We start from the raw sequence: 144179 nt of genomic DNA, 5'->3' as shown, positions 1-144179 counted from the left end.
TATACAAATTCTACTTCAGTAGGGATGCCTGGATGGCTCAGCAGTTGAGCGACTGCCTCCGGCCCAGGGCATGATCGTGGAGTCCTGGGATCGAGTCCCACATCGGGCTCCTTGCATGGAGCCTGCTTCTCCCTCTGCCTGTGTCTCTGCCTCTCTCTGTCTCTCATGAATAAAATATTTTTTAAAAATTGTACTTCAGTAAATCTGAGTTAAAATGTTATATGAACCATTTTTCAGGTTGCTGGGGTGGACCATACATTATTTGAATTAAAATAAGTGAGTCAAAAAAAAAATAAGTGAGTCAACGAACATAAGGCAGTGCTTGTGGTAGGGAAAAGCAATTACCTTTTGTGAATGAAGTTTCTGCTCCTAGGTTTGTCATAAAGTACCTTTATTTTCATTGGATGTACTAGTACCTGAAACTGGTGACCACTTTCAGTACTGTCAAATGCATAATGTGTGATCATCAGAGACGCTGATTATTTTAGCGAGGAAACAGCACGTGGAATAAAGTCATACAAAGCGTGGCCATATAGATGGGATGAATGTTTTTTCGGTCTTTTCCTTCTTGCTGTGGGGTTTGTAGCTGTGTTCCACGAGTATCAAGGGGCAGCTTTGAACTGTGCCCCAGTGGGAAATGGAAAATGGAAATTCCTGGAAGGATTCTTAAAATTTTTGCCTATTGTACAAATTTAGCCAAAGAGTTCTTGATTTTTCTAAATAGTTTGGTCCAGTTTGCATCTGTAGGTTTTTGTTTAGAGACCAGCTGTAAAGAATTACAGCTCCCAGCCTCAGACTTCCAGATTCTATCTTTGTACATTCTGAAATCAGTCAATGCTATTTTAGAGGCTTGCAGTTTGTGGACTCCCTCAGAGCTGTTAGGAGGTCCATCAAAAAAGAAACAGCCTGCCCTGGCTTCCACTTTCCTGCTCTGTCTTGATTTTGCTAAGTTCCAAGCAAACACAAGAACTCTGGTAACTTGTCAGACACAGAGGAAGGCTTTACATCTGTCCTGGGTCTTTGGAGCTCCCAGTTCTCATTATTAGCTTTGATACAAGCTTCCAGTGGGGCCTAGCCAGACAATAGTCCACAAGCCATTGTCATTATATGGATTACAGTTCCAAAAAGACTTGGACTGTGAGCTGCCTGTAGCTTAACTTAATGCCACAAGAGCATTGAAATGAGTGTCTCTAATTAGGCAGCCATATGGTTTTGCTGCATACATGAGCCCTACCAAGCAGTTAGAGTGTATGGGCTTGTTTCCGTTCCGTCCCCGATTTCATCTGCCCTTTCCCACCTCTGTGCCATTGTTGTTGCTTTTCTTCCTACCTGGAATACTCTCTTGCTCCTAGCCCCTCAGGGATACCGATTGAAATTCTCCTATTCTTCAAGGCCAAGTTCCCATCCCCTCCCTCTTGGAGGCACTCCTGAAACTTCCCTGGAACACTTCTTCCCTCCATTGACCCTCCTGAATTATGTATATGTCCCTGTCTTAATACTCTTTCTAGACCACTGATGGGAGGATAGCGACAAGGTTCAGTCATCCATCTCTATACCTGGCCACTCCTTCCCACCTCTCTCTCTCCTACTCCACATCTCATCTCTGCATCTACAACAGTTCCCTGCTCAAAAATGGGCAATCAGAACATGTTTTGCTGATGTGGAAACCAGAAGTCAGAATGAGCAAATGATTGAAATTCTGCTTTCTGTATTAGCCCATGGGAAATCAGACAAGCTTTGAGTATATGCCACATGGCATTCAAATATCTAATATTGTCTTTAAGTGTTTCAAATTTCAATATGTAAAGTTTGGTTATAATTAGGACTTCAAAACTCTAGATTTCAAAAAAAAAAAAAACTCTAGATTTCTTCTACCTCCACATAGAAATAATAAAAAAAAAAACAATTCAGCCAACAATAATGAATGTCTGCTTGAATTTAAGAAACTTGTGGATTCTGATTGTCTAAAACAAACTTCAAAGCAGGGGAGAACTGAGCAGTATTTTATTTTATTTTTTTTGAATTGAGCAGTATTTTAATTCAAAGAGTTCATCTGATTACAGGTGAGACGCAGTATCTCCTGTGTGAATGACAGCAAAGAGCCGCATTGTCAATTAGAGAAAGGAACACAAATCTGGAAGTTGAATTCATACTTTATCTGATTTGAAACCTGTATTATTTACTGTTGAGATTTATATGAGATTAGATTTCTCTGCTTAAACACTAAATCAAGCTTAACAGGAGGAGATACTGCAAATAAACAATGTTCTCTCAAATGGTGCTTTTAATACTTTCATTAAAAAGGAAATCTAGCAAAAAACAAAAGTAAAAGAAAGGAAATCTGGCTGAGCTTTTTATTGCAGACATTGATGGCTCTATAAATTTTGATGAGCCATGCTCCAGAATCCATGCACCCTTAATAAGAGAAGGTGCTTCTCGCCAACTTATAGATGCAGCATGATTTACAAGTGTTGGCTTAGTGCCCAGGAAGGTCTGGGTTCCAGGCTCATCTCTGCTACAGACCTAGGCAAGTTCTTTCTTCTCTCCGGGCCTTGGTTTCCACATTTAGAAAGAATTGAATTATGGGATTTCTTTTCTTTCAATGAACCATGGGTAATAAAGTAAAGATAGTTATGTTGCAGTTCATGCACTGTATTATGTTATTGCTCATTATTTAGTTTGTTTGCAACCACACCCTTTGTTTTTTAAGAATGCTAACAACTTAAGACACTGACATGGTGTCAATGTTTTTTAAAATGTCTCCAGCATTTCATCTCTCTGGATGCATTAACCTTATCATCATTGCGATGAGTCCGTGTTAAAGTCAAACAAGAAAATGTCAAACTTCTGTCAGTTTCCTCACTTGCATCTGTAAGTATGGAGAAACATCATTGGAAGAATTGTATTAAAGCAACATCCCTTAGCTTAACTTCCTCATTCTATATTTATACCTAGAATTTGCTGTTTAATGCATGCCTCTGCCACATTGTGGCAGTTATGGGTCAAGAAGGTGCAGACATCAAAGTATGCTGGGAAATTGGGTTGCCAGCACTCAGAATCTGGCCGTTACACCTCTAACATCCATGGCTGGGGTAATACGCAGATGCATACAGAGACCTATTTGTGGGCCTTGACATAACATTTGACTCTTTAGTGTAAGTCTCTCACGATTCAGGACCTGCCAGGAGTGGCCTGGTCACTGGGATGAGGAACAAGAACCTGGTATGGGCCTGTAAATAAGTCAGTCAGCTGTCAGAGGAAATCACCTTTTTTGTATCCAGATGTTTGGGTTCATATACCAGTAGAATTTGGGGATGCCTGGGTGGCTCAGCAGTTGAGTGTCTGCCTTTGGCTCAGGGTGTGATCCCAGTTCGGGGATTGAGTCCCACATCATGCTCCCTGTGAGGAGCCTGCTTCTCCCTCTGCCTATGTCTCTGCCTCTCTCTCTGTGTTTCTCATGAATAAATAAATAAATCTTTTTTTTTTTAAAGTAGAATTTGTTCAACTGGAAGGGCCAATTTTGTTGCTGTGTTGATGGACTATCCTTTTGAGCGATTGAGGGTGTCGAGCTAGGTCGCTGATGTCCAAGGTCCCAGCCAGCTGGGAATCTCGCAATATGTGGCCTATGGAAACAGAAGTCTCATGTCTGATGAGGTAGCCTTGCTGTTCAAAGACATACTTCTACATCTCTCTTCCTAAGCATTTACATTATTACATTTACAGGCTTTTAGTGCCATTCCCACCTGCTTCAAGAAGAGAGGTGGAGGTGATATGATTTTTTTTTTTTTTGGTAACATGGTTACTGCTCTGCAAAGTAGTCACCTTCAGACCAACAGTATTAGAAATTTTGAGTGCTAATATAAGCAATGAAATTTTCATCTCTCCCAGACTTATGTTGACTTTGGCTATGATGAATGTTTTCTTTGGGGTTACATTCAGGCAGTCTGTACTATTAGCTGAGCTTCTTCCTAATATCTCTTTTTTTTTTAATCAATGCTATTCTTTGCAGAAGTGTTAATAGAATAATAGAGAAAATAAAGGAATATTTTCCACTCTCTCCATTTTAAAAGAGATTTTTATGATAAGTAAAGTTGGTGTCTGATACAGAACCACACTCAGAAAGCTGACAGTTCTTTTGTACTCGACACTTCAGAAATCAGTGATAGCTATTTTTTTCAGTACATTTGAAACTGTGTAATGAAATATTGGTCCAATTATTCTTTTTATGAAATAAAAAAACCAAAATGTTACCTACTCACTCCAGTTTCACTCCGTATTGAACTTTATAAACTACTTTAAAAAATTAAATACCTTTCATTGTGTGATGACAGATGGCAGCTGCACTTGTGGTGAGCAGAGCGTAATGTATAGACTTGTCAAATCACTACATGGGACACCTGAAGCTAATATAACATTGTGTGTTAACTATGCTTCAGTAAAAAACATTAAATTAGTTTTCTTCTGTAAGTCTTGGTATGGTCTGAAGCCCAAACCATCCTACCCTGTTTGACCTGAAAAATGTGAGTACAAAGTAATATTACTATTTGTGCTATTACTTTTTTTTTTCATTGAATTCAACAAATACTCGTACCATGAGCAAGGTTCCAAGTACCTTATGTGTTTTCAGTAACCTACCACTATGTCAGCCTTAGAAAGGTGGCAGGCTCTATGAACCCCAGGTGTAACAAGCAAAGGGTAAAACCTTGGAAAATGGGACACACTTACAAAATGACAAGTCCCAAAGAAACACCCCAAGAGCACTTGTACAGTACACTCTGAAGGGCTGACCTTATAGGGAGATGAATGCGCATTTACTCTTTAAGGAATGCCAGCTCTGTTTGTGTCTCCCCCATTCACTGCTGTGTTCTTTGGTGCCTAGAGCTGTACCTGGCACTTAGTAGATGCACAATAAGTATTTCTTGAGACCAGACTTGGAACGAAGACATCACTGTTCTTTTCGAGAGTTGCTGTAACTCCTGGACATTCATCACTTCACTCTCTGGCTCTCTTGATCCTTAGCATTTGAGTATCTCCATCAGCTGACCTTCCCAGCCTTTTTAAAAGACTCAGAAACTCCCTGGTTTGGATCACCCTGGAGGTTATCTACAGCACCCTTCTATGTGATGGCTGAATTTTCTCTCCAACATATGCTGTTGAGCATTCAGGCAGCCTCTAATGAGGTGGAAGGTTCCTCAGTGCTGTGACCCCATCTGCTACTCAGGAAGACTATAGCAGCCTAGCGTCATGGTCTTGATTTGTTCAGCTGCTAGTTGGTCTGGCTGCTGGTCTTGCCCTCACCTTTCAGGACCTGCCTTTATCAGCATAACTTGCCTGGCATTTCAGCACCTTTCTTTCTGGAGCTCCCTTGCTCTGGCCCCATCCCTACCCTTTTCTGGAGCTCAGTAGCTCCCTCCCACCCTAATGCCCTCACACTAATTTCCTACTGGCCTGTGTCTGCTTCTCCTGCAGGCCAAAATGCTTCATCGGTTCCCTAGATACTCACAGATTCATTCACTCAATGTAGCAACTCTCTGCTGCCACCCACCTCTCATGCTAAAGCAGTCATCCCTTGCTTGAGTAGGTTTGGTCAGAGTGAATTTCCTCCTTTCCTTCCCTTGTTCCTATGTTTTTGTCTCCCTTCTGCACTGTTGTTGCAACATTTCTCAGGGGAATTAAGTTTAGGGCAGCCCGGGTGGCTCAGTGGCTTAGCGCTGCCTTCAGCCCAGGGCATGATCCTGGAGACCCAGGATCGAGTCCCATGTCAGGCTCCCTGCATGGAGCCTGCTTCTCCCTCTGCCTGTGTCTCTGCCTCTCTCTCTCTCTGTGCCTCTCATGAATGAATGAATGAATGAATAAATAAATAAATAAATAAATAAATAAATAAATAAATAAATCTTTTTAAAAAAAGAATTAAGTTTAGACGATGTTTTCATGTCTTCAAAGGATAAAAGGGCAACCTCCCGAGGTGAAATTGACCCTTTATAAAGTGATGAGAATTTTTTCCTTCCAAACTGAGACAGAGCTGATTTCTCTTTTATTTGATCTAAACTTCAATATGCAGTGCAGTCACATGTATGATAAAGAGGTGCTGTGTCAGCCGCAGCGAAGGATACAAAGTCAAGCAAGGCATGGGCCTCGTTTGGGGAGTTCGGGAAGGAGATTCAAGGAGTAAGGGATAACTTCTACCCCAAGTGGGGTTCAGGAAAGCCATCACCCCTTCACCAGTGAAATGTGGCCCTGCCACATTTTAGAATCTGCTTGACAGCTCTGGAAACACTGCAGTCCACCTGCATCAGACTCTCCCTAGGGCCACTATTAAACAGGTGCAGAACCAGGCACTCCTTTAAAGGGGGCAACACGTTTTCTCTCCAAGGAAACAATGTTTTGAAAGTTATCATTTCTGCAGTGCATCCTATACAAGCAAAACTTTGTTTTCTCCCCTTCTTTTCAAGATAGGACTTGGAATGCCAAAATGAATCGGGCTGATTTTTTAGAACAATCAGAACATCTAATTATCTGATGCTTCCACATGCCACTGAAATCTGGGAGATGGAAGCAGTTTTTAGGGAAGGGGTGCATATGCTCTGCATACGCGTGAGAGATGGAAAGGCACTGGAATCAGTGGGTAGGATCGATATATGTGTGGAGGGAAGTGGAGACGTGAGGAGATACTGCAATGATAATGGCAATGAGCCCAGGCTCAGACCTAGACTCAAATCTAGGGTCTTCTTATTATTGTGTAACCTTGGACCAGTCTCTTAAGTTCTCTGAGCCTTAGTTTTGTTTCTTCAAAGAGAGGGAAGAAATATAATAGCCCTTTCTTGTGGGCGAAGGTATGGAGACATATATGTTGAGTGCCCAATACAGTGCTGCACACACAGCCAGTGCTCGGTAAGTGGTGGTTCGAATAAGCAAGGACCAAGAAGGACAAGGTAGGCTAAAGAAGGTAGGCTAGGGCAGCCCGGGTGGCTCAGCGGTTTAGTTCTGCCTTCAACCCAGGCGTGATCCTGGGGTCCCGGGATCGAGTCCCACATCGGACTTCCTGCATGGAGCCTGCTTCTCCCTCAGCCTGTGTCTCTGCCTCTCTGTCTCTCTGTTTCTCATGAATAAATAAACAAAATCTTTTTAAAAAGTAGGCTAAAGGACCATGGTGGAAAGGAGAATTTAACCCAAGTTCTCTCTGAACACTTGGAGCTTCAGAATAGGTCACAGAGCTGAAGGCAGAAATGTACCCTTTTAAAGTGTACAGTTCAGTACTGATAATATATTCATAGTTTTGAGACCATCATCACAATCAATTTTAGGGTGTTTCCATCAATGCAAAATGAAACCCATGCCCATCCATGGGCATTTGAGTTGTTTCTATTTTTTTTTACTATTATGAATAACGCTGCTATGAACAATCACGTACAAGTTTTGTGCAGTCATGTTTTCGGCTCTCTTGATTATATGCCTACAGGTGGATTTACTGGATCATGTGGTAACTCAATGTTTAACTTTTTGAGGAACTTCCAAACTTTTTCAAAGAGACGCAACTTTCTACATTCCCACCCTCAATGTGTGAAAGTTGCTATTCTCCACATCCTCATCAACATTTGTTAATTGCCAGTCTTTTTTGATTATGCCCATCCTGGTGGGTATGAAGAGGATAAATGGGATTCAAATTCCTGTCCTTTTGTGAGAATTAGATATCAATCATTATAAGGAAGAGCTTTGGGAAACTGTAAAGTGCACAAGTATGAAGTATGAGTAAGAAATAATTCTGGTTTCATTGCCTGGGTTTATCATGAATATTAGGTTCTGTGAGTAATACGGAACTAAGACAGGAGTTAGAGGAAGGAAGTATTTTTAGAAAGATGCTTCTAGCATTAGTGAAGAACTACTATAGCTATTTCAAAAGTCAAATTGCCCTGTTTCAGATGTTTGTGTATGTCAGGGTAATTGGCGAGATTCTCAGAATTATGACACACTAAAACAAAAGTGGCTTCATTTTTTCTAGTGTTATTATGAAGTGAATGCTAGTTAAAATGATGCCCGGAACCTGACTCTTCATTGAATTTTCTGCACTAGGCCCTGCCAAGTGAGTCATTGGCATATGAGAAGTCTTTGGCTGGTTTTTAAATGCTGCTACACCGTTGGCATCGACTAGGGTACCACTGGCTTTGGACGTAGACTGATGCTCTTCACTCTTTTGATGTGTTTGATCTTAGGCAAGTCAATCACCCTCTTAGATTTCCTCGTAAGTTTGCTATATAAGGCCAAAATGAAATAATACCTATGAAAGCATTAATGCTGTGCCAGGAACAAAAGGGTTTTTTCTTACCACCACCATTAGCCTGGCCAGTAAGACAAATTCCACGGTAGACACACAGCCCTAAGGTTAGGGCCCAGCTCAGAAGGAGTGATCTATTTTCTCTAAAGTTTATCATTTATTATTATTATATTCATTATATTATTAATAGTTTTGTTGAGTTATAATTGACAGATAACAAACAGCACATATTTAAAGTGTCTAATTTGATAAGTTTTGACACGTGTATATCCAGGAGACCATGATCAAAATAAAGATAGTGAATCTACCCCTCACCCTAAAACCTTCCTTGCACCCTCATTCCTACCTCTGTTCACCCCCAGGGCCCAGGTAACCACTACCTGCTTTCTGTCACTAAAGGTTACTTTGCATTTTCTAGAATATTGCATAAATACAGTCATTCAACATGTACAATTTTTGGTCTGGCTTTTTTCACCCAGCATAATTATTTTGAGATTCAGTAGTTTATTCTTTTGATTGCTCAGTCATAGTGTGCGCTAATTGTAGGACTATGCCATACTTCATTTATTCATACACGTGTTGATGGACATCTGCACAATTCACAGTTTGAGGCTATTACACATAAAGCTGCTATGAACATTTGTGTACAACCCCTTGTGTAACCATGTGCTTTTATGTCTCTTCGATAGATACCTAGGAGTGAAATGGTGAAGTCATATTTTAGTCTTTCTGATTTTAGCCCTTTTAATAACTACATAGATATATGTCATTTTGGTTTTCATTTGCATTTCCCCAGTGACCAGTGATTCTCAGCATCTTTTCATGCACTTATTAACTATTCATATATCGTCTTTGGTGAAGTATCTGTTCAAATCTTTTGCCCAATTATTATTGTTTTTAAAGATTTATTTATTTATTCATGAGAGACACACACAGAGAGAGAGAGAGAGAGAGAGAGAGAGGCAGAGACACAGGCAGAGGGAGAAGCAGGCTCCATGCAGGGAGCCCGACGCGGGACTCGACCCCAGGTCTCCAGGATCATGCCCCAGGCCGAAGGCAGCGCTAAACCGCTGGGCCAGCGGGGCTGCCCTCTTTTACCCAATTAAAAAAAATTGTGTTATTTTCTTTGAGGATTCATCATATATTTGGGTACAAATTCTCTGTCTTATATATGGTTTGCAAACATTCTTTCCCCATCTGCTGCTTGTCTTTTAATTCCCTTAACAGTGCTTTCCAAAGAGTAGAATTTTTTTATTTATTTTTGGTAAAGTACAATTGATCAGTTAGTTCCTGTATGGATTATACTTTGGTGTCATATCTAAAAATCTCTGCCTAACCTAAGGTCATAACTGTTGTCTCCTATAGTTTTCATAACAGTTTTATAGTTTTAGGTTTTATATTTGGGTCCATAGTCCTCTTTGGGATGATGTTTGCATGTGATGGGAGGTATGGATGATAAGTTTTCTATGTTTTTTTTTAGTATATTGATATTAATTTTTCCAGCCACCTTTGTTGCTAGAACTATACTTGCTCCAATCAATTACACTTTTGTCAAAAATCACTTGTCTATATATGTGTGGATTTATTTCTGGATTCTCTATTATGTTCCATTGATCCATTTATTTATCTTTATGCCAGAATCCCATTGCTGTGATTATTGTACTTTATAATACGTCAAAACCAGACACTCTTTATCCTGCAACTTTGTTCTTTCCTAAAGTTATTTTGTTTTTTTTTGTATTTTCATTTAAAATTTTAAATCATATTGCCAATTTCTATTAAAAAAAAGTAATGAGATTTTGATTGGGCTTGTACTAAAACTGTTGACCAATTTGGGAAGATTGGCATCTTAAGGATATTGAATTTTATACTTTTCAATACATAGGTCATTCACCTATTTTGTTACATTTTTCTCTCAGTTTATCTTATTTTTAGAGGCTATTGTTAATTTTTTATTTCAATGTCCAATTGATTGTTGATATTGTATGGGAATAAAATTGATTGAATTTTGTATATTGACTTTGTAATCTGCAACGTTGATGAACTCATTTATTAGTTTTAATAGCATGTCCTCTGTGAATAAAGGCAATTTTACTTTCTCCTTTCTAATCTGGGTGCCTTCAATTTTTTTTCTTGCCTAATTGCCTTGTTGAATAGAAGTGGTAACAGTGGGTATTCTTACCTTGTTCCTGATCTTAAGCAAAAACTAGTCAGTCTTTACTCATTAAATATGATGTTAACTGTGGTGTTTTTGTACATTGCTCTTATTGAGTTGAGGAACTTTCTTTCTATTCCTAGTTTGTTGAGTTCTACTACTACTACTACTACTACTACTATTATTATTATTATTATTATTATCCAGTAAAGGATGTTGAACTTTGTCAAATGCTCTTTTTGTTTCTATTGAGATGACCATGTGTTTTCCCTTTAATCAATTAATATGAGTTACTACATTGATTGATTTTTGGATGTTAAGCCAGTGTTGCCTTTTTGGGATAAACTGCACTTGTTCATGTGTTATAATCCTTTTATAGGTTCCTGGACTTGTTTTGCTAGTATTTTGTTGAAGATTTCTGTGCCTATATTCATAAGGGCTATTGGTCTATAGTTTTATTTTCATGTAATATCTTTGGCTTTGATTTCAGGGTAATACTGGCCTGAGAGATTGAGTTGGGAAGTGCTCCCTCTTCTATTTCTTGGAAGAGTTTGTGAAGCATTGGTGTTAATTCTTCTTTAAACATTTGGTTAAATTCACCAGTGAAGCCACATGGACCTCAAATTTTCTTTCTGGGATATCTTTTAACTACAAGTTCAGTTTTATTAACATATAAAGGGCTATTTGGCTTATGATTTTCTTCTCTTTCTAACTCTCCTTATATCCTCCTCCTTCTTTTACATACCATTACTAGCTTATTATAAAGCAATCAGCTCAGAAAGAACCAGAAGGAAGAGATGCAGTAGGGCAAAGTATGGAGGAAAGGACCCAGAGCCTCCATGCCCTTTCGAAATGTGTCACCACCCTCCCAGAATCTTGAGGTTTTGGTCAACCTGGAAGCTCTTCACAGCTTGGTTTAAGGGTTTTTGTGGGAGCTGTATTACTTAGACATGATTGTTAGATCATTGGTCATTGGTGATTTATTCAATCTTCAGCCAGTCACTCCTTTCCAAAAGTCAAGAGCCAGGTTGAAAGTTTCAATCCTCTAATCACATAGTTGGTTCCTCAGGCAACCAGCCTCTTTCCTGAAGCCTGAGATAGCTTCATATCTCAGAGCCCACCAAGAGTCACTTCATTAGCATAAAACTAGGTGTAGTTGAAATGTATTTTTTCTTGAGTGAGCTTTGGTAGCTTGTGTCTTTCAGAGAATTTATCCATTTAATCCAAGTTATCACATTTATTGGCATACATGTTGATACTATTTTCTTATCATCTTATCTGTAGAATCTGTTGTGATGCTACCTATCTCATTCCTGATATTGGTTATTTGTATCTTTTCTTTTGTTCTCGTTTGTCTGGTTAAAGATTTATCAATTTTATCATCCTTCTCAAAGAATCCTCTTTTGGTTTCATTGATTTTCTCTATTGTCTTTCTCTTCTCTATTGCACTGAAATTGTTTTAGTCTTTATTATTTTCTTTCATCTGCTTTCTTTGGGTTTAAGGTGCACTAGTTTTGTAGATTCTTAAGCTAGAAACTGAGGTCATTGATTTGAGGCATTTCTTCTTTTCAAATATAGGCATGTAGTAATATAAATTTCCCTCTAAGTACCACTTTGGGCACATCATGTAAATTCTGTTAACGGTGTGTTTTTATTTTAATTCTGTCTAAAATATATTCTAATTTCCCTTTGATTTCTTTGTCTCATGAGTTACTTATAGATGTATTATTTACTTTCCAAATATTTAAAGATAATCCAGACATATTTCCCTTATTGATTTCAAATTTAATTCTATTGTGCCCAGAGAATAAACTTTGCATGATATGAATTCTTCTGAATTTATTGAGACTTGCTTTCTGACCAGAATAGTTTATCTTTGTTGGTAAATGTCCCATGTGCACTTGAATGTGAATTCTGATGTTATTTATTCTGTAAATGTCATTAGGTTAATCTAATTGACAATGTGGGTCAAATTTTCTATCTCTTTACTGATTTTCTATGTACTCATTTTCTCACTTACTGAGTCAGGGGTATTGAAATTTCTGACTATGATTGTGAACTTACCTATTTCTCCTTGCAGTTCTATTGGTTTTTGTTTCACGTAATTTGAAGATCTTCTATTAGTAGCAAAATGTTTAGGATTTTTTATTCTCTTGTTTGACAGCTTTATTATTATTAAATGACTTTTTAGCTTTGATAATATTTTTCCTCTGAAATCTCTTTTGTCTGATACTAATAGAGGCACTCTGACCTATGGTTAACTCTATTGCCTCTTTCCTACAGGGACAAAACCCAAATGAGAGACTGTCTACCTAAGAATATAAATGAACTGAAAGTGATCACTAAGTTTCTCCACCTAGAAGCTGAAATCTTGTTACTGCTGTTCATTAAAAAAAAAAAAAAAAGAATTCCACAAGTACTCCTCCAAGAAGGTAAGGTCTATTTCTCCAGAAGGCTGCAGAAGGAAAGGAGTTAGGATGCTAAGAGTGCCAGCAGTAAAATAAAGTTATAAAAGTGTTTTGTGGGTGAAGATACATATTGAGAAGAGCTTTTTACATAACAAACACATTCCTCTGGTGAAGTCAAGCTCCATCCTGGGTGTATTCATCAGTTTTAGATTGTAGTTTTTTGCATGCAAACACCCATTACAACTTGCAGCATCTATGCATCTGCCTCATCCCCCCCTACACTATTAAAACCTAAACCTGAGTAGCACACCTACTGAGATAAACAAGATCCCCAGATTTGAAACAAGAATAGGATACACATGGGGCACCTGGGTGTCTCAGTCAGTTAAGCATCCAACTCTTGGATTTCGGCTGAGGTCATGATCTCAGAGTTGTGAGATCAAGCCCCATGTTGGGCTCTACGCTAGGCCTGGAGCCTGCTTGAGATTTTCTCTCCTCTCTCTCCCTCTGCCTTCCCCCTCCCACATTGTTTCTCTCTCTCAAAAAAATTTTTTTTTTATAAAGAAACAAGGGACGCCTGGGTGGCTCCGTGGTTGAGGGTCTGCCTTTGGCTCAGGGCGTGATCCTGGGGGTCTGGGATATAGTCCCATATCAGGCTTCCTGCAGGGAGTCTGCTTCTCCCTCTGCCTATGTCTCTGCCTCTCTCTGTATCTCTCATGAATAAAATAATAAATAATCTTTAAAAAAATAAAGAAACAAGACTAAGATACCCAGCAGAGCAAGTTTATTCAGTGAAGTCTTGATAACCTGAAGGTAGTGATTTCAGATTAGAAAACAGAAAACTGAGGAGAGCTATGCGGTCACTGGCAAAAGGAGGTGGGGATAAAAAAGATCCCTGGTAGTATCCAAGAACTCAATGATCTTCAAAGTGTGTAGAGGAATTTGTAGGAGGGAAATGAGATGATTCACATCTCTGCATAGACTTAAATATGGCCATGTTATCATGGATGGATTGAAGGTAAGATTAAAAAACAACAACTTGGCATCGGTGAAGGGTGGAAAAGAACAGAATGTATCACTTAATAGAGTGGCTGTGGGGAAGTTTGGAGGAGACACCCTCCCTGACATGTGACCCACCAAAAATTGACATACAGAGATGAGAAGGGTGACAGGTCAGTGTGGAAGACTCTTAAGGGCTGCTAAGAAAATTTCCCCTTTCACCCACTACAGCATCTTGGCTTTTCCAGCATCTCCCCTCCCCCGCAGTTTGGTCAACATGGTCTTTTGTGATGTCTAAGTATCCCTAGGCTACCACTGGCTACCAAACAAAGCTGAAGGGTGTGTGCCTCATTATCCTGCAGGGTATATAAAGGCGGGTGAGGAGGCCTCGGGCAGATCACTGGGAAATTTTGGCATGGGCAAGGTGACCTATAAGCCACAAACTTCTAGCAGAGTTACAGAACAACCGACTCCAAGCACCTCAGGGAGAAAAGAGAAGACCCCCTTTCAACTCGGGTCCAGAGACAGTGACATGGTGAGATGACTCCACCCAAGCTCCTCCTCATCCCTTGATTCCTTGCCCCCTAGACTCCTTCCCTGTCCCTATCTGGCACACATATCCTCCCAAGCCTGTCCCTTCTCCTGAAGCCCCTGCTCCCTTCCACCCTCCTTTTTCCTCCTAAATCAATGCCCCTCTGTGGCCCACCCTATTGTCTTCACAGGTAGCCAAGACAATTATGAAAGCTAAAAGATATCCTCAAGGGAGTTTAAGAGAAGACACCTCTTCCAGAGTTCCCATCCCTTTAATTAATTCTAAGAAAACCAAAGGATCAATCCTATTCAGCCATTATCACAAGCTGAATGAAAAGCTGAATCAAAATGAACCCAAGCAGTCCCAAGAGAGTGTAGAAAAACCCACCACTTCAGATGAAGAGCCGGGCAGCCAGAACTTCAGAGTGGAGCCAGAGGCCTCAAATATCTGTGAAATCTCCAAAGTCTAGCCACTTCGAAATGGCAACTACTTAGAGACCAAACTACACGAACAGGGTACATGCATGGTAATGAATAAAATAAAAATTCACCCTGTTGTGAAAATTTGCATGTGTGTCTCTGTGAGTTCTCTGATTGTAGGGAAGGATAAAGGAAAGGGGGGGGGGCAGGAGTGTGAGAAAAGGGAAAGAGGTGGGATTGTACAGGGTTGGGGGTTAGACTTGGAAAGTCCACTATTAGCCAGACATTGGGAATAAGGACTAGATAAGGTCCAAGTACTAAAGACAAATTTCATCACACTATCTCCCAGGCAAGGAGGAAAAAGGTCTGGTGTTCCTGCACATATACGTAGGGAGTTGGGGGGCAGCAACATCAGGGTGTAGATCGCAGGAACCTATATTGGGTGAAGTGCATGGGTGACACTGCCACCCCCACCAAAAGGCAGACAGATACATAAAATACATTACCTCTAGGCCGCTTACCTCATAGTGGTGTTTGTTACATCACATCCTATGCTATGAGACGCTAAGGACCCCCAAAGGGACCAAATCTCACCCTACTAAAAGTCAATGACAACACCCTCAAAGACTGAACAGGCTATTTTCTTGTTAAGAAAACTTGGGGGACACCTGGGTGGGCGTCTGCCTTTGGCTCAAGGCGTGATCCCACAGTCCCTGGATCTAGTCCCACATCGGGCTCCCTGCAGGGAGCCTGCTTCTCCCTCTGCCTGTGTCTCTGCCTCTCTCTCTGTGTCTCTCATGAATAAATAAATGAAATCTTTAAAAAAAAAAGAAAGAAGAAAGAAAGAAAGAAAGAAAGAAAGAAAGAAAGAAAGAAAGAAAAAAAGAAAGAAAGAAGAAAGAAAGAAAGAAGAAAGAAAGAAGAAAAAGAAAGGAAAGAAAGAAAGAAAGAAAGAGAAAGAAAGAAAGAAAGAAAGAAAGAAAGAAAGAAAGAAAGAAAGAAAGAAAGAAAGAAAGAAAGAAAGAAAGAAAGAAAGAAAGAAAGAAAAGTTAGTTTGGAATGAGGGACGCCTGGGTGGCTCAGTGGTTTAGTCTCTGCTCTCAGCACAGGGTGTGATCCGGGGTCTGGAGATTGAGTCCCACATCGGGCTCCCTGAAGGGAGCCTGTGTCTCCCTCTGTTTATGTCTCTGTCTCTCTCTGTGTCTCATGAATAAATCAATAAAATCTTTAAAAAAAGAGGAACCTCCACACAGTTTTCCAGAGTTAAAAAATAGACCTGCCCTAGACCCAGCAATTGCACTGCTGGGGATTTACCCGAAAGATACAGATACAGTGAAGCGCCGGGACACCTGCACCCCGATGTTTCTAGCAGCAATGTCCACAGTAGCCAAACTGTGGAAGGAGCCTCGGTGTCCATCGAAAGGTGAATGGATAAAGAAGATGTGGTCTATGTATACAATGGAATATTCCTCAGCCATTAAAAATGACAAATACCCACCATTTGCTTTGACATGGATGGAACTGGAGGGTATTATGCTGAGTGAAGTAAGTCAATCAGAAATGGACAAACATTATATGGTCTCGTTCATTTGGGGAATATAATATTAGTGAAAGGGAATAAAGGGGAAAGGAGAAAAAATGAGTGGGAAATATCAGAAAGGGAGACAGAACATGAGAGACTCCTAACTCTGGGAAACTAACAAGGGGAGGTGGGCGGGGGGTTGGGGTGACTGAGTGACAGGCACTGAAAGGGGCACTTGATGGGATGAGCACTGGGTGTTATGCTATATGTTGGCAAATTGAACTCCAATAAAAAAAATTTTAAAAAAAAGAAAGAAAACTTGGAATGAAAGAATTAGCTACCAAAGGTGAGGAAGGGCAGTGGGAGGGGTTCACACCCCTACTGAGGACAATAAAGGGGAAGATTGTTTGCAGACAATTTTTCATTAAACTTTTTATTTTGAGATAACTGTAGATCAACATGTAGTCATAAGAAATAACACAAATAGGGGTGCCTGGATTGTGCAGTCGGCTGAGCGACCTACTCTTGGTTTTGGCTCAGATCCTGATCTCCTGGTTGTGGGATGGAGCCCTGCATTGACTCTGAGCTCACTGCGGAGTTGGCTTTGGATTCTTTCTCCCTCTCCCCTCCTCCTCTGCCCCTCCCTGCTCATGTGTGTGCTCTCTTTCTCTTCTCTCTCTAAAATGAATAAATGTCAAAAAAAAGGAAAGAATACAAATAGATCTCATGTACACTTTACCCAGTTTCCCACAATGGTAACATCTTCCTTGCAAAACTGTAATACCACATCACAACCAGGATATTGACATTGAGACAGTTCAGATACACATTTCCATCACCAAATGAAACCTCATTTCACCCTTTTATAGACGTACCCACTTTCCTCTTGTTATAGACTGAATCTCCCCTTAAAATTCATATATTGAAGCCTTAATTCCCAATGTGATGGTATTTGGAGGCTGGGGGCTTTGGGAGGTGATTAGGTTTGAATGAGGTCATAGAGTGGAGCCCCCATGATGAGACTGGTGCCTTTAATAAGGGGATGAAGAAACCTGAGCTTGTTTTCTCTGCCATGTAAGAATAGAACAAAAGGCATCTGACTACAAACCAGAAGAGGGTTCTCACCATGAACCAAATTGACTGGCACCTTAATCTCGGACTTCCCAACCTCCAGAATCATGAGAAAGAAATTTCTGTTAAGTCATCCAGTCTCTAGTACTTTGTTATAGCACACTGAACTAACGCATCTCCCATACGCATATCCTCCCCTGGCAACTACTAATCTGTTCCCATTTTTGTAATTTCTTCTTTTCAAGAATGTTATATAGATTGAATAATTGAATAATACAGTATGTAAGATTTTGGGAGTTTTTTCTCCTAGCATAATTATCTGAACATTCATCCAGTTTGTTTTGTGTATCAACAGTTCTTTTTTTTTTTTCCATTGGGTAGTTGCCGTGGTATGGGTGTACTATACTATGGCGAGTGCCAGGGCAAGAAAACCTGAACTGTAGTTGATAAATTGCTGGAAGTTCAATGAGGACAGCTCTGATAAAAACTCCAGGGAGGGGCAGCTGATTGGTTCAGTCAGGTAAGTCTCTGACACTTGGTTTCAGCTCGGGTCATGATCTCAGGGTCCTGGGATCAAGCCCTGGGTCTGGCTCCACACTCAGCAAGGAATCTTGTCTCTCTCCCTCTGCACCTCCCTCACTCATGCTCTTGCTCTCTCTCATAAATAAATAAATAAATAAATTAATTATTAATTAATTAAATCTTAAAAAAAAAACCTCCAGGGAGACCCAGTCATGGGGCAAGGGTACAATACTATGAGATCTACCTCTAGGACCTCAACCAGGTTCCACAGTAAATATAGGAGAAAAAAATCCCTTGGGGTCTGGCAGAGAGAGGGGAAAAAGGAATCATTTTGAAATACATGAGGGCATGCTGTTCTTTGTAACGAGGCCTGCTCTCAGGAGAGCCCAGTTAACCAGAGCCTAACTTGCTGGGTATCATCAGAGCCTAACTGACCAGGAAGGAAGGGAAATACGCAACTTCAGTCCTCTCTAGCTTTCCATGTGGAGAAGGGAAGTATTCAACTCCAGCCCACTCTAGTCATCCTATTCCATGTAAGGTTGGGGGAAATGAGAAACATTTGTGAAGTTCACAGTCCAGAGATATAGTCTCACTAAAAGAGTGAGACACACTCAGATGCTTGGGTGGCTCAGTGGTTGAGCATCTGCCTTTGGCTCAGGGTGTGATCCCGGAGTCCCACAATAGGCTGCCCATAGGGAGCCTGCTTCTCCCTCTGCCTGTGTCTCTGTCTCTCTCTCTGGTCTCTCATGAATAAATAAATAAAATCTAAAAAGAAAAAAAGAGTGAGACATGCTCATGGGACACTAGAACACTTCTCCTGACCCTACACCACATTACTAAAGGCTTACTTACACAGTGCCTTTTACCCAATACATCATGTTTGGCTAGCAAGAAAAAATTACGAGGCATACTAAAAGGCAAAAAACACAATTGGAAGAGCCAGAACAAGCATCACGGCCAGCATGGTAAAGGAACTATCAGACCAGGAATTTAAAACAACTGTAATTAACATGCTAAGGGCTTGGGTGGATAAAGTAGACAGCATCCTCGTGAAGGTGTGGAGCAAGAGGGATCCTCATTCATTGCAGGTGGGAATGCAAAATGGTACAGCCACTTGGGAAGATGGCTTGGCAGCTTCTTACAAAACTAAATATACTCTTACTGTATGATCCAGGAATCATACTTAATTGGTATTTCCCCAAATGAGTTGAAATCTTATCTCCACACAAAAACCTACACACAGGTGTTTATACTAGCTTTATTCGTAATTGTTAAAACTTGGAAGCAATCAAACATTCAGTAGGTGAATGGATAAACCTTGGTACATCCAGACAATGGAATATTATTCAACACTAAAAAAAGAGCTATCGGTCCATGAAAAGCCATGGACTTGAGTACAAGCCAAAACATGAGTACATATTACTAAGTGAAAGAAGATTTTCAATCTGAAAGGGCTACAAACTGTATGTTTCAAACTTCTGCTAACCCTTAAACAGCAGAAGTTTGAACTGCATGATCTGCTTATGTGTGTTTTTTTTTTAAATAAATAGAAAGGAAGGGAGAAGAAATGGGTAGGAAATATCAGAAAGGGAGACAGAACATGAAGACTCCTAACTCTGGGAAATGAACTAGGGGTGGTGGAAGGGGAGGAGGACAGGGGGTGGGGGTGAATGGGTGATGGGCACTGAGGGGGGCACTTGACGGGATGAGCACTGGGTGTTATTCTGTATGTTGGCAAATTGAACACCAATAAAAAATAAATTTATTATTAATAAATAAATAAATAAATAAAGTCCCATACTATAAATGTATTTTCTCTTCCTTATCATTTTCTAAATAATACTTTCTTTTCACTAGCTTACTTTATTGTAAGACTAGAATAGGTAATACATTTGACATACAAAATACATGTTAATCAACTGTTTATCAGTAAGGCTTCTGGTCAACAGTAGGCTATTTGGAGTTGAGTTTTGAGAGAATCAAATGTTATCTATGGATTTTTGACTGCATGAGGTGTCCCTGCCCTTAACTCTGATATTGTTCAAGGGTCAACTGTATATGACATTTTGGAAAAGGCAAAACAATGGAAATAATAAATTTTAGTGGTTGCCAGGAATTGTGGAGGGAGAGATGAATAGTTAGAACATAGAGGATTTTTAGGACAGTGGAAATACTTCGTATGATACTATAATAGTGATTATACATTTGTCCAAACCTATAGAATATAAAACACCAAGAGTGAATCCTAACATAAACTGTGGACTTTAGATGATTATTGTTAATGTTAATCAACTGTACAAACATGCATGTATGGGGGCACAGGGCATATGGGAAATCTCTGAACCCTCCTTTTTCACTGTGGACTTTCAACTGCTCTAAAAAAAGTATTTAAAAATACATATAAAGTGATACAGCCAAAAATAAAAAAGTGTAAATTAAAATGGAATATTTTAAATATTAAAATTGTCAAAAAAAGTTAAGAAAGGAAGAACAAGGAATAAGAGCACAAAGCAACAAACAAAACTAATACAATAGAAGACCTAAATCCAATCATATCAGTAAGAACATAAAATATAAAAGGTATATACACATATCAATTAAAAGAGGAAAATTGTCATGACGCCTGAATGACTCAGTTGGTTAAGCATCTGATTCTTTTTTTTTAAGATTTAATTTATTTATTCATAAGAGACACACAGAGAGAGGCAGAGACATAGGCAGAAGGAGAAGCAGGCTCCATGCAGGGAGTCTGATGTGGGACTTGATCCCAGGACCCCAGGATTACGCCCTGAGCCAAAGGCAGATGCTCAACCACTGAGCCACCCAGGTGCCCCAAGCATCTGATTCTTGATTTCAGTTCAAGTCATGATCTTGGGGTCCTGGGATCGAGTCTGGCATTGGGCCCCCACTCAGTGGTAAGTCTGCTTGTCTCCCTCTCCCTCTGTCCCTCTCCTGCTTGTTCTCTCTCAAAATAAGCAAATCTTTAAAAAGAAGAGCAAAAGTGTCAAATTGGGTAACAAAAATAAGACCCAACTATATGCATTCTGCAACAAGCCCATTTACATTTTTTCCTGTTCTGTGTGTTATGTCATTAAACTTTAACTGAATTTTTTTAATTGAAGCATAGTTGATATACAAAGTTACATTAGTTTTAGGTGTACAATACAGTGATCCTACAACCCATTTTAAATGTAATGATATAGAATTTATCAGTGAAAGAATTGATAAAGGTATAACAAGTAAACATCAATGTAATTAAGCAAGCATGTATATATTATTAGCATGAAAGAGACTTCAGAACAAGGCAATTGCCTGGGTTAAAAGGGACATTACATAGTGATTGAATAGTGTATTCACTCAAAATATATAACAATCTTAAATGTGTATGTACCTCATAATAGAGTTCCAAAATACATTAAGCAAAAACAGAAATTAGGGCAGCCCGGGTGGCTCAGCGGTTTAGTGCTGCCTTCAGCCCAGGACGTGATCCTGGAAACCGGGGATTGAGTCCCACATCAGGCTCCCTGCATGGAGCCTGCTTCTCCCTCTGCCTGTGTCTCTGCCTCTCTCTCTTTCTCTCTCTCTCTCTGTCTCTCATGAATAAATAAATAAAATCTTTAAAAATAAACAGAAATTAAAAGAAACAGAAAAATCCAGAAATATTCTTGGAGAATCCAACAGTCCTTTCCCAGTAATGCCTAGGACAAGTAGAGAATCAGAAAGTAGATGTCAGAGCTGAATAACCTGTCAGCCAACTTGACTGAATTTGACATTTCTAGAGCAATCTACCCCCAAAGAGTAGATTACAAATTCTTCTCATGTGCATGTGGACCATTCTCTAGAATCTGTAACATCCTAGGCCATACAATAAACTTTAACAGGTTTTTTAAAAATTGAAATCATACAAAGTATGCTCTGACTATATCAGATTTAAACTAGAAATCATTAAGAGAAGGATACTTGGGAAATTCTTTAACATTTGGAAATTAATGACATTTCTACATAATCTGTGGGTCAAAGATTGTAATTCAAGGGAAAGTAGAAAATATCATTAAATGAGTGAAAATGAAAACAGCATAACCAAAATATGTGGTATGTATGTAGCTAATGCAGTGTTTTGGGGAAGTGTATAATATTTAATCCTTACATTAGAAAAGAAGAAAAAAATCTCAAATCAGTGATATAAACTCCATGTTATGAAGCTCAAAGCACAATAGAAAAATAAATTCAAAGCAAGAAGAATGCAAAAGGAAATACTAAAGATAAAAGCAGAAATCAATGAAATTGAAAATAGAAAATAGGCTAAATCAAATGAAACCAAAAGCTTGTTTTTTTTAAAGTCTTTATTTAAATCCCAGTTAGTTAACATACAGTGTAATATTAGTTTCAGGTGTACAGTCTAGTGATTCAGCACTTCCATACAACACTGGGTGCTCCTCACAAATGCACTACTTAATTCCCATCACCTATTTAACCAAGACAGATATCATACAATTTAATGGAATTTAATGGAATTTAAGAAAGCTTGTTCTCTATAAAAAAAAATCAATCAAACTGATAATTTTCTAGCCAGATGGACCAAGCAAAGGAGAAAGAAGACACAAATTACCAAAATCTTGAATGAAAATGATATCCGTATGGGTACTACGGGCATTAAAAGGATGATTAGGTAATAACATGGACAACTCTATGCCTGTAAATTTGACATCTTAGATAAAATGGACAAATTACCTAACAAAAAGTCACTTAAGAAACAGATAACCTGAAAAGTTGTATTTCTATTAAAGAAATCGAATTCATAAAAAAAAAAAAAGAAATCGAATTCATAGTTAAAAACTTCCCACAAAAGAAGTTGGTTCCACTGGTGAATTGTCTTAAATATCTAAAGGAGAAATAATACTTACTCCATTACAAAAAGTCTCCAGAGAATAGAAGAGGTGGAAATACTTCCAAATTCATTTTCTGGAGGCCAGCATTAACATGATTACCAAAACCAAAGGCATTACAATAAAGGAAAACTACAGAGCCGTATCCCTCATTAACATAAATGTAAAAGTTCTCACCACAACATTAGCAAATTGAATCCAACAATATATAAACAGGATAATGCATTGTGACTGACTGGGATTTATCCAGGAAATGCAAGGCTTGTCCAACATGCAAAAATCAATCAATATAACATACTAAAAATGAAAACCACACAATCACATCAACTGATGTATTTGACAAAACTCAATATCCACTTATGATGAAAACACTCTGAAAACCAGAAATAAAAGATAAGCTTGATAAACCTGATAACCTAATAAATGTCACCTATGAAAATTCTTAAGCTAACGTAATACTTAGTGGTGGAAAATTGAATGCTTTCTCTCTAGGTCAAGAACAAGACAAAGGTGTCTGCTTTAGCCAGTCCTATTCAACACCATCCTTGAAATTCTAGCAAGTACAATAGGGGAGGAGCAAAGAACTAAAACATATCCATTGGAAAGGAAGATAGAGAGCTATCTCTATTAGCAGACATCACTGTCTAAGTAGGAAAAGCTAAAGAAATCTCAAATAGCTCTTAAAGCTGTTTAATGAGTTCAGCAAAGTCACACTGTAGAAGAAAATTAATTGTATTTCTATATACTAGCAATGAGTATTTGGAAACGGAAATTTTGGGTTTTTTTTTAAAGGTTTTATTTATCCATGAGAGACACACAGAGAGAGGCAGAGACACAGGCAGAGGGAGAAGCAGGCTCCCCGAGGGGAACCGGATACGAGACTCCATCCCAGGATCCCAGGATCACGACCTGAGCCAAAGGCAGATGCTCCACCACTGAGCCACCCAGGCGCCCCAGAAATGGAAATTGTTAACAGCTTTACTGAGGCATGATGGATGTACAAAAATCCTGCACATGTTTAATGCATACAATTTGATGCATGTGGACATGTGCATTCTCCCATGATACCATCACTGCAATCAAAGTAATAGATATCTCTCATATTTCCCAAAGTTCCCTTGCATCCCTTTGTTTTGGTTTCTGTTTTTTTATTTTGTGATGAGAACATTTAACATGGCATCTACCTTCTTAATACATTTTTAAGTGTACAATACAGGATTATTAACTATAGGCACTATATTGTACAACAAATCCCTGGAACTTATTCATCTTACATAATTGAAACTTTACACCCATTGAACAACTCCCTGGTTCTCTTTCCCCCAGCTCCTGGTAACCAACATTCTACTCCCTGCTCCTATGAGTTTGAATATTTCAACACTTCATATAAGTGGAATCATGTAGTGTTTGTCCTACTGTGAGTAGTTTATTGTACCTAGCATAATGTAGAAAAGAAGTATTTACAGTAGCCCCCAAAATGGGATATTTGTATGTAAATCTAACAAATTACGTGCAGGCCCTGGGTACTGAAAACTACAAAATACTGGTGAAAAAAATTAAGTAAGATCTAAATAGACAGAAAGATATACTGTGTTCATGAATTGAAAGACCCAGCATTGTTAAGATGTCAATTCTCTACAAATAGATCTATGGACATAGTCCCCATCAAAATTGCAGCAGGTCTTTTGTAGATATCAACAAACTTATTCTAAAATTTATATGGAAAACCACATGAAATAGAATAGAATATGAAAAAAAAAGAAATAGAATAGAAAAAAAGTTTGGAAAAGAACACAATTGGATGACTCACTCACCCTGATTTTAAGACAATATAAAGCTAAAGTAAACAAATCAGTGTGGTATTGATGGAGGAATAGACACATGGATCAATGGGAAAAAGGGAGAACCTAGAAATATACTCACACAAATATGGCCAAATGAGTTTTGACAAAACTGCAACGGCAATTCAATGGAAAAAGAAGCAGCTTTTCAACTATGCTACAAGAACAATTTCACACCCATATGCAAAAAAAAATTAGCCTTGATTTTACACATACCTAAAGTCATATACATAAATTAGCTCACAGTGGATTATAGACCTAAATGGAAAATTTTAAAATATAAAACTTTTAGATGAAAACAGGAAAAATTGGTGTGACCTTAGTTAGAGAAATAGATTTTAGAAAACAAAAGCATGATCTGTAAAAAGAAAAAAAAATAAATTGGGTTTTATATAAATTAAAAACATTTCATCTGTAAAAGACATCATTAAAAGAAAAGAAATATGAGCCATAGACTGGGAGAAAATATTTGCTAATCACATATCTGACAAAGGACTTGTGTCTAGAATATACCAAGAAATCTCAAAACCCAAAAATAAGATCAAACAATCTCATTAGAAAAATGGAGAGAAGATTTGAATAGCTACTTTGCCAAAAAAGATATGTGGATGCATCAAAGAAGATACATATTTATATAAACAAATATGCACATGAAAATCTGCTCAGCATCATTAGTCGGTTTGCAAATACAATTTAAAACCACAATGAGAACCACTTGTCTCTACATGTCTGTTAGAATGACTAACATTCAAAAATATATTCTTTATATATAAATATATATATATTCAAAAATATATAAAAAAGAAAAAACTGACAAAACAAGTGCTTTGAGATTGTAAAGCTACTAGAAGCCTCATACAATGCTGGGGGAAATGCAAAACGGTACTGCCACTTCGGAAGACAGTTTGGAAGTTTTGGGTTTTTTTTTTTTAAGTTAAACATACACTTCTCATGTGACCTAGCAATCTTACCCCTAGGCATTTACCCAAGTGAAATGAAAGCACATGTTCACACAAAACCTTGTACGTGTATGTTTCTGGCAGCTTTATTCATAATGTCAAACAAAAACTGGAAACCCAAACATCCCTCAACTGAGGAATGGATAAATAAACTGTGACACTTCCAACCAGTGGAATACTACTCAGTAATAAAAAGAAGAAACTACTGATACTCCCAGGATGGGTGAATCTCAAATGCATTCTGCTAAGTGAAAGAAGCATATCTGGAAAGGTTACATACTGTATGATTTCATTTTGAGGACATCCTGGAAATGTTATGTGCGGGGCGGGGGCAGGATGCTTAACAACAAAGGGGTAGCATGTGTGCACTTTTTGGGGGTTAGTTATGGAATTGTTCTGTGTCTTGGTTATGGTAGTGGTTGTATGCCTTTGTGGTAGTGGTTGTCAAAACTCATCAAACTGTACAGCAAAAGAGTGATTTTTTCCCTGAATGTAGATTAACAATAAGCTTAAATTTTAAAGATTATATACATGTTGGGGGGGGGGAGCGTAGCCCTCCGGCTGGCTTTTGGATAAAAGTTTGTGAGAGAGCAAGGGCAGATGTGAGCAGACCAGTTAAGTGGTTCCCTCAGTTTTGCACATGAGAGATGATGGTGGCCTGGGTCAGGGCAGGAAAATGATTTGGATCAGGGTGGATAGATATGAGAACTATGAGAGAGAGACTGAACAGTGAATGGTGTGCCCGAGGGAGTGGGATGAGCCTAGAACCACTACTAGGTTTCTAGTTTGTTAATGAGATTCAGTAATGCCATTTATAAAATAGAGAACAGAAGAAGAGGGCCAAGAGTTAGAAGAAAGATAATATGTTCATTTGGGGACACGGGACATTGAGGAACAAGTCTCACCTCTGTACGGGATGTCAACGTAGAAATGATTAGCATATATTCAGGTCTGGTGCTCAGGGGGAAAGTTCTGGGCTAGAGATCACAATTTGGGAGCCCATGAGCTTAGATTTGTTTCACCAACATTAAAAACATGTTCCTGATCTTATTTGGGCCCTCTGTTTTATTCAGCAGCATCCAGCAGTTGACCTTTCTCTCCCTTTGAGCTGCATTTAGCAGTTGACCTCTCCTTTTGGTGTCTCCTGTGACAATGCACCATCATGATTCTCCTCGTGTTTCTGTGTCTTTCCCCCCAGTCTTCTTTGTGGACTCCTCTTGCTGCGTCTGATGAATATTTCTCGAGAATCCTACTGTGTGCAGGTTGTCATACCAGGTGTTGAAGTCTCTGCCCCGAAGGAGTGTATAGTCTAGTGAACTCTTCCTTGGTTTGCCCTTTAAATAATAGCATCTCCGGGCTTCTGCCTACTGCTCTTCCCGGGCACTGTGCTTTGGCCTCTAGGTGGCCCCAGAGCATCTAAGATGAATGGGAAGGGGCCTGAATAAAGAATCGATAAGCACTCCCAGGGTCCTCAAGTAGTCTAGGCCTTAGTCAAGTATATTCAAAGTAGGCTCAAAAGGACGTTGTTCTTGGACTTTATGATCTGGCCTGTGTTCACTCTCCAGGCTCATCCTTCTCTTATTTCCTCTTCATTCATTCCCCTCTGGCCACATGAACCTTTTCTGTCTTCTTCTAATGTACCAAGCGCAGGCCTGTCTTGGGACCTTCACTCATGCTGTCAGGTTTGTTTATTACCCCCTCACCTGTGCTCCTGAACCATCCTCAACCAACTCTTTGGGTGACTTCTATTCTATCCTTTAGGTTTCAATTTGTTAAATATGCTTTTGTCAGAGAAGCCTTCTCTGACCTTCCCAAACTGAATGAGGTCCCTTTTTTATTCTGTTTCATAGCATCTTATACTCTTCTTTCTTAGCACCTATTACAATTTGTGATTTTCCTCCCAATAGATCTCCACTAAACTATAAACTCTAGGAAGTCAGAGACTGTGTTTGGCATGAGAGACTCCTAACTCTGGGAAATGAACAAGGGGTAGTGGAAGGGGAGGTGGGCAGGGGGTTGGGGTGACTGGGTGATGGGCACTGAGGGGGGCAGTTGGTGGGATGAGCACTGGGTGTTATGCTATATGTTGGCCAATTGAACTCCAATAAAAAGATTTAAATCTATTAGAAAATGAAAAAAAACTGACTGGTTTTGTTTTCTGCTGCCCTGTGACATAGTAGAGGCTCAATGTTTATTTATTGAATGAAAAATAAATGAATGGCTACCTGGAAGTTCGAGTAAAAATGCCATTCCTGGAGGTAGATACCCCAAGAGCAAGCATTTGGATTTACTCCTACATTACCCAGATGCCCTTGGTACTCAGGGCCCTTGCAGTTCCATTTCAGCCCGAAGACAAGGTCACGGAAGTCAGAAATCCTATTCTTCTTCCAGCTTTTCCACTTACCAGTTTTGTGGTCCTAAACAAGCCTTCTGCTCCCCTGGACCTCAGTTTCCTCCTCTGATAAATGGGAATAGTAATTCTCATCCTGCCTGCCTCACAGTACTTGTGGTGATACTCAAGTGAGACAAGATATCCTATAGCACTTTATAAACAATAATGCACTGTGCATACATAAAAAATGACTATCACAGTGTCCTGTCTCAACTGCACTGTTACTGCCATCAAAGATTTCCTTAGGACTCCCCAGCATCAATGCTCTGGGACTTTGGAGTGATTTGGTTGCTTCCCCTTCAGCTAAAGGAGATGCTCATTAGAGAAAACACATGTGACAGCCCAACCCAGTTTTCTGGAGTAGATTACAACTGTTTTTATTTCCTGAAAAGCTAGATCATAGCATTTTGACAGAGGATAGAACAATATGAAGCCATGGCTCATTCTTTCAATGGCAGTATGATTATAATGGACTAACAGCTCCCTCTTGATATGCAGAAACTTTGCGATGGTCAAATTCCAAGGATGGGTCATGTCAAAAGGACAGTGGATGTTCACTTGTTACACAGAACAGAGACTCCGGGGACCATCCAATCCAGGAAAGGCTACCTTCAACCATCCCACACAGTAAAGAGGAATGGGCAATTCACATTTAAGGAGACAAAGGTAAGAGAACACCTAGCGCTTTTACAGGAATCAAAGCTCTTTCTCATAGACACAATCCATCCCCCGCGGGGCCCACGGAATTTTTAGATGGAATAACAAACACACTATTTGTAAAGCAGCACCTGTTTGGCTTGTGGTGGTCATTTAAATATTTGTTGAACAAGAAACAAATTTCTTTGCAGAATCATGAAGAATGAGACTTGAAAGAGGCAAAAGTTACTCTGATTTTTCCATAAACAGAAAGAGGCAAATTCCAGAAAGTGAAGACTGGGTGATTTTAAAGGCTGGTGGGACATCTGTTCCCAAAGTGAGCTGATTAAAAAAATTGCTGTCAGACTGGAGAAACATTTTTAATGACATGTGCCATAGGACTACCCCTGGTCTTGTTCTAGTCACTATTTCTAGCACTACCATAGAAGACGGCGGAGGCAGCTGGTCACATTTGAAGGTTTTATGACTGCCCTCATGGAAATAGATCTGCTCTGCTCTGTGGAGATGTCTACCTCTGCAAAAGGGGCTGGGGAGTCTCAAGGGTTGCCTTGATTAAGGGAGAAGGAGCATTCAAATAAGCAGGGCTGTGGGCGAGAGCACTTCCACAGTGAGCAGGTGAGGTGATGCAGGACACTTGATGGTAAGAGAGCAGCAGACTGGCTGGACTGGAATGGAGAGTCCCTGTTGGGAAGAAGAAAGAACTGAAGTGATAAGATTGGTAGGACAGTGTAGATCAGGAAAGCCCTGAAAGTGGGGCTAAGAAGTTTGAGTTTTATGATTTCTGCCAATGTGCATCAATTCATTCACTTCTTCACTCACGCATTCAGCATACTTTCATAGACTACTTTCTGCTAGCACCTGCACCTACTTCTCGATAGGCATGCAGAGATGAGGAAGATGGGATCCCTGCTTTCAAGATGCTCACTGTCTTACGAGGCAGTCCAACTCATCGATAAACATCCGATTACAAGAATGGGCCAGAGAGCCGGGAGGAGGGGGTGTTAGGAGAGTTGCAGTGCAGTTACTGGAGTAGGGGTGAGAGTGGGGGTTGAGAGTGCAGTCATATGTGTTTTTAGGTGAGTGGTTCCAAATTGCCCTCCCATGGACTAGTACTTGCGGTGTGATTGTGTGCCACTGGACAATGTGAAGAGTTTTTCATAAGTAAAATGTATCCAAAATGTTTTACTGTAAGATTTTTAATTTTTCCCATTTTCTTGATAAAGGAATACTCATCCTTTTTTGAAACAGTGGTGATTAAGTAGATGGTAACTGGACTTCCTTAATTGTCAAGTAGTTGCACCTCACACCGCTTCCTCCCCAGCTGGCTTGGTATGCCCATTGGGCACCTTCTGGAGTGCAGCAGATGCCACCTTAGGAAGTACATGGGCAGCGGCAACAAGAAGAATGGAAGTGAAGGGCAGACAGCTTAGATAAAGATGGAAGGGAAGGAAGTCAAATTAGAACAGGAATCAGGTTGACAGGAATAAGCTTGGGGCCCTCCTGGCACTTGCCTCCATGATGCAATAACCAAGGAGAGTACACAGAGCCAAACAAGCCAGAGAGGACCCAGCACAAGAAAGGGGGCTCATTCAAAATGGAAGGGATTCATCTGGAAATCAAAAGGAATGTCAGACTGGAGAAGCAATTTGCAGAATGGTAACATGAATACTTTTGTGTTCCCTCTTCCCAGAGAAACAACCATAAATTGTGAATGTTACTGGAGAACACAACTATTTAAAGTCTCTGAATATTCAGAAAGTATTCAGCAAATGGGGAAATATTTATTTTTTAAAAATCTATTAAATTGCAATAGGAACAGTGACCCACTCCCTTATCCACCCCCAAGCTCAGCATGTTGGAAGCTCAACTCCTTCCAGCTGCAGCTTAGGACCACTCAAGACTAAGTAAGGGATCCCTATATTCCCAGCTACAGGCTAGGGCTGATTTCTCCCCAGGAGAAGCAGGCTGCCAGCATTTCTCTTCTGCTCCAGTTCCATGTTGCAGAGATTTGGAGCTCAGAGAAGAGAGGGGAGGTCAGGGAAGGGGAAAAACTATTAAAAGAAGCTGGCTTTTTGAAAAGATCAATAAAATGGACAAACTTTTGGATAGGTAGACCAAGAAAAATGTGAGAAGACTCAAATTACTAAAATCAAGAATGAAAGAGGGAACATCTGACAGTAATAAAAAGGATTATAAAGGAATACTATGAACAATTGTATACCAACAAATTAGATAACCAGGGTGAGATGGAAAAATTTCTGGAAGGACACAAAATGCTGAAACTGATTTAAGTAGAAATAGGAAACCTAAATAGATGTTTGAAAAGTAAAGAGATTGAATTTAGTAACTCAAATAACTTCTCCCAGTGAATAGACCAGATTCGCATGGCTTCATGGCTGAATTCTACCAAATGTCTGAAGAATTAACACCAATCTTTCTCAAACTTTCAAAAATAGTAGAGGAGAGGACACTTCCCAATGTATTCTGTGAGGCCAGTGTTATACCCTGATACCAAAAGCAAAGATGTTACAAGAAAACTACCAATTAATATTCCTTATGAATATTGATGCAAAAAAAAAAAAACCTCAACAAAGTGATAGTACAGTGAATCCAACAACATATAAAAAGGATTATGTGCCATGACCAAGTAGGATTTCGCCTAGGAATGCAATGTTATATGTATGTGTGCGTAAGGGGGCGGGCGGTATTTTCTATACTATCCTAGTTTTCTCTGTAGAGTACTTCACAAACTTTATTATATTTAATTAAATATCATGAAACACTGTGATTTAAAGGCAGCAAACCACAGCCCACATGGGACTAAATTCTGCCTCTAGTTGCCTGTTTTGCAAATAAAGTTTTAGTGAGACAAATGGAACATAGCGTAGGGGAGGAAACCTTTTCCATCTTCCCTTTGGGTTCTTTGGCTGATGTAATCATTGAATTGACATAAGAAAGAATGACAGGAGAAAAACAGATTTAATTTTGTATATATAAGACCTCCTAAAAATAGGAGACTCAAAGAAGTGACCCAAGCAGGCAGATTTTATGCCTTTTAGGCAGAGAAACAAGGCATTTGTGAAGAACTGATAAGACAAAGAAGTTTGGGCTGGAGGTGGTAAATTAGCGAGGAAGTAACAAGGTTTATTTATACAGGTTTTGCAGCCTTAAATTCCCTATCTCTGGTGATAAGAACGCCTCTCTTCCTCCTGGTACAGGGAGCATACCTTTTACATGGGAGATTTATTTCCTGTTTTCAGGGAGACAAAGGAGGGTCAGAGTGTTCTTTTTGTACTGGCTGTTTCTTAAGTAACTTTAATTCGAAATAATCAATATGCCAAAGTGGTGCATTTTGAAGCAGCATGTTTTGCCCCCACCCAGTGGCCACACTCATTATTTATCTAAGGTTGAGAGAGAGACCATCAGTGGCCCACAGAAGCCTAAAATATTTACTCTCTTAACACAGAATGTTTGCTATCTGGATATTTTCCAGTTTTGAAAATTAAATTTCTGAGAAGTTCAATAACCTGCCCAACATCATACCACTATGAATGTGATAGAGTTGGATTTTGGGTGCAAGCCATCTGATTTGGGGGCCCACGGTCAGAACATCTATCACACTGCCTCATTATCTGAGATTTAATGTTTCCTTTCCAAAATATTAGCAATTTTATTTTCTTTTCATTTTTAAAAAATACTAAAAGGCATCTATTTACCTCTGAATACTTCTTCAGATATATTTCATAGATTTGATATAAACTCTATTGGTTTTCATTGTTTCATAGTCTATAATTATCCATTTGTCTCTTTGATCTAATTTTTGTTGATGAGATCTTATGCCTTCATTTTTCAGGTGGATGCAATCATTTTTAATTAAAAGAGAAAACATATAACATTTTATTTTCCAGTGAGTATACAGACGGTTTTCCATGTATGCAGAGGAGAGTATACTTTTTGTGTCATACCTGATTTATTGAGTTAGAGATTTCTTGCTTCTATGTAATGTATGATTTTTAAAAAAAAACTATAAGGGAAGGGAGAAGAAATGTGTGGGAAATATCAGAAAGGGAGACAGAACGTAAAGACTGCTAACTCTGGGAAACGAACTAGGGGTGGTAGAAGGGGAGGAGGGCGGGGGGTGGGAGTGAATGGGTGACGGGCACTGGGGGTTATTCTGTATGTTAGTAAATTGAACACCAATAAAAAAAAAAAACTTCTTAATAGTCTTAAAATTTTGAGTATAACTGACAGATAATGTTACATTAGTTTCAGGTATAAAGCACAGTGATTCAACTTCTCTATATACTATAGCCCAGGATTTTTAAATGTGTTTAAGTATAACATGATGAGAGAGAAGTGCACAAACTGTAAGGTACACTTCGAAAAAGGATCAGAAAGTGAACAATCATATATATCCATTCCAGATAACTTGCTGTATGAAATCCTTGGCTAATAGTAAAAAAAGTACCTGACCTTCTGTGTTGAAACACAGTGGTGCTAATGGGCTGACTTGGTCAAGATTTAAAAGGAAATTGTGGGGATCTTTAATATTTTTTAAAAACCCTGCAATGAGAAGAACGCTGGGCTGCGACTCAGGAGATTTTTTTTTTAATTTTTTTTAATGTTTATTTATTTATGATAGTCACAGAGAGAGAGAGAGAGAGGCAGAGACACAGGCAGAGGGAGAAGCAGGCTCCATGCACCCGGAGCCCGATGTGGGATTCGATCCCGGGTCTCCAGGATCGCGCCCTGGGCCAAAGGCAGGCGCCAAACCGCTGCGCCACCCAGGGATCCCTGACTCAGGAGATTTAAAGCTGAGTCTCAGCTTTGTTGGTTCCCTGTCCCATGTCTCTTTGCTCCAGAAGTCCCTTCCTATAAAATAAGATGTCTCCAAGCTCGGACTGTTCAGAATTCTAGGAGTGCTATGCTTTCATACATGTTAAGTTATTGGTTAGTTGATATCAGCAAGTCCAGAAGTAACAGATAAAACAAAGCTGGATTATAAGTAAACAGCTCCTTTCAAAATTATTCAAATTCTATTCTATTGGAGAACTTAGTCATTTGAAAAAATCAGTTTTTAGCCATCTTGCGTTAAACAATTTGGCGATGTGTATCAAGGTGCCATCAGACCTTTCTTGATGTTAAGAATTAATTCCATTTCTTTGTACTCTAAGGAAATACCTTTATGCACATCATTTCTTTGACATGATTCTAAAGCAATCGTCTTATGCACAACTATCACATTGTAATAGGGAAAATTAGAAACAACCTAAATAGTATTTTTTTTTATTGGGGGTATTTTCTTATTGACCTATAATTGACACACAGTGTTACATTCATTTCAGGTGCACAACATACAATTGGGTAAGTCTGTACAACATGAAGGGTATGTTTAAATAAATTATGGTGTCTCCATAAAATATATTATCATGCAGACGTTAAAATCAGGTTGTATAGTTTAATTTAATTACATGAAGAAACCTATGATAATGGTAATTTCTACAGAGTATAAAATTGAGTGCACAATGTGGTCTCAATTATGTAAAAGAAATATAAATGAAAGGAAGTGTACCGAGTCAGTATCATGATTGTTTCTGCCTGATGAGATTATGTGTTTTTAAGCTTGTCCTGCCAGTTTTTAATTTTTTCACAAAGACACATTGCTTTTATAATCATAAAAAGAGACAAAGATGATGTATGTTCAATTGTTCCAAAATGATTAAAGTAAAGTACTTGACAAATAATAATGAAAAGGACTCTGTTTTCTTCCTGATGCATTATTTATAGGGAAAACAATTCCTATTAGTCTCTGTTTTTTCAAAAGCACAATGTATACTCTTCACAGTTGCCAATACAATGCTGGGATAATGTTGGTAAAAAACACAAATGATAACCCCAGAGATCTGTCTGTTGATTAAGTGACCCTTTGAAATTATTACATGAAAAGGTCACTTACTCTCCAACAAAAATAACATTTTGTCCATGGCCTCTATTTTCACCCAATGAGAGTGTGATTTAAATATATATATTTTTGAAATTTTCAATTTAGCTTGAAGAGGTATTATGTAAATATTTTGAATATTCAATTTAAAGTTCAACATAATGGACTGGCACCTATTGAACAACCATGCTGTTCCACGAAGGACAAAGACAACTTTCACAAGTTTTAATTGGCAGGGACCTTTTTGCACAGAAAGGTTACCTTCATTTGAATACCGTTTGTATTTATGTGGGCCTAGCTGCCCTAATAACTCATGAATCAGCTGATGGATCATCTGTCCCTGTTTGATAGATACATCTCTCAGACGCAGATCAATCTATTTTGAAATGAACAAAGGGGCAAGGGTCTTCTTTGAGATGTTCCACAGGAGATGAGCATGGAAATGAATGCTCAGAGGACCCTTCACGCACCAAGGCACTGCTGACTCATACAGCTGTGTGGATGGATAAGGGTCCCTTCAGCCTTGCCTGTTCTCCTCTCAACCTGTTTTTGTGATCAAGGAGGTATATTTCCAAAACGGTAAGTCTGGGTAGCAATAATTAGCAGGGAAATAGCACACATTCTCCTTCCTATACCTCATTCTCTAGAAGGTAACGACTAAGCATCAAGTTTGGTCTGGTCCTGTTCTCAGCCCATCCATACACTTAGATGCTGGTTTAGCTTCTCTCTGCTCTCGGCTACTCGGGCCTTAACTCCCTGCATCATTGCCTCCCTCTGTGTTCTATACCAAACTTATCACTCACTGTGTGCCATCTTTCTTTCCCAATTCCCAGGACCAGACAGACCCTGGCCTGTCTCTGGTTTGATTCTGCTTTCACTCTCTGGAAGCTGATGCTGATTTACCTCTGACCCTGACCTCCATGCCCTACCCCCGTCATCCTACACAGGGGTCCTGGGTAGAGGCTCCCTGCAGAGCTGGCTTCAAACATCTGCTGAAATTAGCCCTTCACATTTCACCACTGACCACAGCTAAGACTAGTTCAAATAAACAAATAATTAGAGTTGAAAAGAGATATGTGATGTCCAACAACAAACCAACATGCAACATTATCCAGAAGGGCCATCTAAATTGGAGCTTATTTTACCACATCAGCAAGGAAGTATACAATCTGAAAACATTCAAAGGGAATCATTTTCCACTTTTTGGCCTGACACCAAACACTATCCAGTCCCCCAGGCCAATGTTGCACGTTAGCCCATTTTCAAGTATTAGGTGTGAGTAAATAGTGAATTCATGTAGGAGCGGGACAAAACTCAGGTTCCTGTAAGGTGGAACTGATTGCATTCCACGAAATGTAAGGCCATGAGGTTTTAAGAAATCAGTGGGGAAGAAGACCCGAACACTTTTGTTAAGGCACTTTTTTTAGGGCCCTGTTGTTTGTATGCACTGGGCAGCTTATGGCTTTTGAGATGCTTGTTAATATTGATTCTCTCTCTCTCTCTCTCTCTCTCTCTCTCTCTCTCTCTCTTTCTCTCTTAGACTATTAGTGATTTTTATTTCCATTGGTGGGATCCAGAAGTGCTGAAACAACCTGCCCAAGAGCTTCCAGCCCTCATCATATACATGTGGGGCTGCGGAATCAGCTAATTCCTCAACAGGCAGTGAATATTAGCAAGTTCATTAAGTATTTTCAATGAGCCGCACAAATCCAAGAAGCTAATTGCTCATTTGCCAGGCAGGGTGGGCCTTCTCCAGTTCTTAGTGATCGAGATAAATGAAACTTGTTTGTATTTTCCAGCCAGAAGCTATTTCACTTAATGCTTTCAATATGGAAGCACTCTGGTTAAGGCACTGAGCAGAATTTAACAGAATTGTTGAGTCTTCAAAATTAAACTATAAACAGAGGGCAATTTTAAGAATTTGTAAATCCTTCTTCCTGATCCTGAAGTCTTTCCCTGGGGCTGACGTTAGGCAGGGCTTGGTCATTTTCCTTCAAGGGAGAAACCCTAAATTAAGTTCCCCAAGAGATTTTTTTTTTTACTTGATCAGCCATGAGTTTCCTCTACAATCAAACATTACAAATTCTTAACTTAGACATTCTGAATTCACCATAAATCAAGCCAAGAAACATTGAAGTTTCATATTTGGTAGATTTCAAGATGATGTTTACTAATGTGGATGTATGCGTGCATTTGAGGGTGTGGGTAGGGAAGGGACATACAACTAAGGAGGATCCCAGTCTTAAAAGTAAATTTGAAGTCATTCATTTCTAAGTCAGTGGCATCGTGTTTGCATGTCATTCCTACCTCTATCTTGGTACAGGTCCTGGTAACTGTTTTTGCACCTTCGTGTGTGTTGCTGGCAAATGTAGAAATAAGGAAAATGCCTTTTAAAATGTTCCTTAAGCTCAATTTTTAAATATTTTAGGACAACTCCCAGTGTCTGATAGGATTTTTGAAATTTGGTTGCATTTTTAAAAGACTGATTATAGCTTTTCCAGAATTTTAAGGAGTTAATATGTGCATCAGTTGTTTACAGTTTATTTGCAGATTATACTGCACGGTTATCAAGCAATCAATCCACATTTACTTTTTGTGTTCTTATGGCAGGTTGTGTTCTCAACAGTAAAAAAACACATTGAAATAGTAGGCTTGGTCCCCATTTCTTGCATAATTATCATCTAGCTAGAGAAGTAAGTCTTAGAGGATGTTTATCATCATAAATAGATAATCCAACAGAGAATGTTGATATTAAAGGTTAGAGAAGAGCAAAAATCAATGCTAGACAAAATGGATGGTGTGGTTAATTAAGGAGATGAAACAGGTGATTTTAAGGATACAAAAAAAACACACAGTTGTGTCAAGCATCTGGAAAAATGATTCTCCTTTCCATTTCAAAATAGTTTCTCTTGACTAGAAGCTGGAAAGCAGGAGGAGGGGATGGTGGTGAAGACTGATGCATTTGGTTTGATTAATATGTAAATATAAACATCCCCAATCTAAATGCCATTGTATGTAAAGTAGCAATTCTAATGTTAACAAGCTATGTATTTCTCTGAGGAAATAGCTCTGAAATGTTGCTGCTGAAATATTTCTGATGAAATGTTCCTGAAAAAATGTGTTGCTTTGTGTATAGTAGATAGTCAGTATGTGCTTACAGAATCAAACTGAGTTGAGAATTAAAGCCACTAGCTGAATTTGTATGATTATGAATAAATCAGTAGAAAAGAAAGGGACTCGGCTTCACAAATACTCAGTAAATGATACGAGAGCATGGATTTATGAAAAGGGTTTAGTTTTTCTTCTGAGTCGATAATAGATATAGATAACATATACATATATATTGTTTTTAAACTTGGACTCTTATTTGGCAAGTGAGCTGTGCCCCAAATATACTATTCGTCTAAAACATAGCAAGATTTAAAAGAATCACCTGCATGCTAGTCTTAAAAATCAAACATCGACAGATATATTTGGTTCAGTTCCATTCAAAATACTTGAAACTGCATAGTTGAATTAATGCTGATTGTGGAAGTTTATTGACCGGAAACAATAGTCACCATAACAAACAAAATAGCCAAAAATATGTCTTGTCTCAAACCAAGATATTAACTCTTGTTCCTCTTATGTCAAAGTGGAAGATTCATTATGAGAAAGGACATATACTTTTATTTCTTTTTTTTATAAAATTTTTATTGGTGTTCAATTTGCCAACATATGGAATAACACCCAGTGCTCATCCCATCAAGTGCCCCCCTCAGTGCCCGTCACCCAGTCACCCCCACCTCCAGCCCACCTCCCCTTCCACCACCCCTAGTTCGTTTCCCAGAGTTAGGAGTCTCTCATGTTCTGTCTCCCTTTCTGATATTTCCCACTTATTTTTTCTCCTTTCCCCTTCATTCCCTTTCACTATTTTTATTTATTTTTATTTTTATTTTTATTTATTATTTATGATAGTCACAGAGAGAGAGAGCGGCAGAGACACAGGCAGAGGGAGAAGCAGGCTCCATGCACCGGGAGCCCGACGTGGGATTCGATCCTGGGTCTCCAGGATCGCGCCCTGGGCCAAAGGCAGGCGCCAAACCGCTGCGCCACCCAGGGATCCCCCTTTCACTATTTTTAAAGGACATATACTTTTAAATTGGTTTTAATGGCTTTCTGAAAACACCCTGAGCATAATATTGAATGAGGCAGTCTTTTCACTTTGCTTATTTATTAAAATCTTAGAACTTAATCTATTTATTTTGCAATATTCACGTTGCTATGCTCCATTCCTGGAATCATTCATATACTGTGCAAACCTATAATGTGTAGCTTTATGCCAGATTTGTTTTCCCTTTGGGGATTATAATTAGGAAGGAGATGACTGTGTCAAAGGCTGTGCTCACACACGTCAGCCACCATATTGTTTTCCAAGGATTCCGACTTGCTAGAAAAATGAGTCATCCAATGGTTAGCTACAACACACAGAAGCAAGATGTTTCATTTCCCCCAACATTGCTTACTTCGAGATTCAAAATTCTTACTGGAGTTGCAGGGGTTTTTTTTGTTTGTTTGTTTGGTTGGTTTTCTTTTGTCTTTAGCTCCTTTCCTAACCTAATTTTTGTTTACATCTTTCCTCATTTGTGCCCCCAGGATATATAAAACCATTGGACATACATTCATTTACTTCACAGTGGTTTTTTTCTTCCGTCTTTTACTTTTTGTGAATGTTTTCACATCTCCTCCCGTTGGATTTTGTCAGTCTTAGAGAATCTGTTACCTTCGACAATAAACACAGTCCTAAACTCCATCTCATCTACTCTCGATGGAACATTAATTTGTGTTGTAATTAGATTTTATTCCACATAGTATTCTTCTGAATGTTTTACAAAATCGTATTATAACCTTTCACTTAGATGTACTCTTCTTTTAAATTTAGAACAATTTTTTAAATTAAAGAAGATGGAAACTATTTTGAATATAAAACAAGTCCGAAAGTTGCTAAACCTACAATTAGGTAATTGTGAGCACAATTAGCTACCAGCTGTTCGTTCTAAAGTAACAAGAATTTGCCTGTGTCACTAATTATTTATACATAAAATTTTGCACTTTTGCATTTTGGTAGTTAATTAAATCATGCAGTTAAATTACGCATGATAATTGGGCATGAAAGAACAAACTGCAAATAGAGAAAACTTAGAAAAAGTAGACCTCACGAAGAATATATTTTCTAACCACATAGGAAGAGGGATCTATTGAGTAGTCAACTGAAAGGACTTTTTATGGAACTAATTTTGCAGTTTAGATGAGAGATTTTCTGAGAACTCTTTCCCCCTATGGTATATACCCTAGCTTCCCCCTGGAATTCCTGGAGGTCCCAGGGCAGATCTGGGGCTCTCTGAATACTCACCTGTTTCTCTCTGGCTGCCCCAAACTCTCCCTTTCTGCTTCAAATTAGAGCCATCTCTGGGAAGTGACTTGTCATCTCAGAGGCAGATACCACTGGAGCAGAAGACTGAATTAATCACCCGCTTCTGGGCACATTCTCATCATAAGTCCATGCAAAACCCTGCTTATATTTTTATTTATTTCATGTATTCATGCATCCATTCATTCCTTCCTTTTTATTTTTTATTTTTTTAATTTATTTTTTATTGGTGTTCAATTTGCCAACATACAGAATAACCCCCAGTGCCCGTCACCCATTCACTCCCACCCCCCGCCCTCCTCCCCTTCTACCACCCCTAGTTAATTTCCCAGAGTTAGCAGTCTTTACGTTCTGTCTCCCTTTCTGATATTTCCCACCCATTTCTTCTCCCTTCCCTTATATTCCCTTTCACTATTATTTATATTCCCCAAATGAATGAGAACATATAATGCTTGTCCTTCTCCGACTGACTTACTTCACTCAGCCATTCCTTCCTTTTTAAATAACAGATTTATTGTAATATAATTCACATACCACAAACCCATCTGTTTAAAGCACATAATTCAATGGTTTTAATATACTCACAGGTTGCATAGCAGTCACTACAATCTAAGTTTAGAACATTATCATCACCCAAAAAAGAAATGCCATATCCTTTATCAGCCAAGTACCATCTCCCTGTATCCCTAGTACTTAACAATCATTAATTAACTTTCTCTGTGGCTTCATCTAGATATGGGTTCTAGATATTCATATAAATGGAATCATACAGTAATTGTCCTTTTGTGTTTGGCTTACTTCACTTGGCATGCATAATGCTTTCAAAGTTCATCCATATTGTAGCATGAATCAGTACTTCATTTTTATGGCTAAATAACATCACATCACACGGATATACCATATTTTGTTTATCTATTCATCAGTCAATGGACATTTATATTGCTTTCGCCTTTATAGCTATCATGAATAATGCTGCTATGAACATGTGTACAAGTTAAAATTTTACACATATACGTACACAAATACATACATGCAAACAGATATACAAAAGCAAAATTGCCAGGCTATTGTGTATACTTAATTTAACTGAGTAGTGCTGGACTGTTCTGCAAAAAGCTGGCCCTGTCTGTGCTCCCACAGCAAAGCATGAGGATTCCTGTAATACCTCAGTTTTGTCAACAATTAGTAATCTATAACTTTCAGATATTCTCCAGGCCAACAGATGTAGGGTGATACCACATAAATATTTTATTTTGCACTAATTAATGAGTTGTAATATTTTATGTACTTGCTTTTCGGGTTTCCTCTTTTATAAATGTTTTGTTCCTTTATTCTTTTTCCATTTTTCTATTAGGCTTCCTATCCTTTTGGTGATGCTTTTAAAATATTAGTTGTTGTTGGCTTTCGATATTGCAAATTTTTCTCCCATCTTACCATCTGTCTTCAATTTTATCCATGATGTCCTTCATTAAACAAAAATCTTTAATTGGAATGAAATCAAATGCATTCATTTTCATCTCACATCTTTGGGTTCAGAAAAAAACCAAAAATTTTCTTATTTAAGGAATTCTTCCCTACTCCAAGATGAAAAAATATTTTTGCAATTTCCTTTCCGATGTTATTTTTTCCTTTGATAATTATTTTTGAAACCATCAGGAATCCGCCTTCATATAGATTGTTAGATGGAAACCTACTTTGATTTTTTTTTTTTGCCTAAACTGAGACAATTTTTGCAGCACCATTCACCAAGTAATCTATCCTTTCCTATAACCTGTGGCACCACTTTTATCACATCCTCTGATCCCATATATACCTGGGTCGCCCTCTGAACTCTATTTTGTTCCATGGTCTGCTTAAGCTTAATAGTATCTCTAGCATGACTTGAGATTGACTCTATGTGCATTCAACCTTGGTCATTTTCCTCAGTGATAGGAAAGTAATAGTTGTCCTCAAAACAAAAAAACAAAAAAACAAAACAAAAGAAAAAGAAAAAAAACAAGCTTGCAAGAGCAATCTGAGTAGGGGCTCACCTGCTGGATTTGGTATAGGCAACACTTCTGTTGATAATTAGTTCCATAGTGAAGAACATTGAGTTCAGTGTTCCACAAGTGCCAAGGGCTCTTTTCAAGTTGAAGGCTCAGTTCCATTTCCAACAGTTTTCTCGCTTTCCTTCATTCTAAAGGGTTTGTGGCAATTCCTTGTTCCATGGGACAGCCAGGAACTTGTGCCATAAATTGCCATAAATCAAGGGCTTTGATGCACTAGTAACAAATGCAGTAGGCAGTAGATTGTCTCAGATAGGTTAAATAAATGATGCTCATTGTTAATTTACCCTAGTATCCTGGTAGCTGTCCACAGTGATTTCTATTATCCAACATCGGTGGTGAGGCCGAGGTAGGACTTACTCAAAAGATATGCTTTCAGATTGTATGCAAATAGAGTCTCAGCATTTGTTCATTAATTATTTCTTTGTAGCCTCTAGTTAGCTACTGACTAGTTAGCCGCTAGTTATCAACTGAGTTTCACAGTAATTTTGTGTCACATTTAAAATAATCATAAAGAGGGATCCCTGGGTGGCGCAGTGGTTTAGCGCCTGCCTTTGGCCCAGGGCACGATCCTGGAGACCCGGGATCGAATCCCACTTCAGGCTCCCGGTGCATTGAGCCTGCTTCTTCCTCTGCCTGTGTCTCTGCCTCTCTCTCTCTCACTGTGTGCCTATCATAAATAAATAAAAATTTTTTAAAAAGTTAAAATAATCATAAAGAAGTGTACATATTTTGTTCAAATATTTGGTCTCCAGCCATGAAGCCCACCCTTGCCTTGAGCTGACTGTGGCACATGATTGTCCGCAACCACAGTACAATGAGCTGTTTGTGGCCAAGCAGGTCCGTGCATTCCTTGCCTTTGCGTGGTTTCTCATAATTGTCAACTTCCTCTCCTCCCCTCCCTGTCATTTCCGCCATACACACCAGTTCTCACTCCTAGACTCTCATTTTCTCACTTCCGATTTTTGATTGATATATAATTCACATATCCTAAAATTTACCCTTTAGAGGAGTACAATTCAGTGGTTTTCCGGCGTATAAAGAAGATTGTGTGAACACCACCATTATGTAATTCCAGAACATATCATCACTCCCCAAAGATACCCTGCCCCTCCCCCCCCCAAAAGGTACCCTGTCCCCTTTGGTAGGCAGTCCCCCTGTCCTCCCCCAACCTATTCTCATGTACTCTGCCCCTCATAGCTTTGCCTATTCTGGACATTTCCTTATAAGAGGAATCTTTCTTATGGTTAAAGATGCATAACATGAAACTTTCTATTTTACTTTTTTAAAAAAGATTTTATTTATTTATTCACGAGAGACAGAGAGAGAGAGAGAGAGAGAGAGAGAGAGAGAGAGAAGCAGAAACACAGGCAGAGGGAGAAGCAAGCTTCCTGCAGGGAGCCTGATGCAGGACTCGATCCCAGGACCCCGGGATCATGAGGGCCTGAGCCAAATGCAGATGCTCAACCACTGAGCCACCCGGGTGCCCCTTAACCATTTTAAAGCACACAGTTGAATAGTATTAAGTACATTCACGTGGTTGTGCAACCAATCTCCAGAACTCCTTTCATGTTGCAATACTGAAACTTTATTCCCATAAATGACAACTTTTCATTTCCTCTTTCCTCGAACTCCTGGGAACCAGCTCACCATTGTATTCTACATTCTGTCTCTGTGAATCCACAACTCCAGGTATTCATCTAGGTAGAATCATACCGTATGTGTCTTTTTGTGACCACTTTCTGTCATTTAGCATAATGTTTTCAAGCTTCACCCATACTATATCTTGAGTCAGTACTCCACTCATTTTTATGGCTGAATAATATTCCACTGTATGGATAGACCCTATTTTCTTTATCCAGCTATCAGTCGATTGACATTTGGGTTATTTCCACTTTTTGGCTGTAATGAATAATGCTGAGTGAGCGTGCCTGTATAAGTTTTGGTGTGGACATATATTCCCAATTCTCCTGGGCACACACGTAGGAGTGAAATTGCTGGGTCCTATGGTAATTCTAGGTTTAACCTTTGAGGAGCTGCCAGGCTGGTTTCTAATGTGGCTGTACTACTTTGCATTCCCACCAGCAGTGTATGAGGGTTCCAATTTCTACACAGCCTCAACAATACTACTTATTATCTGTCATTTTGAGGGCCAGTTTTGTGGGTTGCAGCAAGAATTCCCAACCCACTGCCCACCCTGATAATTCCTGACCTGACCCAGGGCAGCGGGAGCCAGACGAGAGGGGGTTATTGTTGTTCCTAAGGTATAGTGACAAGAAGGCCAGTGATTGGATTGATTTTTTAAAACAAGAAATATTAGTTTTCTAATTTTTTAAACAAAAATTCATTCTGAACCCTCGGTTTTGGGCTGATTAAAATAATCAGGTGAGGGGATCCCTGGGTGGCTCAGCAGTCTGGAGCCTGCCTTTGGCCCAGGGTGCGATCCTGGAGTCCCGGGATTGAGTCCTGCATCGGGCTCCCAGCATGGAGCCTGCTTCTCCCTCTGCCTGTGTCTCTGTGCCTCTCTCTATGTCTATCATGAATGAATAAATAAATCTTAAAAAAACAAAATAATAAAGTAATAAAATAAAATAATCAGGTGACTAGACTGCTGGAATAAACCATGTATGGTGGGCTGGGTGGGGCCAGCCCATTCTGAGTTTGAATCTCAGTTTTGTCTCCCAGGATTAGTTATTTCACTTTTCTTTTTTTTTCTTTTTAAAGATTTATTTATTCATAGAGACACACACAGAGAGAGAGAGAGGCAGAGACACAGGCAGAGGGAGAAGCAGGCTCCATACAGGGAGCCCGACATGGGACTCGACTCCAGGTCTCCAGGATCACACCCTGGGCTGCAGGTGGCCCTAACCCGCTTAGCCACCCGGGCTGCCCTATTTCACTTCTCTGGATCTGTTTCTCTCTTCTGTAAAATGAGATACAATCACAATCAGATGAAATGTAGGTAAAAGAATTTCTGCATTTCTGGTGCAGAATAGGTACATGGCAAATCTGCATTTATTTGTTCTTTGATTCTTACCAACCTTTTTTTTTTTTAATCAATTTTTACTAAAATTTCCTTTGATTTCAGCCCTCAGGTATTCCTTGAGGTATGCTGGTTTTTCATGACAGATAACACAGAGAAAGTGGAGAATACTCAGGTGACTTTTCTGGGGAGAAGAACATTTGGTTGATTTTTTTTTTCAAGGAGGGATATTAAAGCCCCACACACTTCAGTATGTTTGAAGCTTCTCAGTCTGAAACACGCTGCGTACCTTAGGCTGTTACGGTTGTCATGGTAAGTAGTGTTTGCTTTCCATAGCAACTGAAAGTACAAATAATTATACAAATACTGGGAAAAAATGACCAGAGAATAAAAACATGTCTTGTTCAGTCTTTAGGTGAAGATGTTTTCTCCTATAAAAGCACCTTAAGGTTCTGTGGTGTGGGCGCCAAGGGCAGGCTGCCCAAAGTGTACCACAGGGGCAGACTGATTATTTTGAATTGATGTTACTTGGGAAACAACCAGTGCACAGACACTCAGGCCCTCCTCCGTCCCCATGAAAGCAAGACACAAATCTCTCGTATGAAAAATACCCTCCCTATACTAAGAAGTAAAAGCACATCCTTATAACCACACATAGGGACTTTTTGTGGATGCAAAATATACATGTGGGCCTGATATAGTGGGAGCAGCCAGGCCTTCTCATCTGGGCATGACTGATCTCTAGCTCTCACATTTTGGACAATCCTTCCCGTAGGATTCAGTGGGCTTCAATGTCCATAATTAGAAAATGAGGGGCATTGGGCCAAACCATCAGTAGGGACCCACTCAGCTATGCCAGCATCACTAAGGCAGAGCCCCCAGCAAGTTCCACATTTCCACCCCACTCCCATCCTTGGAAGAGACCCTTAAGGGTTCACTCACAGTCTGTAGGCTGGATAGCATACATCGTTTGAATGTTCCAAAATCACTAAATTGACAGTATAGGTAGAACACATGGGCCTTTAGGACTTCTGGGAACATATTTTAACAACTGGTCTTTCTTTTCAGCTAACGATCGCCTGAAACCAAATAAAATAAAATAAAATAACTTTTTTTTTCTGGGTTTCAATGCCAGAATATGGCTCTTCTCTAGTTTGTCACATTAAAATATTTAGTAAAAGCCAGAGCAAAGTTCTAACTGTTGGGCAGTGAGGAGAGAAGAGCAGCCATTATGACTGAGAGGGTTTCAGAGGTGGTGAGAATGGGATGGGGTTTTTCCTCAATAGCCAGAAGTGCCAATGGGGCAGAGCAGACAGTGTTCCCACCAGGGGAATGATGTGACATGAACTTTTTTAGAGTCCACGCTGGCTGCTGGGCTGGTGACCAGTTTGGAGGGGACAAGAATGAGAATAGGAAGGACTGCAGTTAGTGGTGCAGGCCAGAGCTGATGGAGATGTGGACTAAAAAAGTGGATTCTTGCAGAATTCACTGATTGCCTTTTTTTAATCTTTATTTTTTAAAAGATTTTATTTATTTGTTCATGACAGTCACACAGAGAGAGAGAAAGAGAGAGAGAGAGAAAGAAGCAGAAGGAGAAGCAGAATGAGAAGCAGACTCTACGCAGGGAGCCTGATGTGGGACTCCATCCCGGGACTCCGGGATGACGCCCTGAGCCAAAGGCTAATGCTCAACCAATGAGCCACCCAGGCGTCCCTGCTTTTTTTTTTTTTTTTTTTTTTTAATCAAGATGGAATGAAATAGCACTCCTTAAATTTTTCTCATGTATTTAACATCGAATTTTCCCACAACTACAACAGATAATATTTCACTAAAGTGTAGCACTAGGTATTAGTATCATACCAGGAAAAATGAGGGACTTTTAATGGAAACTCAAATCACACATCGATCCATGTATTCCAGATGTAGTGGAAATATTACTACCTTTTCACCAAATGACATCGTACTCAACTGGAGATAAACAGAGTGTGAGTGCTCTTATGAGCCAGGAGTGACTTGAAGTCGATTTTGTGCAAGTGTGTTGTCTTTTGCCTCAAGAGATGTAAAAATGGGATACTTATTTCCTCTGGGGATGAAGCAAACAACCGGCAGTTTGATGCCCACACGGTGATAAAATGGTCCATCACTTGTTGATTTGCTTGTTTTGTTTTTGTGTTGTGGGGAGACTTTGGAGATTTCCATGGAACTGTGAGGCTTGCCGTCGAGGCTACCCATCGCTGTCCTTTCTCTGAGGAGGGGGCCTACTCTGTGATATTGGCAGGTCCCCGGTGAGAGAGACCAGGGGTAAAGTGGCACCTCCAGGCAAGACCAGAAGAATCTCAGTGGAAGTCCCCCAAATCCTACTTGCTGTGTTCCAAGGGGATGGACATCTGGAAGCCTTTGCCTGCCTTTGGGGAGTATTTTATTGGGCTTCCCGATGGGAATTACAGCCTCACTGACCAGGGCCTCCTCCTTGCTGGGCCCTGTGCCAGGCACTTTGCGTGCATCCTCCCATCGAACCCTGTGTACTCTATGAGGCAGGTGCTATTTATCACTGGGTCCATTGGTGAGAGGACACTGTGGCTTCAGAGAAGTTAATTGCAGTCTCTAAGATTGGCCAAGATTTATACCTAAGCACAGACTCTCCTGCTCTGCTTTTGGGGCGAGTCATGGTTTTGTTTCTGTGGAAGGTTGATTGGTCATTATCAGGATGAATGCTTTTAATCATCTCTCTCTTTTGAATGTTGTCTTTGACAACGCGGTACTAATTATATAATTAAAGTTAATTAATGCTGATGATATGCTCTACAAATGACTGACATTGCGTACCTACATGTGACCCTTACTTCCTCACATAGAATCTGGCACGGAAAGAACTGATTTGTTTTAGGATGACAAGAACATGACAGTCGGGGAGAGTGGGACCTGGCTCTTCTCCCGTCCTGGAACATTGGGCTTTAGGATTTAAGAAAGTGTTGTGTACATGCCTGCCTCACTAAGCTTGTTGCTCTATCATTTCCTGGTTATTTCAACAGATGTTAGGCCAGGCTGAAGCTGTTACACTTCATAGGGTCTGAGGTACCTGAAGACGGTGCTACAGCCACAAATCTGAACAGTCTATTTAAAACGCACGTTGGGGATCCCTGGGTGGCGCAGCGGTTTGGCGCCTGCCTTTGGCTCAGGGCGCGATCCTGGAGACCCGGGATCGAATCCCACATCGGGCTCCCGGTGCATGGAGCCTGCTTCTCCCTCTGCCTGTGTCTCTGCCTCGCTCTCTCTCTCTCTGTGACTATCATGAATAAATAAAAATTAAAAAAAAAAGAAAATCTTAAAAAAAAATAAAAATAAAACGCACGTTGGAGGGGATCCCTGGGTGGCGCAGCGGTTTGGCGCCTGCCTTTGGCCCAGGGCGCGATCCTGGAGACCCGGGATCGAATCCCACGTCGGGCTCCCGGTGCATGGAGCCTGCTTCTCCCTCTGCCTGTGTCTCTGCCTCTCTCTCTCTCTCTCTGTGTGACTATCATAAATAAATAAATAAAATCTTTAAAAAAACAAAATAAAACGCACTTTGGGAAGAGTCATGTCTTCAAACGAGTCCTTCGTGAAACTGCATTTAAGAACTCCCTTCTAGACTCCATAAGGATGCAGGATTTTAACTTGTTTTTAATGGGAGCATAGTTGACAATGTTACGGTAGTTTCGGGGGTAGTAGGGTTTTCACTTCAGTTTTAGGATGGGGAAAAGAATACATCCAAAGACTTCCTCTCATAGTGGTGCACCCCCCCAGCTCTACTGAGACATGGTCGGCAAATCAAAAAAATACATATTCGAGGTGTACGATGTGCTGCCTTGAGGTATTTTTACATCACCCACATGTACCTATTTTGTGCAACGACTGAGAAGGGACAGGGCGAGGTCTGCTGGGGAGCCCGAGCGCCTTCAGGGAGCGGAACCTTGGGGCCCGGCAGCGGGGGGCCGTGCGGAAAGGGCGTCCTGCACCCCAGTTCCGGGGGCGGTCTCTGGCTCCCACGGACATGCGCTGTGCCCCCCGCTGGGTCCCGTGGGCTCGTGGCTGGCGGACGCAGCGCCGCCGTCGCCGACCGTCAGGGCCCCCGCCGCCGCCCCCCGGCCCCCCTCAGACCTCCTTCATTCCCCCCACAGAAGGCAGAGAGCGAGCACAGGCAGGCGACGGCTCCCGGCAGCGAACAGGCTTCGGGGGGCGCGTTGCCGGCTGCCACCGCCGCGGGCGCCCAGGTACATCTTCGGGGCGTCCCGGGAGGGAGGTTCGGCCCGAAGGCCCGGGGTGCGTGGCTGGCAAGGCCGGCGCTTCGAGGCCTCCGGAGGGGCGCCATCGCGGCTGCCACTGCGGGAGGCCCCCTTTGGCCCCTCTTCGGAAACTTCTAGAAGCTTCCCAGCATCCGCCTAGACGTGGCGAGCACCCTTGCGAGGCAGGTGAGCGGAGCGAGCAGCAGAGCCAGAGAGGCGCTCCCCGGCGCGTTGGGCCAGTCGACGCGGCCTGGAAAGCGGGAGGTTGTCCCGGCTCGAGCGGGCCGGGCCGCTGGTGCTGCGACAGGCCGTCCGCCGTCCAGGTTTGACGGCCGTGGGGCAAGCGCGAATTTTCAAACGGTCCCCTTGGGGTTTCGTTGTTGTTTTTTTTTAAAGATTCTATTTATTAATTGATGAGAGAGAGAGAGAGAGAGAGAGAGAGAGAGAGAGGCAGGCAGAGACACAGGAGGAGGGAAAAGCAGGCTCCACACAGGGAGCCCGACGCAGGACTCGATCCCGGGGCTCCAGGATCACATCTTGCGCAGAAGGCGGCGCTAAACAGCTGAGCCCCCCCCCCCCCGCCCCCCGTGGGGTTCCCGAAGTTTCGTTTTTCAAAACCTACGGGCGTCTGCATTAAGGACTCCCTTCTGAGCCCATCCGGACTGAGAGCGTACAACTCTGAGCTACTGCAGAAAAATGCCTTCTTTTAGAATTATTTAAAAAAGATAATAATAACACAAAAGCTGAACCCCCTGTATGAATCTACAAGCCTGTAGTATACATAAGTGACGCCTACATAAATATAAACAAATGCCCCTATGGCAATAAGTCAATAGGACCTCCCGAAGTAAGCAAAGTAAACAAGACCAAATTAAGTAGACAACTCCGTTTGAGAGGCTTTTACGGTTGGTAGAACAACTTGTGTTAAAAATAGTTTTATTGTGCTTAAATTGATTTTCTGAGGCTGTTCTTTCTTTGAAAAATATAGCCAAATTGACTGTGAGGGAGAAGGAACTCTGGTAGTTTTGAGTGATTTTTCTATCGATAAAAGGAAGAATAGCATGTTCTGTGCTGGATTGCCTGTGGAGGCAGCTGCAGCTTTTAACTCTCCTCTGAGTGACAGAAATGGAGTTTTTACTTAATAATCAACCAGGTAAACTCAATGTATAGCTAGAGAAATTTAATGAGGTATTTTAGCAGTGGTCCCAAATTTTACTATGTTACTGACAAACACATATACCTTTATTCTGTAAAGCCAAATCTTGCATGTAAATAGTTATGTAGTTTATGATTCTCAAAGTAAGGCTACCATGAAGCCATGTGCTAGGAGTTTAAAAATGGAAATATATATATAAAAACAAAAGGCCATGGCCATGACATGTGATCAGTTCTTAAATCTTTTAAGACATGAAGGTCTACATGCCCTTGCCCCACAGGTGGCAGTGGTGGTGGTAGCAACAAGGTCAGTGCCTAGCACGCTAGGGAAACGCAGGTAAAGCACCAAGTGATTCGGAGGTTGTGAGCAAAGTTGAAGCTAGTATGTTTAAGATTTCTGGGAATTTTGCTTTTTCCCAGGTGGAAGCAAAACCTGAAAGATAAAGAGTATAGATAGTCATATATCTACCAAGGCCAGGAGAAAAAAAAAAAAAAGAGAGAGGGAAAGGACAGGACAAGGTATGTATAGTTTCCCTACTGTTCTTCTGAGGTATATGTATCAGTAGACTACCAATTTCTCTGACCCTGCACATAAAGAAGGAATTTAAAAGCAAGTATAATTTTCATTATACTGATTGAGAGAATTTTGCATTGTTATTTTTTGCCTTATTCCTTTAAACAAAAGAAATAAGAGGATCAACTTTTCATATAATGACTAACCCCTGGAAAAACTGTGTTTTTTCCTGTTCTAATTTAAAATGGCAGATGAGGAGCTCCAGAGTTCTAATTGCTTGATACTGGGAAAACAGTGTGAGCCAGCAGGCCAGTGACTCATCCAGGGCTCTGGCTTGATCAGCTGGGGTTATTACATATGTAATTGGATTAAAATGAACGTGGCCCTTTATTTGTGTATGTAGCTCAGCAGCTTGAGGTCCCCTGTGACAGGGGACCCTTGGGTGGTGGTGACGCCACTGAGGGTTAATTGTGTGATGACCCAGGGAGGAACACTTAGATTTTCTCATGTTGGCTGCTTATTTGACTACAAAATGATTCTCTTTTGGATCTTTGCCTTGTGAATGTTGATATTTCTGTCAGGAAAATATATTTATTTATTTATTTATTTATTTAATATATTTATTTTTTTGGAGTTCAATTTGCCAACATATAGCATAACACCCAGTGCTCATCCCATCAAGTGCACCCCTCAGTGCCCGTCACCCAGTTCACCCCCCCACCCACCTCCCTTTCCACCACCCCTTGTTCGTTTCCCAGAGTAAGGATTCTCTCATGTTCTGTCTCCCTTTCTGATATTTCCCACTCATTTTTTTATCCTTTCCCCTTTATTCCCTTTCACTATTTTTTATATTCCCCAAATGAATGAGACCATATAATGTTTGTCCTTCTCCGATTGACTCACTTCACTCAGCATAATACCCTCCAGTCCATCCACGTTGAAGCAAATGGTGGGTATTTGTTGTTTCTAATGGCTGAGGAATATTTCATTGTATATATACATTTTAAACAGTTCTGAGAAAGGGTTTCATGTATGGTATATCTCCATAGATAAATAAAATAGCACAGTAATAAATTTCTTCTGTTTCTTCTTAATGGAATTAACTCCCACTCTGATCCTACAATTCTCCTTTATTCTGAGGTTTAGTCACTTGACTCTGAATGTCAGGGCAGATGGAGAATCTCAGGCGAAAAGTCCATCTCAGATGATGATGACCTCTTAACATGGTCCTTTTCTTACTCAGAGCTGCAGCTGTACAAGGGAGAAAATGTCACTTCTGGAGGAATCATAGATTCCTCTTGTTTTATAAAATTAAGCAATTCTATAGTCAAATAGGTAGCCAGTTTATTTTATTTTATTTTTTTAATATTTTATTTATTTATTCATGAGAGACAGAGAGAGACAGAGACACAGGCAGAGGGACAAGCAGGCTCCATGCAGGAAGGCCGATGCGGGACTCGATCCTGGGTCTCCAGGACCATACCCTGGGCCGGAGGTGGCACTAAACCGCTGAGTCACCCGGGCTGCCCTTTTTTTTTTTTTTTTTTAAAGATTTTATTTATTCATGCAAGACAGAGAAATCAGTTTATTTTAATCACTCCAGGGGGCGTTTGCAGCGATCACACTTGGAAACAAATACTGCCAACTGAAGTGCTTGCTCTAAAAAAATAAAATAGTCCAGTTGTGTCTGAAGTACGTAGCTTTGTTTTGCTTATTTCTCTCTGTGTTACAAAAGAAAAGGGAGCATTGAGGTGTGACTACACCAAGGCATCGCAAGAGGATTTTTGTTCATTAAACTCCAGGAAATTTCTGGAAAGCATTACCTCATGGATTTGAAAGTATGTGGGCCAAGATGGCCAAGTTGGAGAAGGCCTGGATACCCGTTCCCATGAGTCAGTCACTGCATAGAGAAATCTCTGCCTCTGAACGTGGCCCAGCATGGCTTGACAGTTTTGGGGAGTGGAAGGAACCGGGCCCTTGTTCTATCTGCGGGGAGCAGGTATAGCGGCTGTGTTCCCCTCCCACACTAAGCCAGGACCATTGTGTGCAGCTTTGTTTGCAAATCAATTTACAGGTACCCAGATTCTTTAGTGATTATAATGAATTGGACAAAAAAAATCCTCCTACTCCTCTTAAATTAACTGAAAACTGTTTAGGTTAATGTAGTAATTATGGTTGTAGGGAAAGCAGTTGGTTAATGGTGGTTAAACAAAGAATTGTGATCAAAGTGTAGCCAAATTCTTCTGGATTTAGCCCCAGTTCAGATGTCATTCAACACATTCACATTGTTACAGGCACTCTTGAAGCTGGGGACTGGCGAAAAGCCTGTGGAATATGACACAGATACTGCTTTCAGGGACCCCCAGGCTAGGGGGCGATTATACCATGAAGTACTTGCATTGTATTTGAATATGTGACAGCATCCTTGGTACAGCAGAGGAGGGAGTGACTGACTTCCCCTGGGGCGGGGTGAGGGCAGCTGGGCCTTGGCACATCTTCCTCAAGAGGAAGATTTATTTGTTTGTTTATTTATTTTAAAGATTTTATTTATTTATGAGAGACACAGAGAGCCGCAGAGACACAGGCAGAGGGAGAAGGAGACCTGCAGGGAGACTGATGCAGGACTCGATCCCGGACCCCGGGATCATGCCCTGAGCCCAAGGCAGATGTGAGCCACCCAGGTGCCCCAAAGAGGAAGATTTAGATTGGGCTTTGAAGGATGAGTTCCATATCCTTAGAAAGAGAAGCAGACGGAAGGGCGAACAAAATCAAGGGGGACTGAAGAAGCCTGCGGTTTTCCAAAGCAGGAGGTGACCAAGTGAGGGTCACTAGTCCTGAGGCTACCGGGGGAGGATTGGGGAACCACAGTCAGGTGGGCTGGGTCAGTTTGAGGAGTTGTGTTTCATTTCTTGGACAATAGGGAGCCGTGGCAGGGTTTTAACAAAGAGCCTGATTCCACAGACTGGAGGCCGGCAGCCCGGGGCGGTAAAGGAATTCATGCAAGGCAGAACAAAGGAGCTAGAACTTTACTGAGCACACTGCAAGGGAGCAGTGGACAGGACAGCAAAGGAGAGCCTGTCTGCCAGGAGGCAGTGGTGGGGAGCTGTAGTAAACAGTGGGGGGTATGGGAATGTGTGATGATTTTCCTTTCTTGGTACCTGTGCCCGGTTGTAAGCAGCCCATTGGTCAGCCAGGGCCTCTGGCTATTTTGAGATGGGTCACCAAGTTGGCCTGTTTGCATTTAGCCGGGTGGTCACTGTGGGCCCTTGGACTTATTCAGGTCTCCATCACTCAAGCCTGTTGCCTCAAAGCAGCCTTTACAGATGCCACATCTGATTGGGAGATAGACCTTTGGAACTTGCTGTGCTGGATTGGATTTGGGGAAAGAATTCTGCAGAGGGAGCTGTTAAGAATGACTGCAGCTTTCTGGGTTGTATAACTAGTTCCATTTACTGAGATGGGGAGCACCAAAGCAGGAACGGTTAGGGGCAAGTTTACCACCTGAGTGTGAGGTACCGGTGGGACATCCAGGAAGCATCCAGGGCCAGAGCTCAAGGGAACGGTCTGGGCTGGAAATAAAGGCCCAGAGTCTTGGAGGTTTCCCTTTGGCAGAGGCTTCTGTGGACTCCTAGCACTTCTTTATAGCTCTGGCGTGGGGAAACTGAGTCATGCCTACCCACTCCAGCCATAAAAAGCTACTGTGTCCCCTGTCATGCCCGTGTAACTCATGCCGTGTCTGAATGTTGATAGGGGCAAGCTCTGTGTGACACAGGTTCCCACCGGGTTTTCAAGGCGATGATCCCAGAATATTGGTCTCTTGAAGGACAAGAGTCAGGTGTTTGAATAGAGCATACAAACTGCCTTTGAAGTAGGTTTCCCGGTTCACAGTCTGCGAAGAAACCTTGCCTTTTCCCTTTGTCCTTTATCAAGAGCTTTAGACCTCTGTAAGGCTTTTCCCACACACTACACAAACATTAAATTGACTTACAAATGCTGTTTATGAGGAATAGACTATTGTTCTTGTTATTCGATATGTATTTATGGAGTATGTGTCCTGACTTGAGTTGAGCTAATGGCCCACTAGGGAAGGGTGCTTTGGAGGTTGATGAGTTTTTCTTCTGATTCTGCTTCTAACAATTAAGCACACTGTTTAAGTAACAGGTTGTTCTTTGATTATAGAGCGTTCATGATCACTAATAAATGTACCCCATATTTAAATATACAAGTTGCACCTCTGGGAGGGCAGGGAGCTAAGGGCAGTCAGCCTTTCAGATGCTAATACCTGAGATCAAGGCACACTAGATATTACTCAATCAAGCTAATATTTAGCTTTGGAAATTAAAGCATAAATTCATGAATTTGATTAGCGTTCTTCTCTCTGCATCGATATTTAACCATAATATATGTATGCACACAATGTTCCGAGATTTTTCCTTTTATTTTCTGACGATGTATGTTGTACTTGCTGCAGTGTCTGTTGAATTCAGGAACGCTACCATTTCTCAGGAGAAGGTGTTGCACTCCCAGTATGTTTTCGTGCTACTTGTCCCCTTGTTTGAGTGGACTTTAACATTGGAGGTGAAAGTGAACCTTAGCCTTTGGGGCACTCACCAAATTCGTGGGTGTGCAGTGCATCTTAGACTTTTCAGGGAACTTGCCCTCCTTTATGCTATCTGATCTTCTTGAGAGGACCTTATGGGGTGGCCACGTCCAGGCTTAGCACCTTTTTGTGGGCACTCAGAGAGGCCAGATGGCTTGCCTAAGGTCACGTGGCTAGTGCAGAACTGCAACTAGGTCCCAAGCAGGCTGACTTCAAGAATATTGTTGATCTCCATTAGTTTTGCCATCTCCCTAGTTAAGCCATCGGATTAATCATTTTTAGAGGGTGAACTTCTAAGTCAGCTGTTTCCTCATAGGAAGCAGTAAGTATCTCCTTGGTATAGGTGAGAAGTTGTGGAAGCTTCATTCTCCTCCTCGGAGTATGTCAAATCCACTTTGGAACATTTGCGAGTGCTCTGCAGACAGGACTTCATAAAGGCCACTTACTCTTAGCCTTTTCTAGCATGAGCTCCATTTGCTGATCTTCTCGAGGAACCTAGGTGTGAGCCGTGCTGTATGGTGTGGACCACACAGTGCTTGGAAATGGGAAAGCTTTAAAGTAACAGGCAGGACTTTGGGAAATTGTGAGGTCTGCACTAAACAATTGTCCTTTGAGGTGAAATTCACAAACAAAGTCAATCAACATGAAAAATCTGGAAACTCTCAGTGAGAGCTGTTTTCTTTTTACATTCCACAAGAAACAAGTTGGAACCTTTGGTGTGAAGTTCCAGCAAATGTAATCACAGAGCACACTTGAAGCTTATGGAGCAGAGATGCTGTTGGAGCCTTCAGTGAGGGCACTTTGGAGAGCTGCTCTGCCGCGTGGCTGTGTCTTAACCATCAGCATTAAGAAAAGGGACTGGGTGGGAGTGGGGGCCGGGAGTGGTGTGGGCCAGAGAGCACGTGGCTTGGGCAAGGCCAAGAGTTGGCACCGATTAGGGAGATCATTTAAGTGACGAGGTCCTCAGTCTTTCATTCAGGAAATGGGAGGTTTCTTTGGCCCCTCTTCTAATTTGAGAACCGTGTATCTAATAGATTGAGAAACTTTTTACCGAGGGGGTATATATACATTTTTAATCATTCATGCTATATTGGCACATAATTCATAAATTAATTTTAAGTTATTTTTGTTGCATATGGGTTTTTGTTTATGGACATGGCCCCTTTTAAACACATTATTCAGGGGACTCCTGGGTGGCTCAGCGGTTTGGTGCCTGCTTTAGGCCTAGGGCATGATCCTGGAGACCCGGGATCGAGTCCCATGTCAGGCTTCCTGCATGGAGCCTGCTTCTCTCTCTGCCTCTCTCTGTATCTCTCATGAATAAATAAATAAAATATTATTTTAAAAAAATAAGCACATTATTCAATGGATTCTGTGTGACAGCTTCCCTGTTTTTTTGAATAAGGCAGCCTAGGGTATATGGAAGAGTGGACTAGGGTTGAGGAGAACTGGAGGTCAGGCTGGGAAATTACCTTAAAGTCAGGGGGTTAAAATAAATCAGGAGAAGCCACCTAACTTCTGCAGGGCTTGCTCCTTAGGTGATAAATAGGGATCAGTTAGACTTGCCATGGGAACAAACTTTATTTATAGAGCTCTCACAGCTCCTTAAAACGATTGGAAAGAAATCATCCGAATGGCGATATTAAGTGGTCAAATTATGTTTGTATTGTTTCTCCGTTCCATTTTGTAAATTTAACACTCCAAAAAAGAAGAAAACTAAATTTCTTTTTAAAAAGGAAGTGTCAAAGGAAACAAGAAGGCTGGCTCTTTGTCAGCATTCGAATGGAAATGATTATAGTGTTCTACAAAGCTATGGAAGGGGTTATGGAGTGACAGAATTTTTTTTTCTTTTTCTTTCGGGAGGATTGTAGGGCAGGGCTTTGCCGGAGCTTCCAGATCCCACTGCTCCTTTCTGATGTGAAGGTGGTTCCAGGACCTTTGTCTTGAGCGGTGAACACCCAGTGTGCAGCCAGGAGCACTAGCAGTGGGCACTCCCTTACAGAACACCTTTTGGGTCTGGGACTAACAATTGTCCTGCCTCTTATTCCGTAAGCTGTCAGGCTTGTGGGCTACCAGCTGCCTTAGCTTTACCAAAAGGAGGCGGTTCATTCATTCTTTCTCTGCCTATTGTCAGCTGAATAAAGCAGCCTACCGTGGCCTCTGGGACAAAAGCTCTCCATGAGGATTACACTGCCAGGTTGGAAAATGGCCCTTTCAGTTCTATACAGCCTCATGTAGGGGCTGTGTTCAGCTGACCACCTTTATGTAAATCTCTTTTCTTTGTCCCAAGCCCCCCCCTGAGACAGACACCGGCTAAGCCATTCTGGGCAGATAGGCTTTGTGCAGGGCTGGGAAGGAGATCGCCCAGGTTAGGTGTTCCTGGGAAGAAAGGCCGATTGAAATGGTTTTTGTAAATGCCATTGCTAATAAATTGAACACTGGTGAAAAAAAAAAAAACTTCATGCAATTAAGAAATTATTGACAAAGAACAAATTATTCCTCAAATAGAATAAAGTGGCATAGAGTTCGGGAGTGCTGAAATTGTTGATCTTTGACATTATGCAAAATCTATTACGTCTGTATCTCTTGTTTCCAATTCTCTTCATATCCTTCCCTGACCCTCATTTTGTCTGGAGTGGAGAAGCTCCTGGTTACTCCCTCCATCTTTCTAATTGAGTATTTCCGAGGTTTTGTCTTCTCCTTAAATCACTCCCTTAGAGCACTCCAGTGATTAGTCAAATTTCAGATTATCTCTGTGCACGTGTCTAGTAGGATTGTGAACTCTCCCAAACTGAAAGAGATCTCCAAGTCACCTGCCCAAACATCTCTCATATCTGTGTGGTCAGATTGATCATTCTTGTTAAGTAAAGATGGGTTTTCTAGCATTTTTATTGATGCTTAAACATGTAAGAGAACCCAAAGCTGGTGAATTTTCTCTCTAGACTCTTCCATAACCCACTTTCCCTTTAGTAAGAAACCTCTCTGGCCTTGTGACTTTCAACCACTCCAGCTAACACTGTCCCCAGGCCCATCATGATAGGTAGTATCACATTGGCCTCTTACCTTACTTACCCTTATTCCCTTTTCCTATTACTCCGCCTCCTGTAGAGCATGTCTGAAATCCACCCTCTCTTGCAACTTTCTTCTCTTCCTTCTATAACAACTACCTTCTAAACTCAAACCTTTCTTTCCTCACCCTGTCTGCTTGAGTTCCCTGCATCATCTCTCTTAGAGTTGGTTTGATCTTGGAAGTCTCTTTCTCAGAAATTTGCAGTGGTGCCCTGCTATCTTACAAAATAAATAAAAATGTTAATGTCTTTGGGTAGAGAAACCAACCTGTCTGACCACATTGATTTTTCCGTTTGATCCTTAGACTCTTCAACGTTCTGACTACTTGATATTTAGAGAATTCTTTTGACAGTTCTCCTTTGATATAATAATTGTTGTTTCTCTGTAGTTCTTTGAGTTTTCAGGGCTGATGACAGCAATAGTAAAATTAGCCAACACAGTGCCTTGCCCCTAGTATGTAACTATTTAGGACCTGAACGGCTGAGCAAATAAATGGAAGACACCCTGGTTTGCACAGAAACCAGAAGTGTAGGAATCAGATCCCTGAAAACTGCATTCTTGCTTCCTTGGTAGCTTCCTCTAGTAGTCAAGTAGAATGAACCACACTAAATATGGACAAGGACAAGGAATGGCCTACAATATTCCAATATGATCTGTAATACTTGCAGGTTCTTGACTCAAATTCAGGATTTCCTACTTTATGTATGTTAATCACCCTGTTTAGGAAGTTCTATTATGAGGAGTTTGAGTGTCATTTTCTTTGGTCTGTTTCACCAGGTGGCTTGTAATATTTTCAGCTGAACTGAGGGGTGAGAAAACTTACCTATCAGGTTCTTAATTTAATGATTTACTAAGACCTTTTTCAATGGTTCACTTCAAATACACTTTTATGTAAAGAGATGGCCCTGCATAAGAAGTCATCTCTCCTACATTGTTTCCAACATATTTTTCTATATCTTCGGTCATTCTTTCCCTGAACCGTAGGGTCTCTGGAGAAGACAGCAAGCTCTTGTCATAGTCCTCACCCAACTGAATGTGATTTATTCCTCGCAGTTTTATAAGCTAGGTTCAGATAACCATGAGTAATTGAGAGGAACCAACCCTGTTTCCCAACAGAAGGAAGAGACTGGCAACACATGACCTTCATACAGGTGCCAATGAGGGAAGGTGCCATCAGGGGCCCCGGAAAGAGGATCAGAAAAGCACTCTTGGAGACAGTGCTTTGAGGAATGTGCCTTTGGAGGATAGATGTGTCTTCAATCGGTAAAGACATGGGGCAGGACATTCCGGGCAGGGAGACAGTCATCAAGCAAGGGCAGTGGGAGGCAGTGAAGAGTGTGTGTTTGGGCCATTGCAAGTACTTCCCAGCATTCAGGAGATGTGAGCAGTGTTGTGGCTCATGATCCTTTCAGTGCACGCTTCTGGTGCTTCTACTCTGTGCTAGGCCTGGCCTTGTGCTCATACTTGAGTTGGGGGGGGACCAATGAGGGCTGGAATAATGAGCAAGCACCCTAGAAAGTGGTAAGTGCTGTGAAACAGTAGTAGACCGTGAACTCCTTGGAGCTCGTGGAGGAGGAATATGAGGAGAGCATGAACAGAAGAGCATTCTACATAATTCTGGAAAAACTTGAGAAAAAAAGGATATCTTTTTGGATCCAAACTCATATATTCAGATCCCCAGATACCTTCAGGCCTCTTAAAAGCTGTAGGATAGGTTTATCAAACATCAGAAACAGATTTCTGTTTTGGGACTGTGCTCTTTGGCTGTGTAGAATTGATACAGCTCAGGTGGTGCAAGGATCATGTGTCCCTCAGAGAAAGTGGGAATACTGTCTGCCTAATATGAAGCAAGTCTATAGCAACTGTTAGAAGAAATTCATGAACATCAACACCCCTGTATCTAGGAACCAAGTTGAGGATTACACGCAGAAGTTTTTCTTAATTGTACATAAAGGAGAGTTTATTTAGAGGCAAATCTTAATGTCATCTTTAGGGGCTATATCAAGGCCACTGGACAAGATAGCATCAGAAAGCTCAGTCCCTTTGGTCAAGCAGGATGAAAGGGGGCTGGAATTATGAGGAGACTAAGGAAATTTGTCTTCATGCAGAAACTAGAAGCAGTTTAAGAACCCTCTTGGGTGAGGGGCAATCCTACTTTCTCCATCCCAAAGCATTGCTATGAGAATCATTCATAGCATTGTATGGACAAGTCAGTTCTAACTTGGAAAGTCTTGGTAGTTGAAAAGGGTCCTTATGGGATCCCTGGGTGGCGCGGCGGTTTGGCGCCTGCCTTTGGCCCAGGGCGCGATCCTGGAGACCCGGGATGGAATCCCACATCGGGCTCCCGGTGCATGGAGCCTGCTTCTCCCTCTGCCTGTGTCTCTGCCTCTCTCTCTCTCTCTCTGTGACTATCATAAATAAATAAAAAAAAATAAAAAAAAAATAAAAAAAAATAAAAAAGAAAAGGGTCCTTATCTTTATTTTAAATGTGCAGTTACATGGTAATCCACTTCCCTGGTGCCGCTAGAAGGGCTATTTTTTTTTAATTTTTTAAAATTTTTATTTATTTATGATAGTCACACAGAGAGAGAGAGAGAGGCAGAGACATAGGCAGAGGGAGAAGCAGGCTCCATGCACCGGGAACCCGATGTGGGATTCGATCCCGGGTCTCCAGGATCGCGCCCTGGGCCAAAGGCAGGCGCCAAACCGCTGCGCCACCCAGGGATCCCAGAAGGGCTATTTTTGATCTAGAAACATTTCTTTCTTTGAAGATCATGTGAGTAGAATATCCACTGTCCACAGACAACATTGATTAGTTTCCTTATCTCTTGCTCTTGGGTAAGAAAACAGTTTTTATATTTTAGACTTTTCTTTTATACTTATCTTTTATATTTTACTGTGCACTTATAATCCAATGGAAGTAAGAGTCCTCTGTGCTTCAGAGGAAGACATAGACATGGCCAACAAGCACATGAGAAAATGCTCTGCATCACTTGCCATCAGGGAAATACAAATCAAAACCACAATGAGATACCACCTCACACCAGTGAGAATGGGGGAAATTAACAAGGCAGGAAACCACAAATGTTGGAGAGGATGCGGAGAAAAGGGAACCCTCTTGCACTGTTGGTGGGAATGTGAACTGGTGCAGCCACTCTGGAAAACTGTGTGGAGGTTCCTCAAAGAGTTAAAAATAGATCTGCCCTGTGACCCAGCAATTGCACTGCTGGGTATTTACCCCAAAGACACAGATGCAGTGAAATGCAGGGACACCTGCACCCCGATGTTTATAACAGCAATGTCCACAATAGCCAAACTGTGGAAGGAGCCTCGGTGTCCATCGAAAGATGAATGGATAAAGAAGCTGTGGTCTGTGTATACAATGGAATATTCCTCAGCCATTAGAAACGACAAATACCCATTTGCTTTGATGTGGATGGAACTGGAGGGTACTATGCTGAGTGAAATAAGTCAATCGGAGAAGGACAAACATTATATGGTCTCATTCTTTTGGGGAATATAAAAATAGTGAAAGGGAATAAAGGGGAAAGGAGAAAAATGAGTGGGAAATATCAGAAAGGGAGACAGAACATGAGAGACTCCTAACTCTGGGAAACAAACAAGGGGTGGTAGAAAGGGAGGGGGCAGGGGATGGGGGTGACTGGGTGACTGGCACTGAGTGGGCACTTGATGGGATGAGCACTGGGTGTTATACTATATGTTGGCAAGTTGAACACTAATAAAAAATAAATTAAAAAAAGAGTCCTCTGTGCTTTGAAACTGATCAGCAAGTCATAAGTGATTGAGGAAAATCCAATTAGTGAGTTGCATTTTAAATAATAATAGCACCTGAATTAATCAATAATTCATATAATCAAGACATGCTCAGTCAGGCTTAAAGCACAGGTCAAGATGTAACATCAAGTAATCATAGTTGATTCTTTTTTTGTTTTTATATGGAATGCTTTACAGATTTGCGTGTTATCCTTTTGCAGAGGCCTTGCTAATCTCTGTAATGGTTCCAGTTTTAGCATATGTGTTGCTGAAGCAAGCACCACAATCAATTCTTAACACTAGTGAAATGAATGCGTGTCAAGTTGTGTAACACAAATAAAAATATCTGTTTATAGATGTCCCTGATCTTCACCAACTACAGATTTAAATTCAACTATTTTATCTTAAGAGATTGTACTCGATCACTCTAAATGTAGCATTCTACCCATTTCCTGAGAGAATTATAAAGTGAAGTGAAGAAAAGATGTTTTTGGTTTTGATAAATTGTAGATTTTGGATTGAGGTGTGTGTGTGTGTGTGTGTGTGTGTGTATCCCAGACTGGTGTTTACGTCCCAAAGCTCATGAAATATTTATTGTTAGGTTTTCAAAACTTAGTTTCTGTCATTTGTAAGCTAAAATGCTTCTTGTCATTGAAGGTGCTTGAGGATGGAAGATAAAGCAAACCAAAGACTCAATGAAGTCATCTTGGAGATTCTCAGTGCTCCTAAAATCTATGAAAAGCCCTGAGATTTCCTGTAGTCAAAAAATTTGCTTAACTATATTTAAATCAGCATTTTCCAAATGTACCCAACCAAGGAACACTTCATTTTTATATTTTCTTCAAACCTGTTAACATATTTTGGTGTTGTGTTCTGTGGCAGCAGTGACCTTTAGGAAGGTCTGGGTTCCTTGTGTTATGCCATTTAATACATGTAAGTAATGGCATCTGAGCCTGGTATTCTCAAACTCCCCAGGAATAAGATTGACCAGCCATCTCTGAGCAAAAAAGATTAGCAGTGGTTAATAACAACTTCCAACTTCCTAGAATAACTGTCTATGAATGTTTGCATTTTTAGGGCCCAGCAGGTTTGAATGTAGCAAAAACTCCTGTGGATCTCCAGTAGTTCAGAAACTGGCCTCCCAGGCTTAGCACTTTCTCTGTTGCAGAGACGATGGAAAACAATGGCCAGCTCCCAAAATGAAGAATGAGATTTGTTGGCACAGTCCCCTCTGCTCTGAGATGCTATTGCACAGGGATGACGTTCGCCAAAGATCTCTCCCCTTCTCCCTCTGGATTGAGTGGCTTTGAGAAAGCAGAATTTGGTAACCACATCCATGGCCTTGGAGGGGAAGTGTGGGGACCAGCATCACACCTCTGATGACAAAGTCTCCTCTCCTTCCAGGAAAGCTCAGAGGATGTGTTGCTTCAGAGAGTAAGGTTTAAAGAAAGAGTTTTAGAATATATTATTGGATTTTTTTTTCTTTTTTGAGGAATCCTCTGTTGAGCCACCAGGGTCACAGACCAAATCCAATTCATGTTTCTGAGAAACCATATTTTTCCACTGTAGAAAATTGAGTTTGCATATGGCTTGACAAATTAACTTTTCTTTAAAAAAACAGTAAAAAGTAATTTACCCATTCTGCAGAGTTTTGAAGTCCTTGGCATCAAGTTTTAGTGGTTTTTTTTCAATGAATATGATTGGAATTCTATTTAACATATAATTTAAAAAAGTCAGTTTCTGTTTATATAGTATATAAAGTAGATCTAATGTGGACAGTTTCATAGCAAATGTTTATTTTATGAATCAGTAAAGACTCATAATTAAAAATCTTGAAAGTTAAATATGAGTCTCTTAGGTGTGGTGTATCTTGTCATTTTTATAAAATTTCTGAATTAAGGAGTGACTAGATTACACTTTAGTTTCTGTAAGTTCTAATATGTGCAATGAAGCTTTCCCCCTACATGAGTAATAATAGAAAAGTGTTACATAGATTTATGGAACCCAAGTCAAAGTTTGAGTTACTATTCAGCTTTTGTGAAGAGCAAAGGCATAACTCCCTAGGAAACCTACGAACCTCAGATGTTTTAGGGAAGGAGACATACTGAGATAAACATGAGAGTAACATGAGTATAATCTTGATTCAGCTCTAATTTTTGATAAGATAATTTGCAAATTCTAGTGTTGTAACCAATATTAAAGCATGGTTACTTAATTTATTAATTTATTTAGTCACCCAGTAACAATTTGGGGACAAAAGTGAGGATGGGAGGTCTAGGGAAGATGTGTAGACAAGAAAGAGCTTCAGGATTAGCAGCTCAGTTTAAAAGCAAGATTGACCCTGGCAGCCAGGCATGTCCCCCTGCTTGTGGCCCTGCCTGTCCCTGTACTCACTGGACCCAGAGACAAGCCTGGAGAGCCTGGGGGTCAAGTCATGCAGCATGCACTGTTTGCTCCCATGCACCAGCCTTCAGGCATCCAGGACCTCTAAACATGTGTGGCCATTTTCCTGAGGCCAGTGGTTTCTTGCACAGAAAAAGAAGGGAAGGAAGGAAGGGAGGGAGGAAGAAAGAAAGGAAAAGAAAGAAGGAAGGAAGGAAGGAAGGGTGAGCCTATCTTCTAGAATCCTGGAGGCTACATTTTAATGGTTTATTTTTATTGTTAGGCAAGATTAAAACGCATTGATTTCCCTGAATGGATTGAAATCAAAGTTCTCTTGAGATATAATGGATCAAAAATAGTTTTTCATTGATAATGGTTTGTTTTTTCCTCCATAACAGTTTCACATCTACTTTCTCTGTGGCTCTAAGGATGATAGCTCAAGCTTTCTGCTGGCTAGGGAATCCTGAGCATCACGGTAGCAGAGTTCAGGGTGTTATATTTAAGAAACAGCATGATTACTTTAACCCAGATGCTCCTCTGCCACCTGTAACATCAGATTACAGCTTCTGTGCCTCTGTTCCTGTGTTCCTCCCGTGCCTCTCCTCTCTGTTTCTTCTTTTTAGTTCCAGAACACTTTATGTGAATTGTGATTTTGCCAGTTTCAACCCTGTATTCTAGTTAGTTATCTGTTTACAAGTCTGATCTCTCAAAGGGCAGTCTAAGTCTACTCCATCTTTTTATCTCCCGGAGTCTGCTGTAGAGTCCTCACCTGGAAGAGGTCTATCAAATGTCTAATAAATAAATGAATGGAATTGAACTTACACACAATCCTTCAGGACAGATGTGTTGTCTGATGAAGGGAAGCACTCATTTACTTCCACAGTCAAATGTCTTCTTTTTCCTAAGAACTGTCTGGGGAGGAGAACCAGGGTATTGGGATATAGGAGCTTCTCCTCTCTTCCCCTCTCATGTCTTCCCTGTACTCCTTTCCTTACACAGGAGCCATCAGTTACAGTTTCTGAGTTGCTCATTCTTCATTTTCGGTAAATTCTCGGGTTGATAAAACCATATTGGAATATGGGGACTAAGTGATGAAAAAAGGGGACAGGGAAAGAGTAGAATAGAGGAAGAAAGTGTCCATTGACTAAGCCTGGAAAGAGAGGCATTGCACAGCCAGCCCCAGTCACTCAGTTTTGCACAGTACCAGAGTGTAGCTGAAATAGGTAGGAGAGAGTTATGATGTGTGAAGGATAGACAAGGAAATTTTTTGTGTAAATAGTTGACGGGAAGACTTCAGGGCCAATATTCTCAACAATGCATTCTTGGGTCTTGAGTGAGTCTAAGAGTGTTAGCCTTGGTTTGATTCCATCGTCCCTTTGGATAGTCACAGCAGCGAACACGCAAGGGGGCTTTGGTAGAGCTCTTGGGTGGGAGAGACTTGTGACGGGGCTTGGAACCCATCATCTCCAACCACTGGAGGGAGCCAAGGTGGGAAGGAGTCAATGGAATGCACTTGAAGATTCATGCCTTTTACAAAGCCCGAGTACTGCTGTGTTTCAGCCTTGATGCTGTCTAGAGTCTTGAAGCACACCAGACTGTCACTCTTTGCCATAGACCAGAAATTCTCAAATACTCAAATCTTGTGTCTCACAAATCACTGTCAAGGGACTGGGCCCTCACCAGGATAGAAACCAAACTCCCCTATGTTTTTCAGCAAAGGACACTGATGTGTTTAGACAGTTTGTCAGCATATTTATGATTTTTGATGAGTTTCAAGGACATGATCAATTGCAGAAAGGTTATTGGACATAAATGTGATTGCTACAGCACTTCAAAGTAATTTGTCAATAGGCTGAGGAACCAAAGTTGGGAGAAACATGAGATGTTTGTGCTTATTTCTAGTCAGCTGGAAGGTCACAGGCAGAGAATGGAGGTGGAAGAGGGTGGGAAGAGGGCAAGTGGGAGATGACACGTGACGTTTCCAGATGGGTGTGAGTATTGAAAGAGGGCCAATGCCAAGTCATGGAGAGGCGGTACACTAGCGAACAAATGTTCAGGCACTGCGCTGACTCTCAGGGTGGCCGTGGGAAAGTTAACTAACCTCTCTGGACTCCATTTTCCTCATGTGTAAAATGGGGACGGTAATAATAGAACCTTGGATGTAATAAGTGTTTAATAAAGATGACTTAATGTTATTACTGGGGTAACTTTTTTGAAAAGTCTTCTCTCTTCCTACTACTCTACTACTTTAAAGCTAAATTCAGTGAATGTGGTTGAGTCTGGGCCCTATCCCAAGGGGGCTTGCTTGATGGCTTAAATGTAAAAATAACATTGTAATGAGGTTGCTTTCATCTTTACAGAGCTCTTATAGCAAGGGGCCTGAAGACAGATTCTGAGCAAACTCCACCCCAGTTTCTTTGTGATTTCAAAGAGAAGAGATAGAGACTTACCCTTGGTTATTAAATTGAAAAGTTTGCAGTATTTTTTCAGTTCTGCGTGTGTTTGTTTGTTTGTTTGTTTTTTGGAATTTACAGATTGCTTTAACTTAATGAAATCCTTTTTATTTTTTAATTTTTTAAAGGATTTTATTTACTTATTTGAGAGAGAGAGGCAGAGGGAGAAGCAGGCTCCCCATTGATCAGGGAGCCTGACTTGGGGCTTGATCCCAGGACCTGAGCTGAAGGCAGGTACTTAACTGACTGAGCCACCCAGGTGCCCCAAGGAAATCCTTTTTAATTGAGGGATTATAAACTGCTGGTTTAAATGCCTCTTCCCTTATTGACTTTCACCTTCCCGAGGGCAGAGACTGTATCATCCTCATCCCTGATTCCCATGCTCAGCATTGCAGAGCATGGCACAGGGTAGGCACTCTGTGACTGCAAATATGAGCAGTGCTTTAACTTTTTAAGTTAGGGTGCTTTCATCTCTCCTAGTTCTAAAAGAATTCACACTAAGTCTAGGGGAAATCAAAAGAGGATCTAAAAAAGATAGAAAAATCTACTGATGCTTCCCTATTAGTTCTCACTAGGTTTTTAAAAAAATGTCAATTAGGAGAATATTATACATTTCATGGATTAATAGAAAATTGAGGTTGATATAGAGTGGCATAGCTAGAAATGTAGGGATTTTGAACAAGTTTTAAAAGTACAAATTTTTGGTTATAAGGCGAAGTTTGGAGATCTAATGTATAGTGATGTGACTGTAGTTAAGAGTACTGCATTGTATACTTGAAATTCGCTGAGAGTAGATCTTAAGTGTTCTCACCACAAAAAAGATAATTATGTGAGGTGATGGATGTGTTAATTAACATGACCTTGGTAATCATTTCACAGTGTATGTGTATATCAAAGCATCACGTTATACACTTTAAATATATATAGTGTTATGTGTCAATTATATCTCAATAAAGCTGGAAAAAAATAGAAGTCTCCTCCAAACCCCACAGTCACTCTCATTGCTAAAGAAAGACTAGCCCTAGGAATAGCGATTGAAGGAATCAGGCAGGGAAAGATGGCACCAGACAGGACATCTGGAAGAAAACCAGTATTGTCCAGTGAATCTTCCATTGTTTAAGCTCCTTTTCTGCATCTCAGGGGTGAAGGCTTCTATAAGGATTGATTTCTGTGCTTTGTGCGAGGACATGCTTTGGGAATAATGGAAACCATTAGGTTCTACAGGCTGGCTGAATTCTATTTAAAAGCCTACAAGTCTTAAAAAAAATCCTACAAGTCTTGTTTGTTACCTGGACATCTATAGAGTTCATTTGTGAGACTTTATAGTCTAGCTGTTGTGGCTAGCAGAGATAATGTGCACATCAGAGCAGCAGAGACTTTGGATCAATTCTGCATTTCTAGGAAGTGAAGTATTTCAGAAAGAACTTGTTCTTTTAGTGGAAATCAAACTGATGTTGAATTTCCCTTTGCCTGTCGTGAGCAGAGATAGCCCTGGGCAGTTAAAGAGAGTGCGAAACAGTACTTGAGCCATTAGGTATGAGAAACCTGGAATCTGTTTATCTTGTTTAAATGCTTCTGTAGGCCATTACTCATCCTCCAACCCTTTGAAATCTCTGAAAACACAGTAAGATTGGTGAACCTCACGCAAAATTCACTTTTGACATTGAATAGGCTGGATTTCTCTGAAAGGGTTTCTATTCTAAAATCCTAGGACTCTTGAGGACCACATCCCTTTGGTTTTTGACATTCTGAGTTCCCATTTCCTTTTTTTCTATCATCTGGGTGTATAGGACCATATTCTGTCACTGTGAACTTGGCAAAGAGAAAAGGAGAACTCTGAAAGTGAGGTAGTTGGCACCAGCTCTTTCACAAGAGGTATCATGAATTCTATCATCTTTTGTGCTTGTGCACAGTTAATTGGATTAAACAAATACCCAGTAATTGGTACATCTGGAGAACAATTCTAAATACTCTAGGGTATAGAAATCAGAATAAGACTCCTATGCTCCAAAGGAGCTTACATTCTCATGCATACAAGACACAGTTTATATAGGGGTCTTTGAAGGAAAGACTTGGGGGGAAACCTGGGAAGACTTCCTGGAAGCAGTGATGGAAGGCAGTGTAGTATAGTTTTTAACTCCCAACACCAGACTCCCTGGATTCAAATCTCAGATGGACCACATACTACTACTAGCTGGGTGATTTTGGGCCACCCTTCTGTGCCTCAGTTTCCCTGGAAACTGAGATGGCAACATCAGAGCCTACCTCACAGACGTGTTGTGAGAATTGAGTAAGTTGCTTATTGGAGAGATCAGGGCCTCTTTGTAAGTCTGGGATAGTGGGAGACCCAAGAGAGGATTTCTGGAGGAACACAAGATCAGGTTGGTGTATTGGATTGTGTTGGCTACTACATGAGGATAGACTGAAGCAGGCTAAGAGTGGAGACCATTGAGGACAGGGTGGTTGTAGGGATTGAGATGAAGGGCCTGAGCCTGAAGTCTGGCGTGGAAGACAGGCAGGAGTAGGCAAGCATGAGCCACAGTGCAGAGGTGGGCTTCTTAGGCCAGGGACGCTGATCAGATGGGGGCCATGTGAGGGCAGAGAAGGAAGAGAGGTATGGAAAGTAACATGGCAAATTCCATTTGTATAGAGTTTTGATGCTCACCCTTGAGGAGTTTTGACATATAGCTGGGTAAAGATGAAGAATTGGACTTTCTACTCCTTTTAGAGGATTATTGTATACTACAGTGGAAATTTAATTCTGGAGAGCTTTTGTTGTTGTAGCCAAAGGAAGTAAATGCTGAGTTACCTTGATAATAAAGGAAAGGAGCAAACATTAAATGCCACCCTGTTGCTGATCAGCTGAATTCCAGCATAGCCTTGGGATTCTGGATGGGACAGGCTTGTGGAAGGGACACTCAGTTTGACCACTGACCAGGAAGCATATTACTCAGGGGCTGCATGTATACTATACCCACGCAAAGGTGGGAGATAGGATGTAGAAGACTGCATCCAAGTGGGTGGCTAGAGAGCTCAAAAGTTTCCAATTTATTCATATGCTGTCATCCATATCAGGTGGGCTTCCAAAATAGTTTAGAGAGCTGTCAGAGTAATCATCTCAGGATTTAATAACAGAGATGGTGGGTAGTGGAGCAAGACAGGGCAAGCTCATTTTCCCTGAGGTTCGAAAAGCAGCTCAGAAGAGATGATAAAGTCAATGTTTACAGACTGATTCGAATCCCAGTTCTGTCAGGTACTAGGTATGTAACCTCAGACAAGTTACTTCAACTTTAATTGAAAAAAAAAATTTTCAGCTTTATTGGCTCATACGGACTTTAAGAAACAAAACAAAAAAAAACAAACCAAAAAACCGAACTCTTAAATACAGAGAATAAACTGGTGGTTGCCAGAGGGGAGTGGGAGGGGGATGGGTGAAATAGATAAAGGGGATCAAGGGTACACTCACCTTGATGAGCACTGAGAAATGTATAGACTTGTTGAATCACTATACCGAACACCTGATGCTAATATACTACTGTATGTTAACTGTACTCCAATAAAAAAACAATGGAAAGAAGTTGGTCATTAGGTAAAAAAAAAAGTTTTACTGAGATATAATTGACACATAACATTGTAGAAGATTAAGGTGTATGACATAATGATTTATGGATATATCGCAAAGCAATTACCGCAGTAAGTTAACATCCATTGCATTACATAGTCACACACGTTTTCCCTCTGTAATGGCAACTTTTAATATCCACTCTCATGACAGCTTTTAAATATACAATAAAGTACTGTTAACTGTAGTCACCACGCTGTACATTCCACTTCCAGAGCTTATTTATTTTGCAACGGGGAGTTTATACCTTTTGACCGTCTTCACCCGTGTCCTTCACCCCACCCCTCACCCAGAGCAACCACCAGTCTGCTGTTTCTGTGACATGTTTTTTTTTTTTTTTTTTTTGTAAGCTTCCACGTATAAGTGAGATCCTATGGTGTTTGTCTTTCTCCATCTTACTTTGTTTAGCACAATGCCCTCAAGTTCCATCTATGTTGTGGCCAATGGCAGGATTTCCCTCCTTTTGTGACTGGGTAGTGTATTCCATGTGAGGAATGGGATTAATAGGCCCTGTCACATGGGCCTGCTGCGAGGATTAAATGGCAGGATTGGAAATACACAGAACCTAGTGTGTATGTGGTAAGTTCCATAAATGTTAGTGATGATGGCTGCCACTGCCCTGCTGTCAGTCCTCAGCCTCTCCCAGCTGATTTCCTTGGGCCTTCTGACCCCAGGCTTCCCAGAGGTTTCATGTGCATAGGCTCGCCAGAGGCTTTGTAGCACGAGGATCCTGCTTCAGCAGATCTGGAGCAGCCTGAGAATTTACTTTCAGGCAAGACCAACCTTGCTGGGCCGGGGGGGCCACACTTTAGATAGCAGAAGTCTACTTGGCCTCCCTTCTTTCAGCCTCAACTTCTTTGTAATCCTCTAACCCACCCCCAGGGTGATCTTTATGAATATCCATATCCAATATATCTTTGCAAAATATCAGTCCAAGTTGTGGCACCTCCAGGTGTTTGCATGCGACACTGGGGTGGATCAAACTCATACTCCTTCTCAGCCTCATATTCAATGCTCTTGCTTCTGGCTCTAACCTACCTTCCTAAGCATTCTTGATTTCATTCACACTGTGTTGTTTGCTGAGCAGGCCTGGCACTTTAGTTTTGGTTTTGTTTTGCATTTTTTTATTGTGGTAGTAAAATACACATAACATAAAATTTACCATTTTAACTGTGTTTTAAGCGTGTGACTCAGTGGCATTAAGTGCATTCCCACTGCTTTGCAGCCATCACTGCTTTCCATCTCCAGAACTTTCTTGTCATCCCGAACTGAAAGCCTATACCTGTTAAACAGTAGCTCTCCTTGTTTCTCCCCTCCCCAGTCCCTGGTCACCGCCGTCTTACTTTCTGTTTCTTAGCACACTTTGCTGTCCATGATGTCAGTGACTCTTCACAACAGCCCGGTGAAGTGGTGCTAATATTCTTCCCATTTTATAGGTTGAGGATGCTGGGGCCCAAACAGGTCAGATGACTTGCCCAGGTTCACACACTAGGCAGCAGTAAAGACAGTCTGATGTCACCCTACCGTAATGTTCCACCCTGCTGCTTTACTCGCCCTCTGTTTGCTGCCTGTGGGGTCCTCTTCTCTCTATCTGCTGGCTCAGGTCTTTTGGATCCGTTGCACTATGATCTCAGATGCCTCTGTGAAGCTTCTAGTCCAGTAGTGATAATCCCCTTGCTTCGAATATGTGGATTCATGTTGATGTCAGCCTTTCCCATAAGCCTGTGTGCTGCCAAGGTTCTGATGGGCTCGGGGATTGAATGAACTGCTGAAATTTCAGAACTGGCAGGACCATGGAAAGGTTTTATAGACGATCCAGAGGCTTCATTGGAATATGAGTAAGATTAAGAATTTAATAAATTGCTGATTTCTTGCAGGGACATGTTCAGTTTTTACTGCACCATATAGAAACTGGAAATATCTTGCCAGAATGTTGAAGGATATGAGACCTTTTGATTTTTTTTAGTATTGCCTCAGACTAAGAGAATATGGCATACAGAAGTCCCCAAAGTGCAAAACCAGGAAGAAATATACTTGTAGATCCGACTTTGTTTCTCTATCGATCTGGGTTTGCCTTTTTTTCCTCCCTCCCTCCCTCTCTCCCTCTCTCCCTCTCTTTCATTCCTTCTTTCTTTCTTCTCTCTCTCTCTCTCTCTGTTTGTCTTTTAGGAACAGAACAGAATTAGCAGGATGAGAGATGTTCAGCAACTTTTGGCTGTTCATCAGCATTTTTCCAGGTAGGACTCAGTGTTTTTCTTTAACTAATTTCATCCACCAAACATTCATTCAGCATAGGTTTTCTGCCAGGAAGAATTAAGGGTGCTGGGAATACAACAGTGGAGACAAATCACCTGACCCAGTTCTAAGAAGGGTCATTTTGTACAGGAGGTGCACAAAATGGACATCATCTTTGGTCTAGGAAAAAGCGGACATTTTACTTGTGGAGGTATGTGTGCTCTTATGTAGATGGGCTCATTTTTTTCAGTGACTAGCTTCCCCACCACCTCACCCAGACCAAGGCCCGTGCCTGCACAGAGAGCTCACTGAAAGAACCCAGGTTAGAGAAAAGACATCCTCTGGGGATCATGCAAAGGCATAAGAAAGCCTGATTCTGTTTCTGTATCTCTTTTGGGCATGACTTTGCCACTTGCCCTTTCCTGGTTTATTCAGCATGGTACTTGGTACACGTTACATAATCCAGTCTAGGTTAATTTTCATTCTTAATTTTATCCTTTGGAAAAATCATGTTCCTTTAAGATGGGTGAGTAACTGATGAAATATAGTATTACAAGATGTAATTTTTGAAGTAAGTTTTGATTGAAAATAAATTGGAAAATTCCGTGACTCGGTTGATATATTTATGCCATACACATTTAACATCATTACTGCCTACATGAGATTTATAAATATTTCATTCTTTCTTGCTCTTTGAATATCTTTAATAAACCTTATATGAGTAAGAGATGATGACTTCATTCAAATTGATGAAGCATGCCATCATGCATTTTACCCTATAAACTTAAAAAAATCCCCAGAGTCATATTGAGATTTGAAAGACCACTTTCCTTTATGTGAGCAATTGTTTATTAAAAAAAAGTGCGTGTGTACATCTCTCTCTCTCTCTCTCTGTATAAAGAAAGAGTTGGTCTTTGATAATGCACAGCAAATTTTTAAATTACAAATATATGACATGATTATCTTCCACAATGGCATTTTAAATACTTTGAGGTTTTTATTTTAAAATAAACAAATATTGTAACCAGAGTAATAGCCAAAGATGGATTCACTGTTACATTCTGCTTTTCTTCAGACCCTATCTGGTTTTCTTTAGAATTCCACATAAACATTTTAAATGATGTTTACATGAGCCAAACACTTTCTGGCCATTATTGGTCTGTGAAGGCTGCAAGCATTTCCTTCTCTCTGTCAGGCGTGCCAGGCTGACTGACAGATTGGTTGGGACGGCGGGGGTGGGGTGGTGGTGGTGGTGCAGTGGGGGGGGGGCAAACTGATCAGCAGAGCCTGGTCAGGGACTAAATGTACTGACTGGCTCACTAGGCCCCCCAGTGACTGCCTGGGGCTAGGCAGCCCTGCAGAGAGGGCAGTTGCTCCTTGGTTACAGAGCAGTAACTGGTTACCTTCAGCCTCCTCACACGTGGCAGGGTGAAGGTGTGCTCTTTCCTGCTATATCTTTCTCTTTATTTTCTTTTAAAAGAATTTCTTTATTTACTTATGAGAGACACAGAGAGGCAGAGACACAGGCAGGGGGAGAAGCAGGCTCCCTGCGGGGGGCCCAATGCAGGACTCTATCCCAGGATCCCGGGATCACGCCCTGAACCAAAGGCAGACGCTCAACTACTGAGCCACCCAGGTGCCCCGGTCTTTCTCTTTATGAAACAAATATTTTTCATGATTGCATTTGGTTATTACCAGAAACTATTGGTGACGTTTTCAATGGAATTCTTCCCAGTTATGCTGGAAGCCCCGATTCATCTGTTGCTCTTTCCATGGCACTTTTAGTAGCCCTGCTCTTTGCCCTCTGCAGAATTATTCCAGCCCCTTGGCCGCTGTACTTTGTCTGGTGAATCTCCCCTACCCTCGCCTGCAACTTCTCAGTCTATCTTTCCATTGAGGTCCAATTTCAAGTACTTTATCTGGCCAGGATCCCAAGTGTCTCTTGTCTTCCTTGGTGTGAGGTAAAACCCCCAAGCAAAGATCAATCTGATCATCTCCCTCGTCTGTTCCTACATGCAAGCTGTTGATTTTTCTGGGGAGAATCTCGCTTCTGTGCAGCTGAGTACCACTCTAGTGTCCTGCTCTTCACCACACATTCGTGATGAGGACATACATCAGGTGGCATAACAGCCCGCCTCTGTCTCTGGCCTGAGACACTACTTACTCGTGACATATTAGATTTATCCATCTGGTCCACTGCATGGTGATTGATCTCCTCAGGGTTCTCTCATTCTTGTCACAAGTGGCATCAAGAAGCCTGTGCATCGCCAGTTGTTTGCCCTCGATTCTCTCCCTGAGGGAATATATATATATGTATGTGTGTATATGTATATGTATATGTGTGTGTGTGTGTGTGTGTGTGTGTGTATGTGTGTATAGAGACACCACATCTTCTTTATCCATTCATCTGTCGAAGGACATCATGGCTCCTTCCACAGTTTGGCTATTGTGGACATTGCTACTATGAACATTGGGGTGCAGGTGTCCCATGTGACCTCCTTTTTCACCTGTATTATAACAAGTATTTTTTCATAATACAGATTCTTCACAAACATGCTTTTCAGTGGCCTCTTCACTGATTAAAAAATCCACTGGGTGCTGTTGCAAATGCTGAGACTTGCCGTGAAATAAGACATGTAACCTCAAGAGGAATGATAAAGAGAGCTCAACTCCTAGTGATGGGCCAATGTTGCTCTATTTCAAATTGAAGAATGCAACAAATGTAGATATTTCACATGGAGCTTCATTAAAATTCAAGTCTATAAATCCTCAAGCAGAATAAGCAAAGGTTGGTGAGTCTGAAATTTCAGAGAATTTGTTGAAAGGGTCATCATCAGCCCTGAGATATATAAGTAAATTCCTTGAATTACAATGCTGTCTTCAATCTGAAGTTTCTACTCCTCTATGTTTGCAACCAAAGGAGGTCATGATCCTGCTACTCTGCTGCTCCCCAGCCTTTTTTCTCCCCTCCACAGCTGCAGAGTGTAATAACTATGAGCCTAGCTGAGTCCTGAAATAGTTCTCAGGATGTATTCACTTTGATTCTAATTCAGGATTAAACCTTTAGTGTCATTTAGTCTCTTTCAACTGGAAGATGGTGGCACATGTTTTGTGTGTGTCACACAGGCCTCAGATGTGGCCCCTGCAGAATGTTTCAAGAACATTAGCAACAGGAGCCCAGATTTGATCAGCAAGTCGCTTGTCTCCAGAGAGTACTGATACTGCCATGGAACATGAACTGAGAATCTGATAACTTATTTGGCTATGGCAGTTTTGAGACTGAGAGATGAAGAGTGAAAATTCCTTGAACTGTGGATCTTCTCCCAACTGAACACTGATAACTTGTGTCATCATAATTGGCACACTAGAAGCTATCTTCATAAGTGATTCTCAACTACAGAGAGCGAATGGTTAATTACAGAATTCAGTTCATGGTATAGTCCCATAATCCATCTATTCAGTGTATTTTCTTGTGAACCAAAAAAGAAATGCACGTGCGCGCGCGCGCGCACACACACACACACACACACACACACACTCCATGGTAGAAATCTCAAAATTATAATGCTTCTTTTGTCATAAATCAAATTTTCAGTTTATTGTATATCTGTTCCTTGATGGATCTCTATTGTCTCATTATTCTATACCTATGTTTTGCACCATTATCCATTTACTGACATAACTGTAGCTTTATAATAAGCCTCAGTGTCTAGTAGGACACATCCTTTGACACTGTTGTTGCTCTTCAAGATTATCGTAGATCTTTCTCATTGCTCTCCATAGGAATTTTGTCATTAACTTCTGAAGTTATATAGAAAAATAAACCTAAAAAAAAGAGAAAAAGAAAAGAAAAGTAAACCTAAACAAATCTATGTTTTTTTTTTTTAAAAGATTTTAATTATTTATTCATGAGAGACACACAGAAAGAGGGAGAGACACAGGCAGAGGGAGAAGAGGCTCCATGCAGGGAGCCTGATGTGGAACTCAATCCTGGGACTCTGGGATCACGCCCTTAGCCAAAGGCAGATGCTCAACCGCTAACCACCCAGGTGTCCCTCTACTGGGTTTTGATGAGAATTACATTAATTTGTAAATTAGTTGGGGGAGATCTGATAAATCTATGGCATTGGGACTTCCTGTCCAGGGATATGGCATATCTTTCCATTTATTTAGATCTTTTGTCTGCTTCAATAAAGACATGATTTTTTGTGTAATGTTTTAGCACATTTTTGTTAAATTAACTACTGAGCACTGTATACATTCTTTTTCTTAAGTAGGCTAATAGTTTTAAAAAGTATTTTTATTACTGAAGTAACATAATCTGTATGATTTTAATGCTTTAAATTTGCTGAAACTGGTTTTATGATGCAGCATATTTTGAATCTTCATAGCAGTTATACATAATAAACAAGTATTCTATAGTTGCTAGGCATCGTGTTCTGTAAACACATGGGGCCAAGTTTCTTGGCAGTGCAGCAAGTCTTCAATATCCTCCCTTATTTTCTCTTTACATGCTTTATTCATTACTGTTAGAGAAGTGTTGAACTCACCAAATGTAATTTTGAGTTCATTTAATTCTTCTTTCAGTTCTTACTACATTTTGAAGCTTTCTAATTAGGTACATACCTATTTAGGATTGTTAGGTTCTCTTGATTGGCTCCTTTATCATTGTGAAACATCCCTTTTTTCCCTTAGTACTGTGCCTTACCTGAAGTCTTGTCTGATATTAATTAGCCATTTAGGCTTTTTGGCATTAGGATTGTATAGTATATATGTTTCTGTTCTTTTATTTGTAACCTAGCTGTGTCTTTATAATTAAGGTATCTTCTAGACTCTTGAAGAGTTGACCCTTGAACAACATAAGTTTGAACTGCACAGGTCCATTTATATGTGGATTTTTTTTTTGATAAATACAGGACAATACTGTAAATGTATATTCTCTTATGATTATCTTAACATTTTCTTCTCTCCAGCTTATTTCATTGTAAGAATGTAGTACATAATACATATAACATCCACAATATGTGTTAATTGACTGTGTTATCAATAAGGCTGCCACTCAACAGTAAGTTGTTAGTAGTTAAGTTTTAGGGGAGTCAGGACACCTGGGTGACTCAACGGTTGAGTGTCTGCCTTTGGCTCAGGGTGTGATCTCTGTCTAGGGATCGAGTCCCACATCAGGCTCCCTGTGAGGAGCCTGCTTCTCCCTCTTTATGTCTCTACTTCTCTCTCTGTGTCTCTCATGAACAAATACATAAAATCTTTAAAAATAAGTTTTAGGGGAGTCAAAAGTTAAATGTGCATTTTCAACCTGTGATAGGGGGGTCAGTGCCCTAACCTCCCCACATGGTTCAAAAGTAGTTTGGCCTTACTTTTCTATCCAGTTTTAGCAGTCCCAGACTTTACATTTGTGTCCATTGGCAGTTAATATTTATTGGTGAATTTAAGTTTACTGTCTTGGTATATGTTTTCTGCTTCTCCCATTTAATCTTTGTTATCTTTATCTTGTTTTTCTTCTTTCTTTTGGATTAAATGAGAAATTAATTAGTATACCATTTTATCTCTTTTAATTTACAATTTGTATCACATGTGTGTTTTATTTGTTGCTCTAGGAAGTTTATAGTATATACATCTTTAACTTATTACTGTGTGTTGTGAACCCTTATTTTGTTGCTTCATATATTATGTAAGAACCTGACAACAGTACATTGTTATTCTCTGCCCTCCTATCCTTTGTGTTGTTATCGTCATAGGTTTGACTTCTACACATATTATAAAGCCTACAGTCCTTTGTTTTATCTCAACTCTCTTGGACATAAAGTTGAAAAAAATTCTTTTGTATTTATCTACATATATATTATTGCCAGTACTTTTCATGTCTTTATGTAAATCTAAGTTTCCATCTGGTATCCTTTTCCTTTTACCTGAAGTACTTCCTTTAACATTTCTGGTAGTGCTAGTATGCTGGCCTTGACTTCTTTCAGATTTTATTCATCTGAAGATGTCTTTATTTTACCCTCAATTTCTTGGAAGTGTATATTTTTGTTGGATACAGAATTCTAGTTTGATTTCAATGCCCTCCCCCCAGCACTTTAAAGATCTTTCATTTTCTTTTGGCTTGGGTTGTTTGATAAGAAGTCAGACAGAGGTCATCCTTTTTTCTCCTGTATTAAATGTGTTTTTTATTTTTGTTTGCTTTTAAGATTTTCTTTTTATAATTGTTTTTCATCTGTTTCTTTATTATATGCCTTGGTGAGTTTTTCTGTTGTGTTTATTTTTTTGGACTCATTGAGCTTCTTGAATATATGAGTTTATATTTTTCATCCAGTATGGAAAACATGGCCATTATTCAAATTATTTTGCCTCCCCTTTCTGGGAATCCAGTACATTTATTTTAGATTGCCTGATTTTATCTCACAGTGTGGCTCTGTGCATTTGCTCAGTCTTTTTTCTCCATTCTGCTGGATGAAACTCAGATCTACCTTCCAGCTATGCATAAGCTGTGATTGTTTTGAATTCACTGGATTTGTTCTTTCCCTGGTAGTTGTCCCTTAATTGGTCTTGTAGAGTGTCACCTTGCACAGACACAGGTTAAGTATTCAGCAAAACGTTCAAGAGAATCTATATTCACATTTCTGGAGTTTGCTGGTTTGTTTTGCCATAGCTTTTTCTTTCTGGTATTCTACTTCACAAATTCCAGCCACCTTGGCTTTCCTGAACTCTTATTTCTGTTTCCTAATCCCAGTGAGACCACTGTACTCTCCTTGGGATTCTGCTTCCTGAACCATGGTCTGAAAGTGCCTTTAGGTAGAAAGCTGGGATTATTTTAGGGCTCATATCATTTTTGCTTTTATCACAAGGATTACAGGCATGTGCCGCCTGCTGTCCAATGTTTCCAAATAGATATTTCCTCTAATTTGTCCAGTCTCTTAGTTGTTCATGGCAGGAGGGCTATTCCATGGCCATACTCAGTAGTCCCTATAAATTTCTGTTTTGACTGTATCTTCAAAGAAATACTTTCTAATTGTGGTTGCTGGTATATAGGAACAAAATGAACTTTTACATATTAATCTGGTATACAAATTTGCTGAACTATTTTGTTATTTTAACAAATTGCAGGATCTCTTGGATTTTATGTATAGATAATCAGTGTTCAAGAAAGAGGACTTTTACTTTTCCTTTCCAAGAGTTATTCATTTTATTTCTTTTTCTCATCTTAATGCATTGTTTAGTACATTTAGCACTATATATTAAATGTTTTAGCATCCAGTCTTATTTTTTTCTTGAATCTAAAAAATTCCTTTAATGCTGTACCTTTAAATATGATCTTTGTATGTTTTGGTTGTTTCTCTTTATCAGGTTAAGGAAGGTCTAGTCTCTACTTATTCCATTAAGAATATGTTTTAAAAAATTAAACATGTTTTGAATGATATCAAATGCATTTTATGCATCTGCTGAGATGATCACATTCTTTTTGTCTGATATATTGAATTGTGTTTTTTTCTAATGTGAAATCATCTTAGTACTTTTAGAATTAGCTCAAATTTTTAAATACTCTCTTGGCTTGGGTTTGATAATTTTATTTAGGATTTTGCATGTGGATCATAAATAAAATTGGCTTATAAAATTTTCCCTTTTGAGGCTTCCTTTATCTGTTTTGGTATAAAGAATATATTAGGATTATAAAATAAGTTGGGTGAGTTCTCTGTTTTCTTGAATAATTTGCATGAGGTATGAGATACCTATTATTTAAATGTTTGGAAGTATCAATCTGTGAATCCCTTGGGACTGTTTTGTTTAGGTTAGGTTGCTTTTCTGTGGATAGATTTCTAATTACTGCATTAATTTCTTTACATTTCTATGATTTCTTCCAATTTTCTTTGTATTATTTAATAGATTTCACAGATGAAAACACATTTTTTCCTAGGAATACTCTGTTTCATCTCTTTTCAAATTTATGGTCGTGGAGTTGATTATACTGCTTTTTAGCATCTCAGGTTCTTATGTATGCACTTTCCATTCCAGAATGTGTCAACTCTTTTATTTCTTGATCAGTCTGCTATAATAATATTTTATTGTTTTTTTAAGAAACAGATTTTTTGACCTGTTCTGTTATTTCCTTTTTATCATGTTGTCTTCTCATCTTCTTTTATTTCCTTGCATCACCGTTATTTGTCTTTACTCTTACTTTTACAATTTGTTTTGTTGATTGCTTAACTCATTTATTTTCATTTTTTTCTCATGAGCTTTATGAGTCTAAATTCCCTCAGGTTGCTTTAGCTGCATTTTATAGGTTTTAATACGTAGTATTTTATAATCCTTCAGTTCTAAATATTTCTGATTTCCTGAGCTATTTAGGAAATTTTGTTTTTGTTGCTGTTGTTTTAAATATACAGATATACAGGTTTTTATGTTATCTTTTTGTTCTTGATCTCTAAATGGCATCAGGGCCAGAGCATATGGTTCTTTGGAATTTGTTGATCTTTCTATGGCCTAGAATGTCCTAGCTATCTTTAATGCTCTGAAATGTACTATATGTTTCTAGATGTGGTTTTATTTTAATTTATCCAGCCAGATTGGGTCACATTTTCCATTCTGGGAAAATTTTAGCCATTATTTCTTTACTGCCTTTCTCAAATTCTTGCTATTCTCTTCATCTGGACCTTCTGTTAGAACTGTATTATATGGCTTTCCATTTTGTCATACATGTTTTATAATCTCTTATTTCATATTTCCTACTTTACTGTCTCTCTGTAAAGGCAATATGATAAATTTCTTCATATCTGTATTCCATTTACTAATTTTCTCACCTGTTTTTTTCTTTCTTTTTAAAAAGATTTATTTATTTATTTTTGAGAGATAGAGTGTGCATGCACATGAGTTGGGGAGGGGCAGAGAGAGAGGGAGGGAAGCAGACTCCCTGAGGAGCCTGGAGCCAGACCCCATGACTCCTGAGGCCAGGACCTGAGCTGAAACCAAGAGTCCAACATGCAACCAACTTAGCCATTCAGGCGCCTCTCACCTGGTTTTCCTTAATACATGCTTAATCCATCCTTTTGAAATTAATTCATTTGAATATGCTTTTGTTTTTAGAATTTCACTTTTCTTTTTCATGTCTACCTGACTTTTCTCATATTTTTAGTTTCATCTATTTTATTTTTCATATTTCTAAGCAGAATTGTTATATAATAGGTTTCAGATCTTTTAATCATTTTAAGTTCTTGGAGGTTTCATACTGCTGGGGATGCTGGTGTGTGTGTGTCCTAATTCTGGTATATGCTGGGTTGTTTCCTTACATATTTTCTAATTCTGGATGGTGAGCTCATCTTCAGCAGTGCCTTATCTGTGGAAATTCTGTGGGACTTGTTTTAAGAGAGTATCTCTCCAGAATGGGTTTTTCTTTGCATCTCCTGGAACCTTATTTGGTATAATAGCACCCTTTTTTTTTCTACCCAGAGAATATGCTGAGATAGCCAAACTTCCTTGTTTTCTTCTTTTGTTGTCAGGAGGGTTTTTTGTTTGTTGGTTGGTTTGTTTGTTTGTCAGGAGGGTTTTTTTTAAATGAAACCATAGCCTCTTGGAGTCCTGCCTATATGTGGGTGTTAGTTTCAATGCTTTGCTTGGATTCTCCTGCACCCAAGAGGGCTTTAATACCCCAGGTCCTTTGTTGCATAGCTTTGCTTCCCTGTCCTCACAACAGCACAGGTCCGTGTACTAACCAGCGTTGGTTTTCAGCATCTTGTCAGTGTTTTACCCCTAAACTTTCCCTTACTTTTTGGAGAGCTTTTATTTTTTTTAATATTTTATTTATTTATTCATGAGAGACAGAGAGAGGCAGAGACACAGGCAGAGGGAGAAGCAGGCTCCATGCAGGGAGCCCGACGTGGGACTCAATGCCCGTTCTCCAGATTCACACCTTGGGCTGAGGGTGGCGCTAAACTGCTGAGCCACCCCAGGCTGCCCTCTGGACAGCTTTTAAAGGATGTTTGCTGTGTGTTAGCTGCTGCTGCTTCTTATTTAACAGACATGTATTTGAATGTCATTAACTTCTGCCTTGAGGATTTCACCTTGAGGTGATGTGTGAGTCTAATCATACAGTTCAAAGCAGAGGATCTTGGTGATTTCAGGGCCATTTTTTTTTTAATACGTCCAGGATTTCTGTGATAGCAGCAATAAATGCACATTTTGTCTGTGGTGGCATGTTGTTGGAGGTAGATATGAAGCTTTTAACCCACATCTGTTTCATTAACTGTTCTTCAAGTTAGTGGAAGTTAAACGAATTTTAATGGTATGGAATTAAATCTACAGATACTTTTGGATTAAGTTGTGCATACTTCACAGAATGTTTTTGTAACTTTTTCAAATATATTCATTCATTTGTAATGCTATTGTGACAAACATTCATTGGGGATCAGACAACAAAGCAAGCCTTCCGCATCTACATAACGTCTGAGAGGGTTATTGGTACTTAATGAAATTCTATCTTTAACAGAAGTAGGCATTCCTTAAGGGAAAGGTGTTATGCAATTGAGAATTTTGATTAGTCTTATTGCTTTATTGTGATTCATCATAGACTGATACCTTAGTAAAATGTTGTTCCACTTTGATTTCAGAATTCTTCATTATATCACTGAATAATGGATGAGACTGAAAGAGAAAAAGAGAAGAGGTATGAATTCATAACTGATATTTCTGTCAAAGCCCTCCCCCCTGTCTTCTGTTCTTGTTTCACATCTAACAAAATCCTGCTTCTTCAGGGAAGCCTGACTCAGGGAAACTTGGTCTCTCCAGTGGGTTTTCCATAACCTCTAGCTCCAACTCTGTAATAATACTTACTGCATTACCCATGTATCTGACAGCCTCCCACATCAAACTGTGTCTCCTATGACTTACACAGTGGCTGCCCAGCGTTGACACTAAATCAGTGCTTTACACTCCCTGATAGGTTTAGAAGCCTGTTTTGGGTCCATGGCTTGCCTAGAGCTTGAATTCATATTTGTTGAAAAGATAAATTACCTTATTTTTCCAGTTCAAGCATCTAAAGTAAATTCCATTGCACCAATGGAAAAGTTTTTGTCCAAATTTTTCAGTGTGATCTGTTTTTCAAAGGTTGAAAAAAAGATCTCAATTAACATTTTATTGCTCTGCCTTCTCTCTGAGCAGGAGCAATAGCTTTGCAAGAGCCTCTTGAGTAATTATATATCATTCAGAAAGAATTGTCTTTAATCAGGAGTGCTCTTGTAAAAACAGGTAAGAATATATGGTGGAACAAAGATCCACCATTAAATTCACATTAATTTGGATTTAATTTATTTCATATAATTCTTAGGTTACTCTGTTGGGCTTTGCTCTGGAAGACTCTGAGACAGATGTGGTCCCTATCCTCGAGGGCCTCACAGTCTAAAGGAGATGAGATTGGCTTTTGATTTCTCATTTTATTTTTTTTTAATTTCCTCATTTTAATATTGACAGTTATTATTGTCCTATGAATGATCAAGGGACTGGATTTTTGCTCGAATGTTAACATTAACAACTCCCTTTTCTCCCTTCCTATTTCTTCTCCATCAATTGTTCCATCATCTGAATTCCTAGACCTACCCTTACCATTAACAACACTGATTTTTTTTTTTTTTGTCGCTTAGGGATGTATCTAATGTATCTGAAAATAAAAAGAAGGACCAATACAATACCTTCTTCACAGAACTGCGTGCCATGCTTCAAACTCATGGTTATCCCATAAAAGGAGACAGATCTAAAACATCACAGGGCACTACTGCACTTTCACAGAAGAAGAAAGGTTCGGTCTGGGCACCCCAACCCATCCTAACAGCTTTTTGATTACCTATATTGAAAATTGGTTGTGGGTGGGACAGCAGGGTCTCTCCCTTTACTTCAAGCATCTTTGGGAGAAATTAATGAATAGAGGATCTCCTGAAGCATCTTCTAATACACAGACTCTTAGTTTCTCTCTATTTATAAGTTTGTTTATAGCCAATGCTGAAGATATTGTTAAGGTTCATGCAAAAGGGGAACAAGGAAATGAGAATTGATAGAGTATACTGGGCAATAATAATGCAAATTTCTGTGTCTTAGGCACTTGAAGCATATGGTAAATGTTGCTAAGGGAAACTTGGCCCTGAGGGTGGAAAATAGTACCTATAATACTTAAGTAGGCTTAACTCAAAACATCTGAACAGGTTTTATACCCATATGCATATAATCATGCTGTAAAAATCTGTTACTTAAAAAAATATTTTCTTGACTTTGTGATACTTCTATTACGGTTTCTGTACACTCTTCACAGCACAACTTCTTGAAATGATTGTATAGACCCTGTCCCCCCATCCTCATCCCTCATTCTTTCCTCAATCCACTTTATTGAGGCTGCAGCTCTCACTGCTCCAGTACAACTACTTTTATCAGGAATGAGTGACTTCCACATTGCTGAATTATTTGGTTTTTAACTCTCCACATCTTTCTTGGCCTTTTAAAAGCATTGTACAAGTGACCACTCCTTTCTTGAAGTATTTTTCTCTTGGCTTCCAGAATAATACACTCACCTGGTTTCTCTCTTAGCTCATTGGCTGCTCCTTATTTTTTTTCCTACTTTCTGTTTTTCCCTTTCAGGTTCTGAACACTTATGTGCCTCAGAGCTCAGTCCTTGGACTTTTTTTCTTCTCTGTCTACACTTATCTCCTAGGTAATCTCATCCAGTCTCTTAACTAGAAGTGCTACCTGGATGTCAGTGACCCCTGCTTGTTAAATCTGTCTCTAGCACTGACCTGTTATTTAAGCTCTGTACTTGAAAATTGTACTCATTATTAAATCAGCAAGTTTCCTATGTGACTTCTTCTCTTGGATACCTAATAGAAAAGTTAACATGGCTGTAAAGGAAGTCTTGGTCCCTCTCCACTCCATTGCCTCTCATACCCCTCCACCCCCCACCCAGTTTTCATTATTCCAGTAACTGGCACCACCACCCATTCTTCCAGCAGCCAGAGCTAAAACTCTATAAATCATTCTTGTGTCCTCCATTTCTTCCACCTTCTCACCCAATTCATCAGCAAGTCCTTTTGGTTTTGCCTCTAAAATATATCTCAAATCCATTCACTTCTCCCCATTTCCATAGCCTTGATATACCAACCTAATCCAGGCCGCCAGCCTTCTACTTTTGTAGAAGTCTCCTAGGACACTTTGCCTCCACTCTTGCTCCTCAATTTTATCTATTTTGCACAATCAGTCATAGTGGTCTTTTAAAAACATATCACTCCAAGGGGATCTGGGTGTCTTAGTTAAGCATCTGACTCTTGATTTCAGCTCAGGTCATGATCTCAGGGTCATGAGATTGAGCTCCACACTGGGTGGGGAGCCTGCTTTAAGGTTCTCTCTCTCCCTATGACCCCCACTTAAAACACATATCACATGGGACGCCTGGGTGGCTCAGCGGTTGAGCATCTGCCTTCAGCCCAGTGCATGATCCTGGAGTCCTGGGATCGAGTCCCACAACAGACTCCCTGCACAGAGTCTGCTTCTGCCTCTGCCTGTGTTTCTGCCTCTCTCTGTGTGTCTCTCATGAATAAATAAATAAAATCCTTTAAAAAAACACATATAACTCTGCTGCTTAAAAGTATTTAATATTCCACTTAGAATAATGCCATCTCCTTAACATATACCCTACATGATGTGGCCCTGCCTATCTTTCAGGCTTCATTTCCTAGTACTCTGTCCCTTGGTCACCCTGCTGTAGCCACTTTGGCCTCTTGTCTGTAATTTAAATAGGCAAAATTCTTTCCTGCTTCACTTTTTACTACTGCTTCCTCTGCTCAAGATTCTTTGTTCCCAGGTTTTCCTGTGGCTGTCTTCCTGTCATTCCTGTCCATGTGTTCATTATCTGTCTACCACCCCCACCAGTCTGTAAGATATAAAAGGATTGTCACATCACTTGTATTGTTCATACTATATTCTGAGCCTCTAAACAGAATAAGACACATGGTCACAGCTCAGTAAGTATTAGTTAAATAATGGGGCACCTGAGTGGTGCATTCGGTTAAGCATCTGACTCTTGGTTTTGGCTCAGATCATGATCTCAAGGTCATGAGATTGAGCCCTGTGTCGGGCTCCATGCTCAGTGCAGGGTCTGTTTGAGTTTCTCTCTCCTTCTGCCCCTTCACTCGTGCTCTCTCTCTCTCTAAAATAGTCAATCTTTTAAAAAATATTAGTTAGATAACTGAATGAGTAAGGTTTTAGTTCAATAAGAATTACCAAGCCCCTATTATGAGTTAAGTACTATGCTGGATACTGGGGGTTTAGTGAAGAATTGGATATGATGCCCATCCTGCAAGCAAAACAAGAATAAGTCTATGGATAATGGTAATGTGGAAAATCCCTTTATGGTTGATTGATAAGATACATTGGTTTTATTTTCTTGGAAATATGTAGATTCTTTTCAGTCTTATTTATTTCTTTGGAGGGAGTCTAGGAGATGAAAATCACTAAGTAGAGCTGAAAATCAATGGGGAAATGACTTCAGCGATCAGATATGGGAAAGTGTCATAGGTTGTTTCCTGATCTCGAGGAGCTGTGACCAGAATTGAGTTTCCAGGCTGGGAGAGTGGTCAGAAACCTTTATCTTGTGGCATTTGTGCAATTGGTGTGGCTTATTTTTATATTTTGTCATTTCCCATGCAGTTACACACACTCTCTTCATTCCCTCCTTAGTGACAGTTTCAGAGCTTTTCTGCTCATGCTTGGCCTCCTTCTTATCCAAATATACTGATAGGAAAGGATCTGAGACTCATACCCACTAGGAAATCAAGAATTGCTATCAGAATTATCTTTGTCAGGGGGTTTAACATTTTTAAAAGGGATCAAAGTCGTATGCTCTGGGTCTCTAATTGTTCTGTGAGGAGAGGAAACTGATAGTTATTAACATGCATTAAAATAACTGGAGATTGGACGACTGTGTTAGAGAAATACCTGTGTTAGTGATGTTAGCGGAGTAGGTGGGATTGGGGGAAGTGGAGGGGGCAGATATGGATAGCAAAGGCTCTGAGTGAGCACAGCAGCAAAACAGTGCTCATTGGGAAAACCAGAAAATGTTGAAGAATGAAGAAGGATAGATGGGAGATACAGCATTGTTAACAGCTTTGAAGAGATATGAGATAGGGCTTAGGGACATTCTAGTTAGGTATCCGCATCTGCCTAGAGCCCTTGACACAGCCTATACCTTCTCTGGCATGTTCTTACTGGGTTTTGGTGGAATGCAGAAGACAGAAGTCAAGGAAAGGAAAGAACTAGAGGTTGAAAATCATAAAGATTTTGGAGAGGTGTGTACAGTGGAAATTGAGTTGGATGATCTTCAAGGTCTTTTTCAATTCCAAACACTTCTCTGTTTATGATAATTTACAAGCAATTAGTTAGTCTACATCGACTCCTTCATTAGCGCTCAGCATTTTCTCATGAGAGTCTTTTCTATAAAATTAATTATAACTTTGAAAAATCTAATACCCATAGCTAATCATTTTAATGTGACAGTTTTCTATCCTTTCTTTGTTTTTCTAAAAAGGCACAGTCAATCCAGAAACCTCTAGAGAGCGATCTAATTGGATTCCATCATTCCAGAGCTATGAAGACTTCAAGTGTAAGACACTACAAGTAAGAGGGGGTTTGTTCTTGGATTACTTCACTTCACCGGTAGAATACATCCAATAGAAGATAAAGAATAGTGTTTTTTGCAGTGTGGTTAGGAGACCATGCATATCAGATTTACCTAGGGACCCTAGTAAAAATACAGATTTCTGCGACCCACTTAAACTGTCTGAATCAGAGTCTCAATTCTGAGAGGGCCAGGAGGCTGCATTTTTAACAGGCTCTCCAGACATTTCTTATGCCAACTGAGTTTCAAAAACCACTCATCTTGAGTGACAGCAAATATGAACAAGTCTTCGCATAGGTTAGTGGCAAGTTAAATAATATCTGGTAGACCATTCAACGTAGAAAGTTAGCCTCTAAATAACAAGCCTTCAAGTCTTCTTTTTTCCTCTCAAGGACATGAGGTGTTTACGGTTTCTATCTCCAAGGACACTGTTTAGTTTCACTTAGTTTAAAGGCCACAAACCAAAGCCTGAATGATCATGGTGTTTTGAGTCAGACAGATGGGGCTATAGAATTGTGCCTTTGTCATTTACCTGCTCTGTGTCCTTGAGAGAGTTATCTCTGAGCCTTGATTTCTTTCTCTGTAAAATGGGTATTAAAAAATCTCTGTCACTGATTTGTTCTGAGAATAAAGCAGACATGTGTAAAATGTCTTAGTGCACTTCCTCACTCCCTTCTTCATGCTGTTCAGTGTCCAGTATTTTCTATTCCCATGTCTCTCTGTATTGCAGTCTGAGTCATTTCTTCACCTCTGTTTTCTTTCCAGCTCTGTTCTAGCATGCTATTTAACTGTACAGTGAGTTTTTATTTTTTAATGATAATTTCATTTTTAGACATTTTGTTTAGTTTTCACATCTACTTGGCCAGTTTTGAGTATCTTGTTCCTTCATCATATTTCCAATACCCTTCGTTATTTATTTAAGCCATTTAAGCAAACTTGAATTTTATATTCTATCTTCAATAATTATGATATCTGCTGGTTTTGAGTATGATTCTTCATTTTATTACTGTCCCTCGTTCATGATGTTTCATTTCTTCCTGTGCTAGTAGTATCTTATTATAAGCTCCTGTTATTTGGAACTTTATCCACATGAATTCTTTGAACCCTGGTTTTAGAATGATTCTCTGGAGAAGATCTGGGGTCAGGAACACTTTACACTAAATAATTGGCTTGGGGTGTGGAAGTCTACACCGGTAGTTAGTGAATTCCAGCTCCAAATCTGTGTGAGTGTGGGCTTCTTTTTTTTAAGATTTTATTTATTTATTCATGAAAGACACACAGAGAGAGGGGCCGAGACACAGGCAGAGGGAGAAGCAGACTCCATGCAGGAAGCCCGATGCGGGACTCGATCTTGGGACTCCAGGATTGCGCCCTGGGCCGAAGGTAGACGCTCAACCACTGAGCCACCCAGGTGCCCCAAGTCTGGGCTTCTGATTAGCAATTCTCAGATGAGGCTAGCTTTAGTTTTCCTTCTCTAGCCAGAGCTGAGGCTGAGGAAGGCATGTGAATTGACTCTGTCCCTTTTCTGGATAAGATCTATTTTGCCTGCTGACAGTATTATCCTTTGGGAAGCTTGGTCTTATACAGAAGTCTCTGATTTCACTTCCCACCTTGTGTAGGCCTGACTTTGCTTTCTCTCCCCCAGTCTCTATGCCATCAATGCTGTGCAGATATTTCCAAGGCAAATACAGGCTCCAATATCCCCTTACCCTTTAATTCCCATGTTCTAGTCATTTCTGATATCAGACTGTTTGCTTTACTTTACATTAAGCTTGGTTTCTTTTGAAATATAAGTTCTTATATATTTTATTCATCATTTTAGGGGTTCTCTCTACCAGGAAGCATTTGTCTTGATATCAGATCCATTATATAGCAGGAAAGTAATGGCAAATCCATATTTATAAGTAGATGACTAAAATAATGACAAATAAAACTGCCCTGTGAATATTCTTAGCATTTTTGAAATTAATTTTGAATTGAATATGAAACAACCTACATACAGAAATAATCTTCCTAGCTTATATTGGAGAGTTTTGTGTTAATTGGGTGTAAGTTAAAATTTGTTTCTCTAAGTGACACATCGTTTGATAAACATCTCATGCTTAAGGTTAAGTAGATTCTGTGTGGGAGGCAGAAGAATGGAATTTTAATTAAGTCTGTGCCTGCTTTATTGATATTTAAGGACCACAATCATTTTCAGTGTGCTATTATAATTATTTATGCATTTTGAAATAAAGCCATCATTTTATTATTGTTCTACTATTTGATCACATTATTATTCTCTCTTCATTAGTCATTAGATGGCTTTATGATAATATTGAGCACAGATGGAGTGATAATTTTTGTCGCTGGAAACGTCACTTGTCTCCTTGGCCATTTACCAGTAAGTATTTACAGTTTTGGGGAAAGGATCATTCTGGTTTATTTTTCAGGGGTTCATTATTTGTTTTCAGGAGCATTTAACTCAACAGAGAAGATGTTCTTTCAGTGTTGTTGAAATGTGTACCTGTTTTATTGTCATCTTCATTGGTTTCAGTTTTAAATCTATAATAACGAATTCTGATAGGTAATGCAATACTCTGTGTGTGTGTGGGGGGGGTTGTAAACTGCCCCCGAGGCAAAATCCAAAGAAGAATGTGCTTTTTGAAATGTCAGTCTCCTCAGAATCCAGTGGCTAGCCTCCAAGGTGATTGCTTTGCGAGGCAGCCCTCACTGGGATAGATGTGTTGGGTTTTGGACATATTCTGCTATGTACTGATTAAACAATGAATGTCATGATTTGTTTATGCTGGCTCATGGCATCCATTCCCAGATCTGATTTGCTTTTTGTTTCTTTAGATTACAGAACAAATTATGATCTCATTTAGAAAAAATATAGAAGGGATGACATAGTTTAGCTAGAGACATCTACCTATGAGTTGTAGTCAGGGTCTGTGGTGTCCAGAAAGGTCACTCAGTCCTGAGCTCTTTGGTGTCACTCTGCCCCTCTTTAGGAAAGCTTTCTCTCTCTTCATAGGACCATTGACTTAGAATATATGATTTCCTAAAAACCTTTCTGGATCTTCAGGCTGCACAATGAAAGTACTACATATCTTCCTATCCCATTAATGCATATGTGTGAAGAGAAGATATGTAGAATACATCCACCTCCACTCCTGAAATCTTTGTCATTTGTCTAATTGTGTGAATCATATTTGGATCATTGCTTTTACCGTATATTCCTCATTCCACAGAGCTATCTAAAGAACCTGATGAACTCTGACCCAGAGATCTATAGCACTCAAGTTTAGAATATGTAAATTAATAGGAGTCTTATTACATTATTCTTTAGTTAAGTTAGAAATAGATTAGAAGCTTATTCCACCAGTTATGCCATTCCAGCCAATATGTTGCATGTCCCAGTTGGAAGCACAGAGAGCTTTTCTGCTCTTTTCTCTTTACTTACAGATAGTATGATCTATATCTTTCTTTCTCATTCTCTTTCTTTCTTTTAGAAAACAGGTTTACATTTTCAAATTCAGCTTAATATTTGTAGGATACCAAAACAGCCGAATAAAATACAATTATTAGAGATTTTCATTGAATTGGACTTTAGAGTACTTGTATCATGGAAGAATGGTTTTATTAAATATATATTACAGAAAGAGTGTATGAGTATAATCCATGACAGGTTAAGTTTTGTTACAGTAAAGACCAGAAAACTTCCCAAATTCTTGTATTAGATGTTACTTAAACCAAATTGGTCATTGAGTGAGACTGGTGAATTCTTCCTATTACATGAGGATTTTACACAGGGATGGTCTTAGTTGTATTATCCTTGTTTCTTTATGTAATTTGGCTTAAAGTTTTCACTCTCAAGAGGATCTTTCATCTTTCAGCATTTTCAGTAACACACACGCATGGACTCATCCTAAGGTAAAAGAGCCTGGGATGTGGGGTTCAATCTTAAATCATGGATTTGATTACCTGAGATGGATATAGTGTTGCTAAAAAAAAAAAAGCCTATATCTGAGGCATTATTTCACACTTTTCCTCATTAAGTCCCAAGTCTTCTTAATTTGTAACAACACATAATTTTTTTCCAGGCTTTGATTTAAAATTTAATTTTATAACTCATATTAATATAGAGGCTAAAACATTTCTAGAGTATCTTCCTGGCTCCAGGAATCTACAATTTCACTAAATATCAAGATACCTCTGTCTCTTGGACAACTCTAAAGCGATAACATTGTGGGTGGGAGGAACTTTGTCTTTGAAGTCAAATAATCTGGAGATTAAAATCTAGCTCTGTCACTCACCAGCTACATGAGTTTTAGTTTCTCATCTGTAAATGTGGGAAAAAACACTACTTAGAGAGTGACTGGAGGTGGGCTATTACAAATGTGGGGCTGGTGAAGACCTTTTTCAGGTGACATTTGAACAGAGGCCTGAATGGAGTGAGTATGTGAGTCCTGCAGATAATTGGAGCAAGTATGTTCCAGGCAGAAGTAAAAGCAAATGAGAAGGCACTAAAGCACAAGTGTGCTTGGTGTGGAAAATGTATGGTAGAGGGGCTGTTGTGACTGGAGCACTTTGAGCAAAAGTAAAAGTACTAGGAGGTGATGAGGTCAGAGCAGTAACACAAGCCTGCCTTGTCTAGGGCCATTATTTTTTTTTAATTTTTATTTATTTATGATAGTCATACAGAGAGAGAGGCAGAGACATAGGCAGAGGGAGAAGCAGGCTCCATGCATCGGGAGCCCGACGTGGGATTCGATCCCAGGTCTCCAGGATCGCGCCCTGGGCCAAAGGCAGGCGCCAAACCGCTGCGCCACCCAGGGATCCCATCTAGGGCCATTATAATGAATGTGCCTTTTCCTCTAATATGGGAGAAAGCCATTGTGGTGGTTAGAGCAGATGAAGGGAATTATCTGAACTTGTTTTTTCGGGATCACTCTGGCTCTTATGTTAAGAATAGGCTATGGGTTGTTTGTTTTATTTTTTAAATCCCACATAAGAGCAAAGGGAAAGAGAGAGAGAGACAAAGCAAGAGACAGACTCTTGTTTTTACCAAGATCCTATCTATTCACTTGCCAGAGAGATTGAGAGCTCAAGCACAAGCGTGGCATGGGGATTGGGGCAGATGGCAGGCAGAAGGAGAGGGAGAAACCGGCTTCCCCCTGAGCAGGGAGCCCGATATGAGGCTCCCAGGACCCTGGGATCATGACCTGAGCTGATGGCAGATGCCTAAGTGACTGAGCCACGTAGGTGCCCCAAGAAACAGACTATAGAGAACAAACTGATGTTCACCAGTGGGAAGATGGGTAAGGGTGAAACAGGTGATGGGGATGAAAGAGTGCATTTGTTGTGATGAGCACCGGCTGTTGTATAGAAGTGGTGAATCACTATATCGTACACCTGAAACTAACACAACACTGTATGTTAACGCTGCTGAAACTAAAAAAAAAAAAAAAAAAAGAGTAGGCTGTGGGGGCAGGCATGAGACATAGGGAGTCCACTTGGAAAGCTGTTGCAATAGTCCAGGCTTAGATGGTGATGGGTTGCTTTAAGGTGGACATGGAAGTCATCAATATTTTATAGGTAAAATAAGTTTTGTTGATGGATTAGACAGGGGTGTGACAAAAAGATGTGAGGAGTCCAAGGTATGGTGTTGTAACACATGCAATTATGACTAAAATGATAGCATATTATCATCATCATGGTATTAAGTTTATATCTGAAATCTGCCGTTGTATTTTCCCAATCATTTATTTTCCTTGAGAGTGTTTTCCTTTGGAAAAACTTGCAGTCACTTGTAGTAGCAACTTGTAGTTTCTAGCAGCCTGCCCTCCTACTCACTCCACTTCATCACTCTCCCCCCCCAAAAAAAAGTTAAAACTGTGAATTTACATATAGTTGTTCTCTTACAATTTTAAAACAAATGAAACTTTTCAAACACATTTCCTCATGGAAGCAGTTTCCCAGCATTGAGTTTTTCAGAAACTTTAGCAGGTTTCGAACATAGATATATGGTTAGTTCACGATAATTGTGACTAGTTTTGTTCTGTTCTCCCTGCAAAGCTTACAGCAAAGTAGAGAATTACTAGTGATGAGTCTTGTTTGAATCAAAATGCAGTCTGAATTTCATGCAGAGGCTCTTATCTTTCCCTCTGCCCTATACAGTTGAACAGTTTTCTAATGCATGTTTAATGTGAATGTCTCTGCCAACAAAAAGATACTTCTTTTTTTTTTTTTTTTTTTTTTTTTTTTTTTTTTTTTTTTTTTTTTCAAAAAGATACTTCTTGCCTGGATTCTCAGTAAATGTTATGGAGTGTAGTAAATTCTTTTACTTTTTTTTGTTATGACTGAGGCTCACCATACTAATATTCGTGGGACAACTGATAGGTATTTGCAAACTTGGCTCTTGAAAAACCTCCTTAACTTTTCACTGGTATTTAATCCTTGCTTCATTAAGCTTTGAGTGCCTTGATCTTTCTGCCTTGTGTAATAAGAAGAGCAAATGCCAAAGATTTACAAAAATAATATGATGTTGATAATGTTTTCAGATCTCTGCCCTTATCGAACTATGGAGCAGGATCACTGGAATGATCGTTACATTCACTTTTTTTAGTTGGTGGTCAATTCCAGGGCATTCATTGTCACTATTATGTTCCTTAAAGAATGTAGTTAATTAATAAGAAACTAATTGCCAGTATTTCCATCCAAGGGAATGTACACTATCAAAAGACTGCTCACTTTTATTTTATTTTATTTTTATTTTTATTTTTTTTTAAGACTGCTCACTTTTAATTCTTTTATGTAACAATGCTATCCTTTATTCTTCTACTAAAGAAAGAACTGGTGAGGCATGGCACTTTGTACCTCTTATTATGGTCTTATTGTATACTTTGCATCATAATTTTGTGCCTGTCTCATCTGCTTTACTGAACTATGTATTCATTAAAATTAGAATTCATGAGAGGATCATTTTTAACCCTTATAAGTACTCAGAAAAATAACTTGATAAATTGCTTCATGTAGAATGTCCACAGTGCAGAAACTGACCCAATAGCAAGTCATCTGCTCCTGATACAAATTGGGCTTTGAGGCAGCCATGGTGTATTGGAGGGAATACTGGACATAGAGTTAGTTGGATGGACTTGGGTGTGAATCTTATCTCTGAACTTCTGACCTCTCAATAATTGGACAAGCCTTAATTTCCTCATGAACAAAACATGGGATAATTCTTCCTCTCTTAGGGTATTATGTAAGCTAGTTTATATGAATACACCTAGCACAGTGTCTGGCATAGAGCAGTTGTTAATCATGGGTTAGACAAATGAATGGACGAGTGGGCTCCACTGACCAGAGGTAACTTGGTTTGGTACCTAAAGTTTATTTTATAACTAAACCAATAAAAGAATTTTTATTGGAAAAGTTAAGTTTAATGAAAAATATCTAGATTTCTTTTGGGAAGTAAATTTCTTATTGAGTGACTTTCATTGTCAAAATATGTCGCCTTAATTTCATAATGTTTTATTTGCTAAATTAAGGTAATATTTCTGCCCTGAATCGAACCATGCTTTTTCTTGATTGAGACAGGATCCATCTGCTAATTTGAGCATGGGCTAACTCATAGGCTATGCTGGCTTCTACAAATAGGCCATAAAAATATATTTCTGAATTTTGACTGTATATTATTAATATTAATCAGTTAAAAATCATTTGATTTTGTGGTTCATCACCCAAAACCATTATTTAGCTACAAAGAATAGTTTATTACTTTGTTCCTATCACATTAAAAACTCATTACTTAATGTCTGATATTCAATTTATCCATATGTCACCATATTTCAGCTACATGGTACAGCATTATTCATTCATTTAACCAACATTTATTGAATGCTCACTTGTGCCAAGCTGTGCTCTAAGTGTTGAGGATGTAACAGTGAATAAGACAACCAAGGTCTCTGTTCTAATGCAATTTACATTTTACTGAGGGAGATGGATAATAAACAGGTAAAAATATACATGGAACTATAATATTGGATAGTGATGAAGGTAAAAATGTACATGGGACTATAATATTGGATAGTGATGAGTGTGCTGTGAAAAAAAAGCAGGAAGAGAAAGTCAGGAAATTGGTGCTTTTTCAAATACTTTTGAGTAAAGAGTTGGATGAAATAAGGGAGAGTATCATAAATATCTGGGAGAAAATGTTTCACACTGAATGAAGAGCAAGTTTAAGGGCGCCAAGGTGTCTTGTTTGCTTGGTGTATTTGGAAATAAAGAGTTTAGTGTACCTGGAATGCAGTGAGAAAGAATGAAAGTGGGAGGGACTAAGGTCAATGGATAGCAAGGAACCAGAACAGAAAGCTGTATAAGCCATTGACAGTACTTTGGCTTTTCCTTTGAATAATTCGGGTAGCTGGTGCAAAATGTTAGGTAGAGGAATAACTTGACCTGACTTATGTTTTATTTTTTTTTAAAAGATGTTATATATTTATTCATGAAAGACACAGAGACAGAGACACAGGCAGAGGAAGAAGCAGGCTTAATGCAGGAAGCCCAATGTGGGACTTGATCTCAGGACTCAAGGATCACACCCTGAGCCAAAGGCAGACATTTTAACCGCTGAGCCAGCCAGGCATCCCTTGACTTGTGTCTTAAATGGAGCACTGTAACTGCTCTGTGAAGAATGGACTGAGAACTGGGGTGTGGCAAAAATAGATGCAGGGAGATCAGTTAAAGCTGTTTGTGGTAATCCAATCTAGAGATAGTGGCTTAGCCCATGTGGTGAAAAGTGGACCAATTCTGCCTGTCTTTTGACTGTTTTACCAAGAGTTTGCTGATGGGCTGGGTTTGGTGTGTAAGAGGAAAAAGACAAGTCAAGGACAAGCATGTGGGTAAACAGTGGTGCCTTTTACTGAAATGTGGGAGGAGCATGTTTTGTGAGGGAAAAGATCCAGGTACAGTGTTTTGAATATCTTAAAATTGAAATCCTGTTAGACATCTAAGTTGAGTTGTCTAGAAGAGTCCAGAAAGAAGTCTGGACCAGAGGTAGGAAGATAGATGGTATTTAATGAGATAGAACTGGAAGAGAACACCCAGGGAGACAGTACAGTGAAAGCAGTCCAATGACTAGGCACTCCAATGCCAAGAAAACTCCAGCAAAGAAAACTGTGAAGGAATGGCCTTTGAAGCAGAAGGTAATCCATATTTGTATGGTATCCTGAAAGCCAAGTGAACAAAGTGTTTCAAGAAGAAGGAAGGATTTGTTGTATCAAATTCTACAATGTCAGGTAAGATGAGGGTTGAGAATGGACTATTGGATTTGGCAGTGTGGAGGACATTGGTGGCCTTGACAGAAGTGGAGCGGTTAGGGTAAAAATCTAATTAGTGTAGTTTCAAGGGATAGTGAGAGCTGAAGAAAAGAGAGGCAGCAAATATAGTTCTTTCAAATATTTTTGTTCTAAAGTAGAGCAGAGAAGAACTGGAGGAGAGAGTGTAGGGTCAAGGAAGGTTTTGGATTTTTGGAATTTTCTGTTTGTTTTTGTTTTTGTTTTTGTTTTTAAGATGACTGATACAGTAGCGTCTCTTATAAAGGATTTGCATGCTATGGGAAAGTCCTGGTAGAGAGGGAAAGCTTGATGATGTGGGGGACGGGGAAATTTCTGGAATGATATCTTTGACTAGTTGAGGAAACTTATTCATTGGAATAGGAGAAAAAGTAGGTCTCTAGCCACAGGAACAGATAGGTTGGTATGGTATATTTGATGGCAGGAAGATATTGACATTTCTTTTACTCTTTGTTTGTAATCACAATAAGAAATGAGATCCCCAGCTGAATATGAGGGGGAATGAGGGAGGGTTGGAGATTTAAAGAAGGAGAAAAAGGCAAAAATAGTCACACCGAAGAGTAGCAGAGTGCTTTGTCTAGGGAAATGTAGAATGATTTTAAAGAGATCTGAGTGCCCATATAAAATGATATATAACATGGTTGTGGTTTTTTTTTGCCATAGACAAGCAGTTGCTTGGGTGAAGGTAGAAGGTAGATCAAGATTTGAAATTTTCCCAGGCAGATAGACAGAAAGAGAACATGGGAGTGATTATAATGATTATAGTGATCCACCAAGGGATCTGAGCTGAGTAAGGAGGGATGTGACAATTTGCAGGAGATAACGCCCAGTGGAAATGTGATGGGAATGGACTGGAGGTCTCAATGTGTGGAATTATTGTGGGAGAGGTAGAGTACTTGCGTGAGTGCACTGCGAAAGGTAGGGGGTACTGGGCGTAGAGTGGGATAATGTGAACTGGGACTTGTAGAGAGGCATAATACATACATATGACCATGAGGTGGCTGAGGGGGAGCAGATGATGATAAGCTTACTGGAGGTAAGGAGGTGAAGAAAGTACACAGTAGTAGCAGATATAACAAAATGTATCCTCTCTTTCTCAAGAATGATCTCATAGGCAAAAAGTTATTAAGTCTTCTGCCTGATAATGAGAAAAACGAAGTCTATCGAAAGATTGCTCTCAAACTTCCTTTGTCAAGCTCAGGTACAGATCATTTTTTCTCAATTGTAAGTTCTTAGATTTTTCTTTTAGAGACAAGTAGCAGTCACTCAGAGAAGTAATAAAAATAAAAACATTAGGGACAATATAGATGCTGATTATGTATTAACTTAATGTAATTTCACAAATTATATTTCTAGTATTAAAAAATTTCTCCTCCATTAAACCTTGTTCTTTATCATGAACTGTGATTATTTCAGTTTTCATATAATTGCATTAGTGTTCTATAAATAATGTTCTAGCTGGTACTCCACTCTACAGATACAGCATAGATATTTATGCAGTGCTAATGTTCCTGGAAAGAAAATAATGTTTTTGTAAAATCTGTTCTAAGTAAGATGATAGTCCTATGAAATAATCTTGCAGAATATGGTAATGTACAATTGTAAACTTGTATCTGTTCTTTTTTCTTAGTGGGAAAACATATTGATTTTTGCTGTCATTTTAAGAGAGGAGATGTTGAACATAGTAGCAGCCCTACTTATGAATACGTGAAGTTCATCATCACAGTCAAAGATATTTCAAGTGGTAAGCAATTCAGTTTTTAATCTGATCTAGATGAAGTTAATGTGTTACCTAGCCCTTCATTGCTGACATAAATGCCGTTCTGCTGGTGGTACTCTCACATCCTGTGATATCCCTATGACCACAGGTTTTGGCTATAGACATTATTCAGACTTTTAAAAAAGAATCCTATGATTTAAAAAAGGCAAAGTAGACAATAAAGGCACAGACATAAATGGATTAAAACAAAAGGACCAAAGGAAACCTCTGATACAAAGAAAGAGTAAAGTAAGTGTTCCAGAGGATCTCATTGTTTTAAAAATGGACCTGCTAATACGAAGCACCTTGCTTGTAATTGTCTCTGACCTTTTTCTCTGTGACCAGAATTCAGGATAGATAGCTTAGATACTTACCTGACACTAATCGGAAAACACATGATATTATATTTAAAATGTTTCATTATATTTAATGATCTCATTCTTCAGTTCCTTGTTCATTAAAGTAGCTTTCATTTCTATTACGGCAGTTATGAATAAATAGAAGGTTTGTGCCAGTAGACACTGCTACTAAATCAGTACCCAAAAATCCTTGGGCCTCTAGCTTTTTTGTTCAGGCTCTTTGAATTTGAGCAGAGTGCAATGTTATTGTGAAAGAGTGCAGTGAAACTGCGCAGTGAAAGGAAAGGAGCTTTTGGAGATGATGAGGACTTGAAACATAAAGATATGATTACTGTCCAGTACGATGGAGCAGCTTACTTATGAGAGTTGTAATTACTGTTTATTGCTCTGTGGAAAGTAGAAAAGACAGGGAAATAAGGGAAACTTCTTTGAAAAATGGAATTCCTTTTACGGAAATATCTCACATATATTATAAAACTCTCGTCCTTGTTGCAATCCTTCTATTCTTAAAAAGTATATTAAATACTCACTTTAAAAGTATAGTGAAATTTACAAGGTAGGGCCACATGGTAACATGATGGACTGAGCTAATAAGAATGACTCTTTCCTTCTATAAAAACAGGGAAACAATTCTTAAAACATAAAAGAAGTTTGATGCATAGCCAAGCTTAAAGGAAAGGAAAGTCCATGGATGCCAGAAATTAAAGGAAAAAGTACAAGATTGTCATGGTAACAGGAGGCCTAGGTGGTGGCCTAAGTGGGCTATAAATCATACATGGGCTCCTTTGGCTGGTGTCTGGAGTTCTAATATTCATTCAAGGACCAACACATAAAGCCTAGAGACTTCAAATGATTGGTAAAATTCTGTCCACTGGCCTAGAGGAAGAATAAGTATGCCATCTCCCTCAGAATTTGAATGGGAAAAAAAATGTGTTCTTTACAAGAAATCAAAACTCAAATCTGTGTTGTGTGGATACGGGGTCCAGATTTATAGTTTTTAAGGTTTCAGGAACTGTAGGCTGAGAAATTAACATAAACACTGATTTGGGGCCATTAAAACATCTAGGGCTTGAAGCAGAGGTAAATGGCACAACAAATATGTGAAAAGATGCTTAAACTAACTGGTGTGCAAAGAATGAAAAATTTAAAAACCAGTGAGATAGCACTGTACACCCATAAGAATGACAGCATTCAGAAAGTGTGAATAATAAGCAAATATTGGTGAAGAGGTGAGAATTAAAGCATTAATACAGTGTTGAGAGGAATGTAAACTCATGAAGCATTCCTGAAAAACAGGGTGAACTTAAGTTATGTTAATTATCCTGTGACTCAGCAATCCCATCACTACGTGGAAATATACCAGAGGCGAACTTGCAGAGAGATCTGTGTATAAAGGGACACGTACTACGTATGTCAGTGTTGTTTGTGGTAGGAGGGAGTTAGAGTCAGACTTACGTGAGCATCTTTAGGGAAATGGATAAGTAAAATGTGGTAGACATACCATGTGGAAAACTTTGAAAGCAATGATCTCTAGATATACATGTTACAACATGGTTAAATCTTAAAACCATATTGTTCATTGAAAAAAAAAGTAAGAAACAGAATGAGGTCCACAGCACAATGCCACCTTTCTAAATGGTAAACACATACACATAAAACCAGACTACATAGTTTAAAGTGTATATATCAAAGGTGGTAGATGGCAATGGGTGCCTGTGGGTGGATAAGGGGCAGAAAGAAAAACAAGAGTGGAGACTGTGTTCATTACATGCCGTGAACTAAGAGTGTAAGTAACTCAGTTCTTCGTCACTGAGGTCTGAAAATATAACAAATGAATGAATGAATGAGTAAATAAACAATGACAATTAGCTTACAGAATGGTTGTCTCCTATGTTTGTCATGTGTCTTGGAGACTAAGGGTCAAACATCCCACTGAGGTGGCAGGTGTTCATCTTGTGTAGCCAGGCTGCCTTCCTATTTGGTTGTCACATGTGTGTCTCTGTCTCCCTTAGAGCCTTTGGTGCTCTTCAGTAGCTTCTTCCCCAGCCACACCTATGCTGAATCGTTTCCTACATATCTTCCTTTGGAGGATCGGTTTTATATGGTGGGGTCCATTTGTCTCTTCAAGCCTCAGACCCTACAGGTGAGTATGTTGTGTGTGTGTGCCTTTCCTACTGTGGCATCGTGGGCTTCCTTTTATTATTTTTATAAATTTATTTTTTATTGGTGCCAACATAGAGAATAACACCCAGTGCTCATCCCGTCAAGTGCCCACCTCAGTGTGTGGGCTTCCTTTGAAAGGCCATGGCCTCTTTGGTCCTTCCACTACCAGACAGCATTGGTAAGGAACCCAACGTGTCCAGGGAGTTGCGCTAAGTAGGATATGTGAATGAGGAAAGATCAGCTCCTGCATTTCAGAAGGTGAACGTGTCCGTCAGCACATCCAAAAGGGATGCACAATCATTCACAAGTGATTTTGATGTGATATGAAAGAGGTATATGGGGACTGGGGGCTGGGACATATTAAGATAAGTGACCATTTTGGCAGGAGGATAAAGGAAGATTTCTGTCACCAGCTGAGTTTTGAGGCCATTCTCCCCCACGTCCACCACTATGGCTTGCTTAGTGTTCTACTAACATAGCACTCACAGATTCTGCCTCAAAAAAGAAAAATCAGCCTTTAGAATTCATTGGATAGATTCAGGTTCAGTGAATTTATCCACTAAATATTTAGTAAGCATCTATGATGTCCATGGCACTATGCTAGGTTCTGGGGAAATAGAAGAGGAAAGAGACAATACACAAGTATTATTGAAAGGTGCCACAGGGATGATAAAACAATCATATGCTCGGGGATCCTTGGGTGGCTCAGAGGTTTAGCACCTGCCTTTGGCCCAGAGTGTGATCCTGGAGACCTGGGATCGAGTTCCGCATCAGGCTCCCTGCATCGAGCCTGCTTCTCCCTCTGCCTGTGTCTATGCCTCTCTCTCTCTCTCTATGTCTATCATGAATAAATAAAAAATCTTTAAAAAACAATCATATGCTGATGGCTGCTGGCAATAGGGAGTTCGGGCAGAGTGGTCACGGAAGGTCTTTCTTTGATGACCTGTTTTTTGAACTGAGACCTGCAATGATGATGGCGACCCGGCAAAGAAAGGAAGGCAACCCAGGTCGAGGGTTCAGCAGCTATAAAAGTGCCAAGGTAGTAACTAGCTTGTAGGATACCAAGGAACAAATACCATTATGGGACTAGAAGAAGACGAAAGAGGGAAGGAGTAGTAGAAAATTAGATACAAGAGGTAGACAGAGGCCGGGTTATGGAGAACTTGGAGGACTGGAAGCATGAGTTTGAATTTTACTCAAGTGGAGTGGAAAGCAGGATGATGTGATCTGATATCATTGCTTTTGTTTTTAAAAGATGAGGCTGGCTCCTGGGTGGGAAATGGACTCTGGGGGAACCAAGAGCAGAGGCGAGAGGAGTGGTGTGAGGGGTGATGGAATGGGCTGGGATTGGAGTAATGGAGATAGAAGTACGCGGGTTGGGGTTGTCACTGGCAGACGGGATGCAGAGTCTTTGCTGATGTGGCGAGAGTGGGTGGGAGAAGAGAGAGAAACGACTCCTAGCTTCTAGGCCCCAGCTGCTCAGTGAATGGAAGTGCCACCAGCTGACTTGAGCAAGACAGGGATGTTGTGGATTGGGCAGTGTGGGAGTGGGGGGCAAATCAAGAGCCACGTTAACATTATGATGACATTGTGACATACAATACATCCAGGTGCCTTGCGGGAGAAGCCTCTGGGTCCAGACCGGCTGTGGAACTTCATCCGAGTCACTTACGTCTTGTAGCTTCAGTTTCTTTTTCTGTAAATGGCGAGAATGGAACCTCCTTTTAGGGTTGTTGTGAAGGGTGAATAAGATGGCACCTTATGTGTGGTAAGCACTTGGGAAGTGCAAGCTATTACAGTCATCATAATCATCATTATCATTAGTATTGTGATCATTAGAATCCAGAGAGAGCAAAAGACATGCTTTACTTTTCCTCTCTGGTTTAGAATGTGGACTTTGACCACATTTCAGAAACTGTGAAGGATCCCTTTATATTCAGTTGTAGAGCAGTAATGTATGTCATCATTTTTTCAGATTTAAAATCGTGACAAAAGTGACAGAAAAGCAGTTGAAGGAAATTGCTTGATCTGATTGCCCCAATCATTACGCCTCTCTGGCAGCTCTCTGGGATTTGAGCTCTCATATTTGCATCGAGAAGGCAGACATCCCATTTTGGGGTCACTTCCAAGTCTCCTCCCTCCGAGCAAAAAAAGATCTCATTTGGCACACTACCATCATGGCACCGGGATCCCTATTTGTGATCTATTGAAGTTTTTCTCTGGGTTTCTAGAATATTTGTTCCATATTAGTGATCACTTTGAAGGACAAATCTTGTGAGAATGGAGGGCTTTTGAAGGTTTTTTTTTTTTTTTCACGGTGTGACTATGTAGCACAGTGGACAGAGCAGTGAACTCAGTACATCTGTTTAATGGATCGGCTCTGATCTTGGGTCTACTAGCTGTGCCTCTCGGGCCAGATCATTACATCTCTACAATCCTTAGTGTTCACATCTGCAAAATCAAGCGTCTTTCTCACATTGATATGCAGATTAGCTGTGATACTGGATATGAGATTGCTTCCAAATTGGCTACATGCTATATACAAAAGTGTTGGGTAGCTTTACTATACAAGTACATTTTAAGTATCTGAAATGCTGGTTTTTCTGCAGGAACTTTGTGCTGTCAATAAAGCTGAGGATGAGGTTATGCTGATACAAGAAGACTCAAATGAAGAACATGTATATCCAGAGTACAGGTGAGAGGCTGATGCTGATGTAAGTGATGGAGACATACTTTAATGAAAGGACACACTTTAAACAACACTGAAATGAGAGAAATAATATCTACAAATATTCTCCCATTAAAATGAAAAAACAATCGAATCCAGTAGAGCAACCTACTAGTCTGAATTCCTTTGCCCAGATAATATGATTCTAACCTCTCCAGCTGAATATAAATACAAGCCATTGGCTTTTTATTTTTTTAAGAAAGCAATAGAGCACACTTAACTGACACAGACATTTAATGACTTTCAAATTAAGACAATGCCTTTAAGAATGATACTTGATTATTACTTCTTCTTGAAATACTTTTAAATGTGTACAGCGAGTACACATTGTGGTCACTGCTATTAGACAGGTGTCCCTCTTTTTGTGAATATTATGTGTTTTTTTAACATTTATTAATCAAGTTTCAAAGAACAGAGGCAGTATTCCATGATTTTGAGTGAGAAAAATAAAACTACATTCCTAATTCATGGGAAAATGCCAGTTGAACAGGTATCACTAGTAAATCCATTCTTTTACCTTTTTAACAATCCACCAAAGATTTTTACAAAATCGAAATTGTTTGTGATACTATCTAGTTATTTAATACTTGATAAACTCATTAGTAGGTATGTCTGTATGTAGAAAGCCATAATACTAGACACTGTGCTGGGTAGAGTATCGAGAGTGGATTGCATCTTTCCTTCTGCATGATAGTATATATGTACATGTAAATAAATAGCAAAATAATCTATTAAAGATGTGCACCACATGCCAATAATACTTAAAAATAAAATAAACAAGATAATTTTTCAAGAGGTTTCTTATGATTAAAGACATGCTTGTGTGAGGTCTGGTGGTAAGGAGAGGGAGCTGGAGACTGTGGTCACTGTTGCTATTTGGTGGTGGGGGTGGTAAGGAAGAAAGAGCTGGTGAAGAAGTGAGTTAAACAGGAAATGTCTGACGTTCATCTGTGTCTGGATCTAAGCAATGGGGAGGGGGGGCGAGAATCTTCCCTTCCTGGCAGGAGAGTTCAGAGGTGTTTGGCTGTGAACCATTGTCTAAAGCTACACACAGAGCAATGGGATGGAAAGCAGAGCTCCCGGTGGCAGTCTGTTTGCATTCCATGTGCTTGGTGTCCTACAGCTCTCGCTAACGTGAGACTGCATTTGTAATTGTGTGAAAGTGACAAGTCTGCTCATGCCAGGATCACACTCACTTGCACCAGCAAAAAAAAAAAAAAAAGAAAAATCTCTTTTGTGGAATCTCAAATATTTTGTAAATATTCAGCATTGTATTTGTGGTTTGTAGGTGTTGGGGATAGGACGAGTGCATGGCCAGGCTTAAAGGCTCATAGTCCTTCAACTTTCAATGTGCGTTATCACTACCGGTTATTCTTGTATTGCGTATGGCTATTTATGCTTTTTAGGCTTGACAATTTCCTTCGTTAGTTTCTCTAAATTATCAGAAGACCTTTTACTGATTAATGTGGGCAATAGGATAGCTATAAAACATAACATGTTTAAACAATGTGAACTCAAGACACTCTCCTATCAGGAGAATATCTGAGATACAAAAGCGGCAAGCCCCGTGGGTAATGAATTTTGTATCTATCAGCAGATCATTGTAGCAGATATTCACATATGAGAGTTCAGAGAGTAAGGAAACCCGTGTTTTACTTTTAAGTGGAGTTTAATTGGATGAAAAATATTCTGATGCAAAAATGAGCCAGCTACTACATTTATGCCACTGATCTACATAGAATGTAAAATAAGTGTTTTCGTAAGGCTTAGAGCTGCTTCTCATTGTAAGAAATTATTACTCCAGTGTGGATGAATGCACTATAGTTTCATGTGTTCTGTACTTCCATAAAATACTATTAAAGTTCCTTCAAAAATTACGCAGTGGATTATCATGTAGACAGTAAGATGGAATAAGGACACTTAGGACAGAGCTGATGGATCCAATGAAGAAATTCTATTTAATTCCAGCCCTCCTGTCCCTTTCATATCCCTCCCCTCTCCTCCAACACCATGGTCACTGCTCTGCTCTCAGCCACCTCAGCTCTCAACAATGTCTCAATGATGGATTGTTGGTGGACCTGGCTCATCCACTATCTTGAGGCCTGTAAAGGAGGACCCTGTCTGGCACAGAGCCTCACATTGAGTAAGCATAAAACAAACATCTACTCAGGGACCCACTGATTGATCGATTCCATCAAAATGGTAATCCATTCCATGCCGTGAGGCCTCTCAAACATAATGCAGTATTTATAAATCAGTGCAGACTAGTATTGCCTTATTTTTGTCATAGACTCATTCCTTGTCCTCAGGTTATTTTTAAATAATAAGGAGAAGAGATTGTCAGGGTCATGGTCTGCAGGCACCCAGATCAGTCATTGTTAATCTGGCTCCCATTTTATAGACTGAGAGGGATGACTAGAAAAGTAATCAGGCACAGAAGTCATAGGGACCTGCAGCTCCCAAAGTACTTCTGGAATTTCTCTTGGTAATTTTACATGTTCTTTGAAAGGTAAGAAGCATTTTCACTAAGAGGCTTGAAAGCTTTATCTATGCTCATGAAAGAAACACAAAGAGGGAAATTTGAGATGTTTGGAAGAAAGGATCTATTTCCATGGAGGATATGTTGTCCCTGCTGTTTCAGATTTGAGGCTAAAGAACCTTTCGTTTCAGAAGAGGAACTCAGTGGTTAGGTTATTTTCCATTAAAGCTATAAATGCACTGGAGTGGAAGGTCTTGTTTGCTTGGACCACTGAAGATAGAAAGAAGTAAGGGGTACTCAGAAGTCAGTGAAGGGCAGACAAAAACTGGAATACTGTGTGACCCTCTCCTATCTGTGTCCTGCTAAAGTCAGAGGGAAGTACCCAACTACTCTTTCAGTTTGGCCAGTGGTATGTAGAGGTAAGGCCTGGATTCCCCTCATAGCATCATCTCAGTACAAATGCAATCTGTACTTTATCCTTCACGGTAGGAATGCATGTTTATTAACTGAGTTATAAACAAATCTATAAGGTAGGTTTTAGACCTGTTGGAATATAGTCATAGAGGATATGCGATTTGCCCAAACTCAGAGTTGGTGCCGCAGTAGAGGTGGAACTGGGACCCAGATTTTCCTGGGCTCATTCCCATCAGGACATCAGTTTCAGGAGCTGTGGCTAGTATGAGATTCCAAGGAGAAAACTCAAGAAGTCTTTAGGAAGTCCTTGATGGAGGATGTTACTGAGAGAAAAATCTTTATTCCCTTTAATTTCACCTTAAATGTAGAGGAGAGAACAATTCATAGGGAGGAGGCCACAACGATTAACCCTAACACTGCTGATGAGGACAGCATCTTCTCACCCTCGGGTAAAGAACACTGGAAAATCAAATGGCAAGCATTTCCAAGTAGCTCTTATATTAGTTTGCGATCTTCAGAAACTGCTAGAGTGCTGGAATTGGTCCCTGGGGAGACTCCAACCTGTCAGCAGCTGCACCGAGAAGAATGTTCCTGCTTAATTCCCCTTTCAGCTTGTGTCAGTGAAGAGTTATGTTGTTCAAAGTGGGGAAGGGCATTTTATAAAGATGTATGATGATTCTAGTTAGCACAGTTTTGTTGTATGGAGCCTTGGTACTATTCTATACTGACTTCATTCCTCATGTCCACCCTATCTTGGGCAGGAGAAGGGCCCTGCGCATCATTGGATCGCAGGCTGTTGTGTTGGGTTTCTCTGCCACTCAGGAGCTAGTTTGCCAGTCTTATGGTTCTAATCCCAGTGAAACTTATGCATACAGTAAATACTTAGCACCTACTCTGAGGGAAGTTCTGTCCTAGGCTCTGAGGACACGGCAGTGAACAAAATCCTTAACTTCCTAGAGCTTACATTCTAGTGGAAGAGAAAGATCATACATACAGCAATAGAACAGAGTAGGTTACATGGTGAGGAGGGCCAAAGGAAAAACAGTAAGCAATGAGGATGATTAGGGAAGGTTCTCGGGGGAGGTTAAATTTGATTTAGGTTTTGCCATATGTAGTTGACATTCTTATCAGTTAAAAGATGGTGCAATGTTGGCAGTTCCTAGTGGTGTCACATATTAGGGTGGCCAGCTCCGCTCTCCACAAGAGACCTTTTCACAGCCTATTGAAGACTCAATCAAATCTCCTTTCTCTCTCTGAGCAAGTTACTTGGCTAATTCTACTCCACACTACCATCTGTCACCTTTGGCAAATAGGGTGGAGGTCTTGTGGTATAGTACTACTTAAAAAAAAAGAAACATAGAATCAGGATTTTTAAACAACTACAGTATTTGGGTTTTATTCTTCACCTTGACCATTTACAAGTTGTGTGATCTTGGAAAAGACTCCTTGAGTCTCAGGTTCTTTATCTATAAACGGTGAGGATAATAACTGCAGAATGTTCATCACAATCTTAGAAGATAAGGAACTAGATCTATCTGCTTTGATAAGTACATGAGATTTATATGCTTTGTGAAATACTATACAAAGTCAAGTTATTATCAATTAAGTATTTCCAAAGATAGACTAATTATAATTTAAATCTATACTAAATCCTTAACTAAGCTATAATGGTGTTATTAAGTGCAAAGGGTTACATGTAAACTTGGCTTACGGTCATGGTCTAAAGTCTGTATCGTGATTTCTTCAATACTCTTATTTTTCTAATAATTTAAGGTTCTCTTTTTCTGTTTAAAGTCAGCACATGTATTTTTTATTTATTTTTAATTTTTATTTAAATCCAATTAACATATAATGCATTATTGGTTTCAGAGGTAGAGGTCAGTGATTTATCCATCGTATATAATACCCAGTGCTCCTTACATCACGTGCTAACAATGAATAAATAAATAAATACGGTTTAAAAAGTTAAATAAAATAAAGCCAGCACGTTTTAAGCCTCTATTCTTAAGACATGGTTCTATATCCATTAACACAAATTATTCTCTGCAAAGTGTCCATCTTGCTTGTTGTGTGTATGTGTGTGTGTGGGGGGGAGTGTTTATGGCCAAGTCTGAACATGATAGAATTCCTAGCTTGGAGGCCACATCTAGTCCATAACTCCATGCTCTCACACCCACCTGAGGGACACTTGCATGATAATATCTGGTGCTAACAGATAAAGAAAGTTGGGACCCATTCCCATGCAGCTGTAGTTGTTGCATGGGAGCCAGCCTCTTGGGTTCCATTTAACTTCTCCTGTTGATACATATGTATAGGACCTGGTTCTTGAGCAGGGAAGCCATAAAAAAAATTTTTTTAAATGAAGAAGAAGAGAGGAGAAGGGAGAGCAGGCATAGGATTCTGTGTTTTTTTTTTTTTAAGATTTTATTTACTTATTCATGATAGACAGAGAGAGAGAGGCAGAGACACAGGCAGAGGGAGAAGCAGGCTCCATGCAGGGCGCCTGAAGTGGGACTTGATCCCAGGACTTCAGGATCAGGCCCTGGGCTGAAGGTGGCGCTAAACCGCTGAGCCACCGGGGCTGCCCAGGATTCTGTTTTTTTGTTTTTGTTTTTGTTTTTAATAATATAATTTTTATTGGTGTTCAATTTACCAACATACAGAATAACACCCAGTGCTCATACCGTCAAGTGTCCCCCTCAGTGCCCGTCACCCACTCACCCCCACCCCCCACCCTCCTCCCCTTCCACCACCACCAGTTCGTTTCCCAGAGTTAGGAGTCTTTATGTTCTGTCTCCCTTTCTGATATTTCCCACACATTTCTTCTCCCTTCCCCTATATTCCCTTTCACTATTATTTATATTCCCCAAATGAATGAGAACATACAATGTTTGTCCTTCTCCGATTGACTTACTTCACTCAGCATAATACCCTCCAGTTCCATCCACTTTGAAGCAAATGGTGGGTATTTGTCATTTCTAATGGCTGAGGAATATTCCATTGTATGCATAAACCACATCTTCTTTATCCATTCATCTTTCGATGGACACCGAGGCTCCTTCCACAGTTTGGCTATTGTGGACATTGCTGCTAGAAACATCGGGGTGCAGGTGTCCCGGCGTTTCATTGCATCTGAATCTTTGGGGTAAATCCCCAACAGTGCAATTGCTGGGTCGTAGGGCAGGTCTATTTTTAACTGTTTGAGGAACCTGCACACAGTTTTCCAGAGTGGCTGCACCAGTTCACATTCCCACCAACAGTGTAAGAGGGTTCCCTTTTCTCCGCATCCTCTCCAACATTTGTTGTTTCCTGCCTTGTTAATTTTCCCCATTCTCACTGGTGTGAGGTGGTATCTCATTGTGGTTTTTAATGTTTCATTGTGTTTATGTGACCCCTAGCCCATCCATATGCCATATTTAGCTGCATGACAAATTATTCCGATCACCTCAAAGCATAAAGTCATTAACTGTCTTATTAGATTTGCAATTGATAAGAACAGTTTCATTGTTAATATTTTTTTTGAAAAGCTCAAAGTAAGGGTTTGTACTTGAAATTCATTGAAGCAACTCTGAAATCACTGAGGGCTTAGATACTAATGAAAAGAAGTCTAATAAATATCAAAGTTTAGAAAAACTGGGAACAAATGATCTGAGTATTAGCCTATTTTATGAAAAGTAGTTTTGGGTAAATAAACTGGCAGCTGCTTGTTCCACTCAGATAATTAATGTAATATATATATTTTTTCTCCTCATGGTGTTCATTCATCATCCTGTCATGAAGATGTCAGGCTGGGTATTAGGATCTAAGGAAGTGAGACAGGATCTGGCTCTCTTTAAACTTGCTTTTTTCTCTACCTTTTTGTATCCTAGGATACTCTTTTGCTTTTGCTCTGTCAAACTTTTTTGTTAACTTTTAAACTTTAATTTGAATATTGGCAGGATCTACTGTGTGTATCCTCCTCTACTTGTACTCACAACTGTGGGCATTTGACCATGTTTGGTTTATCATTATTCTTTATCTCCCTCTCCTTTACTGCACTCTTTCGTATTTGTTTTTTTGTTTATTCACCAGGTTATAATATTTTGCTATTATCATTTATTTCAATACTCAGACTGTCCCACACTCGACCAATCGTGGCCCCTTTAACCTGGATTTTGTGTCTTTTGCACACTTCTCACCATTCTTGGAGCATTCCTCACTTTCTGGCACTAATGATGTTCTAGGTTCATTTTGTTCTTTCTCTGCCTCAGCCATGAAATCAGTTGGTTCTTTAAGCCTTAGTCAAAGGGACCCTGGCTTTTTAAGTGTAGTTGTTTAGAAGCCAAATTCTAGGCACTCGCTGTGCTCCTTGTTACTAGCTTGTGACTACTTCTAGTGCTTTCAGAGCTAGGTAACACATCCACACGCACACACACAGAGGCATAAAGACCTATATCTATATTTATCTCCTTGTCTGCCCATCTCTATGTATGTGTACTGTGGTATACATGTGTTTAGAAAATAATACCACCCATGAATTCATATGGGTGCCTCCAATTCTACCCCAGCACCACAGGGGGTTCATTTTGGTCTTCCTGTTTCCATTTTTGCAATAGTCTTACCCAATAGTCATCGAGGCTTGGCCCCATCATCCTCAGTATACTGACTTATTAGCTCAAGTCTGCAATACACAAATAGTAGTTTGGGGGTTGCCAACTCACGTCATTGCAAAAAGCAAACTTCCTCTTTGAGTTCGTATTGTTTACATTTTTAAGGTAAGATTTACATATAATAAAATGTACAGATCTTAATTCTGTTATTCTTTGAGATGTAACAAATGCATAAACACACGTGCCCCATATTCCTATCAGGACATATGATATTTTCAACACACTGGAAAGCTTTTTTTGTGCACTTTCCCTCTTCTGCTCCTACCTAGAGGCAACCACTATTCTGATGGTTTTCACTATAGATTTTTCTTGGTTTACTAGAACTTCATAAAAATGAAGCCATATAATACATACTCTGTTGAGTCTGCTCTCTTAAGAGAATAGACACACACACACACACACACACACACACGTATTCATCTTGTCATATGTATCAGTGGTTCATTCCTTTTTGTTGTCGAGGAGTATCCTAGTCTATGGATATAGCACAATTTGTAAGGCAGTTTCCTTTGATGACCATTTATTTCTAATTTTTAGTTACTACAAATAGACCTGCAGTGAACATTCTTTTAGAAGTCTTTTTGTGGACATATATTTTCATTTTAAAGTGTTAAAAATTCATTAAATTATATAGTAAGATGAATATTTTTTTGGGGGGGTTTAACAGGCATAGATTCATGTAATCATGACCACAGTCAAGATAAAGAACACTTCCATCACCACCCAAAAAACTTCCTTGCGCTGTCCATTTATAATCACCCCTACTTCACCTCACTCTCAACCTCTGTCAACCACTGATTTATTCTGCATCCTGAGAGTTTTGTCATTTTGAAAGTGTTCTGGAAATAGTCATATAGTATACAATCTTTAGAGATTGTTTTTCCCCCTCAGCATAATTCCTTTGTTGTTGCAAGCATCAATAACTTTTTTTTCATCAATAACTTTTTATTGCTGAGTTGCATTTCACTGTATGGATGTACCATGGCTTATTCATTCACCTGTTGAAACAGGACGACTGGGTTGTTGCCCTCTTGGGGGTTAATTATTAGTAAAGGTGCTAGAAACATTTGTATACAAATTTTTGGTGGACATAAGCTTTCATTTCATTTCCCTAGGGTCTTGAATTTATGGCATTAATTCACATTCCCCTAATGACTGAAGGTGTCAAGCATTTTTTTATCATTTGAATATTCAGATGTTTTGCCTATTTTTAAAACAATGTTGCTTACTTTTTACTATTGAGTTTTGAAAATATTTGTATATTCTACCTACAAGTCCTTTGTCAGATATTTGATATGTAAGTACTTTCTCTAGCTTTTATAGCTTCTTTTTTCATTCTCTTAACAGTGTCTTTTGCAGAACAAAAGTTTTTAATTTGAAAGGATAGTGTTACCATTTTTTTAATTAATGGATTGTGCTTTCTTGCCTTATCTAAGAATTTATCACCAAACCACTCACAGGTTTTCTGTTTTTTTTTTTCTCTGAAAGTTTTATAGTTCTGGGTTTAAGGTTTGTATCTATGATCCATTTTGAGTTAATACTTTTATAAAGTGTGAGGCTTACATTGAGGTCCATATTTTTTGGCATATGCATGTCCAGTTGCTCTAAAACCATTTGTTAAAATACGATCTTGTCCCTCTCCTGCACAAAAGCTCTTAGTGGTTTACCTTTGTTCTTAGAATGAATTCAGGGATGCCTGGGCGGCTCAGTGGTTAAGTGTCTGCCTTTGGCTCCGGGTGTGACCCCAGAGTCCTGGGATCGAGTCCCGCATTGGGCTCCCTGCATGGAGCCTGCTTCTCCCTCTGCCCCCCTCTCTCTCTCTCTCTCTCTCTCTCTCTCTCTCTGTGTGTCTCTCATGAATAAAATATTAAAAGAAAAAAAAAGAACGAAATCAGATAGCCTTTTATATGATCTGTAAGGCACACCACTCTCATGCTTACCTGTTCCCCAAACCTCATTTTGTGGCACACTCCCTATCCTACTCCATCCGCACTGTGAACTCTCACAGCTCTTTTCCAACACAGAACTTTGCACATGCTTATGTCCTCAATCTGAACTATTCTTCCACTGTATTGTCCCATGGTTGGCTCCTACTGGTCCTCTAGATCCACTTTGGTTCTCTCCCGTGGCACCTTGCTCTTTTTCCTAGGTCATGCTTTTAACAGTTCATAAATGTATAGTTATCTTGGGACTGTTTAGTTCATTTAATGCCACATGAAATTGTAAACTCTGTGAGACTGTGTTCTCAGTGCCCTGCACTGTCCTTGCTTTCATAAAACTTACTGCCTAATGTGGAGATGGACAAGTAAGCAAGAAACTATAATAATGTCACCATACCATGGAAATGTGTCTAAGTTCTTTCACTGTACCTTTGGCCCTGTTTTCTTGTCCTCCATATTTTGGATGTCCAGATCATCCTCACCACTCTAGAACTTGCTCTCTGAAGTCCTTCCTGCTGCCTGGGCTGGCAGGGCTCTCCCCTCTCTGCTTTCCCATTGACACTCTCCACTTGGCATTGAGATTACACAGACTGTCTTAACTCTTCTTCTAGAGAATCAAAAGCTCCGAGAGGGAAGTATCCAAACTGCATTCACCTTGTGCCTCCCTCTTTTCAGAGAATACTTTGTCTTCTTAAATTAACTTGCTTTCTGATTTCTAGGATACGAGCCTCTGAGTAGCCATGTGTCACTTTGCCAGTAAAAATTAATAGAGCTGACATGTAGAATGAACACGAAAAAAGAAGGCCAAATTTAAAGTTCTATCTCCTATCTACACAGCCAACACTTAGGTTATCTGTGCTTTAATACAGAGTGAAGACATGTCCAAAAAAGAAAGTCTTTCTTTTAACGTATGCTGGAATTTGATCTCCTTTATTTCCCCAACTGGCTCAGTAATAGTCCCATGAAAGTGACAGAAGAAACACATAGAATGTCACCTTTGAGAAATGATTGAGAGAGTGGATTGTAAGGTAGGAAGTCTGAGGTGCCAAATAAAATGTGGGCTGTTCGGTAAAACCTACCATGAACGTATGTACCCAGACCAGGACCTCTGAATCCACTGGCTGTATTAAAAAAGAAGTTGGTCCAGCTTTTTTTTCCATGTAAAAATATTGTGCGCATTTCCTTTTTTTTGAAGTGCTGTGTCAGGGGAATGATTTTAACTAAACAATGTTGAGCTTTAACTCATACAACAGTTTTCAAACCATTGCAAACTGGAAGAAATATTCGATAATAGATCTAAATACAAAAATAGTGAAGTTTGCAAGTAAATACACTAGCAGATAAATTATAAACACAGATCTCAGCTGTCAGTTCCAGTCCTTCAAAGACTCTCTTCTCTTGGAGTAGGAGATACGTCCTTATAGAACCCTGTGCTGTGCTTCAAGACTTGGTATAAAAGGCTTATTAGTTAGTGGGAACAGAGCAAACTGTCTTCCCACACAGTGCTGGTCTCTTGTCTGATTTATGAATTTCTCCTGGAATGAATTTTCCACAAATATATGATGGAGAACTGTGTAGCTTTGACATTCAGTCTGCCTGTGAATGTTAGCAGTGTTAGCCTCTGGCACCGAGGCTAAGGCCCAGGCGTGTTCCAGTGACTCACCAACCAACACGATATGTCGCCTTTTCTGTTTGAAAAAGGGGCAGACCGCGGAACACTAATCAGATGCTAAAAGGTCCCTTCTTGTTTACTTAATATTTCCATGCTGGTCAGAAGAGGCCAATAACAGCAATATTCTGTTCAAGATGATAAAACCTTGGAATTTTTTTCTTTATTTTTTTAACATTTTAAAAATTTAAATTCAATTTGCCAACATATAGTATAACACCCAGTGCTTGTCCCATCAGGTGTCCTCCTCAGTGCCCGTCACCCAGTCACCCCAGCCCTTCACCCACCTCCCTTTCTGAAACCCTTTGTTTGTTTCCCAGAGTTAGGAAGGGGTCTCTCATGGTTTGTCTCTCTCTCTATTTTTTCCCACTCAGTTCCCCTCCTTTCTCTTATAATCTCTGTCACTACTGGAAAACTTTTCTTTTGATTATTGATGACTGACCATATTTTCATAGCCATAAAGTTTTTGTTGACTTGGTGTTTGCTTGCTTTCCATTCTTGGACAGCAGGGCATTGCTTATTATGAGTTACCTGCCCTTCAAGGTATGGAGGACATCAGGCTATGGCTTTTACCATGTTGATGGTATGTACTTTTGAAGTGTGCATTTCTTGTTTTTCTCTTCTGGTGAGGAAATACCACTGAGTGCTGTTAGATGTCTTTCCTCTTTGGAAATGTTTGTGGAAAGCTGGTGTAACCAAGAAAGCACATTAGAGAAGTTCACACTGGCCCTTTAGAGAGTGGTGTTTTCTATGAAATGGATGGAGTAAGCCTTTGGTGGAAATTTTCCCACTTGGATGCCACCCTTTGTAAAACACTGAAATATATGAGGGTCAGAGCATTTAAACTTTGTTGCTTTTCAGTTGTGTATCAGCAGTGATTGGAAATAAGTCTGTTGGGGCACCTGGGTGGCTCAGTGGTTGAGCATCTGCCTTTGGCTCAGGTCGCAATCCTGGGGTCCTGGGATCGAGTCCCACGTCGGGCTCCCTGCATGGAGCCTGCTTCTCCCTCTGCCTGTGTCTCTGCCTCTCTGTGTTTCTCACGAATAAATAAATAAAATCTCTAAAATAAATAAATAAATAAATAAATAAAATGTTAAAAAAAAACAAGTCTGTTAACATATCACTAAAACAAGAATTGAGTTTTCTTAGCTATGTGATAAGAGTAATAACCTCCCAAATCATTTTAAAAGGGACTCCATATTTTCAACATTTGAAACTCCACAGTTGTTTTTAGGTCTTCATATTGTAATGTGTAAAATCATCTGAACTTCCTGTATAATATAGGTTTGGTAACATAGCATTTTAGTTATATTAGCTTCAGATATATCAGTTATACATCAAATACATATCAGCCCGCACAAAGAATATGATTTTAAAAGCCACAAGAATTTATGTCCATGGCTTCAGCAGGAAAAAAGGAAGATGCCATTGGTACATTTGCTTAGTTACCCTCTCATGAGTACCAGTTCTCTTGACATTTTGGCCAAGGAGCAGTGACGGGTGCAGTGCAGTAGGGAATCTGAGAGGAGAAGAACCAAGTATTTCCCAAGCCATCGTAGTTCACTTTCTGCCTGTCTCCCAACCTTCACATACACTCACCTACAAACACACACACACACAAACATTTCCCTGCTCTATCCTTTTTGGCCAGGAAATATATACTCTTTTTTTTTTTTCCAGAATTTGCACTTAAAAACTGCCAGGATCTTCAGTATAGGATAGTCAGTAATATAAATTACTCTACTGGAGAAGACTGGATATTCAAATAGCACACTGCTTCATTCAGAGTATCTGTAATATTATACTTTGCTCCTCCCATAAAAAAAGAAAATAAAAACTTTAAAAAAATATTTTATTTATTTATTCATGAGAGACACGGGCGGGGGGGCGGGCAGAGACACAGGCAGAGGAAGGGAGGGAGGGAGGGAGGAAGGGAGAGAGAGAGAGAGAGAGAGAGAAAGAGAGAGAGAGGCAGAGACACAGGCAGAGGGAGAAGCAGGCTCCATGCAGGGAACCCGATGCAGGACTTGATCCCGGAACTCCAGGATCACACCCTAGGCCAAAGGCAGGTACTAAACCGCTGAGCCACCCAGGGATCCCCAAAAGTAAAAACTTTTGAGAATAAAAATGATCATTTAACCCAAAAAACAATTTTGGAAGCAGTTACTAAAAAGTGTTTCATACTCAAATGGTAAAATATTTTTTAAAAGGGGGTTGAATCCATCAAAGTCCTTCCCAAGTGAGAATAGATTGGGCTTCTCTGGTGGGACTCAGGTTTTCCATTGGCTTCCAAAGTCATTGAGAGAAAAGAAATCCTTCACTTATTTTTTCAAAAGTTTGATATATTAAAATTCCATAGTCTTTCATTTGAGAGAATTCCTGAGAAGCTCCAGGTGTATTCACCAAAAACAATTCTTGGAAAACTTTCTGCCAAATGATCAATTTGTCCAGTGGCCAAATTGCCAAAAATCAATTTATTCAAAACCAATCCATCAAATGTCCAGTTGACAAAATTTATGCGAATGTATTGATTCATCAAAAAGCTTAAGCTTTTTGAATATATTCTAAGGGTTGATAAACAGTTTTCTGAAAAAGACCACATAGCAAATATTTTAAACTTTACAGGCTATATAAGGTCTCTATAGAATATTCTTTGCTTGTTTTACAACTTTTTCAAAAAAGCAAAAATCATCCCTACCTCATACAAAAATGGGCAGCTTCCAATTTTACCTCATGGGCTGTCGTTTGACAGTAATATCCACATTCACTGTCGGGCTCAAACTCACAACCCCCAAAATCAAGAGTTGTGAGTTCTACCAACAGAGCCAGCCAAATGCCCCATGGACCACTTATATATTTAATTAATTATCTTTTCATATGAATATATTATTCTTGAGTATATGCAGTGGCTACATTCTTAAATATAGTCAATGGATATATTCTTGTAATCAGCATTTTAAGGAGTATTCCATTTGTTAGAAGTTAAAAATCACAGAAAGAGTACCATTCTTATGAATAAGCAGCAGTAATTATTCTAGGATTTCATACGAAAAAGTTTTAGGTTATTTTAGTGTAGTATTAATCCTGTCAAAAATTCATTTTCTATTTTTTTAATGATCTAGCATGTTTTCAGATTTTATCACCACTGACTCATTTGCCAAGTTTACCAATTTTCCCAAAATGTATATCTTTTAAATGTCAAAGTTCAGTGATTTAGAGTAGATTGAAAGGTTTCAACAGTTTTTGAAGATACCTGGAATATTTTCCATGGTCATTTTTTTTTTTAATTTTTATTTATTTATGATAGTCACAGAGAGAGAGAGAGAGAGAGAGAGAGAGAGAGGGGCAGAGACATAGGCAGAGGGAGAAGCAGGCTCCATGCACCGGGAGCCCGACATGGGATTCGATCCCGGGTCTCCAGGATCGCGCCCTGGGCCAAAGGCAGGCGCCAAACCGCTGCGCCACCCAGGGATCCCCAGTTTTTTTAATCAGCATTTTAAGGACAGTTCCATATTTCTGTACCCCAGTTTCCTACTGCTGCAACTGGATAGAGCAGGCAACAAGAGAGGAAAAATTTGTATTGGGAAAAAGAAATGAAGAAGAGCCAAGAATCCAGCACAGCCTCATGTTGGGTTGAGAGGGAACTTGTTGTGTCCATGAGAGAAGGAGATCAGGAGCCAAGTTGCTGCCTGAAGGTCCCAGAACTCTGAAATCTGTACTACTACAGTCTTGAGCTCTGCCAATCCATTGCACTATAAATATTATGAATAGTTTTAAGAAACATGTTTTTGGTAAATCATTATATTTAGCCAGTTTGGCAAATAGATCCTTTGGCCATTTAGCCAAATGGTCCATTGGCAAGTTGGCTTTTGGCAAATTTGATGTTAATAAATCGACTTTGTGAATCACTCCGCTTCCATCCTAGAAAGCAGAGGCTTTCTGAAAGTGAAGCCAGAAGTGGGGCAAGTTTCTATCCTTTCTGGAAAGAATGGAGAGCATAGTAGCGTGTACAGACTATTTGGCAGAGTTGGTAAGAGCACATACTCATTTGTGGTTCATTCTGTGGAGGATGTTCATAGGTTAGTTTGTGGTGTGACTTATTAAGGAATGGAACTGATTTTAACATGTGGTCTCTTAATTTATGAGACAAACATGTTATAATTAATAAAAACAAAGTCATACTGTACATGTGGCATGGCAAAATCAAGACATTTCCAGCTTGAGTTGAGCAAAACTAAAGATTATCTAATTTCTACTACTTCCTTGTAGAGGAGGAAGAGTAAGCTTTCCTCTCTTTCCAGGTTCTTGGTTGAGATGCCTTGTTATAAAAGACAGATTGACAGGAGAGAAATAGAAATTTAATAGCATATATAGCTCCTGTATATGCACATGGGAGAGACCCAGGAAAACTGAGTAACTCCCTGAAATAGCCCAAGCCACTACCTTAAAAGTCATCCATAGCTAAAGACAAAAGATGTTTGGTGCGAAGAGGACAGTTATGGAGGCTATCAGGAAAAGCACAGTAAACAAGGGTATGGTGGCTGTGTGGATTTAAGTCCTTGCCTTCTCCATTGTTAAGAGTTTCTAGAGAGGGAGATAACACTTCTAAATAGAGATTTCCCATATAAATGTAAATGTGTCTAACAAAAAGGTAACTTCTACTCAGTTCTCAGAGCTTGACCTGTGTCTCTTAAGAATAACCAACCAGTTCACCACTAATAGAGCTTGAGAGGTGGAAGATTGATTTAGGAAAATTAACCACAGCTCCCCTGAACCCTAGTCTAAGCAGACAGGCAGAGTACTAGTGCCTTCCAGATCAATCTTTTTCCAGTAGCAGCTCTGAGTCTATGCATCCTGCCCCTTAGAGACCCAGCTGAGCCACAGGTTCTTGTGAGGACAATGTCTTATTCTCCTCTTCTGTTCCTTTGAGATTCTTCACTGCAAGGCAGTGGATAGCAAAATAGCCAAGCATGTCAGAGAAACTCCACCAGCAGTATTGAGCCCAGGCTGCTATGGGAGAGAGTGGAGAAGCTGGTGCCCAGGTCTGGTAGTGGCAGTTCCTTGGGGTCCAGCAACTCAGGATCCCAGCCTGTGTCCCATCCGGGGTCTCCAGAGTGTCTCAGGGGAGCACTTCAGAGTGAGTTCATCATCCAAATCTGAAGGCTCTTCATCTCAGTGCCTTGAAAATGCAGTGAAAAAATGTGAAGATTAGAAGTTTTTAGACCTCTCAAGCCTGCTGATTAGACTGCATTGGCCAAAGAACTTCAAGCAGTGGAAGATGTGTGACCTTCACACCAAGTGACACATGACTACTCATCCAGTGAGGGGTCAGGGACAATAGATGAGGAAGACGATGATGTAGAATAAGAAGGGGCTGAGGAACCCACCTCTGGACTGAGGACACCAGAGCAGCATCTTTGAATTTGAGCAATGGTGAAACAGAATCCATGAAAACTGTGATTGTCTATATGATGCTGTAGAAAGTGAACGAGTCATGGCCCCATCCAAGGAGGGCACTCCTATCATCCACTAGACTCAGTCCACTGGTAACACATTCCAGAAACACAAGTCTTCTTCCTTCTTTACACTTTTTGTAGACACCGGATTGCTACAGATTTCTCCATCTGGTGGGACAGCAGTGACTTCTGTGGTGGGATTTTCCTGTGATGGACTAAGACCAGAAACCATAAGCAAGATCCTACCTGGAAGGGCTCAGTGGTCAGTGTGAATGCCATGAACACTAGACCACAGAGTGGCACTCCAGAGATTCATAAATATAAGAAGAGCTTTAATCCTGAGATTCTGTGTGCTGTCTTATGGGGAGTGAATTTTTTAGTAGGCATAGAAAGTGGCCTGATGCTGTGAATTACTCCACAATGATCCAGAAATTGAGAAAAAGCAAGGATGGACAACTGTGGGGGATTTGGAAGGATGTGTATACTATGAAGTTGTAAAATATGAAAGAACAAATTTCTGGTAATTTGCAGAGTTCTGTGAAGGTCTATGCATGGACACACAAGCCATATCACAGATTTATAGCCTTTGAGTCATTTGGAGAATTGGTACCTAAACCATTACTGGTGGATATCACTGTTGGGGGAAGGCCAGCGGTTGAAAGTGATCTGTGGATCCTTGGCTGGACATGCCACTGATGTGGATTCAGGAGAGGTCTATGATATTTATCAACCAACACACATAAGAAAGAACCCAGACTCTGATCCAGTGTAGCCTCAAACCCTATGCAATCATCATACTCCCCAACACAGATGGCATGGATCTTCTGGTATGCTATAAGATGAAAGGGTTTATGTGAATACCTATGGAAAAATCCCCAAGGATGTGGTTCTGAAGTGGGGAGAGATGCCAACATCTGTAGCATATATTCAATCCTGTCAGACATTAGGCTGGGGAGAAAAGGCCATAGAGCTCCTTTCTGTGGAAACTGGTCACTCGGATGGTATGTGTACGCACAAAAGGGCTCAAAGACTAAAATTCTTATGTGAATGCAAGGACAAGGTCTTCTTTGCCTCCGTTCCATCTGGAGGCAGCCACAGGGTTTATTTCATGATATGAGGCAGGGCTTTTCTGAGCTTGTAGAAATGGTGTAATGAGGATTGCTGGCCCCCAGAGTTTTCAAGATCCTGAGAACTTGGAATTCCTTGCATCATGGGGCTCAGAGCTGCTAGGACAGCTGTGTGCTGTGTGTGTGTGTGTGTGTTTGTGTGTGTGTGTGTGCGGGTGTGCAGGCACCATATATGGGGTGTTTAGTTTGTTTTTTTTTCTCACTTCCTTTATGCACCTCTTACCAGCTTATCCCCCTTCTCTTTTTTTCCCTACTCAAAAATAAATCAAGGCTGCAATACAGCTGGTGCTGTTCACATTCTTTAAAAAAAAAAAAAAAGAATAACCAGCTCAAGATAAATCGTTGTGACAAAAGGCATATTTTGGGATTGCAAATTATTCCTTTTCACCCTGGTGGGGGTGACGTAACTATTGCCCTCACTGGTACAAGGAGTTGTCAGACTGGGTTTATATTCAGACTTTGTCATTTATTATGACCTTATATATTATTCACCTTGTGGAGCCTTATCTCCCCCATCTGTAAAGGTGGGATGATAATAGAACACATGCCATTGAATTATTTTAGGATACAGAGATAATATGTGAAAGATACCCACTACGTGGTAGGAACACAGTAAATAATAGTGTCTCCCCTGCCAGTCAGAGGTGAGATTGGTGGTGGGTAAGGAGAAAGGTTAGTGAGCAGTTGCCTTAGAACTGAAGGTGGTGATGGGGCACTCACTTCAAATTACTGATTTCCTGAACTGATCAGAATCATCCCCTTCACCTTCTGCCTTTAGGTAAGTTTCCCCAAATAAACTAATTACATCTTCAAATAATGTAAGTCTATTAAGGTAACATTCTCCAATAATTTATTTATTAAAAGGTATTATAGTGAAAGAGAAGAAATATTTAAAAGGCAGGGTAATTATTATCTATTAGTAGGGATCAGTTTGTACATTCATTCAGGAGCTCTTTACAAGTGTGCATCATATGCACATCCACATCACCATACAACACCCGTCTCCACCCACCCCCCAACCCTTGCCCAAAGGAATAACCATCTGGGTGACCTTTAGCAATAGCACCTTTTGCTCCCCAGTCTGCTTATCTTAAAACACTGGAGAGTCTACTTGTTGGCTCTGAAGGAATAGAACAATGATAGCATATGCAGAACTCATCTTTGTGGAACACATTTTCTAGGAGAGAGAATTAAAATCACAAAAGAACCATTTTAGAGCAAATTACAGTCTTATATATCCCAAATCATATATTTAAGTGGAGAAGAACTTAAAGGAATGGAGCAATCAAAGGGAGAATGACTAATGAGGGCATTTGAGATGAGATGATCACGTTAGCCTGTACAGATTACAAAGCACTTTGTCCCAGCATTATTTCATCTTTACAAGAACACTGCAAGGTACATATTATGAGTTTTACTTTAAACATTCAGAAGCTGGGGCTCAGGGAAGCTAAAAGACTTGCTCTAAGGTTCACAGCTAGGAAGTGTCAGGGCTGAGGTGTGAGCCCTAGGCTGGGCAACCTCAGATTCTGTCCATCTTCCTTTGGCAGCTCTGGAATGCTGGACACAATGGTGGGAATAGGGGATTGGGAGAAATAGGCTGTTTCAGGCGTCATCCCTAGGGGAGCACTGAAGAGAATAATGACTTGGGGGGAAGGTGGGCTTTGGAGATGCTAGTACCAATGCAGTTGTCAAGGATGGCTGAGATACAGCTGGGCCTGGAGGAAAAGCGGCTGCCTGCACCTTGACCTGAGAGGTCCCATTTCTGACAGGGAGTGGTGGTGGGGTGCTTCCATGAGCCTACAGACTAGCTCTGGTTAGAGAACTCTTGAAAAGTAGCTTCTTACACTTTGCTTACAACCTGCGACTCAGAAGGGAAACCTGACTCTCCTTTCTGCCGTCACTTCAGATGAGATAATCTCAGCTGTTAAGTTAAACAAGGAGCGACAGTTAAGATTCTATTTTACTGTCACTAGTTTCCTGACTCTGCCACAACTGTTCAGAACACTTTAGTTTATTCTGCATTGATGTATGAAAGGACAGTATTCATTGGACATCTTTTCATATTTACGATTTCATTTATATAGCAAGTAGAAATAGATGAGTTTATTTGAGCCAAGAACCGTCCTCCATCATAGTAATTCAGCAGTGTTGAGTGCTTTACCAATGAATATCAAACCTTGGTAAAAATTTAAAAGAGAGAGAGAGAGTAAGAAACATTAAGGGCTCAATATAAGAGTCACATTTTGAGGTTTTACATAATGAGAGAGAGAAGTACTTTTCTTCATTAAATCAGAAAGTGTTGGTCTCATGTAAATACAGCTAGCAAAGTGTTCTTTGATCATTTTCTTTCTTTTTGAAGATTAACTGATGTGATTTAGAAAAGGAAAGTTCTGTTTATATCTGTTCCTGACCAAAGGCCAGCAATGTTTTATGGTTGCAAACTCTCTGTTACACCTCCTGTCCTGAGTCTGAATTCATTATTTATATGTATAGATTAGTTAGGTATGAAGTACTCTTTAATGCTTTTTTTTAAAGCAATATATGTGCTTATTTTGTTACTTTTACATTCTGATTACAACTCAGAAATTTGCCATCTATATTGACAGAGAAGCATGAAATATGAATTCATGGAAGAATTTGGAAAACTATTACATTCTTGATATCCAAGCAGTGGATTTAAAGCAAATCGTAATCACCTCACAGTGTTTCGTTGTCAAATTCGGTGTCTTGTTCAGTAAAACTCACTGCATCCTTTGATACAGCACTGTCCAATAGAACCTTTTGTGATGACAGAGATGCTCTTTAATCTGCTCTCTAATACCATGGCCACTAGCCACATGTAGCTACTGCACACTTGAAATGTGGCTGCCACACCAAAGAAATCAATTTTAAATTTTCTTTAATTCTGCTTTTAATTTAGCTACATGTGGTGCATGGCTACCATATTAGGCAGTTCAGCAGTATATTCATTCACAGGCTGTTTATCTGAGGTATAAAGATATTCGCTGTTTAGAGGCCAATATAGTGACATTTAATTACTTTTAAGGAACAGATAGAAGCCTCCGTTTGTTCCTGAAAATAATTGTGTCATGCCAAGAAGCCCTGGGGTGAGAAATGTGCAAATATTTCAATTGAGTTGGCTGGTCAAATTGTTTATTCCTTTGTTCACTCAGCAAATATTCACGAGCACTTGGTAAGTGCTCTGCATTGTGCTAGGTGCTGGGGATACAAGAGGTTCAGTGCATGTGCATTACCTTCAAGAAATTCATTAAGTAGAAAAGGTGGACAAAAAGTAAACTTTCATACAAAACAGAGTAAAGAAAGAGTGAAGAGTCAATGATGACTTAGACGATTTAGTCTTGGGAGACTGGGTGAAGAGTGGCATTTGTCACCAATAGAGGAGACACTGGAGGAGAAGGAAGAAGATGAGGAAGATGAGGAAGAGGAGAAGGGGTCTCATTGGACCACCTGGAGTTAAGGTGTCTAATGTTAGACATCCAGACTGCACATCCTGAAGGCAGTTGGATATTTGGGTCTATACCTCAGGGAGAGGTCTTGAGATAGAGTTATTAGAGTTGCCCTTAGTTGAAGCCAAGAAACAAAATGGAGTCTGCAAGAAGATAATATAAAGAAAAAACAGAAAGTGAAGAACATTCTGAAAGAAGTACCAACACTTCCAAAGTAAGAAAACATTCTATTAGACTTAGCTGCTTATAAATTGAGTCAAAGACCGAAAAAAAATAAAGATATAGATATTCTTTTAGGAACTTTACTTTTAAATGATGTCAGGATAAATTTCTAAGTAACTCTGTTGATGTTACTTGATGCTGAAAGTCAAACCATTAAGAAATACATAGTAGACATTTTATAGCCCCATCATATACACAAATGACTGAATTCACTCATTAAATAGTTGTTTTATACCACTTAAATCACTCCTTCCTAAATGTTGTATATTTTGATATTTAAAATATATTTTTCCCAAGCTCTTCTTAGTTTTCTACCATTAAAAAATAAATGATGTAAGAGGCACCTGGGTGGCTCAGTCTGTTGAGCATCTGACTCATGGTTTTATCTCGGGACATGATCTCAGGGTCCTGAGATTGAGCCCTGCATCAGGCTCTGTGGTCAGCAGGGAGTCTGCTTGAGATTCTTTCCTCCTCTCTCTGCCCCTCCCAAGCTCTCTCTCTCAATCTCTCTCTCAAATAAATAGATGTCTTTAAAAATGATGTAAATAAAATTGACTTTTTTTGGCTGTGTCCCGTGAAATATCGAATGGAAAAGTTCTCACCTTTGGATCAGGATTGACTTTCTGAAACCTTGCAGAATAATCCAGTTATTTTATTAATCTCGTGTTTTGTGAATGAATTGGGACGGTTTCACATACCGTTTTGTCACTGTGTTGCCACCTTAAGGACTTGTTTTTTATCATATCTGTTACCAGACTCCAGTTTCTCAATTTTGTGGAGTGATGGAGCTTTTTACTCTTTGGCCTTGGCCTGCAAAAGAAAAACTCTAGAAAACAAATTACATTTCCATAACAGATCTCCAGGACATTTTTAAGGCTTAAAAAGTAATTTCAGTATTAAAACCAATATTCTCATTCACTCTACTCTCTCCTCCCCACACCATCCCTCAATCTCCCCCTACTTCTCTCTCACCTTCCACTCACTTGGTGAAAAATAAGCTAGTACTTAGACTCCAGTGCCAGGAAGCTGCATTCTTACCTTGGGCATCAAAATTCTAATTTTGATAGAAATGAATTGTTAATGAGCCAAAGAGTAGAGAGTTTCTCTAATTACAGGAAACAGAAACAAAATTAAATTTGGCCTGAAGGCATTTTTTTGTAATTGTAGTTGGTTTAAAAATTAAGAAGATTCACTCATACGCCTTGGCTTTTTTTTTTTTTTAAGCTTGCTTTGCTCACCACTGTTAACCAGAGGCATTGAGACCTGTGGCAAACTTCATTCTCATGAGGGTCCAGATGATTCATTTTATAGATACGGCACAGAACAACTTTCTCTGTAGGAATAGCAGCACCTCAAAGACAAAGATGTGATGTATTAAGAAAAATAAATATTTGTTCTTATTTGAACCTTATTTTTACTGTATAATAGAAAATTTAGATTTAAATGGCAAGCAAGATGTGCTTAGCATTTCTCTTTTCATCTCTTTATAGAATCCAAGGCCAAAGAAGAAGCTCTAGAATGGAATCGCTGCGTGCTGCTGAGTCTGTTGCTACTGGTGTTTCAGGCGTATGTACTTAAGAGAGCCATAGGGTGAATGGATGGATCCTTCTCCCTGTAATGTTAATTTTTTAGTTAATGTGTGTTGCCAATGTAAAAGGGTTTTAATTTAAAGAGGTAGCCCATATGGGCAGAGCACCTGAGTGGTGGTCTTAGGCTGCCATTTTGTAGCCATTTCTTAACTGGGAGCCAGTAACCTGTCATGCTTGTGTTAGGGAGCAAGAACGCCTTGTCCCCTTCAAGGCCCTTCTAGCCAGACTAAGAATCAAATTGACATGAGACAGTTTAATGGAAGAAAATTAAATTTAATAGCATACATAGAGGAAACCCACACAGACAATGGAAATTTCAAAGAAGTCAAGCAGAAGGAGATCTGTATGTCATTCTGAACTAAGGAAAAGGAGATAGGGGTCTGGGACTTCAAAGGGAAGGAATGCAATCCTCAGGAAGAATGAAAAAGAGTAAATGGTACACAAACAGTGGGGCACAGAGAGGCCTTTGATCAGACAGGCCTTGTTACGTCACCCTCCCTAGTTCGTAGGTATAATGGTACATGGTGAGAGCTCTCTTCCTGGAGCAGGGCCTCTGCCTAAATTCTTTTAGGCAGTTGTCAGGCAGGGAAAGAGCTTTTCCTGAATATGCTGGGTTTTGATTGCTTTTTTAATTCAAAATAATCTTCATGCAAAGTGGCCCATCTTGGGTCATCCTGCCCTGGTCTCCCAACACTTGGAATGTCCCCGTCATACATTTTTAAAAATTAAGCTCGGGTCTGTGCCATCAATCATGATCTTTTTGACGTGCAAATACATTTCCTGACGTGCCTGCTGCAGTAGGCTAATGTGAGTAGACTCATGGCACGGCATCATCCCTTCATGGGCAGAACCCAGCCTCTCATTAGCCTACATTGTCCTCATTCTTTTCCTAAGCCACAGAATGGATCATCCATTTACCCATTCACCAGATGTCACTAGAGAGAATCTTATAGGGCTGGACATTAATAGAAATATGGAACCTGGATTTGCACTCAGTGATCTGAAACTCTAGTCTGGGAGAGAAGATTAAAGTGCAAGAAAAAGGGCATAGAGCAGAAAAAGCCTCTCAGAAAGCCTTCCCTATGGACAGTCTTCCACCTTACCTTCCACTCCCTGGGTCCCTGTGACCCAGTTGCTGCGCTGGTGGTGCTGCAGAGAGAAAGATGGCCTAGACGTCAGAAGATAAGGGTCAGTTCTTGATTCTGCCATTTACCATTTTTGTGACCTGGGGAAAGTTATTTGCCTGGGGAGAGTCTCTGTTTCCCTATCAGTAAAAGGGAAGTGATCATCTGCTAGGCTGTCTCACCTGAACGTAACCTCCCTTATCAGTGTATTTTCTGTATTCCTGCAATAGAGTGAAGCTTCTGTGAGAGCAGGGGCTGTGTCGTTCATCAGCCTAGCCCCAGATCTCTTGAACAAGGTTTGCCACACATAAGAGGTGCTCATAAATATTAGATGCACAGTGAATATTGTATGTTACAGCACTGTGTTATTTTTATAGCCCTCTTCAAATGTAAGATAAAGGTATTCCAAGAGCAGTATAGAGAGGTGGGTGGGTGGATTCTCACTTTGGCTTTCAGGCCTGCATGTGATTTTGTCTCAAAGGATTTCTGTGTCTCTGGGACTGTGCAGACAGCAGGTGTTTTTACTATTTAAGCTCTTCTGTAACATAGGAGATCCCGTGAGCACACATTTTAAATACAAAGTGCTGATTTTGTAACTGCATTTTCCAGCTATTGCTCATTGTAGGACAGCAGAACTTACCATCCCAAAATATGTCTCTGGCATCGGGATTCTTTTAGGCTGAATATTTTTAACAAAGTGCAAACACAGGAGAAGCTCAGAAGACTGAGTAAAAGTTAACGTTTTGTAAGAGACCTTTACATTTACAAGGGAAATCTCCCTTACAAGGGAAATCCTTCTTTTGTTAAGTGTGACTCCCTCTCTGTACCAGGAAGAGTAGAAAGACCTCTAAATCACTAGGAACTCATCAGTGGAGATTAAATGACTCAGATCTACATGACAATCTTACCCTATTACTTTGGTTCTCCTAGTTACCTCCCACAAGTGACTCCCTAACCCCAGCGTCGTCTTTTGTCTTTTTACCTGGAGATGGTGTCTAAGCTGACGGCTTTAGCCACCCTGAGCACTCACCCAGTATGCCTGGGTCTCTCCCATGTATGCAGGAGGGATGCCATGTTTGATTTTCTCCTGTTAGTCTCTCTGATGGAAGTTTCATTCTTAGAGCAGTCAGGAGAACCTTGTAGATAACAAGCCACTTGTATGTAGATGAAACTTTCTGAAGACAGTACCTCTGCTTAACCTAACACTGTTCAAAGAAGTATGAAGTCGACGAAATGAGGTAGAAAAAGGCTATTTTCAGCAGAGCAGTGTTCTGTTTATATACAAACTAATTGCAGTTAGGCCAGGAAAAGAGGCCAGCACATCCACAGACCTCTGGCCATCCGTCTAGCATCTATGCTGCTGACAACGTTACTTCATCAGTCAGACAACAAATATTCACCTTGGGTCTGTAATGTATAATGTGTGAGCAGTTCAGAGTCCTTCAGTGTAATGTGTCTTGAGGAAAGCTGGGCTTTAAATACCTCACTTTATAAACTTTTAAAACCTAAGTAATTATAACATGGAAAGGTATTTTTTTTAAAGAAACCCATAATGGCTTAGTGAATTTATGTTAGGCTAAATAAAACATCTGAACACACAAAAATGGACATCTTAGTCAACATCTGAGTATGCACATTTCTACTGAAACTCATCCACGAAGCAAGGACTAGTGAGTTAATTGATATGTGACTATGATAAAAAGCAGGAGGAGGAGGACAGGGAAAGAAAGGTAATATCCCATCTCATTGAATACTGCCCCACCAGCATATCTTTCTCAATAATGAAAAGACTGTCCCGTCTCCAGCTACACGTTGCTTATTTTAAGGAGTATAAAACACAGTGCACTTGAACAGGGAGCTTGCGCAATGTCCTGCTGTTGAAATCTTGGGATTTGATCTTGGCCAGTGTGTTCCCACAAACAGGTTCCCTGTAGAAAAATCGGCATGGATCCATGTCTTAATCCAGTCTGGAAACAAAACAAATCAAAGCCCAAGCGCTAAAATTTTCAGCAGAGATGTAAAAGATTCCATCGCTAAACCAGGTACTTATGTGAGCAGTGAGCTGCAGACTGCTCAAAAGGATCCAGGTGTGAAGGAAGTAGAAGTGGATCAGTGGGCTAGGAATAGGATGTGTACAATTGAAAGGAGCAGACGGCTTAAATGGAGGAAGCCTGGCTAGGGAAGAGAGTGCTGGGTTTGAAGTCATTGGACCCTTTCACTCTGCTCCTGCCTTACTGTGTGACCTTGTCCTCTCTGACACCGTCAAAGGGGGAGGTTGCTCTCCAGGGCCATTTCCATCTCAGCATCCCTATGGTAAAGATGTCTTGGGTAGTAATACTTCCAACTTTGACCTGGATTGAAGACATGGAGTTAGTCGTTAAGCAGCTTGCATCTGACCTTTCCTTGCTCTCAGCGCGGGCTGCCCATGCAGAAGCGGTGGAGAAAAAGCCCCACTGGTGGCCGTGCCCTTCTCCCGCGGCCTGGTCAGCATCCTACCAACACCTGTGAAAGGAATATGTGTGTGTGTGTGTGTGTGTGTGTGTGTGCCCACGTGCGCATGCCACGGCCTTCAAATGGAACACCGTTTTCTTCTGCTTGTGCTTTCAGCACATTTGTACTCTGTTTATTTTCTCAGTTTTGCCAGCGTATAGCATGTGGCACCCATAATCCCTGCTTGTTATTACCTTCTAATAATATTTTTCAAGGACATGTTTCATGATGGTTTTGTTTAGGTGTTCACTTGGTAGGAGCAGTGTTGGAAATTGTGATGTGAAATGCGTCCAAGTTTGTGTTCTGCCCGAGTTTCCTGTTGTTTATATATCTGTCTCCAAAATGACATGTTCTCTTCTCCTCTTTGGGAAATTCTCAGGATCAGGCCAGTATTGTCACGGTCAAGCAGTATGGACTACAGGAGTCTGTTCAGATAATCAAGATACAGTCTGATACATCTTACAACTCCAGCATATCTTCCCTGGAAAGCACAGCAATATCTCCAGGTAGGTACATTTGGACACTCGGATAGGGATTATCAGAAGAAAAATTGTGGCCCACAGGGTAGGTCTGGTTTTTCAGAGGAAGAGAATGTTCTGTTCATAATGGTGTGAATTCACAAGAGTGAGCTTTCTTCATCTTCTGTAAGCTTTTTGAGATGATGATTTGAGAGCAATGAAAGTGAATGTCTCATCAAAGGTTCGAGTGCTTGGGAGTGGTATTACTCTGTCCCATTAAAATTTAATCTTCTAAAGATTGGTGCTGGAGCTCAGTCCTTGGGGGAGTAGCATCTTATCTCTTTGTACTCATGCAGTCTTCACTGCTGTGCCATAGTGGTTGCAGTCCAAAGAAACCTGTTGTCTTAAAAAACTGTACTATAAGAAGAATTTTTACAAAAGGCCAAAAATGATGGTCTCTCAGAAACGGTGATATTTATTATGTAAGTTTCAATATTAAAGACATTTCATAAATATAATTGTATAAATAATACCAAACTTGAAGCAGTGCTGGATGCATAATGCAGATCATGTCCTTGGATTCCTGACCTTAGCATAGAGTCTTTGTATTGTGGAATTTTCATATATAGAATTAATACCTCTAGCTTTAAATATCCAAATTAACAACTCTTATGTTATTGCTATCCATTTCAAACTTTGCCTAAAAAAATTCCTTTCAAAACAGTTGATTTGTGGAGGGGGATATCTGTGAACCCGTGGTTGTGATTTCCCAAACATGTAAGAGCAAATTTAGTTTTAAATTTGCACACACACAAAAAAAATAAATAAAAAATAAAAAATAAATAAATTTGCACACAGTAAACTTCACTCTTTGGGATGTACACTTCTGTGGGTTTGACAAAGGTAGAGAGTCCTGCACCTGCCACCACAGTACCGAACAGAACAGTGCTGTCATGCCCAGATTCCCCTGTGTTGTCTCTTTGAACTTCAACCCTGTCTCTCATCCACTGGCAGCCATTGGTCTGTATTCCATCTCTGGTTTTCTTTTTCCAGAATGTCGTGTAAATGGCATCATGCAGTATCTTACTTTTTGGTTTGGCTTTGTTAACAGAATGCATTTAAGATTCATCCATGAGTCTTAATTCATGGATGAATGAATGGTTCATTCCTCTCTCCTTGCTTAGGAGTACTCAGTACTGCATCTTATGCAGTTTTAAAAATCCATTCATCTGCAGAAGGACATCTGGGTCGTTTTCATGTTTTTCAATGATTATATATAGAGCTACTACAGCCATTTGCAGAGAGGTTTTTTTTGTGTGAATACAAATGTTTAATTGACTTGGTTAAATTCCTGGGAGTGGGACAACTGGGTCATATGAAGCATGTGTGAAAGAAACTGCCAGAATCTTTTCCAAAATGACTTTGCCCTTGTGCATTTTTCAAATAATGTTCTTTACCTTGCTTTGGGGGTTGTTGAGGGAGAGTAATTTCTCAATACCTCCATCAGCATTCCAAGCACTACTGAGATCACCACATCTGAGGAACCTACTTTTTGGAAGTGATTTGTGATTAGGTTTGATTTGGTGTTACCAGTTGGAAGCTACCAAATTTCCAGAAGCATGGCCAGAAGAATTTTATAATGAGAAGACACTCAGCACGAATGGTTTGGGTACCTGCCCACTTGTGCTTGGGTGGGTAGAGGTAAAGTCAGACACTGCCTCCTTTTCCTTTCTTTTCAAATGTGAACAGATTTTTAAGGAATGTTCTGAATTATTCTTGGTACCCAGCACCTATAATCCTTAACATGCAATAAACCTGAACTCTCCTGTTTTTATGACTTGAAAAGAAAATAAAGAGAAATCTGTAAATCTCTTGGAGAATGTTGGTACTTCTGGTCTCTTGGTCATGCATTCTACTGTGCTTTCTTCTTCAGCTACATCATCTTTGCAGAGCTTTGAATTGGAATCGTCGTTGGAACAGATACATGATATGGATGATGCGGACCAGATGGAAAAGATGGAACAAGTAGATGAAGAGGAAGAGGTGGAATGGATGGTGGAGAAAAAAGTGGAGCAGAAGAGCCAGGTGGACCGGATGGAGAAGGATGACCAGCTGGACCAGGTGAAGAAGGAAGAGCAGCTGGACGAGATGAAGCAGGATGAGCAGCTGGAGCAGCAAGCCCTCTCACCCTCCACTGTGGCTGCTAACACCACTGACCAGGTACTTCTGGAAATGTTGCTCCATATGTTTGTCTGGACCACTAACTCTGCAAAGCCCTGAATTTCCAGTCTTGTGCTCAGGTCCACTTTGCTGAGAGCATCCCATTTTTATCACTATTTCTATCATACTGGATTTTCAGTCGCAGCTGAGAGTCCAGTGGACCCTCGGAAACAGGGAGGTTGGAGGTTCTTTAAGACAAAAATCTCTGTTCTCCTATTAATGTGAAATATGCAAAGACACTTTGGGTTTGAGAGGAAGTTTAGGCCAAATAGGAAGCTTACCCACTAAGAAAAGGCAATATTTTTAAGAGCTGTGTTCCTTATCACCTGTGAGGGGCTGCTGATCATCTCAGGGGCAGATGACTTTCCTGCCTGCCATACCAATGCCTCCCCACCACGTGCTAGGTTTCTCTGATGGAATTGTTATTAAGGTAGAAGCATGTTTCAGAATGTTAGGTGTATCCGACCTTCAAATGTCAGCACCAATGTATGGTCCGAGGCCAAATCAATGCAGTTGGATTAACTACTCTGTTGCTCTTCTATCCTCAAATTTGTGTACATTATTACAGATTTGGGCAATCATCTTTTATAATAGCAGGATTATTAAAATCAGGATTGGCAGGCAAGATAATGAGTTTATGGTCTGTTACGTGGAATCGTGTGCATTAATTAAGAGGCCTAAATGAGTCACTCCCTCTTCTATAAATGAGAAGAACTGAGGGCTAGAAGAAAGTTGTTTGAGTTTGGCCCCAGCAGTGACCTTGGCACATCCCCTAAGGCTGTTTCTCCATCTTGAAATGGTCAGCTTGCCTTGCAGGGATGTTAGGACTGCTATGAAAATGTTTTGAACAATTTAAAAAAATTTTCTGTAGAAACCCATTGTGTCCTGATTTACGTCTTTATTATCCCAAAAAAGGTGTGGTTCCCCTTTCACCATTGGCAAGTTTCTCTTCTGCTTTGAATGAATTCATAACTACACTTTAAATATAACCTTTGTTTAAAATAGCATAACCAGCAATGAGTGTGGGTAGTACAACTCTGCCCATGGTAGCGTATTGGGCTTATTTTGGGGTGCCATGGATTGATGGACTGTCATGTATCCAGAAGATGGAGACCAGGATGGAAAGAGGCTAGGAAATGTCATGTTGTCAGTGATGGGATGGTAGTCACAGTGGAAGGTTCTGGAGGAGGGAGACTGGCAGGGGACAGGATGGCCTGATCCAAGTAGCTACGTGGCTGTCACGCTCCTGAAGTGGAAGACGAGTCTCCAGTGGATCCAACCAGGGTGGAGATCTAGCACCTCAGGGTAGGCAGCTTCCCATGCCCCTCAAGAAAGCCTTTCTCAGATGGATTAGGTCACTTCCCCCAGGTGGTGAGCTTTCTTTCCTTTAATGGGCCGGTCTGAGACAGGCTTGGGAGCTCATCTGCCAGGGACAGCAGAGAAAACACTCCTGCTTGGAGGATGGGGAGGTGGATGTGATAACCTGGAAGGTTTGTCGCTTCCTGTCCTAAGTTTAGTGGTTTTCTTTGTTTGTTTTGTTTCTTTGGCTTGACAAATGCCCACTTTCTTATGTGAAAATCTATATACTTTATAGCCAAAGAAAGACAATTGGACAATTTTCAGTGGCTTAAACATACATGTATAATTTTTATTTCAAGTGCGAAAAACTGCTTGCATGTTTTTTTCCTCTGTGTCTTTTTAATAACTCAGCTGTGTGCTTCCATTAGCCATACAGGGTTGAAGGCCACAGTATGGTAGAATAGAGTCTTGTTTTTGTCCTCTAGCAGTCACGTGTCTATGACCTTCTCCTCATCACTAATATTGGGATGGTGGCTCCCTCATCTTGTTCATACACACAGTGCCTAGCCCAGATCACGGCAAATAATAGCTTTTACAGATTGTTCTTTCCCAAGAAACCTGCCTCTTTCCTCCACTTTCAGCCGGTCAGTTTGAGAAGCTGTGTCCACTCTCTTAATTTCTCTCAAATGTGTCCCTTTCTTTCTCTGTCTCCTTCCTTTTCTGTTTGAGGCCCCTGTTCCCTCTACCATAACTGTGTGTGGGTAGTACTCACTTTAGAGGACACTGGGCAGGTCAGATCCGTGAATTGCCTTGCAGTGCTTAGAAGAGTGTCTGGAACAAAAGAAGTGCCCTTTGAACCGTCTTCTTCCCGCCTGCTGATGGGGGCATCTGGTAGATGTTTCCCATATGTCTCATCTGTGATATGACCCACTGCGCTCTGACTCTTCCACTGAGGACTTTGGGCCTCACGCTTTGGGGCCAATGCCACAGCTTTATGTCCTGCGGAAAAACTCAGACTAAGTGATCCCCACTGATCCATTTCTGATCTCGACTTCCTGGGTTCTCTAACCTTCTCTTCAGACTCTCTAGTGATGAGTGCCTCAGGGAGTAGGGTGCCGGCGTTCTCATCCTTGGTCCTTCCAAATGTGGCAGTGAAACAGCATGGGAGGATTTGGAGAACTTGGTGTCCCTCTCCCTGAACCCCAGGCGATTCCTCCCCATAGCTGTCACAGCCACCATCAGCAATCACATCATACATCAACAAGCGGGAGCTGGAGCTGATGAAGAAGTTTAGGGAACAGCTAGAAGAGAAGACACAGATGCTGCAGGGCAACATCAAGAGCCAGCAGGATGCACTGGAAATGGTGAAGGAGCAGCTTCAGAGGATGCAGAGTTCTGGCTTTCAGGTCAGAGGCCAGTTCCACATAAGTGAGGGGCCAAAGGTAGAGGAGAGAGGGGGCCTTGACAGTTTTCAAGCAGTGAGTTATCAGGCTCTGCTCGCACTGACAGCAGCTGCACCGGGGCAGCACAGGATGTTTGCAAGATCTTCTGCAGGGACATACAGCTGTGCTCTTTGTCTCTTGGCTGTAAGGACTGAGGTGGGCCCAGCTAGGCCCTGGTGGTGGCAGATGGGGCTCCTGTGTAGCCACCGCTCCCCGGGGACCTGTCCCAGGGCAGTCCCACTCTGTGCCCAGCATGTCCTGTGACCTGACAACAGGTGTGGCCTCCACATGAGACCTTCATGGTGCTGTATGTCCTTCCAGATGCAGCCAACCACCTCACACCACCTTGCCACTCCTGAGTCCCAGTCTCTGGGGCCAGTGCCCAAGAAACAACGCACTGAGTGGATGAAGGGGCCCTTCTCAGATCTCAAGGAGTTCAAACTTTCGTCTGGTTCATGTTCTTCCCGCTCTTTCAAATGCCCTCAGGAGCTTCAGGAGCCTTGCAACACCCTGAACCAGGTATGGACAGTCTGTTTCAAGTGTGGGGCTGAAAGGAGATTTCATTTTCATACACACTGGGGCTCACCTGGTTCTCCTGAGGGGGTAGTGGCTGCTCACTTGGCTGTAATTTGCTTTCCTGAGATAAAAATCTTGGTGAACGAGACCCTGACATGCATGCCCAGGTATGCGTACCTGTGCTCCAGATAGTAGTGTCCGGCAGCTGGGAGTGTGGCTGCAACTCGTGGCCACACGGATGCGTAGATGTCACCCTGACCTCACTTGGAGGTCCGGGGTCGCTGTCGTCTTCCACTCTGGGCACACAGAGGCGGGAGGGTTCGGTCGGTTTCTGGAGGGCCCTTGCGGGCACTGAGGTCCTTCCATCTGTCTTTCTGAAGGCATCACTGCAGGCGCAGGTCCCATACGTGCAGCAACAGTTCCAGCAGGTGCACGAGCGGCATACACAGCAGCCCCAGCAGCATCATACGCTGCTGGGAAACCACACGCTGCAGGTCCACTTGCAGGGCCAGGCCAACGTGGCAATGCCCCTCTACGAGGAGCCGATGACATTCATGCAGACCCAGCCCACCGTCCTTCCCGTCCAGCTCGTAGCTGGACAGCAGCCCTCTGGCTACTATCAAAATGAAACCCTGAGGGGCACCGAAGGTAACAGTCATAGGTAAGGAGGGTGTGGGACGGTGATAAGGGCTCTGGTCCCTGCTTTCCTCTCATGTCTGGACGCTGTGCCTGAGACCATAAGTGACTTGCCCACAGGGCATCAGATGCCCCTCCCCATCAGAGGCTGGGCATTTCCACCCGCCTTGCTCTGGGGCTACCGGCCGCCATCTCCACGTGCACAGTGCATGGCCAAACACGCGCTGGTGGAACACAGGAGTCTCTGTGAATATAGGAGGCTGAGATAAGGATGCTCCCAGGCTAGGGAATCGGCACACAGATGTTAAAATGGCTTAGCTCCGTCCTCCCAAGCCCTGTCTCATGACACAGGGTGCGTATAGCAAAGTCTCAAATGCCTGTCGCTGAACGACTCCTGGGCTCCCAGTTTTCATCTCCTGCTTCACTGTGGCCTAGTGATCACAACAGACCAGACGAAGGGGTCTCTATAGCGTTGACAATCTATGAGGGAAGTGGGTGTGAAACAGTTGCTAGATGGCTGTTGGATTCCAAAACACTAAGATCACAGAAGGACTAAGTTTGAGGACCCGAACACATTTTCTGCTCAATGATAAAAGTCTGTGGTCCCAAATACCCGAAAGAGAAGGCTCTGCTCAACAATGAAGGGGTTGTATGCCACATGCTTGGGGCCCAGTAAATGTTTTTGAATGAATGCCAGCTGTCTGAGTGGGCCTTCCAGAACTTTCCAAAGGTCCTTCGGGGCCTCCCTATAGGATCAGTGACCCTAATCCGTCTGGTGGGTGGGTCGGTGCCACGTTTCCCGCTGGCCTGATCATCAGAATCCACTGGAGGAGCCTGTGGAAAGTACGGATTCAGAAGTCCCGATTTATTCCAAGAGCCTCAGGCATAGGGTTGTAGAGAGAGCCCTGGGTTTGCAGGCAGGAACTGGCCCAGCAGCCCCTTTCAGCTCTTAGCGCCTTCAGCAACAAAGGGCAAGTCACTGACTTTGGGTGGGTGAAGTGACTTGCACAAGGCCCCAGAGCTCACCTTTGTGGCAGAATCAGGACCGTCCAGGTAAAACCAATAAAACCACTTGAGACAAAGACTAATTTATCTCAATCTTGCCAAGCACTTGACTCTGGCAAGTGGGATCTTAATTCGGGCAAAGTGAGAGTACAAACCAGCGAATCCTGATTTAGCCACCGAAATCAAATGTGCCCTCAGCACCTATTGACGGGCGAGGCTGTGGGTCCCGGGTCAGTGTTCCCAGATCCATGTCACTGTAACGTGTTTCTTTTAGTTTCCTTCCTATGGAGCAGCAGGGTGTGTCCAGGGATCCGCAGCCAATGGTGTACAACCCAAGCTGTATAACCAGCTTTCGTCGGTCTCCCGTAAATCCTGAGTCCACCTTAATCACCTTGGAGACCCCGCAGGATTACATCCAACTTTGGCAACAGCCACCAGATTCACAGCATCACCTCTACCTGCAAGTGAATACTTGGCCTTCCAGGGAGCAGACCACCATGCAGGACCAAGCCACCTGGCCCCAGGTATTCCATTCCTTTCTCCTCTGCCCCCCAGCCCAGGTCAAGGCATTCTGCACGGAGAATGTCCTGTCACCTGACCAGCATGGGCCCCTTCCCCGAAAGGCACACACCACAGGAGTCCGCTCTGTGTGTGAAATCCAGATTTCAAAGCTCAGTAAATTTGAGGGTGGTTGCTTGTATGATGGCGGCACACACACCGTTGAGTAAAAAGATTCCCTTTAAGTTTCCATGAAAAAGCGAGCTGTCCTCATGAATGTTAAATGCAATCTGCTGTAAACACTCCTCAAGCATGTGTTACCTGGGCAGAGTGGGTCATGCCGTATACTGCGCTCATTGCCCGAGCCCAGGCCCCTTTCTGAACTTGTGGATCGTTAGTTCTACAAAATCCAGGGCCTAGAGTGGGTGTGTTTCCTTGTGCTGAAAAATAAACCAACGGTTCTTGTATGGAATGTGCTTGGTATTCATTCACAGGGTGCTCCATGTATCACAGGGCGGACCCCACCTCGGGGACCATCTGCAATGGTCATGTTTCAGGTTGGCAGCTGGTCCAGATGGCAGTCACATACTGGCTTTTGCTCCCAGATACACCCCCAGCAAGCCCCCCTTGGGACCATAGACTCTCCATCTGACTATAACACTTAGAAAGGGTGTTTTGATTCTGGCTTTAGAGATCTTAATGGAGCCTAACCTCTGATTTTTAAAACTAACAACGAGAAAAACAAAACCCCAGGAGGCTAAGGCAGATTGAGGGAGTTTGGATATTTTAAATGGCTAAAGGTGTGATTATTTTCACATACACACCTTGACCAGCTGGACTGACAGTCCTCCAGAAAGTTGATCCACCACAGGGCCTGCCCACACGAAGAGACCAGATGCTCAGTGGACCTATGGTTCAGTTCCCAAGGCAGACTCTGGTGAAGCCCTTCATCTGGATGAGCCCTTAGAAGCAGAGCCAAGACTAAGCTGGGCAGATATCCCAAGGGAGTGGAGAAGGGGGGACCCCTGGAAGGTGGTTGCAAGAGTGCAGTGGAGCAGCCACGGGTGGGACCGTGTGAGAGCTTCTTTGTCCACAAGACTTCAGTGGCTCCCCACACTCTGCCCTGACTCGTTTCCACTGTTCCCTGGGCCCTCCCACTCCCTGGGGCCCCAGACACATCTGCTCCTTCTGTTCCTCTGTCTTCTCTTCCACCCCCTGGGTTCCACTTGTTGAACCCAGCCAAAGGGGTCCTTCCTATTCAAATGGAAGACTCCCTGGGCTTACTCTTCGTAATACCACCTTTGTGTCTGCCCCTGCTCCCCACTGTACAGCTCAGAGTGAGTGGTTGTTACCTTTCCCAGCACATTCTTCAAGTAAGCCAGACAGCTGCTGAGTAGGCTCAGTGTGGAAGTTACTAGGTTGAGCAGAGTAAGAGCAAGGTCCAAGGGTAGGAGCAGGGAGAGACCTTCCGAGCCCTCGGTGAGCCCCGGCTGGCAGGGAATCTGGGCTGGGGAGGGCCAGACATGGAACCCAAAGGCATGAAGATAACTGTGGGGGAGCCCGTGGCTACTCTTGCTGTTCTTTAAGGCAAGATGCTGTTGGAAGACAGAGTGGAGAGGAGAGGAACGCCAGGGTCCCCAGCTATGCCTTCTCCCAGCACCGTGTAAGGCTGTGCTCCAAAGAGCTGTGGCTCAGCAGCTTGCTGACTCTGACTAGAGGGAGTGTCTCACTCTGTCCTCCTTTTTCTCAGCAGGTGGCAGCTCTTGAGGCAGGTTCAGAGGCTTTCCAGGACCCTGCCAGATATACACCAGGCCAAATGAGCTATTTCATGTCCATGGAACAGTCCTCCTTGGACCAGCGCCAGCGCCAGCACCAGCACCAGCACCAGCACCAGCACCAGCGGTACTATCGTACCGAACCTTGAGAGAAGAGGGGCAGACAGGCCAATGAGGCCTGCATGGCCAGGGGATTCCAAGGTTCAGAGTCCCCTGAGCAGGGATTGGGGGGTGGGGGGATTTTCTTTTCTTTCCTTATAAGTTCTGTTTGCAATTGTTTGAGCACAGCCTGTTTCTTGAAAGTTGTGTCACAGAGGCAGCCTGTGGCCCCAGTGTGCTAATGTGTGACAACAGCCCCGCTACAGCCCCCACCCTTCCTGGCCTGGCACATGTGTGTTTCTCCACGGGCCGGCAGGCTGCCAAATCTGCTTAAGTTCAAATACCTTTTTTTCTGCCAAGAAACATTCTCCAGCATGGGTTGCCATCTAATAGGAAGCTGTCCTGTACTAAAGCCCCAGAAGGTCCAAAGCCTTGGTCTTGATGGCCAAGCCCTGCATCTCCTTCACAGTCGTGTTGGGGAAACCACAGGGAACAGCAATCCAGTGGTGGGAAGCTAAAATCAGATGAACATAGGTGCTTTGTACTGAAATAATCACAGCTCCAGTGCTTAATAAAAATCGTCTTTCATTGCAACTCTCTGTGAACTTGTGATTGACTTCTGGGACCCAGAAATGATAGAGGCTACCCACTCCATGCAGACCGTGCTCTGCCTCATGTATCACCTCCAAGGTGAGCCTGGATGCTTTGCTTGCCTGTTCCTTCTCTCCTGCCTATAGCTTTTCCTCCAGGGTGGACTTCCTGGAGGAGAAGTGATTTGTTCTCTGGCCAAACGCCAAATAGAGCATTGTCCCAGCTATCTTCACAGGGGACAAGGAGGGGGGAGGGGGCACTTGGATAACCCTATCAGAAGTCTTCCTGAGCCTTTAACGTCCATCATAAGAGTGAGTCATTGCTGGAATCAGGCAAAGGAACCCCCCCTCCGAGTCTCCAATGACAAGTGAAAGGGGGCACATGAGGCCCCAGGCCCACGGGAAGATTTTGGCACTCCTCGGGAAACCTGATCTCTATCAGGGTGGTATGGACTGAATGTGTCCCTCTCGCATTCCGATATTGTAGCCCGACCCCACAATGTGATGGTATTCGAAGGTGGGGCCCTTGGCAGGTGCTTGGGTGTAGGTGAGGTCATGAGGGTGGGACTCTCACAATAGAATCAGTGCCCTCGTAAGAGGAGCCACAGAGAGCTTGCTCCCCCTCTCGCCTTGTGTGCACCTAGAGGTGCTATCAGCCCAAAGGAATATGGTGGCTACCTACAAGCCAAGAGAAGACATATCAGAATAAAACTTAGATCGCTGGAATCTTCATGTGGGACTTCCATCCTCCAGAACTGTGAGAAACAAAGAAAGGCCTTTGGTTGGAGCCCCCCATCTGTGGCACTTTGTGATGGCAGCCTGAGCTGACCAAGACACAGGGGCTGTTGGCTTCTTGGCATGTGCCTTGGGAAGGAGCAGCTGAAGGCTCACTTGCAAGAGTCCCTCCTGGGCCCACGGTGTTGAGCAGGGGCACAACGTTTGCAAGAACCAGCTTTCTTGGGCTGCCCCACAGAGACGGAAACAGAGAGGCCAGGGCCAGTCTTGACACCCACCTTGACTCTGGAGAATCAAGAATCAGAATTGGAAGTGGAGACGGGCATCCTGGGGATGTTGGCAGGAACCCCGTGGCCTCCTGCACTGGCAGCTGCCTCTTTTGTTCAGGAGGCCGCCTTCCCCCTCCTGCCAGATAGTGCAGGAAGGACCCCACATGTCCACACCACGCTGTGGTGGAGAGGCTGCGAGGGAGCGAGAGGCTGCGCTGGCGTGCAGATTGGCCCGGGCTCAGAGGCCGGGAGCTGTCTGGTGGAGCGTGAATGGGTAGCGGGTGGCACTTGGCACTGCAGGCCCCCTCAGGCTACCGAGTCAGCTGAGCACGGGGCAGGCTCGGGCTTACTGTGGAGCTCCCAGAGCTGCACCTGCTGTTTCCAACAGGAAAAGGATTTTGTCCTGCCTCGTTTCTGCCTGTACACGTCCAGGCAGGCCCTAAGAATGGCACACTCCCGCGAGACCCAGCTGACGCCCTGTTCTGCCCTGGACAAGTCACTTAAGCTCTTTGAGCCTCAGTTTCTCCATCTGAAAAACAGGGGCTGGAAGAGACTTCGGGAAAGACACCATAAAAGCTGATGACGCTGGAGGCACTTGGTTGGGCTTACTGGTTGGATTCAGGTCTCGAGTGTGCCTGGCGGGGCCAGGACTGGTCTGAGCCCGCCCACCTTACTCAGCCTTCACCACCCCCTGGATTTCAGACAAGGACCCTGAACTGGGAAGGTCTGCGGTTACCTTAGGCTGTGCTTCAGTCAACTCCTTAGCTCTTGGCTCAGCCCCAGGATGAGGTGGCCTGAGGGTCAGAGGGGCAGGCTGCCTGGGTCTGCTCTTGCCCAGACACCCCCACAGGAAGAGCTATAAGGACATCCCATTTTAGGGTGGAACGGGGGCCCCAAATCCCAGAACCAGCGCTCACATGCAGAAC

General features: G+C 40.8%; 1 protein-coding gene, 1 non-coding gene and 1 pseudogene across 7 annotated transcripts; 2 read left to right on the top strand and 1 right to left on the bottom strand.

The window, feature by feature from the left end:
* Positions 1–49110: 49110 nt before the first annotated feature.
* Positions 49111–142253, top strand: PASD1 (PAS domain containing repressor 1). Of its 6 annotated transcripts, none has more exons than XM_072815333.1 (17): positions 49111–49264; positions 83694–83749; positions 84723–84877; positions 88646–88734; positions 91029–91118; positions 99175–99274; positions 99704–99817; positions 102204–102334; positions 104964–105049; positions 127999–128074; positions 132091–132217; positions 134103–134389; positions 136912–137094; positions 137452–137649; positions 138027–138307; positions 139562–139811; positions 141539–142253. In XM_072815333.1, the coding sequence occupies exons 2-17, from the start codon at positions 83718–83720 to the stop codon at positions 141707–141709; spliced, it is 2370 nt and encodes a 789-aa protein (XP_072671434.1). In that variant the 5' UTR covers positions 49111–49264; positions 83694–83717; the 3' UTR covers positions 141710–142253. The 6 variants fall into 6 exon arrangements, with proteins under 6 accessions (XP_072671434.1, XP_072671430.1, XP_072671435.1 ...); XM_072815329.1 differs by having other exon boundaries at positions 141536–142253; XM_072815331.1 differs by lacking the exon at positions 49111–49264 and adding an exon at positions 49328–49462 and having other exon boundaries at positions 141536–142253.
* LOC140628908 (U6 spliceosomal RNA) lies at positions 62565–62669 on the bottom strand. Its single transcript, XR_012026833.1, has one exon. It is a non-coding gene; the product is annotated as a U6 spliceosomal RNA (small nuclear RNA).
* LOC140627787 (mitogen-activated protein kinase kinase kinase kinase 4 pseudogene) lies at positions 114922–122806 on the top strand (annotated as a pseudogene).
* Positions 142254–144179: the final 1926 nt, after the last annotated feature.

Source organism: Canis lupus, chromosome X (genome assembly GCF_048164855.1).
Source record: "Canis lupus baileyi chromosome X, mCanLup2.hap1, whole genome shotgun sequence".
Classification (NCBI taxonomy): domain Eukaryota; kingdom Metazoa; phylum Chordata; class Mammalia; order Carnivora; family Canidae; genus Canis; species Canis lupus.
Note: the sequence above shows the minus strand (reverse complement) of the source record. Positions and strands in the feature narration are given on the sequence as shown.

Excerpts from the sequence above, each read along its gene's own strand:
- PASD1 (XM_072815329.1), top strand. The coding sequence starts at position 83,718 with ATGGATGAGACTGAAAGAGAAAAAGAGAAGAG. Across the intron at positions 88,735-91,028 it reads TCAAGTGTAAGACACTACAA|TCATTAGATGGCTTTATGAT; the intron begins GTAAGAGGGGGT and ends TCTCTTCATTAG. Across the intron at positions 139,812-141,535 it reads ACCAAGCCACCTGGCCCCAG|CAGGTGGCAGCTCTTGAGGC; the intron begins GTATTCCATTCC and ends CCTTTTTCTCAG.